This window comes from Theobroma cacao, chromosome 6, assembly GCF_053813885.1.
Source record: "Theobroma cacao isolate CCN51 chromosome 6, ASM5381388v1, whole genome shotgun sequence".
NCBI classification, from domain to species: Eukaryota; Viridiplantae; Streptophyta; class Magnoliopsida; order Malvales; family Malvaceae; genus Theobroma; species Theobroma cacao.
This window is the reverse complement of record NC_142644.1, coordinates 19,464,850-19,609,028: the sequence shown is the minus strand read 5'-3', so window position 1 is coordinate 19,609,028 and position 144,179 is coordinate 19,464,850. Positions and strand designations below refer to the sequence as shown.

Below are 144,179 nucleotides of genomic sequence, written 5' to 3'. Positions count from 1 at the left end.
CACCTCAATTGCACCCAAATTGACTTAATGTCCCTCAGTGTGGTGCAAATTATCAGTCCCGATAACAAATTACGAAAATACCCCTAGTGGGTAAAAATTTGTATTTTTGCTCCGAAAATATCCATTATTTTTCTAGGCTCATAATTCATCATTATTCATCATAATTCCTCAAATAACCATCAAGATCAGCAGCCAATATTCCCCTAGAAAATTCAGCATAATGGGTTTCAATGGGAGAAAATTATATTTCTAGCTTATTTTTGCTATATTTCAATATAACTTAACTAAAATCACTTAATTCAATTAAAATCAACCAAAAATCAAGCTCAAAACTCATCCATGGAGGTTTGGCCAGCATGGGTGTCCATACCCACTTTCTAATTTTGCATGGAAATGAGAAAAAAATGCATGGGTAGTGAAAATCACAAGGAAAATCAATGAAATTTACCTTTTTAATGCTTGATTTCTTGATTTCTCTTGATTTTCTCCAAATTTTTCAGGTAGGATTCTTGTTTTTTTTTTTCCCCTTTTCTCCCCTGGTTTGGACAGCTGAAGAAGATGAGAATTTCGGAATTTTTACCTTTTTAAAGGCTAAAATAATATAATATTATTTTATTCATTTTTTTAATGTTTTATTAATTCCTTAAATTCTAGCCATCCATTTGTTTCCAAATTTTCACCATACACTTGTCCCAAATATCCATAGCTTAGGTAAAATTCTCAGACTTATCCAAAGTCTTGGTGGAGTAATTTTTGAAATTTACACTTTTACCCCCGTAAAAGTCAAAAATTACATTTTTGCCCCAAAAATTGAAAAATTGCCCATAGACATATTTTTCATCCCTTATACTCATACCATTCTCCAATTTGTCAAATTTGATCTAAATTCTCTCAAAATCTCAAATTTTGTCCGCGAGTGGCAAAATTACGATTTTGCCCCTACACTCTAGAAATCACTGGAATTAAACTTTTTCACTGCCAAACCCTCAAATTATACTCCAATACTCAAATCATACTCCAATAAGTCAAATGGGGCTAAAAAAATTCTTTTCTAAAAATTCCCATTGTGTCCTTGGGTGGCAAATGACCATTTTGCCCCTGGACAGTAAAAATTCTAGTTTGACTTCAAATTGATCCTCGAACTCCAAATCACCATATTAAACCATTCTGGGACTTTAATATTCTTAATTTCATTTTAAATTCTCTATTTGATCTAGTTCGAGACTTAAATTAACTTAATTGTACCATTTGGTACATTGTCGTCTTTTAACGATTTTTCTTTCAGGGCTTTCCAAGTATGCAAGCATATTGTCAATCATATGAATGACATGGAAAGTATTTTATAAGATCGGGCTTGACACTTAAAATATATTTTTAGTTTGAGAAAATTACAGTCGTTCCTTGGCGTTGGCTGAGTTCCCCTTCACGTGGTGGTTTAGCGTGAAGTGAACCCTAAGCTTTACCCTAGGAGATACCCTACGCGCCTCTCCGTTCGAGGTAATAATATAATGGAGTTTACCGTGCCCCTCTAATAGGCTGATCCACAGAACCCCCTCTGCAGTAAATAATTAATATATACTTCACCAATTTAATAAAATTCATTCTAGCATGACATGACAATTTATCGCAATCTAGCCTCTCAAGGCTGAATACACAGTATAAATAATTTTAACACCAAAATCAGTTTAGTCATTCATGCTCATTTATTATCATAAGCCATTCAATTCAAAACCATAAATTTGAAACACAAACTAGCAGTCTCCAATTACTCTATTTTCAAAACCAATATTCGATTTTCCAGAAAATTTATAAAATCATTTTATAAAATTACAATTTCTCCTAAAACATAGCAATTTACCATTTAAACCCATTTTTCATAAAATCACACAATTGTATAAAACTACTCTAGATAATTAAGATGATAATAAGTTCACTCACAGTATTAGGAGTAGAAATACTCCTATCTTTCGCCCTCGGGTGCAGTCTCTTACCCGAAACAATTGACTCACCACCTATCCATAATCCATGATACAAAATTCAATAATTTATGTCAATTTATCATAAGTTATTTCAGGCTCTTATCCATGCGTATGCACTAGATAGGATTTGAAATGTCTAGACAATCGCTTAATTGCGGTGTCCGACCTAACTCGCCTATACACGGTGTAAATTCCTAAAATCCCCAATTCGACTCCAATTCCATCCATTTCAGTTTTAATTATCCAATTATATCCACAATACCTCAATGACTGTGAATTTGGTCCAATTTATCAGTCCGGACTATAAATTACGCTTTTACCCCTAGTGGGTAAAAATTTCAATTTATTGCACCAAAAATTCCCATTTAATTTCCAACCTCATAATTCATCATTTTTCCACCCAATTCTCTTAAAATAAAGTCAACCTCATCCTCACATACCATTGGCTAGATTCGGCCTAGAGAAATTCATGGAGAAGATAAATATTTTTCTTGTTGTTTTACTCATAAACATGCTAAACTAACACTAAACACTAACATAGCTCAAAATCAAATTTATCTAACAACTTTCTCTCTCTAAACCCATATGACCAGAATTGAAATCATCCTCAAATCACATGATTCAACCATGAAAAATGATGGGAAATGCATGGGAAAGGTAAAGCACAAGACAAATTTAAGAAATGTTACCTTTTTTCACTTGATTTTTGAATTTCCACCTATTTTCCCTTTAAATTTCTTGGCTAGGGTTTTATTTTCTCCTTTCTCTCTCTTGTTTCTTGCTTGGCCGAATGTTGAAGAAGAAGAATGGGTGGGCTGATTTTTTTATGCCTTTTTATTGTTTAATGAATAATATTATTTTATTCATATTTTAAATATTTTATTAATTCATTTTTTTTTCTAGCCATCCACTTGTCCTACTGTAAAACCTGACCCTATAAACACATGTCATGACATACATGCACTGAGTAGTATGTTATTATGCTAGGAAAAGCACCTAAGAATAGACGAAACTCGGTATTGTACCTAATGGTACACTTGAGTTGATTTAACCTCGAACTAGTTCAAATAGGAATTGTAGGATGAAATTTAATATTTTATAGTCAAGAAATGACTAAAAAATGATTGTTCGGTGTTCGAGGGTTCATTTGGGGTAAAATTAGAAATTTTGATATTCAAGGGCAAAATCATCATTTTGCCACCTAAGATAATAATTTGATCATGGAGTGAAATTTTTGACCAAGATTAACTATTTGGAGTATAATTTAATGATAAGAAGTGAAAAAGTTTAATTCTGGTGATTTTTGGAGTGTAGGGGCAAAATCGTAATTTTACCACCCACGGACAAAATTTGAGATTTTGAGAGAATTTAGATCAAATTTGACAAATTGGAGAATGGTATGAGTATAAGGGATGAAAAATATGTCTATGGGCAATTTTTCAGTTTTTTGGGCAAAAATGTAATTTTTCACTTTTACGGGGGCAAAAGTGTAAACTTCAAAAATTACTCCACCGAGACTTTGGATGAGTCTGAGAATTTTATCTAAGCTATGAATATATGAGACAAGTGTATGGTGAAAATTTGGAAACAAATGGATGAAATTTTAAAAATGGGCCAATGGGAAAGTAACATGTGGCATTTTTTAATGAAATAATATTATTTTAATGAAAAGTCAGCCCATTTAAACCCAAATTTTGAGTGCTGGCCGGCCATAAGGAAGAACAAGAGAGGAAATAGAGAGGAGAGGAAGAAAAAAAGAAAAACCAAAAAGAAACAAGAAAATTCAAAGGGAAATTCACCGTTTTCGACCGTTTACGCGTATAACGGTAAGATTTTTCGATTTTAGCTTGATTTCTACCTTTCCTATGCCTTTATTTCCATTTAGCATGCTTGAGGAGAGAGATCAAAAAGTGATATCAAGGGCTGGACGAAATTCTAGGGGAGAGAAATTGAAATTTTTAGGTTTTGATTTTTAGTTAAATTGATAGTTTTAATTAGTTAAATGTGTTTAGAAATTAAATTGGGCAAGAAATCATTGAATTTTCACAATACGCACTCTTGGCTGGATGCTCAATGCTGTACAATGATGATGAATTGATTTTATTCTAAGGGAAATGAAGAGAAAATGATGAAAAACGACTAAATGTGATAGAAAAACAAAGTAGAAAATTTACCGAGTTAATGTCTCATTTTTGGCCGAATTTTCCAAGGAAGGGAGTGAGCTGATTTTGGTGATTTTAGAAGGTTATTGGCTGATGTTTAATGGTTAGAAATTTTGGAGAGAGAATGGGACAATTTAGAGCTAAAATGGAGCGCGTTAGCAATTTATCGGGCAAAGTACCAAAAATAAGTTAATACCGCGTTTAAGCCGGTTTAGGCTATTGCATTTCATACCATGCATTAGTATAGGATTTAAGTTAATTATATAGTGATTTAGCATCAATGTGATGAATTGTGTAAATTTTTGTAATGTGTCTAGGAGGAGAGCCTTCCGGAAAAGGCAAAGAAGTCGTACCCGACGAGTAGTGATCGGGGCGCTTAGAAAGCTTTTAGTTTGTACAAACGGTGAGTAAACTTATTATTATTGTAAATTATCTAGAGTTTATTTTTAAATGCCCTTTATGTATTTTATGAAATGAAAACGGGATTTTTGATGTTTTAGGAATAAATGTGATAAATAAAAATATATTGTATTGATTATGAAATTGAGTAATTAGAGGCTGCAAACTGACTTGAAAAATATATATTTTCCTAGGAATGGCTTATGAGAAATGAGTATATGTGGCTATATTTTGTGAGTGCATTTGGGAAATTTATGTAAGTTGATTTTACTATGCAGGCTGGATAAATAAATAAAAGCCACGTTATACTGTCGAAATTTTATTAAAATTGGTGGGTTAGTCACTGCAGTGACGGGTTTCCGTGGACTGCCTATTAGAGGGGCACGGTAAACCCAGTTATATAGTTACTCCGGTTGTAGAGGCGAGGAGGGTAACTCCTGGGGTAGTATTAGAGCTCATTTCACGTCGAACCCCCACGTGAATGTGTAACTCGGCCAACGCCAAGGAACGGCTAGTTTTAAAAATAAAAATGTGTTTCACGTGTGAATATTTTAACACCCTTGGCGGACTCGGTTAGATGCCTCGGCCAAAGTATCCCCGAGGATTAGTTTTGGCTTGAGCCTTGTTTTAATAAAAGACATAAGCCTTAACAACTGTTTTGGTAAATTACAAATATTTTATGGTTTAAGAAACAAATTGAAAACATTATGAAATGGGTTGAAATTTGTTGTTTAAACTTGCCTCCATTTTACTCGCCTTTAGATATTTATGATAATGTCTGTTTACTCATTGGGATTTTATAATCTCACCACCCTCATTTCCACCCATTTCAGGTTCAGTATAGACTTTAGATAGTTGATCTCATCGAGGACTACCATTGGATCTGCATTTTCCAAACCGTAGGTTCACAGTCCTCTTTACTTTTGTTTATTCGGGGGCCCTCTTGTTATTGTAAATTAAATTAAATATTTTGGCTTACTGTATTTCAGTATGTATAAATTTATTTAGCTTTTACGCTATAAAAATTATTCACGTATAACTCTATAAATATTGTTTTATAAGAAAATACAATATTTCCCTTAATATTTCTTTTATTTTCTTATTATATTCAAATAACCGTAATTTCGTTTTAAATGAAGATTTTAGACTTTTAAACTCATTTTGAATATGAATTATGTATTTTGTACTTGTATATTACGTTTTAGCCAGTTTTGAAATTTTTGAGAAAAAAATGACCAAAATACCCTTGTGTGGCGAAAATTTTATTTTGATTGTTTTTGATCTAAAATAGTATATATTCTCTAAAAACTCGATATTTAACAATGATTGCTCACAAAAAAGGAAAGAAACGGATATGTAAGCCTTGCAGGGTTTCGGTTGGCATTCCGGATAATGAGTGTCAATCGGGATGTCGCGGCGATTGTCATGGGCCTGAGGGAGGTTCCGGGTCGTGACAATTCTATTGGTATCAGAGCTTTTGGTTTTAAAGATAAGAGCTTTTGGTTTTAAATATAAGAGTTTTTGGTTTTAAAGTGGTTTTAAAAAATTTACAATATCAGTGTGGCCTCGGATTAAGTTAAGTTAGGTTGAATAGAATGCATGCATTTACATATAGAGCCTAAAGTTCCCTAAGCTTGCTCGTTTTCTTTTATAGATTATTATGCCTCCTCGACGCGGACGCCCACCTCTCACTAGATCGGTTGGGAGGGGAAAAGGTCGTTCCCAACGTCGTCAGCTAGATGCAGTAGGGGAAGAATCGGCTGCGTCTACCATTCGGGCAGCACCTGCTACTGAGCAAGCCGATAGTCCTCCACATCCTCCACCTCCTCCACCACCTACTGGTATTTCCACCATGCCTACTGAGGCAGCACAAGCATTGGCAGCTTTCTTTACCGCAATGGCTGGTGGAGCTCCGACTGGTCAAGTTCCACCTATAGTACCACCAGTTGCTCCTTTAGTTCCACCACCGGTACAAGATGTATCCATTTCCAAGAAGCTAAAAGAGGCTAGACAGCTCGGTTGTGTGTCTTTCACGGGTGAGTTGGATGCCACTGTGGCAAAGGACTGGATTAATCAGGTTTCAGAGACACTCTTTGATATGAGATTAGACAACGACATGAAGCTGATGGTGGCTACGAGATTATTAGAGAAGAGGGCTCGTACTTGGTGGAATTCAGTGAAGTCCCGTTCCACTACTCCTCAGACGTGGCCCGATTTTCTCAGGGAATTTGATGGTCAGTATTTCACTTATTTTCATCAAAAAGAAAAGAAGAGAGAATTTTTGAGTTTGAAACAAGGGAATCTAACTGTAGATGAGTACGAGACTCGTTTTAACGAGTTAATGTTATATGTGCCGGATCTAGTGAAATCTGAGCAGGATCAGGCCAATTATTTCGAGGAAGGGCTCCGTAATGAGATTAGAGAGCGGATGACAGTGACTGGTAGGGAGCCACATAAGGAGGTGGTACAGATGGCTTTACGAGCTGAGAAGCTCGCGATTGAGAATAGGAGGATTCGGACTGAGTTTGCAAAAAGGAGGAATCCTGGTATGTCTTCTAGTCAGCCAATAAAAAGAGGCAAGGACTCAGCGATTTCAGGGAGTACTACTTCTGTTTCCGTGACATCTCCTCGACCTCCATTTCCACCATCACAACAGAGACCTTCGAGGTTTAGTAGATCTGCTATGACTGGTTCTGGGAAGAGTTTCGGAGGTTCTGACAAATGCAGAAATTATGGGAATTATCATAGTGGACTATGTAGAGAGCCAACAAGATGTTTCCAATGTGGACAGACGGGTCATATTAAGAGTAATTGCCCACGGTTAGGAAGAGCCACGGTAGTTACATCATCTTCACTAGCTCGCACTGATATGCAGAGGAGAGATTCTTCTAGGTTGCCACCGAGACAAGGAGTGGCCATACGATCCAGTGTGGAGAGTAATACCCCGGCACATCCACCTTCGAGACCACAGACTCATACCTCGACAAGAGTTTTCGCTGTGACGGAAGATGAGGCACGGGTCCGACTTGGAGCAATGACAGGTACTATGTCTTTATTTGATAAAGATGCTTATGTTTTGATAGATTCTGGCTTAGATAGGTCTTATGTGAGCACCACATTTGCATCAATTGCTGATAGAAACCTATCACCATTAGAGGAAGAAATTGTAATTCACACCCCTTTAGGAGAAAAGCTAGTTAGAAACAGTTGTTATAGAGACTGTGGGGTAAGGGTAGGCGAGGAAGAATTTAGGGTGACTTAATTCCTCTAGAGATCCTGGATTTTGATCTAATATTGGGTATGGACTGGTTAATTGCACATCGGGCGAACGTGGATTGTTTCCGAAAGGAAGTTGTTCTTCGAAATTCGGAGGGAGCAGAGATTGTGTTTGTAGGGAAACGCCGAGTATTACCGTCCTGTGTAATCTTGGCCATCAAAGCTTCGAAATTAGTGCAGAAAGGGTATCCGACTTATTTGGCATACGTGATTGATACTTCAAAGCGGGAACCTAAGTTAGAGGATGTCCCGATAGTAAGTGAGTTTCCTGATGTATTTCCTGATGATTTACCTGGACTGCCTCCTGATCGAGAGCTTGAGTTCCCTATTGATTTGCTTCCGAGTACCGCACCTATTTCTATCCCTCTATATAGAATGGCTCCGGCAGAGTTGAAGGAGTTGAAAGTACAATTGCAAGAGTTGGTGGACAAGGGTTTTATACGCCCTAGTATATCTCCGTGGGGAGCACCGATTTTATTTGTGAAAAAGAAAGACGGTACACTTCGATTATGTATCGATTACCGACAGCTTAATAAAAATGACCATTAAGAACAAGTATCCGTTACCGAGGATTGATGATCTTTTCGATCAATTACAGGGAGCTACAGTGTTTTCCAAGGTTGATCTAAGGTCTGGGTATCATCAGTTAAGGATTAAAGAACAGGATGTACCCAAGACAGCGTTCAAGACTCGGTACGGTCATTATGAGTTCTTGGTCATGCCTTTCGGGTTAACTAATACACCGACAGCTTTTATGGATCTCATGAATAGGGTGTTCCACCCTTACTTGGACAAGTTTGTTATTGTGTTCATTGATGACATACTGGTTTACTCGAGAGATAATGATGAGCATGCTGCCCACTTGCGTATAGTATTACAAACTTTGAAGGAAAGACAGTTGTATGCAAAGTTTTCGAAGTGTGAGTTTTGGTTACAGGAAGTGGTATTCTTGGGACACGTAGTATCGAGAACTGGAATATATGTTGATCCTAAGAAAGTAGAGGCAATTTTACAATGGGAGCAACCTAAGACAGTGACGGAGATTCGTAGTTTCCTCGGATTAGCCGGTTATTATCGGAGGTTTGTTCAGGAGTTTTCCTTAATAGCAGCTCCTTTGACCCGTCTAACTCATAAGGGAGTTAAGTTTGTGTGGGATGATGTTTGTGAGAATCGATTTCAGGAGCTAAAGAACCAGTTAACCTCCGCTCCCGTTTTAACACTTCCTATTAATGGTAAGGGATTTGTAGTATATAGTGATGCCTCAAAGTTGGGGTTGGGGTGCGTATTGATGCAGGATGAAAAAGTTGTGGCTTATGCTTCTAGACAGCTAAAGAGGCATGAAGAAAATTACCCTACCCATGATTTAGAGTTAGCAGCAGTGGTGTTTGCTTTAAAAATCTGGAGGCATTACTTGTATGGTGAGCATTGTCGGATATTTACGGATCACAAGAGTTTAAAATATTTGCTCACCCAAAAGGAGCTTAATTTGAGGCAAAGGTGATGGTTGGAGTTGATAAAAGATTATGACTTGGTGATAGACTATCATCCGGGAAAGGCGAACGTTGTAGCTGATGCCTTAAGTCATAAGTCTTCATCGTCTTTAGCAGCACTTCAGAGTTGTTATTCTCCAGCATTAATAGAGATGAAATCTCTTGGGGTCCAGTTGAGAAATGGTGAGGATGGATCCTTATTGGCAAACTTCATTGTGCGACCTTCGTTACTGAATCAGATCAAGGACATTTAGAGGTCTGATGATGAGTTAAGAAAAGAAATTCAAAAACTGACCGATGGGGGAGTCAGTGAGTTCAGATTTGGAGAGGATAACGTCTTGATGTTTAGAGATCGAGTTTGTGTTCCTGAAGGAAACCAGATGAGACAAGCGATCATGGAAGAAGCCCATTCATCTGCCTATGCATTACATCCCGGAAGCACCAAGATGTATAGGACTATCAGGGAGAATTATTGGTGGCCAGGTATGAAGCGAGACGTAGCAGAATTCGTAGCAAAGTGTCTCGTATGTCAGCAAGTTAAGGCGGAGCATCAGAGGCCAGCAGGTACACTTCAGTCTTTACCTGTTCCCGAGTGGAAATGGGAGCATGTAACTATAGATTTTGTTTTGGGATTGCTGCGGACACAGAGGGGAAAGGATGCGATTTGGGTGATCGTAGATCGGTTGACTAAGTCCGCTCACTTTTTAGCTGTCCATAGTACATACTCTATTGAGAAGCTAGCTCAGCTCTATATAGATGAGATTGTGAGGCTACATGGAGTTCCCGTTTCTATAGTGTCAGACCGAGATCCTCGATTCACTTCTCGATTCTGGCCAAAATTTCAAGAAGCTCTCGGAACCAAATTGAAATTTAGCACTGTTTTTCACCCACAGACGGATGGTCAGTCAGAGAGGACTATCCAGACCTTGGAGGATATGTTACGGGCTTGTGTCATTGACTTTATTGGGAGTTGGGACAGACATTTGCCATTGGTGGAATTTGCTTACAACAATAGCTTTCAGTCTAGCATTGGTATGGCACCATACGAAGCTTTATATGGAAGGAAATGTCGTACTCCACTTTGTTGGGATGAAGTGGGTGAAAGAAAGTTAGTGAGTGTGGAATTCATCGAGCTAACTAATGACAAGATCAAGGTTATACGAGAGAGGCTAAAGGTAGCCCAGGATAGGCAGAAGAGCTATGCAGATAAATGGAGAAAAGACTTGGAGTTTGAGATCGATGATAAAGTTTTTCTAAAGGTTTCTCCTTGGAAAGGTAATAATTTGAATACTTTGAAGTATTAAATCTTATTGATTATACTATCATGATAAATTATGGTGTTTTATTGGATAATGAAAGGTGTGATTCGATTTGCGAAGAGGGAAAAACTCAACCCGAGATATATTGGACCATTCCGAATCATTGAAAGGATTGGACCAGTGGCTTATCGGTTAGAATTACCTCCGGAGTTAGATCGGATCCACAACGTTTTCCATGTCTCCATGCTTAAGAAATATGTACCAGATCCCTCTCACGTCCTCGAAGCACCTCCGATCGAGTTGCATGACGATTTGAAGTTCGAGGTACAACCTGTGAGTATCTTGGATCGAAAGAATAGAGTACTGAGAAACAAGAGTATTTCAATGGTCAAAGTGTTGTGGAAAAGTGCTCGAATGGAGGAAATGACATGGGAAGTAGAGCATCAGATGAGGAACCAATACCCCCATCTATTCGTCGAATCTGATAAGTAAAATTTTGAGGTCAAAATTTTATTTTTAGGGGGGTAGAGTTGTAAAACCTGACCCTATAAACACATATCATGACATACATGCACTGAGTAGTATGTTATTATGCTAGGAAAAACACCTAAGAATAGACGAAACTCGGTATTGTACCTAATGGTACACTTGAGTTGATTTAACCTCGAACTAGTTCAAATAGGAATTGTAGGATGAAATTTAATATTTTATAGTCAAGAAATGACTAAAAAATGATTGTTCGGTGTTCGAGGGTTCATTTGGGGTAAAATTAGAAATTTTGATATTCAAGGGCAAAATCGTCATTTTGCCACCTAAGATAATAATTTGATCATGGAGTGAAATTTTTGACCAAGATTAACTATTTGGAGTATAATTTAATGATAAGAAGCGAAAAAGTTTAATTCTGGTGATTTTTGGAGTGTAGGGGCAAAATCGTAATTTTACCACCCACGGACAAAATTTGAGATTTTGAGAGAATTTAGATCAAATTTGACAAATTGGAGAATGGTATGAGTATAAGGGATGAAAAATATGTCTATGGGCAATTTTTCAGTTTTTTGGACAAAAATGTAATTTTTCATTTTTACGGGGGCAAAAGTGTAAATTTCAAAAATTACTCCACCGAGACTTTGGATGAGTCTGAGAATTTTATCTAAGCTATGAATATATGAGACAAGTGTATGGTGAAAATTTGGAAACAAATGGATGAAATTTTAAAAATGGGCCAATGGGAAAGTGACATGTGGCATTTTTTAATGAAATAATATTATTTTAATGAAAAGTCAGCCCATTTAAACCCAAATTTTGAGTGCTGGCCGGCCATAAGGAAGAACAAGAGAGGAAATAGAGAGGAAAGGAAGAAAAAAAGAAAAACCAAAAAGAAACAAGACAATTCAAAGGGAAATTCACCGTTTTCGACCGTTTACGCGTATAACGGTAAGATTTTTCGATTTTAGCTTGATTTCTACCTTTCCTATGCCTTTATTTCCATTTAGCATGCTTGAGGAGAGAGATCAAAAAGTGATATCAAGGGCTGGACGAAATTCTAGGGGAGAGAAATTGAAATTTTTAGGTTTTGATTTTTAGTTAAATTGATAGTTTTAGTTAGTTAAATGTGTTTAGAAATTAAATTGGGCAAGAAATCATTGAATTTTCACAATACGCACTCTTGGCTGGATGCTCAATGCTGTACAATGAAGATGAATTGATTTTATTCTAAGGGAAATGAAGAGAAAATGATGAAAAACGACTAAATGTGATAGAAAAACAAAGTAGAAAATTTACCGAGTTAATGTCTCATTTTTGGCCGAATTTTCCAAGGAAGGGAGTGAGCTGATTTTGGTGATTTTAGAAGGTTATTGGCTGATGTTTAATGGTTAGAAATGTTGGAGAGAGAATGGGACAATTTAGAGCTAAAATGGAGCGCGTTAGCAATTTATCGGGCAAAGTACCAAAAATAGGTTAATACCGCGTTTAAGCCGGTTTAGGCTATTGCATTTCATACCATGCATTAGTATAGGATTTAAGTTAATTATATAGTGATTTAGCATCAATGTGATGAATTGTGTAAATTTTTGTAATGTGTCTAGGAGGAGAGCCTTCCGGAAAAGGCAAAGAAGTCGTACCCGACGAGTAGTGATCGAGGGGCTTAGAAAGCTTTTAGTTTGTACAAACGGTGAGTAAACTTATTATTATTGTAAATTATCTAGAGTTTATTTTTAAATGCCCTTTATGTATTTTATGAAATGAAAACGGGATTTTTGATGTTTTAGGAATAAATGTGATAAATAAAAATATATTGTATTGATTATGAAATTGAGTAATTAGAGGCTGCAAACTAACTTGAAAAATATATATTTTCCTAGGAATGGCTTATGAGAAATGAGTATATGTGGCTATATTTTGTGAATGCATTTGGGAAATTTATGTAAGTTGATTTTACTATGCAGGCTGGATAAATAAATAAAAGCCACGTTATACTGTCGAAATTTTATTAAAATTGGTGGGTTAGTCACTGCAGTGACGGGTTTCCGTGGACTGCCTATTAGAGGGGCACGGTAAACCTAGTTATATAGTTACTCCGGTTGTAGAGGCGAGGAGGGTAACTCCTGGGGTAGTATTAGAGCTCACTTCACGTCGAACCCCCTCGTGAATGTGTAACTCGGCCAACGCCAAGGAACGGCTAGTTTTAAAAATAAAAATGTGTTTCACGTGTGAATATTTTAACACCCTTTGCGGACTCGGTTAGATGCCTCGGCCAAAGTATCCCCGAGGATTAGTTTTGGCTTGAGCCTTGTTTTAATAAAAGACATAAGCCTTAACAACTGTTTTGGTAAATTACAAATATTTTATGGTTTAAGAAACAAATTGAAAACATTATGAAATGGGTTGAAATTTGTTGTTTAAACTTGCCTCCATTTTACTCGCCTTTAGATATTTATGATAATGTCTGTTTCCTCATTGGGATTTTATAATCTCACCACCCTCCTTTCCACCCATTTCAGGTTCAGTATAGACTGTAGATAGTTGATCTCATCGAGGACTACCATTGGATCTGCATTTTCCAAACCGTAGGTTCACAATCCTCTTTACTTTTGTTTATTCGGGGGCCCTCTTGTTATTGTAAATTAAATTAAATATTTTGGCTTACTGTATTTCAGTATGTATAAATTTATTTAGCTTTTACGCTATAAAAATTATTCACGTATAACTCTATAAATATTGTTTTATAAGAAAATAGAATATTTCCCTTAATATTTCTTTTATTTTCTTATTATATTCAAATAACCGTAATTTCGTTTTAAATGAAGATTTTAGACTTTTAAACTCATTTTGAATATGAATTATGTATTTTGTACTTGTATATTACGTTTTAGCCAGTTTTGAAATTTTTGAGAAAAAAATGACCAAAATACCCTTGTGTGGCGAAAATTTTATTTTGATTGTTTTTTATCTAAAATAGTATATATTCTCTAAAAACTTGATATTTAACAATGATTGCTCACAGAAAAGGAAAGAAACTGATATGTAAGCCTTGTGGGGTTTCGGTTGGCATTTCGGATAATGAGTGTCAATCGGGACGTCGCGGCGATTGTCATGGGCCTGAGGGAGGTTCCGGGTCGTGACACCTACTTTTTCCACCATGCATTACCTTTGAATTATCCAAGTCTTAAGTGAAATTTCCAGATTTTTCCAAAGTTTTGGTGGAGCAAATTTTTCAAAATTACATTTTTGCCCCTGAACTTTTCAAAAATTACATTTTTGCCTCAAAAATTGAAAATTTGCCATAATGCATAATTCCACTCCTCATACTCATTTCACACTCCAAATAATTAAATTTGATCAAAATCCTTTCAAAAATTAAATTTTTGATTATGCGTGGTAAAATTACCATTTTACCCTTTTACTCCAAACTATACTGAAATTAAAATTTTTCACTTCTAAACCTCAAATCTTACTCCAATAAGTCAAATGGGGCCAAAAATATTTTCTAAAAATTCCCTTTTTGTCCCTAGGTGGCAAATGACCATTTTACCCCTAGATAGCGAAAATTTCGGTTTGACTTCAAATTGATCCTCGAACTCCGAATCACCATATTAACCCATTCTGGGACTTTAAAATTCTTAATTTCATCATAAATTCTCTATTTGATCTAGTTCGAGGTTTAAATCAATTTTGTTGTACGTCTAGGTACAATACCGACTTTTGTAAATTTTTCAAGACTCTCTTAGCATGTAAACATGCTATCCACCACATGTATGTCATGACAAATATTTCTGTAGAGTCAGGCTTGTCATCTTCTCCCCCACTTGGATCCACCATATGATCCTTCTTCTTGATTGATTTCGACATCCGGCTAAATATTAATATTTTCATATTATTTTATTAATAAAATATTATTTTATTCTAAAAATTTTATCTTGTCTCCTTGGTACCCAAAATACCTTATTATGCCTCACTTGACTTCCAAATCGCCTTTTATCTCACAAATTCTCCTCCGATAAAATTATTATTATTTTCTCACTTGCGAAATATTTTATCCTAAACTACTCCTTTCGTCTTTTATCACTTCTAAACATTTTAATTGACCTCAATTTGCATTCGATCAACTTTATTTATCACTATATCAAAGTATGGGGCATTTCATTAGCTCTGTCATGCTGTTAAAATTTTATTATATGGTGGGTTTAGCTTGCTATAGTGGGCAGATTCTGTGGACCAACCTATTAGAGGGGCACGAAATCCAGATATAACTATGTACCTCGATCAGAGAGGCACATAAGGTATCTCCTGAGGTATGGTTAGAGTCCACGTCACGTCGAACCACCTCGTGACGATGTTTTTCAAACTAAAAATATGTTTTCGTGTATACAAAATTTTTACAGCCTTGGCAAACTCGATAAGATGCCTCAGTCAAGGTATCCCCGAGAATGATTTTGGCAAGAGTCAAGTTTTTTTTAAAATACTCATAAGCCATGTTGACTATTTAAATGAAATGAATACTTATGTTATGAAAAACTTATTTGGATGAAATGTTTTAATAGTCTCATTTTACTCGAACTTTAGATCTTTTGAATGATGTTTGTTTACTCACTGGGAATTTATAATCTCACCACCCTCATTTCCCTCCATTTCAAGCTCAGATTAGACTGTAGATAGTTGATCTCATCGAGGACTACCGTTGGGTTTGCATTCTTCAAACTATAGGTTTATAGTCCTTTTTACTTTTATTTATTCGGGGGCCCACTTATTATTGTAAATTAAATTAAATACTTTGACTTACTATATTACAGTATGTATGAATTTATTTAACTTTTACGCTACAAAAATTATTTATGTATAACTCTAAAAATATTGTTTTATAAGAAAATAGAATATTTTACTTAACATTTCTTTTATTTTCTTATTATATTCAAATAATCAAAATTTCGTTTTAAATGAAGATTTTAGACTTTAAAACTCACTTTTGATTATGAATTATATGTTTTGTACTCGTATATTACAATTTAGCCGATTTCAAAATTTTTAGGAAAAAATGACTAAACTACCCTTGTGAGACGAAAATTATTATTTTATTTGTTTTGAGTTGGAAATAGCTTAAAATCTTCTATAACATGATTTTCTGCAACGGTTACTCACGGGGGATATGAGATACTGATATTAAGCCTTGCAGGGTCCTTGTTGGCATTTCGAGAAATGAGTGTCTATCGGGGTACCGCGGTGGTTGTCACGGGCTCGAAGTGAGTATCAGGTCATGACAATTTGATTGATATCAGAGCTTTTGGTTTTAAAGATAAGAGTTTTTGGTTTTAAAGTGATTTTAAAAATAAAATTTACAGTATCAGAGTGGCCCCGGATTAAGTTAGGTTAGGTTGAATAGAATATATGCATCTGCATATAGAGCCTAAGGTTCCCTAAATTTGCTCGTTTTCTCTTATAGATTATTATGCCTCCTCAACGCGGACGCCCACCTCTCACTTGATCGGTTGGGTGGGGAAGAGGTCGTTCCCAACGTCGTCAGCTAGATGCAGTAAGGGAAGAATTGGCTGCGTCTACCATTCGGCCAGCACCTGCTGGTGAGCAGGTCGAGACTCCTCCACATTCTTCGCCACCTACTGGTATTCTTGCCATGCCTACTGAAGCAGCACAAGCATTGGTAGTTTTCTTCACCGCAATGGCTGGTCAAGCTCAGCTGGTCAGGCTCCACCTATAGTGCATCCAATTATTCTTTCAGTTTCGCCAGTACAAGATGTATCTATTTCCAAGAAACTGAAGGAGGCTAGACAATTGGGTTGTGTTCCTTTCACCGGTGAGTTGGATGCCACCGTGGCAAAAGACTAGATTAATCAGGTTTTGAAGACACTCTCTGATATGAGGTTGGATGATGATATGAAGCTAATGATGGCTACGAGATTACTAAAGAAGAGAGCTCGTACCTGGTAGAATTCAGTGAAGTCCCGTTCCACTACTCCTCTACATGGTCTGACTTTCTCAGGGAATTCGACAGTCAGTGTTTCACTTATTTCCATCAGAAAGAAAAGAAGAGAGAAATTTTGAGCTTGAAACAAGGAAATCTAACGGTAGAGGAGTACGAGACTCGTTTTAACTAGCTAATGTTATATGTGCCGGATCTGGTGAAATCTGAGTAGGATTAGGCTAGTTATTTTGATGAAGGGCTCCGTAATGAAATTAGAGAGCTGATGACAGTTACAGGTAAGGAGCCACATAAGGAGGTGGTACAGATGGCTTTTGTAAAGCCCGACCTTATAAAATACTTGTCATGACATACATGTGATGATAGCATGATTGCATGCTAGGAGAGTCTCGAAAAATTTACAAAAATAGGTATTGTACCTAAAGGTACAACAAAGTTGATTTAAGCCTCGAACTAGATCAAATAGAAAATTTGAGATGAAATTAAGGATATTAAAGTACTAGAATGGTTTAATATGGTGATTTGGAGTTCGAGGATCAATTTGGAGTCAAATTGAAATTTTCACTATCTAGGGGCAAAATGGTCATTTGCCACCTAGGGACAAAATGAGAATTTTTAAAAAAGATTTTTTGACCCCATTTGACTTATTAGAGTATGATTTGAGTATTGGAGTATGATTTGAGGTTAAGAAGTGAAAAAAAATTGTAATTTCGATATTTTTCAGAGTATAGGGGTAAAATGGTAATTTTACCACCCCAGTGGTAAAATTGTAATTTTACACCACCATGACATATGTCAAGCTCCAGAATTCTACCTCTTATTATTTTATGCTATGGATAAATATTAGAGCATTTGTGGTAGTGAGAAAAGGCTTAAAAATTAAGTTAAAACAAGTGGACCAATAAAAAGGTGACATGTGTAAAAAATTTAATATTTTTATATTGCCATTTAGAAACCAGCCCACACTCTTCCACTCAGCATTTCAAGGCCGACCAGAACCTGCAGAAAAGAGAAGAAAAGAACAGAAAAACCCTAGGGAGGAAAAACTAAGGAAAAATTGTTGAATTTTCAAGAAATTGATGACTAAAGGTAAGATTTTTAATATTAAGCTTGAAATTCATCTTGCCCATGCATTCTTTTCCATTTTCCATGTATTAAATTCAAGTTTTCATGAGGGGCAATATGCTGGCCAGATTTGGAGAGAGAAAGTTAGTGATGAATTTAGTTGAATTTCAAGGTAACTTAGTGTTTTTAGGTGTTTAGTAACATTTAGTATAAAAATTAAGCAAGAAATCCACATGCCCATTATAGAACCTATCTTGGCTGAATTTTATGGGTGAGGATTGATGATGAATTTGGTTGTTTTTCATGCCATTTAGATGTATTTGGTGCTTAGGAATACCAAAAATCGAAAACGGGTACCAAAAAATTTTACTCCCGTTGTTTGGCAATTTGCACCATAATGAGGGATATTTTGGTAATTGCACTTAGAATAGACTTGTAGTGAAGTTTGTGGAATTTTGGGGAGTACTAGAAGTGCAATAAATTAATTGGAATCGAATTGGATGTTTAGATCGATTAAATAGTGCATAGTGCGCAATAGGCCAAACACCTCCCATTTCATTGCATGCATTCATATAGAACATAGAATAGTTTTGTAACGATTTAGCATAAGTATATTAAATTTCTCGTTGCACATTATGTATAGGTGGTGAGCCCTCGGATAAGGGAAAAGGTATTGCACCCGAGGATCAAGAATAGGAGTGTTGTAAATTCCCGTCAAAGTGAGTAACCACTGTTCATCTTATCTATCTAGAGTATTTTTACAATCGTTTTTATGATTTTAAGAATATTGAACCTAAATGAATTTTATGTTTTATGACTAATAATCGATTTAAGGAATAAGGTTTATGACTTATTTTACAATTCAATAATGTTTCTGAAAATGTGAGTATGTGGAGACCAACCTTTGATGTTGCTTATATATTTAAGTTTACGTACCTATGTTTGGAATTGATGATTTATGAACTAATACGTGATGACATATGTGGCTGGGATTTTGGGTTGTGAAATATATAAACTGTTTGTTTTCCTTTGACAGGCTGGGTAGTATTATGTTAGCCACGTTATGCTGTCAAAATTTTATTGATTGGTGGGTTATTTAATTAGCCACTGCAGTAGGCGGGTTTCCATGGACCAGCCTATTAGAGGGGCACGGTAAACCCCGTTATATTTACCTTAGTAGGAGAGGCGTGAAGGATATCTCCTAATGTACGATAGAGTTCACTTCACGCCGAACCACCACTTGAGGATGAACTCTGCCAACGCCAAGGGATGGCTAAACTATGTTTTTATGAGTAGTTGTTAACTTAATAACCTTGGCGAACTCGGTTGAATGCCTCGGCCAAGGTATCACCGAGTATGATTTTTGGCATGAGCCAAGTTTTTAAGAAAATCATAAGTCGTGATGTGTATTATAATGAAATGTGTTGTTTTATATGATTTGAAATAAGTACAAAATGTTGTGGATTATGGTATGATGAACAGTTAACTGTCTCCATTTACTCGGCTTTAGATGTTAATGACGGACTTTGTTTACTTACTGAGTTTATGAAAACTCACCTTTTCTTTTTTAACCATTTCAGGTTCAAGATAATCTGTAGGCAGTCGATTTCATCAAGGATTTCTTTTGGACTTACTTCCTTGGAAATCGTAGGTCTACATTCTTGCACACTTTTGGTTATCTCGGGGTCCATATGCCACTGTAGGATAATTTTGAATACCTAGTTTACTGTATTACTATGTGTATGAATTTATTTTGTTCTCACGCTACAAAAATTATTTATGCATAGTTCTATAAAAATTGTTTTATAAGAAAATGGAATATATTATCGAATATTTTTATTTAGTCTAATTAGTCAACTTTTCACTCCAAATGGATGATTTAGATTGCAAAAATTTATTTTTAATCGAAAATGGATATCTTTCTACCATACGTTGTATTTTTATCAGGTTTCAAAATTTTTAGGTAAAAATGACCAAAATACCCCTATGTGGTCAAAATTTTATTTTGATTGTTTTCGATCTAAAATAGTTTATATTCTCTTAAAACTCGACATTTAGTAACTATTGCTCATAGGGCAAGTGGAAAACTGATGCAAGAGCCTTGCGAGGTGTTGGTTGACATACCGGGTAATGAATGATTACCGAGACTTCGCGGCGGTTGTCACGAGCTCGAAGGGAGTGCCGAGTCGTGACAGCTTTACAAGCTGAGAAGCTCGTAATTGAGAATATGAGGATTTGGATCAAGTTTGCAGAAAAGAGGAATCTTGGTATATCTTCTAGTCAGCCAGTAAAAAGAGGCAAAGACTCATCTGTTTCAGGGAGTACTACCTCTATTTCGGTGACATCTCCTCGACCTCCATTTTCACAAACACAGCATAAGCCTCCAAGATTTAATAGATCTGAGATGACTACTTCTGGGAAGAGTTTTGGAGGTTCTGATAGATGCAAGAGGTGTGGGAAGAATCATGTTGGGCAGTGTAGGGCACTAGTACGATTTTATCATTGTGGTTAGTCAAGTCTCTTTAGGAGTGATTGCCCACAGTTGAGACGGGCTACTGCAACAGCTCCATCTCCACCAGCTCGTACGGATGTACAGAGGAGAGATCCTTCTGGGTTACCACTGAGGCAGGGAGTGGCTATACAATCTGGTGTAGAGAGTAACACCTCGGCATATCCACCTTCAAGACCACGACTCGTACCTCGACAAGAGTTTTCGCTGTGACGGAAGATGAGGCACGGGTCTGACTTGGAGCAGTGACAGGTACTATGTAAAACCGACCCTATAAACACATGTCATGACATACATGCACTGAGTAGCATGTTATTACGCTAGGAAAGTCTCTAAGAATAGACAAAACCCGGTATTGTACCTAAAGGTACACTTGAGTGGATTTAACCTCGAACTAGTTTAAATAGGAATCGTAGGATGAAATTTAATATTTTACAGTCGAAGAATGACTAAAAATGATTGTTCGGAGTTCGAGGGTTCATTTGGGGTAAAATTAGAAATTTTGATGTTTAGGGGCAAAAATCGTAATTTTTTCACCCGTGGATAAAATTTGAGATTTTGAGAGAATTTAGGTCACATTTGACAAATTGGAGAATGGTATGAGTATAAGGGATGAAAAATATGTCAACGGCAATTTTTCAGTTTTTGGCGCAAAAATGTAATTTTTGACTTTTACGATGGCAAAAGTGTAAATTTTAAAAATTACTCCACCAAGACTTTGGATATGTCTGAGAATTTTATCTAAGCTATGGATATGTGGGACAAGTGTATGGTGAAAATTTGGAAACAAATGGATGAAATTTTAAAAACGAACCAATGCGAAAGTGACACATGGCATTTTTTTTAATGGTTTAATATAATTTTAATGGAAAGTTAGCCCATTTAAAACTCATTTTAAGTGATGGCCGGCCATAAGGAAGAAAAAGAGAGGAAATAGAGAGGAAAGGAAGAAAACAAAGAAAACAAAGGGAAACTAGAAAAATTCAAAGGGGAATTCACATTTGTCGCCCGTTTACGCGTCTAACAGTAAGATTTTTCGACTTTAGCTTGATTTCTACCTTTCCTATGCCTTTGTTTCCATTAAGCATGATTGAGGAGAGAGATCTAAAAGTGACATCAAGGGCTGGCTGAATTTCAAGGGGGGAGAGATTGAAATTTTTAGGTTTTGATTTTTAGTTAAATTGATAGTTTTAGTTAGTTAAATGTGTTTAGAAATTAAATTGGGCAAGAAAGCATTAAATTTTCACAATACCCACCCTTGGCCGAATCTGCAATGAGGTACAATGATGATAATCTGATTTTTATTCTAAGAGAAATGAAGAGAAAATGATGAAAAATGGTTAAATGTGATAGAAAAACAAAGTGGAAAATTAACCGAGTTAATGTCCCATTTTTGGCCGAATTTTCTAAGGAAGAGAGTGAGCTGATTTTGGTGATTTTAGAGGAATGTTGGCTGATAATTAATGGTTAGAAATGTTGGAGAGAGAATGAGACAATTTAGAGCTAAAATGGAGCGCGTTAGCAATTTATTGGGTAAAGTACCAAAAATAGGTTAATACCGCGTTTAAGCCGTTTTAGGCTATTGCATTTCATACCATGCATTAGTATAGGATTTCAGTCAATTATATAGTGATTTAGCATCAATGTGGTGAATTGGGTAAATTTTGCAATGTGTCTAGGAGGAGAGCCTTCTGATAAAGGCAAGGAAATCGTACCCGACGAGTAGTTATCGGGGCACTTAGAAAGCTTTTAGTTTGTACAAACGGTGAGTAAACTTATTATTATTGTAAATTATCTAGAGTTTAATTTTAAATGCTCTTTATGTATTTTATGAAATGAAAACGAGATTAAAACGAGATTTTTTATGTTTTACAAATAAATGTGACAAATAAAGATATATTGGGTTGATTATGAAATTGAGTAATTGGAGGCTATTAACTGTCTTGAAAATTATATATTTACCTATGAATGGCTTATGAGATATGAGTATATGTGGCTATATTTTGTAAGTGTATTGGGAAATTTATGTAAGCTATTTTTACTATGCTGGCTGGATAAATAAATAAAAGCCACGTTATACTATCAAAATTTTATTAAAATTGGTGGGTTAGTCACTGCAGTGACTAGTTTTCGTGGATTGCCTATTAGAGGGGCACGGTAAACCCGGTTATATAGTTACTCCGCTTGTAGAGGCGAGGAGGGTAACTCCTGGGGTAGTATTAGAGCTCACTTCACGTCGAACCCCCACGTGAATGTGTAACTCGGCCAACGCCAAGGAACAGCTTGTTTTAAAAATAAAAATGTGTTTCACATGTAAATGTTATAACAACCTTGGCGGACTCGGTTAGATGCCTTGGCCAAGGTATCCCCGAGGATTAGTTTTGGCTTGAGCCTTGTTTTTAATAAAAGACATAAGCCTTAACAACTGTTTTGGTAAATTACAAATATTTTATGGTTTAAGAAATAAATTGAAAACATTATGAAATGGTTCGTAATTTGTTATTTAAACTTGCCTCCATTTTACTCGCCTTTAGATATTTATGATAATGTCTGTTTACTCATGGGATTGCAAAATCTCACCCACCTCCTTTCCAAACATTTCAGGTCTGTGGTAGCTTGTAGATACCCTATTTTGTCGAGGATTCCAGTTGACATCTCTACCACACAGACAGTAGGTTTCTAGCACCAACACTAGGTATATTTTGGGCCACTTGTCATTGTAACTATTATTGTACATTATAACTTAGTAAATTTTTGTATGTATGAATTTATTTTACTTACACATTACAAAAGATTTATTACACATGTTTCTATAAATATTGTTTTATATAAAAATGCTATATTTTAATCAATATTTTGAATAGTGATATTTGTCTATAAATCCTTTAAAGAAAAACTTTCTTTGGATTTATTTGAGCCAGAAACGACCGGTAATTGTTTTAAATGAAATGTTTAACAACGATTGCTCACAGGAAATGAAAGAAACTGATAAGTAAGCCTTGTGGGGTTCCGGTTGGCATTTCTGGTAATGAGTGTCAATCGGGACCTCGCGGCGGTTGTCATAGGCCCAAGGGAGGTTCCGGGTCGTGACATACTATGTCTTTATTTGATAAAGATGCTTATGTTTTAATAGGTTCTAGCTCAGATAAGTCATATGTGAGCACGCCATTTGCATCAATTTCTGATAGAAACCTATCACCATTAGAGGAAGAAATTGTAGTTCACACCCATTTAGGAGAAAAGCTAGTTAGAAACAGTTGTTATAGAGACTGTGGGGCAAGGGTAGGTGAGAAAGAATTTAGGGGAGACTTGATTCCTCTAGAAATCCAAGATTTTTATTTGATATTGGGTATGGACTGGTTAACTGCACATCGGGCGAATATGGATTGTTTTAGGAAAGAAGTTGTTCTTCAGAATTCAGAGGGAGCAAAGATTGTATTTGCAGGGGAACGTTGAGTATTACCGTCTTGTGTAATCTCGATCATCAAAGCTTTGAAACTAGTGCAGAAAGGGTATCCAGTTTTTTTGGCTCACATGATCGATAGTTCAAAAGGGGAACTTAAGTTAAAGGATGTCCCAATAGAAAGTGAGTTTCCTAATATATTTTTTGATGATTTACTGGGACTACCTCCTGATCAAGAGCTTGAGTTCCTTATTGATTTACTTTCGGGTACCGCACCTATTTCTATCCCTCCGTATTAAATGGCTTCGGCAGAGTTGAAGGAACTGAAAGTCCAGTTGCAAGATTTAGTGGATAAGAATTTTATTCACCCTAGCACTTCTCCTTGGGGAGCACCAGTCCTATTTGTAAAGAAGAAGGATGGCACTCTTCGATTGTGTATCAATTACCGTCAGTTGAACCGAGTGACCATCAAGAATAAATACCCTTGACCCTGGATTGATGATCTTTTTGATCAATTACGAGGTGCTATGGTGTTCTCTAAGATTGATTTGAGGTCTGAGTATTATTAGTTGAAGATTAACAAGCAGGATGTACCCAAGACTGCTTTTAGGACGCGTTATGGGCATTATGAGTTTCTAGTGATGCCGTTTGGTTTGACTAATGCCCCGGTAGCTTTTATGGATCTTATGAACAAGGTGTTCCATCCATACTTGTATAAGTTTGTGATAGTATTCATAGATGACATCCTGGTTTATTCGAAGAATGATGATGAACATGCTGCCCATTTGCTCATTGTGTTGCAAACTTTGCGCGAGAGACAACTCTATGCTAAGTTCTCTAAATGTGAGTTCTGGTTAAAGAAAGTGGTTTTCTTGGGACATGTTATGTCTGGAGCTAGAATTTATGTTGATCCTAAAAAGATTGAGGCCATCTTACAATAGGAGTAACCGAGAATGGTAACTGAGATTCATAGTTTCCTTGATTTAGTTGGTTATTATCGGAGATTTGTTCAGGGATTTTCTTTGATAGCAGCTCCTCTAACTCGTTTGACTCGTAAAGGAGTTAAGTTTGAGTGGGACGATGTTTGTGAGAATCGATTTCAGAAGCTAAAGAGCCGGTTAACCTCCGCTCCCGTTTTAACACTTCCTGTTAATGGAAAAGAATTTGTGGTGTACAGTGATGCATCTAAGTTGGGATTAGGGTGTGTGTTAATGCAAGACGAGAAAGTAATAGCTTATTCTTCCCAACAGTTGAAGAAAAACAAGATGAATTACCGTACTCATGACTTAGAGTTAGCAGCAGTAGTCTTCGCATTGAAGATTTAGAGACATTATTTATATGGTGAGTGTTGTCTGATTTTTACTAATCATAAGAGTTTGAAATATTTGCTCACCCAAAAAGAGCTTAACTTGAGACAAAGACAATGGTTGGAGTTGATTAAGGATTACGACTTGGTAATTGATTATCATCATGGAAAGGCAAATGTTGTAGCAGATGCTTTAAGTCATAAATCCTCATCTTCATTAACAGTACTTCAGAGTTCTTATTTTTTGATGTTAATTGAGTTGAAATCTTTAGGGATCAAGTTGAATAATGGTCAGGATGGAACCCTACTTGCTAGTTTCGTTGTGAGACCTTCATTGTTGAATCAGATCAGAGAATTGCAGAAATTTGATGATTGGTTGAAGTAGGAAGTTCAAAAGCTACAAGATGGAGAAACTAGTGAGTTTAGACTCAGTGATGATGGTACTTTGATGCTTAGAGACCGAATTTGTGTCCTTAAAGATGATCAGTTGAGACGAGCTATTTTGGAGAAAGCTCATTCTTCTGCCTATGCTTTACATCACAGAAGCACCAAGATGTATCGGACTATTAAAGAAAGTTATTGGTGGTCGGGTATGAAACAAGACATAGCAGAGTTTGTAGCGAAATGTCTCACATGCCAACAGATCAAGGCGGAGCATCAAAACCATCAGGTACTCTTCAGCCTTTACCAATTCCTGAATGGAAGTAGGAACACGTGACTATGGACTTTGTATTAGGTTTGCCACAGACACAGAGTGGGAAAGATACTATTTGGGTGATTGTTGATAGATTGACTAAGTCAGCCCATTTCTTGGCTATCCATAGCACGTATTCTATTGAGAAACTAGCAAAACTTTATATAGATGAGATTGTGAGGTTACACGGAGTTCCAGTTTCTATTGTATCATATCGAGACCCTCGATTTACTTCTCGATTTTGGTCGAAATTTTAGGAAACTCTCGAAACTAAATTGAGATTTAGTATTGCTTTTCATCCGCAGACAGATGGTCAATCTGAGAGAACTATTCAGACTCTAGAAGATATGCTACGAGCTTGTGTCGTTGACTTTATTTGGAGTTGGGACAGACATTTGTCATTGGTAGAGTTCGCGTATAATAACAGTTTTTAGTCTAGTATTGGGATGGCACCATACGAGGCTTTGTATGGAAGGAAGTGCCAAACTCCACTCAGTTGGGATGAAGTGGGAGAGAGGAAATTGTTTAATGTGGAATTGATTGATCCAACAAATGACAAGGTCAAGATTATTTGAGAGCGATTAAAGACAGCTCAAGATAGGCAAAAGAGTTATTCTGATAAACGAAGGAAAGATTTGGAGTTTGAAGTCGACGATAAAGTTTTTCTTAAGGTTTCTCCCTAGAAAGGTAATAATTTAAAATTTTCAAGTATTAAATCTTATTATATTACACTATTGTGATAATTTATGGTATTTATTGGATAATGAAATGTGTGATTCGATTTACGAAGCGGGAAAAGCTTAATCCGAGATATATTGGACCCTTCCGTATCATTAAAAGGATTGGGTTAGTGGCTTACAGACTTGAATTACCCCTGATGTAAAGCCCGACCTTATAAAATACTATTCATGACATACATGTGATGATAGCATGATTGCCTGCTAGGAGAGTCTCGAAAAATTTACAAAAGTCGGTATTGTACCTAGAGGTACAACAAAGTTTATTTAATCCTCAAACTAGATCAAATAGGAATTTTAAGGTGAGATTAAGAGTTTCACAGTTCATGGATGACTTGAAATGGTAATTTGGAGTTTGAGGATCAATTTGGAGTCAAATCGGAATTTTCACTAACTAGGGGTAAAATGGTCATTTGCCACCTGGGGACAAAATGGGAATTTTAGAAAAGATTTTTTTGACCCCATTTGACTTATTAGAGTATAATTTGACTTATTGAAGTATGATTTGAGGTTTAGAAGTGAAAAATTTTAATTTCGGTATAATTTGGAATATAGGGGTAAAATGGTAATTTTGCTACCTCAGGGGCAAAATTGTAATTTTCCACCACCAGGATATTTTTTCCAGCACATGGTCTTCCTTTGTCTTCATCTTTGACCCTTGACTAAACATGTGGTGGAGATAAAATGTTTAAATTTTTAAAATTTTAAAAACGGGCCAATGACATGATGCCATGTGTCATGCCTTTATTAATTTATTATTTTCCTTTTTAAAAGGAACAAAATCAGCCCATCTTCCACCCCATGGCCGGCCAAACCAGCAAGAAGAGAGAGAAAACAAAAACAAAACCCTAGAGAGAGAAAATCAAAGAAAAAGTGTGAATTTTCAAGGAAATTAAGTGAAAAAGGTGAGTTTTTTCTATTAAGCTTGAGTTTTCTTATTCCCAAGCATTTCTCTTTATTTTCCATGATTAAATTACATGTTTTCATGATGAATTCAATTCTGAAAAAATGGGTTAGGAGAGAGAAAGTTGTTGGATTTATTTGATTTTAATTTATGTTAGTGTTTTTTGTTAGTTTAGCATATTTAGAAACAAAACAACAAGAAAATAATTTATTTTCTCCCCCAACCATTAATGGCTGAATTTACCATGTAGTGAGTGAGGATGAGTTTGATTTTATTCTAGGAGAATTGGTTAAGGAATGATGAATTATGAGCCTAGAAAAATAATGGGAATTTTCGGAGCAAAAATACGAATTTTTACCCACTAGGGGTATTTTCGTAATTTGCTGTTGGGACTGATAATTTGCACCACACTGAGGGACATTAAGTTAATTTGGGTGCAATTGAGGTATAGAAACTGAAAAGAATTAAATTGGAGTTTAAACGGACCCGTTAGGAATTTAATCGGGTGATAAGACGAATTAGGCCAATACCGGGTTTAAATAGTTACCAGTGCATTTTTGCATTCCATATCATGCATTGGTAATCTAAATTAGTTTAATTTTGATTTAGTACCAACTTGGTGAAACTCTCGATTTTGTATTGTGTCAAGGTGGTGAGTCCTCCGATAAAGGCAAGGAAATTACATCCGAGGACCATTAGACAGAGTGCTTCGAAAGTTCGCATTCTAGACATTGTGAGTAAACTTACTGTCATTTTAATTATCTAGGGTGGTTTTTAAATGCTTTCATGAATTCTATGGAAAAAGGAATTTAAAAAGATAAATTTTCATGTTTTATGAATAAATGAGTTTCAATGAAATTAAATTATAAATTGTTTTGAAATTAATAGTGATTTTGAAAAATAGAGTACACGGAGACTGTTAATTGTGGCAATTTGATTGTTTAAATTAACTGGCTTATGATAAATCGAGCATGATTGGCTAGTTGGCAATTGTATTGAAATGCGAATTGTTTGGTTACCTTGAAAAACTACGAATTACAAAATTGCCATATCATGTTATTGAGTTTTATTATATGGTGTATTATATATTAATTAATCACTGCAGTAGGGGGTTTCTGTGGACCAGCCTTTTAGAGGGGCACGGTAAACCCCATTATATTCTTACCTCGAACGGAGAGGCGCGTAGGGTATCTCCTGGGGTAAAGTTTAGGGTTCACTTCACGCTAAACCACCACATGAGGGGGAACTCAGCCAACGCCAAGGAACGGCTATGTTTTCAAAACAAAAACATGATTTATGTGAAATGTGAATTTTAATAGCCTTGGCGGTCTCGGTAGGATGCCTCGACCAAGGTGTCCCCGAGAATGAATTTATGGCACAAGCCTAGATTTTTATGAGATTCATAAGCCTCTTTACGTGTTTTGAACAAAATGTGTTCTAATGCTATAACCCAGTTTATGATGATTTACTTTATTGTCTCCATGTACTCAACTCTAGATGTTTATGATGATGTTTGTTTACTCATTGGGATTTTATAATCTCACCACCCTCCTTTCCACCCATTTCAGGTTCAGTATAGACTGTAGATAGCTGATCTCATCGAGGACTACAGTGGGATCTGCATTTTCCAAACCGTAGGTTCACAGTCCTCTTTACTTTTGTTTATTCGGGGGCACTCTTGTTATTGTAAATTAAATTAAATATTTTGGCTTACTGTATTTAAGTATGTATAAATTTATTTAACTTTTACGTTATAAAAATTATTCACGTATAACTTTATAAATATTATTTTATAAGAAAATAGAATATTTTACTTAATATTTCTTTTATTTTCTTATTATATTCAAATAACCATAATTTCGTTTTAAATGAAGATTTTAGACTTTTAAACTCATTTTGATTATGAATTGTGTGTTTTGTACTTGTATATTACGTTTTACCCAGTTTTAAAATTTTTGAGAAAAATGACCAAAATACCCTTGTGAGATGAAAAATTAATATTTTATTTGTTTAAAGTTGGAAACAGCTTAAAATATTTTAGAACACGATATTTGACAATGGTTGCTCACAAGGGAATAGAGAAACTGATAGTAAAGCCTTGCGGGGTTTCGGGTTGACATTCCGAGCAATAAGTGTTTACCGGGACACCGCGGCGGTTGTCACAGGCTCGAGGGGAGTACCGGGTCGTGACACCCAGAGTTAGATCGGATTCATAATGTCTTCCACGTCTCGATGTTGAAAAAGTATGTTCTCTATCCTTCCCATATTCTAGAAACACCTCCAATTGAGTTGCATGAAGATTTGAAGTTCTAGGTGCAGCCGGTACGTATTCTAGATTGAAAGGATCGAGTGCTGAGGAACAAAAGCATTCCAATGGTGAAAGTATTGTGAAAGAATGCTCGAATGGAGGAGATGATGTGGGAAGTCAAGCATTAAATGAGAAGCCAATACCCACATCTTTTCGTCGAGTCCGGTAAGTGAAATTTTGATGTCAAAATTTTATTTTAAGGGGGGTAGTGCTGTAAAGCCTGACCTTATAAAATATTTGTCATGACATGCATGTGATGGATAGCATGTTTGCATGCTAGGAAAGGCCCGAAAATCATTAAAAGCCGGTAGTGTACTTAATAGTATAACTAAGTTGAACTAAGCTTCGAACTAGATCAAATAGAGAATTTAAGGTGAAATTGAGAATTTTAAAGTCCCAGAATGACTTAATATGGTGATTCGGAGTTCGAGGATCGAATTGGAGTCAAATTGGAAATTTCGTAATCTAGGGGCAAAATGGTAATCTTGCCATTCGAGGACAAAGTGGAAATTTTTTTGAAAGCTTTTGATCATATTTGACTTATTGGAGTATAATTTGAGGTTGAGAAGCGAAAAATTGTAATCTCGGTATTTTTCAGAGCAAAAGGATAAAATAGTAATTTTGCCACCTTAGGGGCAAAATCGTAATTTTCCACCACCAGGACACTTGTCCAACACATGGTCTTCCCTTATCCTCATTTTGACCTTTGACTAATCATGTGGTGGAGAATGGAAGCATAATTATTAAAGTATAAAAAAAAAGAAAAATGGACTAATAAGCATGTGACATGTGTCAAGTAAGGATATTTTATTATTTTTCATAAAAATCAACCCATGTTTATCCCATTTTCTCTTCATGTGGCTGGCCATAGTAAGAACAAAGAGAGGAAAGGAAAAACACAAAACCTAGGTGGGAAAATTGAAGAAAAAGTGTGGGATTTCAAGGAATCAAGTAATCAAAGGTAAAATTTCTTGATTTTGACTTGTGATCTACCTTTGCCATGCATTTCTCCTTATTTTCCATGATTAAATTTCATGTTTTCATGGTGAATTCATGACTGACCAAATGGGTATGGAGAGAGAATGAAGTTGGATTGATTTGATTCTAAGTTATGTTAGTGTTTTTAGTTAGTTTAGCATATTTAGAAACAAAACAACAAGAAAAAAATTCATTTTCTCCCATTGCCCATAAGAGGCCAAATTTTCTAGGGAGAATATTGAGGCTGAAATTGATGATATTTCATGATATTTTGGTGATATTTGATGTTTGGTGAGGCTAGAAATTAAATGGGAATTTTTGTGTGAAAATCTGAATTTTTACTCAATGTATAGACATGTGTGATTATTGACCCGGGATTGATAAATTGAATCTCATTCATAGTCACTGAGGTAATTTAGGTATAATTGGAGTGTAGAAAGTGAAAAGAATTGATTTGGAGTTAAATTGGAGATTTTAGTCGATTAGACAGAGTATAATGTGACTTAGGTCGAATATTACATTTAAGCGATTAATCGGACATTTTGCATTCCATATCATGCATTAGTAGTCTAAATTAGTTTAATTTCAATTTAGTACCAATGTGGTGAATTTCTTGATTTTGTACTGTGTCAAGGTGGTGAGTCCTCCGATAAAGGCAAGAGAATTGTACCTGAGGACCAGTAATCTGAGTATTTCGAAAATCCCCACTCTAGGTATTGTGAGTAACCTTACCATCATTTTAATTATCTAAAGTATGTTTTTATTCGGTTTTGGTGAATTTTATGAAAATGAGTTCAAATGGTAAATTTTTAGGTTTTGTAAATAAAATGTGTTTAAATGAAAAGACTTTATAAATTGTCTTGAAACGAAATAACGATTTTGAAAATAAAGTAATTGAAGACCACTGGTATGTTGTAAGTTTATGATTGGAAATTGATGGCTTATGTTATATTGTTATTGTGTTGGCATGACTGGTTGGGCTGTGTTTTATGAATTGTATGAATTGTTTTATTTTACCCTTGCAGGCTGGGTAGTATTATATTAGCCTTGTCATGTTGTTAAAATTTTATTATATGGTGGGTTTAGCTTACTGCAGTGGGTGGATTCTGTGGACCAACCTATTAGAGGGGCACGAAATTTGAATATAAATATGTACCTCGGTCAGAGAGGCGCGTAGGCTATCTCCTGAGGTATGGTTAGAGTCCACGTCACGCTGAACCACCTCGTGACGATGAACTCCGCTAACGCCAAGGAACGGCTGTGTTTTTCAAACTAAAAATATGTTTTCGTGTATACAAAATTTTTATAGCCTTGGGGACTCTGTAAGATGCCTCGGTCAAGGTATCCCCGAGAATGATTTTAGCAGGAGCCAAGTTTTTTTTAAAATACTCATAAGCCATGTTGACTATTTAAATGAAATGAATACTTATGTTATGAAAAACTTATTTGTATGAAATGTTTTAATAGTCTCCTTTTACGCGAACTTTAGATCTTTTAAATGATGTTTGTTTACTCACTGGGATTTGTAATCTCACCACCCTCCTTTCCCTCCATTTCAGGCTCAGATTAGACTGTAGATAGTTGATCTCGTCAAGGACTACAGTTGGGTTTGCATTCTTCAAACTATAAGTTTATAGTCCTCTTTACTTTTGTTTATCCGGGGGCCCACTTATCATTGTAAATTAAATTAAATACTTTGGCTTACTGTATTACAGTATGTATGAATTTATTTAACTTTTACGCTACAAAAATTATTTATGTATAACTCTAAAAATATTATTTTATAAGAAAATAGAATATTTTACTTAACATTTCTTTTATTTTCTTATTATATCCAAATAATCAAAATTTCGTTTTAAATGAAGATTTTAGACTTTAAAACTCACTTTTGATTATGAATTATATGTTTTGTACTCGTATATTACATTTTAGCCGATTTTGCAATTTTTAAGAAAAAATGACCAAAATACCCCTGTGAGACGAAAATTATTATTTTATTTATTTTGGGTTGGAAACAGCTTAAAATCTTCTAGAACATAATTTTCAGCAATGGTTACTCACGGGGGAAATGAGATACTGATATTAAACCTTGCGGTGTCCCAATTGCCATTTCAAAAAATAAGTGTCTATTGGGGTACTGCGACGGTTATCACGGGCTTGAGGGGAGTACCGGGTCGTGACAAAAGTCTTGCTCCAAAAAACTCAACCTTGGCAACAAACTAAGATTTTTAGATCATAAATAAAAGTAAAGCAATGGTTGAGCAATTGATATATAGATGTAAAACCCACAAACCCCAAACCCTTATTTTGTAAAGGGTTTTGGGTTTAGTTTGTCGAGCAATGTCAGCCAGACGTGGTAGCAAACTAAACACCAAACCCTAAACCTTTTACAAAATAAAGGTTTGGGCTATGTGGGTCTGGGATCTATATATTAATTGGTAAGTCATTTCTCTACTTTTATAGATATGATTTAAAATTTTTAATTTGTTGTCATGGTTGAGTTTGTTAGAGTAAAGGTCTCTTTTTCTATGATTTTGTCCATATTGTATATATCTACATGGCTTTCATTTGCACTATTAACGATTACTTTGGATAGTGTTAAGAGGAAGGATTCGATTGTTCAAAATCTGAAAATATAGTGATTAAACTTGTCACGACCCGGTACTCCCCTCGAGCCCGTGACAACCGCCGCGGTGTCTCGGTAGACACTTATTGCTCGGAATGTCAACCCGAAACCCCGCAAGGCTTTACTATCAGTTTCTCTATTCCCTTGTGAGCAACCATTGTCAAATATCGTGTTCTAAAATATTTTAAGCTGTTTCCAACTTTAAACAAATAAAATATTAATTTTTCGTCTCACAGGGGTATTTTGGTCATTTTTCTCAAAAATTTTGAAACTAGCTAAAACGTAATATACAAGTACAAAACACATAATTCATATTCAAAATGAGTTTAAAAGTCTAAAATCTTCATTTAAAACGAAATTATGGTTATTTGAATATAATAAGAAAATAAAAGAAATATTAAGTAAAATATTCTATTTTCTTATAAAACAATATTTATAGAGTTATACGTGAATAATTTTTATAGCGTAAAAGCTAAATAAATTTATACATACTTAAATACAGTAAGTCAAAATATTTAATTTAATTTACAATAACAAGAGTGCCCCCAAATAAACAAAAGTAAAGAGGACTGTGAACCTACGGTTTGAAAAATGCATATCCCACTGTAGTCCTCGATGAGATCAGCTATCTACAGTCTATACTGAACCTGAAATGGGTGGAAATGAAGGTGGTGAGATTATAAAATCCCAATGAGTAAACAGACATCATCATAAACATCTAGAGTTGAGTACATGGAGACAATAAAGTAAATCATCATAAACTGGGTTATACAATTAGAACACATCTTGTTCAAAATACGTAAAAAGGCTTATGAATCTCATAAAAATCTAGGCTTGTGCCATAAATCCATTCTCGGGGACACCTTGGCCGAGGCATCCTACCGAGACCGCCAAGGCTATTAAAATTCACATTTCACATAAATCATGTTTTTGTTTTGAAAACATAGCCGTTCCTTGACGTTGGCTGAGTTCCCCCTCACGTGGTGGTTTAGCGTGAAGTGAACCCTAAACTTTACCCCAGGAGATACCCTACGCGCCTCTCCGTTTGAGGTAAGAATATAATGGGGTTTACCGTGCCCCTCTAAAAGGCTGGTCTACAGAAACCCCCTACTGCAGTGATTAATTAATATATAATCCACCATATAATAAAACTCAATAACATGATATGGCAATTTTGTAATTCGTAGTTTTTCAAGGTAACCAAACAATTCGCATTTTAATACAATTGCCAACTAGCCAATCATGCTCGATTTATCATAAGCCAGTTAATTTAAACAATCAAATTGCCACAATTAACAGACTCCGTGTACTCTATTTTTCAAAATCACTATTAATTTCAAAACAATTTATAATTTAATTTCATTGAAACTCATTTATTCATAAAACATGAAAATTTATCTTTTTAAATTCCTCTTTCCATAGAATTCATGAAAGCATCTAAAAACCACCCTAGATAATTAAAATGACAGTAAGTTTACTCACAATGTCTAGAATGCAGACTTTCGAAGCACTCTGTCTACTGGTCCTCGGATGCAATTTCTTTGCCTTTATCGGAGGACTCACCACCTTGACACAGTACAAAATCGAGAGTTTCACCAAGTTGGTACTAAATCAAAATTAAACTAATTTAGATTACCAATGCATGATATGGAATGCAAAAATGCACTGGTAACTATCTAAACCCGATATTGGCCTAATTCGTCTTATCACCCGATTAAATTCCTAACGGGTCCGTTTAAACTCCAATTTAATTCTTTTCAGTTTCTATACCTCAATTGCACCCAAATTAACTTAATGTCCCTCAGTGTGGTGCAAATTATCAGTCCTAACAGCAAATTACGAAAATACCCCTAGTGGGTAAAAATTCATATTTTTGCTCCGAAAATTCCCATTATTTTTCTAGGCTCATAATTCATTATTCCTTAACCAATTCTGTCACGACCCGGAACTCCCATCGAGCCCGTGACAACCGCCGCGACGTCTCGATAGGCACTCATTACCCCCAATGTCAATCGAAACCGCGCAAGGCTTAGCATCAGCTTCTGCATCTCCCCAGTGAGTGACAGTTATTAAATTTCACATTTCAAAAAAAATCATAAGTCATTTCCAAATCAAAACAATAAAATATTACTTTCTGGCTCACAGGGGCATTTTCGTCATTTTTCTTCGAAAATACCAAAACTCGTCAAAAACATGGTGTAAAAGCTAAATATATTCATACATACTTTAAATCAAATAACTGAAGAATAAAATTACTTTTTCAGTGACACGTGGGCCCCTAACTGACTAAGAAGATGTAGGGCTACGAACCCTTACTTCCTATGATGCAACTCCGAGATTAATTCTCGTCTTAATCAACTATCAACAAACTGTCCTGAGCCTGAAAAATGGATAGGAAGAGGGGTGAGATTATGATTACATAATCCCAGTGAGTAAACAATTACCATCAAAAGCATCTAAAGCCGAGTAGATGGAGATAATATAAAAACGTTATATCTCAATAATATTCATAACACAAATTTCGTTTCAATCTATACCAAACAATTTATTTTCATCAAAATTTCTCGGCTTATGAATTTCTTAAACTTGGCCCCTGCCAAAATCATTCTCGCAGGTACCTTCGTCAAGGTATCCCACTAAGACCGCCAAGGCTGTTCAATGACCCATACCCATAAACATGTTTTCACATCTAACACACAGCCGTTCCTTGGCGTTGGCTGAGTCTCACTCTCACGTGGTGGCCCGAACGTGAGGTGCACTCAAATCATACCTCAGGAGATACTTCACCCAACATCTCCCCCCGGAGGTAAGTATATAATTGAGTTACCGTGCCCCTCTCATAGGCAGCCCACGGAAACCCCCACCACTGCAGTGACCGTTTAATATACAACCAGACCCATAAAAATTCCAGTAGCATACTATGGCGAATAAAATGTAATCCAGTCTACCAAGACCAATCCAAAACTGTTCATGTATTTCATGCCAACCTCAAAATTTTAGCCATCATGCTACCATAGTGTCATAAGCCATAATTTCAATAACATATAAAATCATAAATTTCAACACAGTCTCCATATACTCAATTTTCCCAAAACAATATTAGTTTTCAAAACCAGTATAAATCTCATTTTTTAAAAAAAAAACATTTTAATTGGAAAACATAATATTTTATAATTTAAACTCACCATTCAATAAAAGCATCAAACAAGTATAATTACTCTAGATATTTAAGACGATAAATTGTCCACTCACTGTTCTAGGAGTCGACGTAGTCCTAATCCCAGTCTTAAAGCACAATTTTTGTACTTTTACCAGTGTAATTTGCTCACCACCTATCCATAATGTACAAAACATAATTCACCACATCAATGCTTGACCATTATAAAATCAATTCAGGCTCGGTATATATGCATGATATGACATGCAACTTATCCGACTACCGCTTAAATGCGGTGCTAACCTAATTCGGCCTATTACCCGATTAAATTTCTAACGCGTCCAATTTAATCTCAAATTAATTTTTTTCAGTTTCTATACCTCAATTGCACCCAAATTGACTTAATGTCCCTCAATGTGGTGCAAATTATCAGTCCCGATAGCAAATTACGAAAATACCCCTAATGGGTAAAAATTCGTATTTTTGCTCCAAAAATTTCCATTATTTTTCTAGACTCATAATTCATCATTATTCATCATAATTCCTCAAATAAACATCAAGATCATCAGCCAATATTCCCCTAGAAAATTCAGCCAATAATGGTAATGGAGGAAAATAAATTCTTTTCTTGTTGTTTTGTTCCTAAATATGCTAAACTAACTTAAAACACTAACATAACTTAAAATCAAATTAATCTAACAAGTTTCTCTCTCCTAACCCATTTTTCCAGAATTGAATTCATCCTCAAATCACATGATTCAACCATGGAAAATGATGGGAAATGCATGGGAAAGGTAAAGCACAAGTCAAAATCAAGAAATTTTACCTTTGGTCACTTGTTTCCTTGAATTTTCACCAATTTTTCCTTGAATTTCTCCCCCTAGGTTTTTGTTTTTCTTTTCCCCTTTGTTTTCTTGCTATGGCCGGCCATAATGAAGAGAAAATGGTGGTGTGGGCTGATTTTTATAGTTAAATAATATAATAATCTAAACTTGCCACATGTCACTACATTATTGGTCCATTTTTTAAATTCTTATCTTTTAAGCTTTAAATCTCCACCACACATTATTCCTTAAAATATCCATAACTTAGATAAAATTCTCAAACTTATCTAAAGTCTTGGTGAAGTAATTTTTGATATTTACACTTTTGCCCCCGTAAAAATCAAAAATTACATTTTTACCCCAAAAACTGAAAAATTGCCCATAGACATATTTTTTATCCCTTATACTCATATCATTCCCCAATTTGTCAAATGTGATCTAAATTCTCTCAAAATCTCAAATTTTGTCCGCAGATGGAAAAATTACAATTTTACCCCTATATAGTGAAAATTTCAATTTGACTCCGAATTGATCCTCGAACTCCTAATTACCATTTTGAGTCATCCCTGAACTGTGAAACTCTTAATTTCACCTTAAAATTCCTATTTGAATTAGTTCGAGGCTTAATCGACTTAATGATACCATTAGGGGCAATATCGTCTTTTAACGATTTCTCGAACTTCCTAAATATAAAAACATTCTATCGAGCATGTGAATAATATTATAATTATTTTACAAAGCAGGGTTTGACAAATTCTCCTAGAATAAAATCAAACTCATCCTCACTCACCACATGGTAAATTCAACCATTAATGGTTGGGGGAGAAAATAAATTCTTTTCTTGTTGTTTTGTTTCTAAATATGCTAAACTAACTAAAAACACTAACATAAATTAAAATCAAATAAATCCAACAACTTTCTCTCTCCTAACCCATTTTTCCAGAATTGAATTCATCATGAAAACATGTTATTTAATCATGGAAAATAAAGAGAAATGCTTGGGAATAAGAAAACTCAAGCTTAATAGAAAAAATCTCACATTTTTCACTTAATTTCCTTGAAAATTCACACTTTTTCTTTGATTTTCTCTCTCTAGGGTTTTGTTTTTGTTTTCTCTCTCTTCTTGCTGGTTTGGCCGGCCATGGGGTGGAAGTTAGGCTGATTTTGTGCCTTTTAAAAAGGAAAAATAATAAATTAATAAAGGCATGACACATGGCATCATGTCATTGGCCCGTTTTTAAAATTTTAAAAATTTAAACATTTTATCTCCACCACATGTTTAGTCAAGGGTCAAAGATGAAGACAAAGGAAGACCATGTGCTGGAAAAATATCCTGGTGGTGGAAAATTACAATTTTGCCCCTGAGGTGGCAAAATTACCATTTTACCCCTATACTCCAAATTATACTGAAATTAAAAATTTTCACTTCTAAACCTCAAATCATACTTCAATAAGTCAAATTATACTCCAATAAGTCAAATGGGGCCAAAAAAATTCTTTTCTAAAATTCCCATTTTGTCCCCAAGTGGCAAATGACCATTTTGCCCCTAGTTAGTGAAAATTCCGATTTGACTCCAAATTGATCCTCAAACTCCAAATTACCATTTTAAGTCATCCATGAACTGTGAAACTCTTAATCTCACCTTAAAATTCCTATTTGATCTAGTTCGAGGATTAAATAAATTTTGTTGTACCTCTAGGTACAATACCGACTTTTGTAAATTTTTCGGGACTCTCCTAGCATGCAATCATGCTATCATCACATGTATGTCATGAATAGTATTTTATAAAGTCGGGCTTTACAAAACTAATCAATTTTGAGATAGAAGGATTAAGACCTATACCTACTTTGATCTTTTTTTAATTGTCAAACCCAACCCAACTAGGAACCCCAATTTCAAACAAAAAATAAAAAAAAACCCACCCTTACTTGGTCAGGGCAAGACAAAACCCGTTATGGGTTATTTTGCCATCGTTACTCTTTTCTAATTCTTTTTGTCGGTCCCTATTTTAATAGTACCAAATTTAAGAAAAGTTGGTTTCAATGAAGTTACATGTCATTATAACTTTTTGGTCGTGTGAAATTTATTGTGTAATATAGGATATATTGATAGGAATGTCAACTTAGAAGTCACTGGAGAGTAGAAACAACAGCATATATAAACATTTCAATTTCTTCCGCTTAGAATATTAAGTATACATAATTTTAAAAAAAAGGCTATAAAAGTGATTAATTATATTCAAATTATTAATACTAATATATAATGTAACTAATTAAATTAGTATTAAGAATTAAGAGACTCAACTTAATTAAAATTATGAAAAAAACAAATAAAATGGTAAAAACACAAATAAAAATAAATATATATTTTCTTTTTTTTTTGGTTTACTTACTCAATTCAATTTAAATTTCTTTAATATCTATTCTTTTCTCCTCTAAATAATTGTCTCTATAGTATACCTATTTTTTTATGTACTCAGGTAACAAAATAACTAGAATTGTTACGTTTTTTTATTGTTTAATCATACCGGAAAAAATTTAAAGTAGAATCCGAAGTCGGTAGATCTAAACATACGACCAACTAGACCCAAGGAAGAACACGCCTTAGCACAAAGTAATCCCATAAAAACATGCCAAAGAAAAGCATCATCTTACAACTTACGCACCAAACACACCCTATATATATTGCATAGATTTGTTACTTTCTTATATTCTCTTCTTATTAAATTTATTTTAATTACCCTCTTCATTTCAAAATTGAATATCCACTTTACTTTTATTGAGTCAAACTTAACCACTTTGAATTTTAATTTTAAAATTTTCAAAATTTAAAAAAATTGAAATTGCTTATTTTTTTGCAATAGCTTGTGGGATTAAAAATTTAAAAAGTTGAAATTTTTTTATTTTAGAATTTTTCAAAATTTTTTTAAAATTTTAATTACATATGAAAATATAATAAATAATAATCAAAGTCAATTTTATATGATAAAAAACAATTGAAAGTGGACATTCTATTTGAAATAGTAGTAAAATAGGTTGTTCCTTGACGTAGTGAAAATACATAGAACTAGTATCATGAAATAATTAGGATATATAAGTTTGCAATTTTTAAGTTTAGATAAAATAGTTTAAAACTTGCTTACCTATCTTCTAGAAGCATGTCTCCCAAATCCGTAACTTCTCTTAAAGCAGCCCGCCATCTTTGTACCATGTCCATCTCAGACTTAAAGCTTTCTTCATGTCTATCAAACGCTTTTGCAAAACTCCTTGTCTGCTTCTTGACTTGAAATGGATTCACATCATAGAAAATTGGCAAAATAATGTGTTTGGGGAATTTCCTATGTTGCATTATCTTTACAAGTTCATTAAGGCACCATGTTGATGAAGCATAATTCTTTGAGAAGATAATGATAGATATTTTTTACTCTTACAATATTGCTCTTTCAATCTCATCTCTTATGTTCACTACAAAAAATTTGGCTATTTCCAACGAAATTTTTCGTTGGAAATAGGCCTTTTTCCATTGGAAATGTTTATTTCCAACAGATTTCCAATGGAAAAGTCCGTTAAAAATTTCGTCGGTACAAGCCTTGTGGGTAATACTTTCCATTGGAAATCTGTTGAAATTTTGAAATTTTGCCCATTTTTTTTAGAAATCCGTTGGAAATTTCCAACGGATTTCCAACTAAATTTCCATTGGAAAAGGCAATTCCAACTGAAAAAACAATTAGAACAATTCCTGTTCGAAAGCCTATTTCCAAAGGAAAATCCGTTGAAAATTTCCAACAGAATTTCCGTTGGAAATTCTATTTCCAACGGAAAAGTCTGTTGGAATTTTTTCCGTTGGAAAAATTATTTCCAACGGAAAAACATTTGGCATTTCCAACGAAAATTTCCGTTGAAAAAATATTACCAACGAAATTTTCCATTGGAAATATTTTGACCTATTATTTTTATAATAAATTTTCAAAAAAAATTACCAGTTTTTATTTCGATACTAAATTTAATTCCGCATTCAAACTGTAAAATATATAAAAGAAAAACACATTACAAAATTGAGATTCAAGTCTTAAAATCTAATTAGAAATTATCCTTAACACACAATATATAAAATAGTTTGATACATATGAATATTAAACATAACTAAATTAAAAAGTATCCAAGTGTTTGCACTGAAAATTATACATCATGTGAGGGAATTTTTTTTTCTTACTTGTCGAGTCTTGAAGGTCCTGCATCGCCAAGGGTTGAACGTGCATTACTCATGAACATGGTTTCCATACGTGCCATAAATTCACTCATGCCTTCCGCCATCACATTTCTCATTTCTTCATGTATTTCCTCACGTATCTTATTCAAGTTTTGTGTTTGGGATGTCAATGGGTCGAGCACCCTATAATTTCAAGGTACCCGAACCCTAACCCTATAAAAAATCAACTACTCTAACCTTATTAACTACCCGTATAATTTTAAAATTACTACCTTAACTCTAACCCTATTACATTTTTACTACCCTATAATTACCCTAACCCGTTAAAAACCCGATTATATTAAAATATTATTAAAATCTTTTTCATAAAATTTTTCAATGTATACCCGAATCCGTATACATATACAATAATATTTCTCTACGTATTTCATAAAATTAACTACTAATTAAATTAATAAAAACAAAAATTGTCACGACCCGGAACTCCCCATCGAGCCCGTGACAACCGCCGCGAAGCCTCGACAAACATTCTTCACCCCGAATGTCGATCGAAACCTCGTAAGGCTCTCGTTTCAGCTTTTGCACTTCCCCGATGAGCAATAGTTATCAAATAATCAATATACGAAGGATTACAAATCATTTTCAAATCATAACATAACATATTGTTTTTTTTTTTTGCTCACAGGGGCATTTTCGTCATTTTTTTTCGAAAATCTCAAAACTTGCTAAAAATGTAGTAGGTAAGCAGAAAATATATATTTAATGATTTAAAAACAAATTAAGTATTTAAAACGTTCATTTGAAAGCAAATTGTTGACAACTAGTACTATTCAAAAATAATAAATAAAATATTCTATTTTCTCATAAAGTAAATTTTTATAGAAATATTCGTAAATAATTTTTCGCACATGAAAGTAAAGTAAAAATTGTATGAATAGAAATACAGATAACCAAAATATAAGTTTTGATCTGCAATGACACGTGGGCTCCAATTGATCAAGAGGATGTAAGATTGTGAACTCTTACTTTCTATAATGCAGTTCCAAGCTTAGTTCTCGTCCTACTCGACCATCTACAAACTATCTTGAGCCTGAAAAATATATAGGAAGAAGGGGTGAGATTTTATAATCCCAGTGAGTAAACAGATACCATCTAAAGTATCTAAAGCCGAGTAAATGGAGACAATTAAAATAAGTCATCATACTGTAATTTCATTACCTTTCAGTTCATTTCAACCAAATAAAATCAATCCATATAAATCGAGTAATCAACTTGGCTTATGAATTTCTTAAAACTTTGGCTCGTGCCAAAACTCATACTCGGTGATACCTTGCGCAGGGCATCCAATCGAGTCCGCCAAGGCTGTTAAAATTTTGTATACACTTAAAATATATTTTTACTTTGAGAAAAATACAGTCGTTCCTTGGCGTTGGCTGAGTTCCCTTCACGTGGTGGTTTGGCGTGAAGTGAACCCTAAGCTTTACCCCAGTAGATACCCTACGCGCCTCGCCGTTCGAGGTAATAATATAATGGAGTTTACCGTGCCCCTCTAATAGGCTGGTCCATGGAACCCCCTCTACAGTAAATAATTAATATATACTCCACCAATTCAAAAAAATTCATTCTAGCATGGCATGGCAATTTATCGCAATCTATCCTTTCAAGGTTGAATACACAATACAAATAATTCTGACACAAAAATTAGTTTAGCCATTCATGCTCATTTATCGTCATAAGCCATTCAATTTCAAACCATAAATTTACAACATACGCAGGCAGTCTCCAATTACTCTATTTTCAAAACCAGTATTCGATTTTTCAGAAAATTTATAAAATCATTTTATAAAATCACAATTTCTCTTAAAACATAACAATTTACCATTTAAACCCATTTCCATAAAATCACACAGTTGTATAAAACTACTCTAGATAATTAAGACGATAATAAGTTCACTCACAGTATTAGGAGTAGAAATACTCCTATCTTCCGCCCTCGGGTGCAGTCTCTTATCCGAAACAATTGACTCACCACTTATCCGTAATCCATGATACAAAATTCAATAAATTGTGTCAATTTATCATAAATTATTTCAGGCTCTTATCCATGTGTATGCACTAGATAGGATTTGAAATGTCTAGACAATCGCTTAATTGCGGTGTCCGACCTAACTCGCCTATACACGGTGTAAATTCCTAAAATCCCCAATTCGACTCCAATTCCATCCATTTCAATTTCAATTATCCAATTATATCCACAATACCTCAATGACTGTGAATTTGGTCTAATTTATCAGTTTGGACTATAAATTACGCTTTTACCCTTAGTGGGTAAAAATTTCAATTTATTGCACTAAAAATTCCCATTTAATTTCCAACCTCATAATTCATCATTTTTCCACCCAATTCTCTTAAAACAAAGTCAACCTCATCCTCACATACCATTGGCTAGATTCGGCCTAGGGAAATTCATGGAGAAGATAAATATTTTTCTTGTTGTTTTACTCATAAACATGCTACACTAACACTAAACACTAACATAGCTCAAAATCAAATTTATCTAACAACTTTCTCTCTCTAAACCCATATGACCAGAATTGAAATCATCCTCAAATCACATGATTCAACCATGAAAAATGATGGAAAATGCATGGGAAAGGTAAAGCACAAGACAAATTTAAGAAATGTTACCTTTTTTCACTTGATTTTTGAATTTCCACTTATTTTCCCTTTAAATTTCTTGGCTAGGGTTTTATTTTCTCCTTTCTCTCTCTTGTTTCTTGCTTGGCCGAATGTTGAAGAAGAAGAATGGGTGGGCTGATTTTTTTTTATGCCTTTTTATTGTTTAATGAAATAATATTATTTTATTCATATTTTGAATATTTTATTAATTCATTTTTTTCTAGCCATCCATTTGTCCTACTTTTCCCACCATGCATTCCCTTTGACTTATCCAAGTCTTAAGTGAAATTTCCAGATTTTTCCAAAGTTTTGGTGGAGCAAATTCTTCAAAATTACACTTTTGCCCCTGAACTTCTCAAAAATTACATTTTTGCCCCAAAATTGAAAATTTGCCATAATGCATAATTTTCACTCCTCATACTCATTTCACACTCCAAATAATTAAATTTGATCAAAATCCTTTCAAAAATTAAATTTTCGATTCTGGATGGCAAAATTACCATTTTACCCTTTTACTCCAAATTATACCGAAATTAAAATTTTTCACTTCTAAAATTCAAATCTTACTCCAATAAGTCAAATGGGGCCAAAAATCTTTTCTAAAACTTCCCATTTTGTCCCCAGGTGGCAAATGACCATTTTGCCCCTAACTGGTCAATTTTTCGGATTGACTCCAAATCTGACCTCAAACTCCGAATTACCATATTAAACCATTCTGGGACTTTAAAATTATTAATTTCATCATGAATTCTCTATTTGATCTAGTTCGAGGTTTAACTCAACTTTGTTGTACCTCTAGGTACAATACCGACTTTTGTAAATTTTTCGAGACTCTCTTAGCATGTAAACATGCTATCCATCACATATATGTCATGACAAATATTTTATAGAGTCGGGCTTGTCATCTTCTCCCCCACTTGGATCAACCATATGATCCTTCTTCTTGATTGACTTCGACATCCAGCTAAATATTAATATTTTAATATTATTTTATTTATAAAATATTATTTTATTCTAAAAATTTTATCTTGTCTCCATGGTACCCAAAATACCTTATTATGCCTCACTTGACTTCCAAATCGCCTTTTATCTCACAAATTCTTCTCCGATAAAATTATTATTATTTTATTATTATATTCTCACTTGTGAAATATTTTTATCCTAAACTACTCCTTTCGTCTTTTATCACTTTTAAACATTTTAATTGACCTTAATTTGCATTCGATCAACTTTATTTATCACTATATCAAAGTATGGGGTATTTCAATCTCCCCCACTTAAATAGAATTCGTCCTCGAATTCCCGTCAATGTTGCGTTATCAATCTCCTTCTATGATCCTACTCCTTGTTTCTTTTATAGGGACATTCAATTTATTCACCTCGGTCACCTTCAGTTCAATTAAATGCTTTATTTATGGCACTTATCATCCTTTGGAACTGGATCAGTAATACTTTTCATAACCATGATCTCTTATATCGAGACACTAAGCATGCCTTTATCACCATTATTAAATTTGAACCATAACTTCACCTCAATTAAACTGATTTCGATCACATATCATACTTACTTATGTATTCCTAATCATCATTTTATTAATTTTCTCCATACCAAATTTCTCAACCTTGATTCATCCATCTTATACTGGTCCATACCCCTCCTTTAATAGAGTTCCATTAAGAACTTAAACAATTCAAGGTTTACTTTCAAAGTCACTCATAACTTTAATCGTTCATTGCATGTCCGTTAACACTTTAGCTCACTGACCTCTCTGGACACTATTTCAAAATCTCCCAATTACTGAGAACCATTCTTCATTTTAGTTAGTAAAATTATCAATTTCATATATACATATATACATGCATTTTCAAATGTCTACATCTCTCTTTATAAATAGGAATCCATGTGTTCACATGCCTTGGACTACATTCCCTCTTTATTTGTAAAGCCCGACCTTATAAAATACTATTCATGACATACATGTGATGATAGCATGATTGCATGCTAGGAGAGTCCCGAAAAATTTACAAAAGTCGGTATTGTACCTAGAGGTACAACAAAGTTTATTTAATCCTCGAACTAGATCAAATAGGAATTTTAAGGTGAGATTAAGAGTTTCATAGCTCATGGATGACTTAAAATGGTAATTTGGAGTTTGAGGATCAATTTGGAGTCAAATCGGAATTTTCACTAACTAGGGGTAAAATGGTCATTTGCCACCTGGGGACAAAATGGGAATTTTAGAAAAGATTTTTTTGACCCCATTTGACTTATTAGAGTATAATTTGACTTATTGAAGTATGATTTGAGGTTTAGAAGTGAAAAATTTTAATTTCGGTATAATTTGGAGTATAGGGGTAAAATGGTAATTTTGCCACCTCAGGGGCAAAATTGTAATTTTCCACCACCAGGATATTTTTTCCATCACATGGTCTTCCTTGTCTTCATCTTTGACCCTTGACTAAACATGTGGTGGAGATAAAATGTTTAAATTTTTAAAATTTTAAAAACGGGCCAATGACATGATGCCATGTGTCATGCCTTTATTAATTTATTATTTTCCTTTTTAAAAGGCACAAAATCAGCCCATCTTCCACCCCATGGCCGGCCAAACCAGCAAGAAGAGAGAGAAAACAAAAACAAAACCCTAGAGAGAGAAAATCAAAGAAAAAGTGTGAATTTTCAAGGAAATTAAGTGAAAAAGGTGAGTTTTTTCTATTAAGCTTGAGTTTTCTTATTCCCAAGCATTTCTCTTTATTTTCCATGATTAAATTACATGTTTTCATGATGAATTAAATTCTGGAAAAATGGGTTAGGAGAGAGAAAGTTGTTGGATTTATTTGATTTTAATTTATGTTAGTGTTTTTAGTTAGTTTAGCATATTTAGAAACAAAACAACAAGAAAAGAATTTATTTTCTCCCCCAACCATTAATGGCTGAATTTACCATGTAGTGAGTGAGGATGAGTTTGATTTTATTCTAGGAGAATTGGTTAAGGAATGATGAATTATGAGCCTAGAAAAATAATGGGAATTTTCAGAGCAAAAATACGAATTTTTACCCACTAGGGGTATTTTCGTAATTTACTGTTGGGACTGATAATTTGCACCACACTGAGGGACATTAAGTTAATTTGGGTGCAATTGAGGTATAGAAACTGAAAAGAATTAAATTGGAGTTTAAACGGACCCGTTAAGAATTTAATCGGGTGATAAGACGAATTAGGCCAATACCGGGTTTAGATAGTTACCAGTGCATTTTTGCATTCCATATCATGCATTGGTAGTCTAAATTAGTTTAATTTTGATTTAGTACCAACTTGGTGAAACTCTCAATTTTGTACTGTGTCAAGGTGGTGAGTCCTCCGATAAAGGCAAGAAAATTGCATCCGAGGACCAGTAGACAGAGTGCTTCGAAAGTCTGCATTCTAGACATTGTGAGTAAACTTACTGTCATTTTAATTATCTAGGGTGGTTTTTAAATGCTTTCATGAATTCTATGGAAAAAAGAATTTAAAAAGATAAATTTTCATGTTTTATGAATAAATGAGTTTCAATGAAATTAAATTATAAATTGTTTTGAAATTAATAGTGATTTTGAAAAATAGAGTACACGGAGACTGTTAATTGTGGCAATTTGATTGTTTAAATTAACTGGCTTATGATAAATCGAGCATGATTGGCTAGTTGGCAATTGTATTGAAATGCGAATTGTTTGGTTACCTTGAAAAACTACGAATTACAAAATTACCATATCATGTTATTGAGTTTTATTATATGGTGGATTATATATTAATTAATCACTGCAGTAGGGGGTTTCTGTGGACCAGCCTTTTAGAGGGGCACGGTAAACCCCATTATATTCTTACCTCGAACGGAGAGGCGCGTAGGGTATCTCCTGGGGTAAAGTTTAGGGTTCACTTCACGCTAAACCACCACGTGAGGGGGAACTCAGCCAACGCCAAGGAACGGCTATGTTTTCAAAACAAAAACATGATTTATGTGAAATGTGAATTTTAATAGCCTTGGCGGTCTCGGTAGGATGCCTCGGCCAAGGTGTCCCCGAGAATGGATTTATGGCACAAGCCTAGATTTTTATGAGATTCATAAGCCTCTTTACGTGTTTCGAATAAAATGTGTTCTAATGCTATAACACAGTTTATGATGATTTACTTTATTGTCTCCATGTACTCAACTCTAGATGTTTAGGATGATGTTTGTTTACTCATTGAGATTTTATAATCTCACCACCCTCCTTTCCACCCATTTCAGGTTCAATATAGACTGTAGATAGCTGATCTCATCGAGGACTACAGTGGGATTTGCATTTTTCAAACCGTAGGTTCAAAGTCCTCTTTACTTTTGTTTATTCGGGGGCACTCTTGTTATTGTAAATTAAATTAAATATTTTGGCTTACTGTATTTAAGTATGTATAAATTTATTTAGCTTTTACGTTATAAAAATTATTCACGTATAACTCTATAAATATTGTTTTATAAGAAAATAGAATATTTTACTTAATATTTCTTTTATTTTCTTATTATATTCAAATAACCATAATTTCGTTTTAAATGAAGATTTTAGACTTTTAAACTCATTTTGAATATGAATTGTGTGTTTTGTACTTGTACATTACGTTTTAGCCAGTTTTAAGATTTTTGAGAAAAATGACCAAAATACCCTTGTGAGACGAAAAATTAATATTTTATTTGTTTAAAGTTGGAAACAGCTTAAAATATTTTAGAACACGATATTTGACAATGGTTGCTCACAAGGGAACAGAGAAACTGATAGTAAAGCCTTGCGGGGTTTCGGGTTGACATTCCGGGCAATAAGTGTCTACCGGGACACCGCGGCGGTTGTCACGGGCTCGAGGGGAGTACCGGGTCGTGACATTATTCATCTGTATCCCAATCCTAGTTTCAATATAATAATTCTTATAGTGCATGTCAACCTTCTTATTATACTTGTGTATAACTTCATATCATTTCCAACCATATGTTTGAGTTTCCTTATACTATATATCATTCATCACAATGTCATCTCCATTGAATTATAATCTATTATGCGTGTATGCTTTATAATCCTATTGATGCCTCAAAGATTTATCTTAACTTGATCATTGCATCTCATGCAATACCATAATTCCTAAGAGTCATCCTTTTGTCCTTAATCATCTTTCATGCCTCTATATTACCTTGCATCTTTCTTGCATTACGATATTGATTTGTCACTTAAGACTCGAACCCATTTGAATCATGTATGCCTTAAGCATTTTCGAATTCCAATTTCCATAATATATTAGGAAAGTTTCATTATCTGACTGTCAACTTCTATCATCCTTTGTTCCACTCCTTCATATGAGCATAACATCATTCTTCCTTAACCAATCTATAAATTGTACTTGAAATTGTAAAACTTAAAACTAGATTCTCCTCAAGTATTTTTCAATATTAATACTATTATCACTCTCAGCTTACAGCTTCTTTTTTTGTAATTACATAACTTAGTGCTTGCTTTAACGAGATCCAGAGCAAAACTTCTCTTAAGTATTTCCTTGGGAATATCTATCTTAAACTTATGTCTCACAGCATGTGATTCCTTAACTTGTGATTTAGCCGTTAGGCTTCTCAGCAAGTTTTAAAAATTTTACGTTTCATACTTGTTGTGTATGATTAGAATCTCTTCTCAAAGATGTTTATGTATTCCTAAAACACTTACTCTTAAAGATATATAAATACGTACTCATCCATTCAATCCCTAACTCATCTTCATAGGTTTCTAGGGTGTCACACAATTAGCTTAATGTTGTTACTAACTCTTGTCATTTTACTGTATCTAAACAGATATTACAAATTCTAGTAATGATATTCTATATAAACTGATTTTCTATACCAATCTCGTAATTCTTCCTTCACACTTTCATTATTTAGTATCTCATCTCAATATAGTCATTTCAAGAATCTTTCAATTTTTTTTTCTTTTAAATTATATGCCTATATACAAGGCAATAAAGAAGTTTTTCAATTCATTTGGGTAAACATTCTCCAGAATATTTAAGACTCCCAGATAACAAAACATAATGACCAACAACCAAAATTCAATTTGTAAGCTCATTATCGTGTCACTCCCATCTTACTCATGCATCATAGGCGTGAGGTATTCGGAGCATTACAGCGTTGAACAATCAATGCTAAAGTACTGTAGTTATTGGAAATTTTCTCATCAAAGCTATTTGTCCGCATTCAAAGTCACCACATCAATCATTCTCAACCAATGGTTTCCCTTCTAGATATATATCATGAGTTCCATAAGTATAGGTACATTCTATTTTCTTGTCATACACACTAAGCCAAATTAATACTTTCATCTCATGTCATCTTTTGACTTTTATCAACATTCATAAAATTCCACCACATAACTTCCTTTCCATACAGTGTAATAAGTTCATGATACATATACCACTCTACACATAAGTTGCTTACTATCTATAACTTTCCTCAAATTTATTGTTATCCCTATCCAATTATCTTTTTTGTCTTATACTCCAATAATCTTATTGACTTTCGGTATAATTAACTACGAAAATAGCCCGGCTTCCTCCTCACTTTATTCTCGCAATCCTTACTAAATCAAAATTTTATATTCCCCATATTCCATAATTTAACTTCATTAGGTTATATTTGTGCCCAACTATTACCTCATAGTGTCATAACATCACTGAATAATCCCCTTCATGCTTAAATTAAAATCGTTAACGTAATCACATTATCCATTCCGAATATCATTTATAACCTTATTGCTTCCTTCTATAACCTTCCTTAATAATTATATTACCAATTTATCTTTGTTATACTAAAAGATTCCCATACATATCTAATTATTTAAACAGCTATTTTACAATACATTCTAGTCATATACTTTTAAAAGCCAAACTATTTTTACTTCTTTGTACAGATCATTATTATCTTTTTTACACAACATCTACTTAGAGTTAAGGTAGTGTAAACTCCTACGAAAATATTACATGTCTTTGGGATCATCATTTTAATATGATCTTATCGAAAGATTCTACTCCGAGTCCTCCTAAAGATCCTCTTCCGGGTTTTCCTCCTCCTAAGATTTTTTTCTTTGTTTTTCAATCCAGGCTTGTTGTCTTCTCCTAATTTCCTTGGCACTTACCGGTGCAGCATTTCTTCCACATCTAGGAGGAAAATGGCGTACACCTGACACTTTTCTAAGGGGTCTACTTGCCACTGTTACTTTCTCCTTATCCTTTTCTGGTTGTCCCCTTACATTTCTCCCACAGCCTGGTGGAAAGTGTCAGACTACTGTCATGCTCTTCCTAGAATGAATATATCCCCTTGCAATTTCTTCTCTCGTCCATTCTCTAGGGTGCTCTCCAGGTTGTTCCGAAAGGAAATCTTGTTCAATTTTCGATGTATTGGAGCTACTCTCACTTTCAAATTTCTCGCTACTCTCGAAGTTTCCCTTATTATGAACTCATTCTGATAAGTTCTTAGGAATTCTATTATCAGGAATTCGGGATGGACCACCTTCCGAATCACCTGTATCAAGGTGCCATTTGCTTCTAGTCGTAGAATCTAGAGATCTCTCGCTATCACTATGAGAGGTATCGAGACTACCACCACTTCTAGACATGGTGTGTATGTCACCAGTGCACCTCAAAACTTATATGCAATCAAATAGTAATTGTTTAATTATTTATGCATCTCAAAAGTAGGTAGATTTCTATATGAAGATGCATACATTCTATTCAATCTAACCTAACTTATCTTAACTTAACTGGACTTGGGGCCACGCAGTGTCAGTGTTGATTCCTTAAAACAACTTTAAAACCAAAAACTTTTAAATCCAAAGCTTTAAAATCAAAATATCTTATCTTTAAACCATGCTCTGATACCAATAAAATTGTCACGACCCGGAACACCCCATCGAGCCCGTGACAACCGCCGCGAAGCCTCGACAAACATTCTTCACCCCGAATGTCGATCGAAACCTCGTAAGGCTCTCGTATCAGCTTTTGCACTTCCCCGATGAGCAATAGTTATCAAATAATCAAAATACGAAGGATTACAAATCATTTTCAAATCATAACATAACATATTGTTTTTATTTTTTTGGCTCACAGGGGCATTTTCGTCATTTTTTTTCAAAAATCTCAAAACTTTCTAAAAATGTAGTAGGTAAGCAGAAAATATATATTTAATGATTTAAAAACAAATTAAGTATTTAAAACGTTCATTTGAAAGCAAATTGTTGACAACTAGCACTATTCAAAAATAATAAATAAAATATTCTATTTTCCCATAAAGTAAATTTTTATAGAAATATTCGTAAATAATTTTTCGCACATGAAAGTAAAGTAAAAATTGTATGAATAGAAATACAGATAATCAAAATATAAGTTTTGATCTGCAATGACACGTGGGCTCCAATTGATCAAGAGGATGTAAGATTGTGAACTCTTACTTTCTATAATGCAGTTCCGAGCTTAGTTCTCGTCCTACTCGACTATCTACAAACTATCCTGAGCCTGAAAAATATATAGGAAGAAGGGGTGAGATTTTATAATCCCAGTGAGTAAACAGATACCATCTAAAGTATCTAAAGCCGAGTAAATGGAGACAATTAAAATAAGTCATCATACTGTAATTTCATTACCTTTCAGTTCATTTCAACCAAATAAAATCAATCCATATAAATCGAGTAATCAACTTGGCTTATGAATTTCTTAAAACTTTGGCTCGTGCCAAAACTCATACTCGGTGATACCTTGCGCAGGGCATCCAATCGAGTCTGCCAAGGCTGTTAAAATTTTGTATACACTTAAAATATATTTTTAGTTTGAGAAAAATACAGCCGTTCCTTGGCGTTGGCTGAGTTCCCTTCACGTGGTGGTTTGGCGTGAAGTGAACCCTAAGCTTTACCCCAGGAGATACCCTACGCGCCTCTCCGTTCGAGGTAATAATATAATGGAGTTTACCGTGCCCCTCTAATAGGCTGGTCCACGGAACCCCCTCTGCAGTAAATAATTAATATATACTCCACCAATTCAAAAAAATTCATTCTAGCATGGCATGGCAATTTATCGCAATCTATCCTTTCAAGGCTGAATACACAATACAAATAATTCTGACACCAAAATCAGTTTAGCCATTCATGCTCATTTATCGTCATAAGCCATTCAATTTCAAACCATAAGTTTACAACATAAGCAGGCAGTCTCCAATTACTCTATTTTCAAAACCAGTATTCGATTTTTCAGAAAATTTATAAAATCATTTTATAAAATCACAATTTCTCTTAAAACATAGCAATTTACCATTTAAACCCATTTTCCATAAAATCACACAGTTGTATAAAACTACTCTAGATAATTAAGACGATAATAAGTTCACTCACAGTATTAGGAGTAGAAATACTCCTATCTTCCGCCCTCGGGTGCAGTCTCTTACCCGAAATAATTGACTCACCACCTATCCATAATCCATGATACAAAATTCAATAAATTGTGTCAATTTATCATAAATTATTTCAGGCTCTTATCCATGCGTATGCACTAGATAGGATTTGAAATGTCTAGACAATCGCTTAATTGCGGTGTCCGACCTAACTCGCCTATACACGGTGTAAATTCCTAAAATCCCCAATTCGACTCCAATTCCATCCAATTCAATTTCAATTATCCAATTATATCCACAATACCTCAATGACTGTGAATTTGGTCTAATTTATCAGTTCGGACTATAAATTACGCTTTTACCCTTAGTGGGTAAAAATTTCAATTTATTGCACTGAAAATTCCCATTTAATTTCCAACCTCATAATTCATCATTTTTCCACCCAATTCTCTTAAAACAAAGTCAACCTCATCCTCACATACCATTGGCTAGATTCGGCCTAGGGAAATTCATGGAGAAGATAAATATTTTTCTTGTTGTTTTACTCATAAACATGTTACACTAACACTAAACACTAACATAGCTCAAAATCAAATTTATCTAACAACTTTCTCTCTCTAAACCCATATGACCAGAATTGAAATCATCCTCAAATCACATGATTCAACCATGAAAAATGATGGAAAATGCATGGGAAAGGTAAAGCACAAGACAAATTTAAGAAATGTTACCTTTTTTCACTTGATTTTTGAATTTCCACTTATTTTCCCTTTAAATTTCTTGGCTAGGGTTTTATTTTCTCCTTTCTCTCTCTTGTTTCTTGCTTGGCCGAATGTTGAAGAAGAAGAATGGGTGGGCTGATTTTTTTTTATGCCTTTTTATTGTTTAATGAAATAATATTATTTTATTCATATTTTGAATATTTTATTAATTCATTTTTTTCTAGCCATCCATTTGTCCTACTTTTCCCACCATGCATTCCCTTTGACTTATCCAAGTCTTAAGTGAAATTTTCAGATTTTTCCAAAGTTTTGGTGGAGCAAATTCTTCAAAATTACACTTTCGCCCCTGAACTTCTCAAAAATTACATTTTTGCCCCAAAATTGAAAATTTGCCATAATGCATAATTTTCACTCCTCATACTCATTTCACACTCCAAATAATTAAATTTGATCAAAATCCTTTCAAAAATTAAATTTTCGATTCTGGATGGCAAAATTACCATTTTACCCTTTTACTCCAAATTATACCGAAATTAAAATTTTTCACTTCTAGACTTCAAATCTTACTCCAATAAGTCAAATGGGGCCAAAAATCTTTTCTAAAACTTCCCATTTTGTCCCCAGGTGGCAAATGACCATTTTACCCCTAACCGGTCAATTTTTCGGATTGACTCCAAATCGGACCTCAAACTCCGAATTACCATATTAAACCATTCTAGGACTTTAAAATTATTAATTTCATCATGAATTCTCTATTTGATCTAGTTCGAGGTTTAACTCAACTTTGTTGTACCTCTAGGTACAATACCGACTTTTGTAAATTTTTCGAGACTCTCTTAGCATGTAAACATACTATCCATCACATATATGTCATGACAAATATTTTATAGAGTCGGGCTTGTCATCTTCTCCCCGACTTGGATCAACCATATGATCCTTCTTCTTGATTGACTTCGACATCCAGCTAAATATTAATATTTTAATATTATTTTATTTATAAAATATTATTTTATTCTAAAAATTTTATCTTGTCTCCTTGGTACCCAAAATACCTTATTATGCCTAACTTGACTTCCAAATCGCCTTTTATCTCACAAATTCTCCTCCGATAAAATTATTATTATTTTATTATTATATTCTCACTTGTGAAATATTTTTATCATAAACTACTCCTTTCGTCTTTTATCACTTTTAAACATTTTAATTGACCTTAATTTGCATTCGATCAACTTTATTTATCACTATATCAAAGTATGGGGTATTTCAAAAATAATAAAATTAAAATTTAAATAATCAAAAAAAAAATCTTAAACATAAACTTAAATAACTAAAAACAAATATCTGGGGAACCAGAAAACAACATTCTCACCAAAAGTCAAGTTTGAAAGTACTAATTGCAATATGGGGTAATGGAAAACTCTCGAGTAAACTAATGACAACATCGACATTGGCATGTTCCATTAATTCCTAAGGTATCATTTTTCAGTAATAGACAGTACTAATATCATTAAGATATTAACAGACAACAATAGCAACACATCAACTCCAACAAACTGTCTGAAGCAATTAATAAACTAGTATCATTTTTCAGTAATAGACAGCACTATTTGAAGTAGAAAATCTTGTTTGCATAACAATTATTAAGAATGAACCTAGTTTAACAAAATCCTATACCAAAATCTCAGTTGGGGAAAAACAAGGGCGTGGGGCTTGAGGCGACACCGAGGCAGCCGGTAAGGCGTGGCTGTGGCTGGACGGTTGGGGAGAAAAAAAAGATGAACCGATGAAGGAGCCAAGCGTGGCGTGGTAGGCAGGCAGCTAGGGAAGAACAAGGGCGTAGGGCTTGGGCCTACACCGAGGCAGTCTCAGGGCGTGGCTGTGGTTGGGCGATTGGGGAGAAAAGAAAGATGAACCGATGAAGGAGCCGAGCGTGGCGTGGTAGGTCGACAGCTAGGGAAGAACAAGGGCGTGGGGCTTGGGGCAATACCGAGGCAGCAAGCAAGGCGTGGCTGTGGCTGGGCGGTTGGAGAGAAAAGAAAGATGAACCGATGAAGGAGCCGAGCTTGGCATGGTAGGTCGGCAGCTAACGAGCGTGGCGTGGTAGGCCGGCAACTAACAAGCGTGGCGTGGTAGGCCGACAATTGGGGTCGGGGAAGAACAACAGAAGAAGGACTCGACTGAGGGAGGCAAAGAGCAGCTACCTATTAAAAGAGAAGAAAGAAAGAAAAAAAAGGGGTCTGGGGTGGGGTCACGACCCGGTACTCCCCTCAAGCCCGTGACAACTGCCGCGACGTCCTGATCGACACTCATTACCCAGAATGTCAACTAGAACCCCACAAGGCTTTAATATCAGTTTCTCATTTCCCTTGTGAGTAACCGTTGCTGAATATCGTGTTCTAAAAGATTTTAAGCTGTTTCCAACTTAAAACAAATAAAATAATAATTTTCGTCTTACAGGGGTATTTTGGTCATTTTTCCGAAAAATCTCAAAATTAGTTAAAAATGTAGTATATAAATGGAAAACACATATTTCATAATCAAAAATAATTTTGAATGTCTAAAACATTCATTTAAAATGAAATTATGACTTAGAATAAAATATTCAATTTTCTAATAAAATAATATTTTTAGAACACTGTGTAAATAATTTTTACAGCGTAAAAGCAAAATAAATTCATACATGTTGTAATACAGATAACCAAAGTATAAAATTTAATTTACAGTGACACGTGGGCCCACGAATGACTAAAAGTATCAAAAGAAATGAACCTACAGTTTTTGTATGTGGCAAGTCCAACTGTAGTCATCGCCAATATCAGTTATCTACAATCTATTTTGAGCCTGAAATGGGTGGAAAGGAGGGTGGTGAGATTTTAAAATCCCAGTGAGTAAACAAATATCATTTAAAATATTTAAAGGTGAGTAAAAGGAGACTATTAAAACATTTCATCAAACTGTAATTTATCACCTTTCAACTTATTTCAACCAAATGAAATCAATTTATTTAAATCAAGTAATTAGTATGGCTTATGAATTTCTTAAAAGCTTGGCTCATGCCAAAAATTATTATCATACTCAGTTATCTGGGATACCTTGGCCGAGGGCTATCCCAATTGAGTCCACCAAGGCTATTAGAAAATCATGTTTTATTTTGAAAACATAGTCATTCCTTGGCGTTGGCCGAGTTCCTCCTCACGTGGTGGTTTGGCGTGAAGTGAACTTTAAAAGTTATACCTCAGGAGTTACCTTACTCGCCTCTCCAACCAAGGTAAAATATAACGAGATTTACCGTGCCCCTCTAATAGGCTAGTCCACAAAAACCCACCTACTACAGTAAGCTAATAATTATCCCACCAATCAATAAAATTCAATAACATGATATCACAATTATTGTAATTCACAGCCTTTCAAGGCTAAATACACATTTCATATATTTCAACACAAATATCAATTCAGCCATTCATGCAAATATTGTTATAAGCCATTCGATTCAAATCATAAATTTTACAACATAACAAGTGGTCTCCAATTACTTTATTTTTCACAATCATTATTCAATTTCAAGATAATTTATAAAATCTTTTCATGTAAACACATTTTGTTTGTAAAACACAAAGATTTACCATTTAAACTCATTTTTATAAAATTTCACCAAAATCGATTAAAAACATACTTTAGATAATTAAAATGATAGTAAGGTTACTCACAGTACTAGGAGTTCGATTATACTCCTATTCCTGGTCTTTGGGTACAATCTTTTTACCCTTGTTAAAGGGTCACCACCTATACATCATACGTGACACGAATTTCAATAAATTGTCTCAATTTATCATAAATTATTTCAGGCTCTATAAATCTATATGAATGCACGAAATGTGATGCAAAATGCCCGAATAGCCGTTTAAATACGGTATTTGACCTAATTCACACTATTCTCAGTGTAATTGGCTAAAACCTCCAATTTAACTCCAAATCAATTTCTTTCACTTGCGACACTCCAATTATACCTAAATTACCTCAGTGACTACGAATGAGATTCAATTTATCAGTCCCGGATCAATAATCACACATGTCTATACATTAGGTAAAAATTTAGATTTTCACACCAAAATTTCCCATTTAATTTCTAGCCTCACCAAACATCAAATATCACCAAAATATCATGAAATATCATCAATTTCAGCCACAATATCCTCCCTAGGAAATTCGACCATTGATGGTTTATGGGGAAAATGAATTCTTTTCTTTTTGTTTTGTTTCTAAATATGCTAAACAAACTAAAAACACTAACATAACTTAAAATCAAATCAATCTAACATCTTTCTCTTTCCATACCCATTTTGACCAACCATGAATTCACCATGAAAACATGAAATCTAACCATAGAAAATAAGGAGAAATGCATGGGAAAGGTAGATCACAAGTCAAAATCAAGAAATTTTACCTTTGATTGCTTGATTCCTTGAAATCCATCAATTTTCTTTTGAATTTTCCCACTTAGGGTTCTTGTTTTTCTTTTCTCCCTTTGTTCTTCCTTTGCTCTTGGTTTGGCCGGCCATATGAAGAGAAAATGGGCTGATTTGTGTTAATTTATAAGCCAAACATTTAATGGTTATAAATATGCCATGTGTCACCATTTCATTGGTCTATTTTTATTTCTTAACTATTAAGCTTTCTCTCTCCACCATATAAATTCCTTCAATTATCTATGATAATATTGGGTAAAATCCATGTGTTGGACAAGTGTCCTGATGGTGGAAAATTACTGTTTTGCCCCTAGGGTGGCAAAACAGTAGGGTGGCAAAATTACCATTTTACCCGTATGCTCCGAAAAATACCAGGATTACAAATTGTCACTTCTCAACCTCAAATCATACTCCAATAAGTCAAATATGATCAAAATCTTTCAAAAAATTCCCATCTTGTCCTTGAGTGGCAAAATTACCATTTTGCCCTTAGATAGTGAAATTTTCGATTTGACTCCAAATTGATCCTCGAACCCCGAATCACCATTCTCAGCCATTCTGAAACTTTAAAATTTTCAATTTCACCCTAAAATCTCTATTTGATCTAATTCGAGGTTTAAATCAACTTTGTTGTACCTCTAGATACAATACCGACTTTTGTAAATTCTTCAGGACTCTCCTAGCATGCAAACATGCTATCCATCACATGTATGTCATGACAAGTATTTTATACGGTCAGGCTTTACAGGTGGCTAGGGTTTTTATTTTTTATTCATTTTCTCTTTTTCTTAACATCAATTACTATTACATAAACATTTCACATATGGATTAATGTGCAAAAAACACATTTTGTTATATAAATTTTATAAGTTTATAAATTATCATTTTTATAATATTAATAAAAAATAAAAAATAAATATATATTAAAATTATTATAATGTATATACAAAATAGTACTTATATTTTTTTAAATAAATCAAATTTATATAAAACATAGTTATTAAAAGACCTTATAATTTAATTAATAATAATAATTTTATTGATTATATGAATTTGTCCTTAGTTACATGAAATTTAAAAAAATAGCTAAGTTTCAAAACTATTCTAATCTCACAACTTCTTTTTAAATAATTAAGTTTATATATTATAAATTTATATAAACAAAAGTATATATATTATTTAGTAATTAATTTATACAATAGTAATTATATTTTTTATAAATAAACATAATATATAATATAAAGTGTATGTGTTAAAAGATAATACAAGTTTTATATTATAAAGTATATATATTAAAAGTATTATAGTGTATATACAAAATAGTAATTATATTCATTTTAAATTAACCCAATGTATATAAAGTATAGATATTAAAAGATATTACAATTTAATTAATAATTAAAATTTTATTAATTATATGAATTTGCCCTTAGTTACATGAAATTTAAAAAAAATAGTTAAGTTTCAAAACTATTCTAATCTCACAACTTATTTTTAGATAATAAAGTAATATATATTATTTAGTAATTAATTTATACAATAGTAATTATATTCTTTATAAATAAACATAATATATAATATAAAGTGTATTTGTTAAAAGACATTACAAGTTATATACTATAAAAGTGTATATATATATATATATATATATATTGCAATTAATAATTTTATAAGTTATAATATTTATAATATTAACACAAAATAAAATATAAATATATTTATATTTAAAGTATGTATATTAAAAGTATTATAGTGTATATACAACCTAGTAATTATATTCTTTATAATGAACCCAATGTATATGAAGACAGTATGGATATTAAAAGACATTATAATTTTGTCACGACCCGGTATTCCCCTCCAGCCCGTGACAACCGCCACGACGTCTTGTTAGACATTCGTTACCCGAAGTGTCAACTGGAACCCCGCAAGGCTTTAGTACCATTTTTCTCATCTCCCTTGTGAGTAATCATCGCCAAACCTCGTTTTTAAAGAATTTTAAGCTTTTTCCCTTTCAAAACCATGGAAAAATAATTTTCGCCTCACAGGGGCGTTTTCGTCTTTTTTCCTCAAAAATTTTCGAGTGAAAATTTATAGTAGATGAGTGAAAAACACATATTTCATGATTTAAAATAAATTTGAGTGTCTAAAACATTTATTAAAAATGATATTGCAACTATTTGAATAAAATAAAAATATTCTAATTTCTTGTAAAACAATATTTATAGTCATCGGTAATTATTTTTTTTTGTAATATAAAAGCTAAATAAATTCATACATACTACAATACAGATAACCGGGATATGAAATTTACTTTACAATGACTCGTGGGCCCACAAGGAATAAAAGTGCACAAAGATAGTAAACCTACAGTTTTTGGAGTAGTAAAGCCGACTATAGCCTTCAATGATATCAGCTATCTACACACTATCTTAAGCTTGAAATTGGTGGAAATGAGGGTGGTGAGATTATATAATCTCAGTGAGTAAACAAATACCATCTAAAATATCTAAAGCCGATTAAATGGAGACAATTAAAATAAATCATTATACTGTAATTTCATTACCTTTAAACTTATTTCAACCAAATAAACAACTAGGCTTATGATTTCTTGAAAAGCTTAGCTCGTGCCAAAAATCATTCTCATACTCAGTTATCAGGGATGCCTTGATCGAGGGCTATCCCAACCGAGTCCACCAAGGCTGTTAGAAAGTCATGTACGCATAAATTATGTTTTTATTTTGAAAACATAGTTGTTCCTTGGCGTTGGCTAAGTTCACCCTTACGTGGTAGTTTGGCGTGAAGTGAACTCTAAAAGTGTTAGCCTCATGAGTTATCCACCTACGCCTCTCATACTGAGGTAAGATATAACAGAGTTTACCATGCCCCTCTAATAGGCTAGTCTACGGAAACCCGCCCACTGCAGTAAGCTCATCATTATCCCACCAATCAATAAAATTCAATAACATGATATGGCAATTATTGTAATTCACAGCCTTTCAAGGCTATATACACAGTTCATATATTTCAACACAAATGCCAATTCAGCCATTCATGCAAATATTGTCATAAGCCAGTCAATTCAAACCATGAATTTACAACACATGAAAACAGTCTCCAATTACTCTATTTTCAAACCATCATTCAATTTTAAGACAATTTTATAAAATTATTTTCATTAAATCACATTTTGTTTATAAAATCAAAAAATTAATCATTTAATTCATTTTTATAAAATTCATAAAATCGAATAAAACATACTTTAGATAATTAAGACGATAGTAAGGTTACTCATTGTACTAGGAGTTCGATATACTCCAATTCCTGGTCTTCGGGCACAATCTCTTTACCCTTGTTAGATGGCTCACCACTTATACATCATACGTGACACGAATTTCAATAAATTGTGTCAATTTATCATAAACTATTTCAGGCTCTCTAAATCTAAATGAATGCATGCGATGGGATGCAAAATGTCCGATTAATCACTTAAATGTGATATTCGACCTAAGTCACACTATACTTGGTCTAATCAGCTAAAATCTCCAATTTAACTCCAAATCAATTCTTCTCACTTTCTACACTGCAATTATACCTAAATTAGCTCAGTGACTGTGAATGAGATTCAATTTATCAGTCCCGGGTCAATAATCACACATGTCTATACGTTAAGCAAAAATTCAAATTTTCACACCAAAATTTTCCATTTAATTTCTAGCCTCACCAAACATCAAATATCACCAAAATATCATGAAATATCATCAATTCAAGCCACAATATCCTCCCTATAAAATTCGGCCAATGATGAGTAATGGGAGAAAATGAATTTTTCTTATTGGTTTGTTTCTAGACATGATAAACTAATTAAAAACACTAACATAACTTAGAATCAAATCAATCCAACTTCATTCTCTCTCCATACCCATTCCAACTAGTCATGAATTCACTATGAAAACATGAAATCTAACCATGGAAAATGAAAAAGAAAGAATGGGTAGCGTAAATCACAAGTCAAAATCAAGAAATTTTACCTTTATTAGTTTAATCCCTTAAAATCTCACACTTTTTCTTCAATTTTCCCACCTAGGGTTCTTGTTTTTTTTCCTTTTCTCCTTTGTTCTTCTTTGGCTGGCCATATCAATGAGAAATGGGTTGATTTTGTATTAATTTTAAAGCTAAATATTTAATGGTTATAAATATACCATGTGTCATTATTTCATTGGTCCATTTTTATTTTTTAACTATTAAGCTTTCTCTGTCATGACTCGAAACTTCCCTCGAGCCCGTGACAACCGCCTCAGTGACCCGATGGGCACTCATCTACCAAAATGCCAATCGAGACTCCGCAAGGCTAAATATCAATTTCTCATTTCCCCTGGTGAGTAACCATTGCTAAATATTATGTTTTCAAAGGATTTTGAGCTATTTCTGACTTAAAACAGATAAAATAAAAGTTTTTTGTCTCACAAGGGCATTTTGGTCATTTTTCACTGAAAAATTTCGAAACCAGTTTAAAATGTAGTAAGCAAGTACCAATCGCATAATTCACAATCAAAATTAAGTTTAAGTATCTAAAACATTTATTTAAAATGAAATTATTATTATTTGTGTCAAGCCCGAACTTATAAAATACTTACCATGTCATTCATATGATTGACAATATGCTTGCATACTTGGAAAGCCCCGAAAGAAAAATCGTTAAAAGATGATAATGTACCAAATGGTACAATTAAGTTAATTTAAGCCTCGAACTAGATCAAATAGAGAATTTAAAATGAAATTAAGAATATTAAAGTCCTAGAATGGTTTAATATAGTGATTTGGAGTTCGAGGATCAATTTGGAGTCAAACCAAAATTTTCACTGTCTAAGGGTAAAATGGTCATTTGCCACCTAGGGACACAATGGGAATTTTTAGAAAATATTTTTTGGCCCCATTTGACTTATTGGAGTATAATTTGAGGGTTTGGCAATGAAAAACTTTAATTTCAGTGATTTCTAGAGTGTAGGGGTAAAATCGTAATTTTACCACCTGCAGACAAAATTTGAGATTTTGAGAGAATTTAGATCAACTTTGACAAATTGGAGAATGGTATGAGTATAAGGGATGAAAAATATGTCAATGGGCAATTTTTCAGTTTTTGGGGTAAAAATGTAATTTTTAACTTTTACAGGAGAATTTAAAATGAAATTAAGAATATTAAAGTCCCAGAATGGTTTAATATAGTGATTTGGAGTTCGAAGATCAATTTGGAGTCAAACTAAAATTTTCACCGTCAAAGGGTAAAATGGTCATTTGCCACCTAGGGACATAATAAGAATTTTTAGAAAATATTTTTTGGCCCCATTTGACTTATTGGAGTATAATTTGAGGGTTTGGCAATGAAAAAGTTTAATTCCTGTGATTTCTAGAGTGTAGGGGTAAAATCATAATTTTACCACCTGCAGACAAAATTTGAGATTTTGAGAGAATTTAGATCAACTTTGACAAATTGGAGAATGGTATGAGTATAAGGGATGAAATGAAATACCCCATACTTTGATATGGTGATAAATAAAGTTGAGCGAATGCAAATTGAGGTCAATTAAAATGTTTAAAAGTGATAAGAGACGAAAGGAGTAGTTTAGGATAAAACATTTCACAAGTGAGGAAATAACAATAAAATAATAAGAATTTTATCGGAGGAGAATTTGTGAGATAAAAGGCAATTTGGAAGTCAAGTGAGGCATAATAAGGTATTTCAGGTACCAAGGAGACAAGATAAAATTTTTAAAATATTAATATTTAGCCGGATGTCGAAATCAGTCATGAAAAAGGATCATATGGTTGATCCAAGTGGGGGAGAAGATGACAAGCTCGACTCTATAAAAATATTTGTCATGACATACATGTGATGGATAGCATGTTTGCATGCTAAGAGAGTCTCGAAAAAAAAAATTTATAAAAGTCGGTATTGTACCTAGAGGTACAACAAAGTTGAGTTAAACCTCGAACTAGATCAAATAGAGAATTTACAATGATATTAGGAATTTTAAAGTCCCAGAATGGTTTAATATGGTGATTCAGAGTTCAAGGATCAATTTGGAGTCAAATTGAAATTTTCGTTATCCAAGGGCAAAATGGTCATTTGCCACCTGGGGACAAAATGGAAATTTTTAGAAAAGATTTTTGGCCTCATTTGACTTATTGGAGTAAGATTTGAGGTTTAGAAGTGAAAAATCTTAATTTCGGTATAATTTGGAGAAAAAGGGTAAAATGGTAATTTTGCCACCCATAATCGAAAATTTAATTTTTGAAAGGATTTTGATCAAATTTAATTATTTGGAGTGTGAAGTGAGTATGAGGAGTGCAAATTATGCATTATGGCAAATTTTCAATTTTTGGGGCAAAAATGTAATTTTTGAAAAGTTCAGGGGCAAAAATGTAATTTTGAAAATTTTGCTCCACCAAAACTTTGGAAAAATCTGAAAATTTCACTTAAGACTTGGATAAGTAAAAGGGAATGCATGGTGGAAAAAGTAGGACAAATGGATGGCTAGAAAAAAAAATGAATTAATAAAATATTTAAAATATGAATAAAATAATATTATTTCATTAAACAATAAAAAGGCATAAAAAAATCAGCCCACCCATTCTTCTTCTTCAACATTCGGCCAAGCAAGAAATAAGAGAGAGAAAGGAGAAAATAAAACCCTAGCTAAGAAATTTAAAGGGAAAATAGGTGGAAATTCAAAAATCAAGTGAAAAAAAAGGTAACATTTCTTAAATTTGTCTTGTGTTTTACCTTTCCCATGCATTTTCCATCATTTTTCATGGTTGAATCATGTGATTTGAGGATGATTTCAATTCTGGTCATATGGGTTTAGAGAGAGAAAGTTGTTAGATAAATTTGATTTTGAGCTATGTTAGTGTTTAGTGTTAGTGTAGCATGTTTATGAGTAAAACAATAAGAAAAATATTTATCTTCTCCATGAATTTTCCTAGGCTGAATCTAGCCAATGGTATGTGAGGATGAGGTTGACTTTATTTTAAGAGAATTGGGTGGAAAAATGATGAATTATGAGGTTGGAAATTAAATGAGAATTTTCGGTGCAATAAATTGAAATTTTTAGACCAAATTCGGTAAAAGCGTAATTTATAGTCCGGACTGATAAATTAGACCAAATTCACAGTCATTGAGGTATTGTGGATATAATTGGATAATTGAAACTGAAATGGATGGAATTGGAGTCGAATTGGGGATTTTAGGAATTTACACCGTGTATAAGCGAGTTAGGTCGGACACCGCAATTAAGCGATTGTCTAGACATTTCAAATCCTATCTAGTGCATACGCATGGATAAGAGCCTGAAATAATTTATGATAAATTGACACAATTTATTGAATTTTGTATCATGGATTATGGATAGATGGTGAGTCAATTGTTTCGGGTAAGAGACTGCACCCGAGGGCGGAAGATAGGAGTATTTCTACTCCTAATACTGTGAGTAAACTTATTATCGTCTTAATTATCTATAGTAGTTTTATACAACTGTGTGATTTTATGGAAAATGGGTTTAAATGGTAAATTGCTATGTTTTAAGAGAAATTGTAATTTTATAAAATGATTTTATAAATTTTCTGGAAAATCGAATATTGGTTTTGAAAATAGAGTAATTGGAGACTGCTAGTTTGTGTTGCAAATTTATGGTTTTGAATTGAATGGCTTATGACAATAAATGAGCATGAATGGCTAAACTGATTTTGGTGTTATAATTATTTATACTATGTATTCAGCCTTGAGAGGCTAGGTTGCGATAAATTGTTATGTCATGCTAGAATGAATTTTATTGATTGGTGGATTATATATTAATTATTTACTGCAGAGGGGGTTCCGTGGACCAGCCTATTAGAGGGGCACGGTAAACTCCATTATATTATTACCTCGAACGGAGAGGCGCGTAGGGTATCTCCTGGGGTAAAGCTTAGGGTTCACTTCACGCCAAACCACCACGTGAAGGGGAACTCAGCCAACGCTAAGGAACGGCTGTATTTTTCTCAAACTAAAAATATATTTTAAGTGTATACAAAATTTTAACAGCCTTGGCGGACTCGGTTGGATGCCCTGCGCAAGGTATCACCGAGTATGAGTTTTGGCACGAGCCAAAGTTTTAAGAAATTCATAAGCCAAGTTGATTACTCGATTTATATGGATTGATTTTATTGGGTTGAAATGAACTGAAAGGTAATGAAATTACAGTATGATGACTTATTTTAATTATCTCCATTTACTCGGCTTTAGATACTTTAGATGGTATCTGTTTACTCACTGGGATTATAAAATCTCACCCCTTCTTCCTATACATTTTTCAAGCTCAGGACAGTTTGTAGATAGTCGAGTAAGACGAGAACTAAGCTCAGAACTGCATTATAGAAAGTAAGAGTTCACAGTCTTACATCCTCTTGGTCAATTGGAGCCCACGTGTCATTGCAGATCAAAACTTATATTTTGGTTATCTGTATTTCTATTCATACAATTTTTACTTTACTTTCATGTGCGAAAAATTATTTACGAATATTTCTATAAAAATTTATTTTATGAGAAAATAGAATATTTTATTTATTATTTTTGAATAGTACTAGTTGTCAACAATTTGCTTTCAAATGAACGTTTTAGATACTTAATTGTTTTTAAATCATTAAATATATATTTTCTGCTTACCTAATACATTTTTAGCAAGTTTTGAGATTTTTGACGAAAAATTACGAAAATACCCTTGTGAGCCAAAAAATAATATTTTATTGTTCTTATTTAAAAATGACTTATGATTTTTTTGAAATGCGAGATTTAATAACTGTTGCTCACCGGGGAGATGCGAAAGTTGATGCTAAGCCTTGCGAGGTTTCAATCGACATTCGGGGTGAAGAATGTCTATCGATGCCTCGCGACGATTGTCACGGGCCCGATGGGGAGTTCCGGGTCGTGACATGAAAAATATGTATATGGGCAATTTTTCAGTTTTTGGGGCAAAAATGTAACTTTTGACTTTTACAGGGGTAAAAGTGTAAATTTCAAAAAATTACTGCACCAAGACTGTGGATAAGTCTGAGAATTTTATCTAAGCTATGGATATGTGGGACAAGAGTATGGTGAAAATTTGGAAACAAATGGATGGCTAGAATTTAAGGAATTAATAAAACATTAAAAAATAAATAAAATGATATTATATTATTTTAGCCTTTAAAAAGGTCAAAATTCCAGAATTCTCATCTTCTTCAGCCGTCCAAACCAGTAGAGAAAAGAGGGAAAAGAAATAAGAACCCTACTTGAAAAATTTGGGGAAAATCAAGAGAAATCAAGAAATCAAGCATTAAAAAGGTAAATTTCATTGATTTTCCTTGTGATTTTCACTACCCATGCATTTTTTCTCATTTCCATGCAAAATTAGAAAGTGGGTATGGACACCCATGCTGGCCAAACCTCCATGGATGAGTTTTGAACTTGAGTTTTGGTTGATTTTAATTGAATTAAGTGATTTTAGTTAGGTTATATTGAAATATAGCAAAAATAAGCTAGAGATATAATTTTCTCCCATTGAAACCCATTATACCGAATTTTTTAGGGGAATATTGGATGCTGATCTTGATGTTTATTTGAGGAATTATGATGAACAATGATGAATTATGAGCCTAGAAAAATAATGGAAATTTTCGGAGTAAAAATATGAATTTTTACCCACTAGGGGTATTTTCATAATTTGTTACCGGGACTGATAATTTGCACCACACTGAGGGACATTAAGTCAATTTGGGTGCAATTGAGGTATAGAAACTGAAAAAGAAATTAATTTGGAGTTTAAACAGAAGCGTATATCGATTTATTGGGTAAAAGATCGAAATAGGCTAACACCGAGTTTAGGCAAAATTTAGACATTTTTGCATTCCATATCAAGCATTAGTAGTCTAAATTAGTTTAATTTCAATTTAGTACCAATGTGGTGAATTTCTCGATTTTGTACTATGTCAAGGTGGTGAGTCCTCCGATAAAGGCAAGGGAATTGCTGTCACGGCCCGTAACTCCCATCGAGCTCGTGACAACCGTCGCGACGTCTCGATCGACATTCATTATTTGGAATGTCAACCGAAACCCCGCAAGGCTTTAATATTAGCTTCTCATTTCCCATGTGGGTAACTGTTTCCAAATACCACATTCTAAAAGATTTTAAACTGTTTTCAACTTAAACAAATAAAATAATAATTTTCATCTCACAGGGGTATTTTGGTCATTTATCCCAAAAATCTCAAAATCATCTAAAAATATAGTATGTAAGTGGAAAACACATATTTCATAATCAAAAATAATTTTGGATGTCTAAAACATTCGTTTAAAATGGAATTATGACTGTTATAATAAAATAAAAATATTAAATAAAATATTCAATTTTCACATAAAATGATATTTTAAGAACACTGCATAAATAATTTTTATAGCGTAAAAGCAAAATAAATTCTTACATACCGTAATACAGATAACCAAAGTATAGAATTTAATTTACAATGACACGTGGGCCCACGAATGACCAAAAGTATCAAAAGAAATGAACCTACAGTCTTTGGATGTGGCAAGTTCAACTGTAATCCTCGCCGATATCAGTTATCTACAATCTATTCTGAGCTTGAAATGGGTGGAAAGGAGGGTGGTGAGATTATAAAATCCCAGTGAGTAAACAAACATCACTCAAAATATCTAAAGTCGAGTAAAATGAGACTATTTAAACATTTCATCAAACTGTAATTTATCATCTTTCAACTTATTTCAACCAAATGAAATCAATTTATTTAAAGCAAGTAATCAGTATGGCTTATGAATTTCTTAAAAAACTTGGCTCATGCCAAAGATTATTATCATACTCAGTTATCTGGGATACCTTGGCCGAGGGCTATCTCAACTGAGTCCGTCAAGGCTATTAGAAAGTCGTGTTTTTATTTTGAAAACATAGTCGTTCCTTGGCGTTGGCCGAGTTCCCCTTCACGTGGTGGTTTGGCGTGAAGTGAACTTTAAAGTTATACCTCGGGAGTTACCCTACTCGCCTCTCCAACCGAGGTAAAAATATAACAGGATTCTGTGCCCCTCTAATAGGCTAGTCCACAGAACCCAACCCACTACAGCAGGTCAAACCCACCATACAATAAAATTTTGACAGCATGACAGGGCTAATATATTACTACCCAGCTTGCAAGGGTAAAATAAAGCAATTCATAGAATTCATAAAAAACACAGCCCAACCAGTCATGCCAATACAATAACATAAGCCATTAATTCAATTTTAAATTTACAACATATCAGTGGTGTCCACTTACTCCATTTTCAAAATCGTTATTTCGTTTCAAGACAATTTATAAAATATTTTCATTTAAACTCATTTTGTTTACAAAACATAAAAATTTACCATTTGAACTCATTTTCATAAAATTCACCAAAACCGAATAAAAACATACTTTAGATAATTAAAATGATGGTAAGGTTACTCACCATGTCTAGAGTGGGGATTTTCGAAATACTCAGACTACTAGTCCTCGGGTGCAATTCCCTTGCCTTTATCGGAGGACTCACCACCTTGACACAGTATAAAATCGAGAAATTCACCACATTGGTACTAAATTGAAATTAAACTAATTTAGACTACTAATGCTTGATATGGAATGCAAAAATGTCTAAATTTTTGCCTAAATGCGGTGTTAGCCTATTTCGGTCTTTTACCCGATAAATCGATATACACGTCCGTTTAAACTCCAAATTAATTTTTTTCAGTTTCTATACCTCAATTGCACCCAAATTGACTTAATGTCCCTCAATGTGGTGCAAATTATCAGTCTCGATAACAAATTACGAAAATACCCCTAGTGGGTAAAAATTTATATTTTTGCTCCGAAAATTTCTATTATTTTTCTAGGCTCATAATTCATCATTATTCATCATAATTTCTCAAATAAACATCAAGATCAGAGGCCAATATTCTCCTAGAAAATTCGGCATAATAGGTTTCAATGGGAGAAAATTATATCACTAGCTTATTTTTGCTATATTTCAATATAACTTAACTAAAATCACTTAATTAAATTAAAATCAACCAAAAATCAAGCTCAAAACTCATCCATGGAGGTTTGGCCAGCATGGGTGTCCATACCCACTTTCTAATTTTGCATGGAAATGAGAAAAAATGCATGGGTAGTGAAAATCACAAGGAAAATCAATGAAATTTATCTTTTCAACGCTTGATTTCTTGATTTCTCTTGATTTTCTCTAAATTTTCAGGTAGGGTTCTTATTTGTTTTTTTCCCCCTTTTCTCCCCTGATTTGGACGGCTGAAGAAGATGAGAATTCTGGAATTTTTACCTTTTTAAAGGCTAAAATAATATAATTTTATTTTATTCATTTTTTTAATGTTTTATTAATTCCTTAAATTCTAGCCATCCATTTGTTTCCAAACTTTCACCATACACTTTTCCCACATATCCATAGCTTAGATAAAATTCTCAGACTTATCCAAAGTCTTGGTGGAGTAATTTTTGAAATTTACACTTTTACCCCCGTAAAAGTCAAAAATTATATTTTTGCCCCAAAAACTAAAAAATTGCCCATAGACATATTTTTCATCCCTTACACTCATACCATTCTCCAATTTGTCAAATTTGATCTAAATTCTTTCAAAATCTCAAATTTTGTCCACGAGTGGTAAAATTACGATTTTGCCCCTACACTCTAGAAATCACCAGAATTAAACTTTTTCACTACCAAACCCTCAAATTATACTCCAATAAGTCAAATGGGGCCAAAAAAATTTCTTTTCTAAAAATTCCCATTGTGTCCTTAGGTGGCAAATGACCATTTTGCCCCTGAACAGTAAAAATTTCGGTTTAACTCCAAATTGATCCTCGAACTCTAAATCACCATATTAAACCATTCTAGGACTTTAATATTCTTAATTTCATTTTAAATTCTCTATTTGATCTAGTTCGAGGCTTAAATTAACTTAATTGTACCATTTGGTACATTGTCGTCTTTTAATGATTTTTCTTTCGGGGCTTTCCAAGTATGCAAGCATATTGTCAATCATATGAATGACATGGAAAGTATTTTATAAGGTCAGGCTTGACAACACTACCCCCTTTAAAATTAAATTTTGACCCCAAAATTTCATGTACTAAACTCAGAGAAAATGTGGGGGTATTGTTTTCTCATTTAATGCTCGACTTCTTATGTCCTCCCCTTTATAGGGAATTTCGATTTGTTCACCTTATTTACCTCCAATTCAACTCGATTACTTCACTTATGTCTATTATTATCCTTTAAAATCATATCAACAATAACCTTCACAATTATGATCTCTTATATCGAGACACCAAACATGCTTCTATTACTATCATTAAACTTGAACCATAACTCCATCCCAATCATACCGATTTCGGTCACATTTTATACTTATTTAGGTATACCAATCACTTTCTTATTACTTCGTTCCATATCAAACTTCTTGACTTTCATTCATTCATCCTATCCTCATACACTATTGTGTAGTTTACAATATCATTAACACGCCATACTCATTCCTGTACATATCCTCAGCGTTCGGGAAAATTAATGGCTTTAATTATTTCTACATATTTCATGTTTACTTTGCATTTAGGAAATTTCAATCTTCTTAATCATATTAATCCATCTCATATGGCTTAATCGTACTATAGATTATATTCCCTTAACTATTTCTCCAAAATTCCTTAGGTCACCATAAATCGTCTTCTGATAAGATTCTTAATTGTTACATTATCTATACAACTCATCAAATATATTGAGTTCAAATCTCGAACCACTAAAACCATTATTCATTTTAGTTGGGTACATCACTACTCCACACATACATATACATGTACATTCAAATGTTTATATTCCTCATTATGTATACGAGTCTTTGTTTTCAAATGCCTTCAGACTAATTTCTCTTAATTCATTCCCATCCATAATCAAGATTCAATAGAATAATCTTCATAATTCATACAAATTCTCATCATGCCTGTGCATATTTCCTCATCATTTATATACTTATATTCTCTTCTTATCATTTCCAATTATATGCTTAAGTTTCCTTGTACTGTATATCATTGCATCACAATGTCATCTCCATTGAATTATAATCTATTATGCGTGTATGTTTTATAATCCCATTGGTATCTCAAAAATTTATCTTGACTTGATCATTGCATCTTATGCAATACTACAATTCCTAAAAGTCATCCTTATTCCTCGATTATCCTTCATGTCTCCTATATATTGTATCCTTATTGCATTTCGATATTGATTGGTCACTTAAAACTCAGATTCATTTGAATCATGTATGCCTCACGCATTTTTGAATTCCAATTCCCATAATATATTAAGAAAGTTTCATTATCTGACTTCAGTACCAGGGTTAACTTCTATCATCCTTTATTCCACTCTTTCATATGAATATAACATCATTCTTCCTTAACTAATTTACAAATTGTACTTGAAATTACAAGACTTGAAACTAAATTCTCCTCAAGTACTTTTTAATGTTAATACTTATACCACTCTCAACTTATAGCTTCCTTTTTATAACTACATAACTTAGTGCTTGCTTTCACAAGATCCATGGCAGAACTTCTCTTGAGTATTTCCTTAGGGATATTTATTTTAAATTTATGTCTTACAACATATGATCATTTAACCCGTAACTTAGCCATTTGGCTCCTTAGCAAGTTTCAAAGTCACGCATCTTATGCTCATCATGTATAACTTATAATTCTTTCTCAAGGGCGTTTAAACATTCTTGAAACACTTAATCACTTATTTACTCTTTTATACACCAAGTATATCATTTCCATAAAGGCATGCCCAACTACTCATGCTTCAATTTATCTCCATGGGTTTCTATCATGTCACCTAGTTTACTTGTGTTGTTACTAATCCTTTCCTTTCAACAAGGTCAAGACAAGATCAGTATATTCTCATAACAATATTCTATATAAACTCATTTGCTATATCATTATTGAAATCTTTATTTACATTTTCCTCACTTGGTATTGACATCTCTTATCAATATCTCATACATTCATCTAACCTTTCGCTCGCTTCCTTTTTAGTCTTTAACAAGACTAAATCTCTTATCTTCTTTATTTCTTAAGATTTGACTTCAGTCATCATATTATTCATCTTAACACTTCACATGTTAATTTATTTTTATGTAGCCATCTCAAAAATTCTCTAACTTTTCTTTCTCTTACATGCCAATATATATAAGGCAATAAAAAAAAACTTTGCAATTTCACTCATCATCTTTATCTTAATACCTCCCAATGCACTTAAGACTCCAAACAACAAAGCTTAGCATGAAAACCAATGACCATTCTTCAACTCGTGAGTTTCATCTTCATGCCACTCTCAATTTGCTCTTGCTTTCTAGCCATTAGGGGTTCTTAACGTGACAGCGTTTAATAGTCAGAACTGTGGCGTTGCAACGGTTTGAATTCACTTTATCTTAGCAACCCTTCCACCTTTAAAGCTACTACCTCAATTATTCACAATCGTGTGGCTTCCCTTCGAGTCTATACCACAATTAGCAAGACTAACTTTCTATCACAAGTGTGCGATCAAAACATTGATTTAACGTATTTATTTTGCCACTAACAGTCATATATCTTTACCATAACATTTAATATAAGTTTACTTAAGCAAAAATCTCCAAATTTATTCATAGCTACATGTATCTCAAATTGCTCATCACTTATCATCAGTCAATAAATCCCACTTTAGAATACTCTTTCCATATTGTATAGTAACTTCACCATATAGTATCACGACACTCTGTTCCTACATTCTACTATCATGCATACTCCACAAAATTTAATTAAAAGATTCACGTACCTTAACTAATACTAATTCTATTTAATCATATCTTAAATACTCCAAACTTGTAAATTACAACTCCAAGTGTATGTCCATATATTAATAATCCTTATATATTTCATGATCATGAAAACTACAACTTACAAACTAGCTTTCTATCATATGTACTTTATTAGAGCACTAATTTCAACATATTTAATCTACCCTTTGTGGTATGTCAAAATCATCCCTGTCTCGGTTGCAATCTAGAGGAATCTCTCCTCTGCATATCCGTATGAGCTGGTGGAGATGGAGCAGCTATCGTAGCCCATCCTAACTGTGGGCAATCTCTCCTAATGTGACTCGATCGATCACAACGAAAACATCGTGAAGGCCCTCTGCACGGCCCAACATGATAATTCCCACAATTTCTGCATCTACGTGAACTTCCTGAAACAGAGGAGTTTTTGCCCCTTTTTGGTGGCTGACTAAAAGATACACTTAGATTTTTCCTTTTTGCTAACTCAGCTCGTAGACTCCTATTTTCATTCGCAAGCTTCTCAGCTCTTAAAGCCATTCGCACCACCTCTTTAGCCACGGTTGCGTCCGACTCACCCATAAAAGAAACACAACTATGTTGCCTAGCCTCTTTAAGCTTCTTAGAATCAGAAACATCCAGCACTGGTGGTGGGACAAGAGGTGGGGATGGTGGTACTAAAGGAGCAGCTAGAGGAACTGTAGAAAGAGCTTGACCAGCCTGAGCCTGGCCAGCAATAGCAGTAAAGAAGGCTGCTAATGCCTGAACTGCCTCAAGAGGCATAGCAGGAATACTAGTAAGTGGCAGAGGAGGTGGAGAATGCGGAGGAGTCTCAGTCTGTTCAGCAGCAGGTGCTGCCCGAATGGTGGATGCAGTCGATTCCTCCTCTATTGTTGTCACGACCCGGTACTCCCCTTGAGCCCGTGACAACCGCTGCGGTGTCCCGGTAGACACTCATTGCTCGGAATGTCAACCCGAAATCCCGCAAGGCTTTACTATCAGTTTCTCTGTTCCCTTGTGAGCAACCATTGTCAAATATCGTGTTCTAAAATATTTTAAGCTGTTTCCAACTTTAAACAAATAAAATATTAATTTTTCGTCTCACAGGGGTATTTTGGTCATTTTTCTCAAAAATTTTGAAATTGGCTAAAACGTAATATGCAAGTACAAAACACATAATTCATATTCAAAATGAGTTTAAAAGTCTAAAATCATCATTTAAAACGAAATTATGGTTATTTGAATATAATAAAAAAATTAAAGAAATATTAAGTAAAATATTCTATTTTCTTATAAAACAATATTTATAGAGTTATACGTGAATAATTTTTATAGCGTAAAAGCTAAATAAATTTATACATACTTAAATACAGTAAGCCAAAATATTTAATTTAATTTACAATAACAAGAATGCCCCCGAATAAACAAAAGTAAAGAGGACTGTGAACCTACGGTTTGGAAAATGCAGATCCCACTGTAGTCCTCGATGAGATCAGCTATTTACAGTCTATACTGAACCTGAAGTGGGTGGAAAGGAGGCTGGTGAGATTATAAAATCCCAATGAGTAAACAGATATCATCATAAACATCTGGAGTTGAGTACATGGAGACAATAAAGTAAATCATCATAAACTGGGTTATATAATTAGAACACATCTCGTTCAAAATACGTGAAAAGGCTTATGAATCTCATAAAAATCTAGGCTTGTGCCATAAATTCATTCTCGGGGACACCTTGGCCGAGGCATCCTACCGAGACCGCCAAGGCTATTAAAATTCACATTTCACATAAATCATATTTTTATTTTGAAAACATAGTCGTTCCTTGGCGTTGGCTGAGTTCCCCTTCACGTGGTGGTTTGGCGTGAAGTGAACCCTAAGCTTTACCCCAAGAGATACCTTACGCGCCTCTCCGTTCAAGGTAAGAATATAATGGGGTTTACCGTGCCCCTCTAAAAGGCTGGTCCACAGAAACCCCCTACTGCAGTGATTAATTAATATATATAATCCACCATACAATAAAACTCATTAACATGATATGGCAATTTTGTAATTCGCAGTTTTTCAAGGCAACCAAACAATTCGCATTTCAATACAATTGCCAACTACCCAATCATGCTCGATTTATCATAAGCCAGTTAATTTAAACAATCAAATTGCCATAATTAACAGTCTCCGTGTACTCTATTTTTCAAAATCATTATTAATTCTACAACAATTTATAAATTAATTTCATTGAAACTCATTTATTCATAAAACATGAAAATTTACCTTTTTAAATTCCTTTTTCCATAGAATTCATGAAAGCATATAAAAACCACCCTAGATAATTTAAATGACAATAAGTTTACTCACAATGTCTAGAATGCAGACTTTCGAAGCACTCTTTCTACTGGTCCTCGGATGCAATTTTCTTGCCTTTATCGGAGGACTCACCACCTTAACACAGTACAAAATCAAGAATTTCACCAAGTTGGTACTAAATCAAAATTAAACTAATTTAGACTACCAATGCATGATATGGAATGCAAAAATGCACTGGTAACTATCTAAACCCGGTATTGGCCTAATTCGTCTTATCACCCGATTAAATTCCTAACGCGTCCGTTTAAACTCCAATTTAATTCTTTTCAGTTTCTATACCTCAATTGCACCCAAATTAACTTAATGTCCCTCAGTGTGGTGCAAATTATCAGTCCCAACAGCAAATTATGAAAATACCCCTAGTGGGTAAAAATTCATATTTTTGCTCTGAAAATTCCCATTATTTTTCTAGGCTCATAATTCATCATTCCTTAACCAATTCTCCTAGAATAAAAATCAAACTCATCCTCACTCACTACATGGTAAATTCAGCCATTAATGGTTGGGGGAGAAAATAAATTCTTTTCTTGTTGTTTTGTTTCTAAATATGCTAAACTAACTAAAAACACTAACATAAATTAAAATCAAATAAATCCAACAACTTTCTCTCTCCTAACCCATTTTGATCAGCCAACAATTCATCATAAAAATATGCAATTTAAGCATGGAAAATGAAGAGAAATGCTTAAGGAAAATAGATTTCAAGCTTAAGTTGAAAAATCCTACCTTTTTCACTTGTTTTCCTTAATTTTCCACACTTTTTCTCTTGAAATTCCTCACCTAGGGTTTGTTCTTCCTCTCTTTCTCTCTCTTCCTTACTTGGCCGAATATTTGGAGAGTAAATGGCTGATTTATGCTGATTTTTTTAGTTAAATAATAAAATATCCTAAGCTTGACACATGGCATTTTCTTATTGGTCCATTTTTAAAATTTTAAAAATTTAAACATTTTATCTCCACCACATGATTAGTCAAGGGTGAAAGATGAAGATAAAGGAAGACCATGTGCTGGAAAAAATATCCTGATGGTGGAAAATTACAATTTTGCCCCTGAGGTGGCAAAATTACCATTTTACCCTTTTACTTCAAATTATACCGAAATTAAAAATTTTCACTTCTAAACCTCAAATCATACTCCAATAAGTCAAATGGGGTCAAAATATCTTTTCTAAAATTCCCATTTTGTCCCCAGGTGGCAAATGACCATTTTACCCCTAGATAGTGAAAATTTCGATTTGACTTCAAATTGATCCTCAAACTCCGAATTACCATTTCAAGTCATCCATGGACTGTGAAACTCTTAATCTCACCTTAAAATTCCTATTTGATTTAGTTCGAGGATTAAATAAACTTTGTTGTACCTCTAGGTACAATACTGACTTTTGTAAATTTTTCGAGACTCTCCTAGGATGCAATCATGCTATCATCACATGTATGTCATGAATAGTATTTTATAAGGTCGGGCTTTACAGCACTACCCCCCTTAAAATAAAATTTTGACCTCAAAATTTCACTTACCGGATTCGAAGAAAAGATGTGGATATTGGTTTTTCATCTGACCCTCGACTTCCCACGTCATCTCCTCCATTCGAGCATTCTTCCACAATACTTTCACCATTGGAATGCTCTTGTTCCTTAGCACTCATTCCTTTCGATCTAGAATACGTACAGGCTGCACCTCGAACTTCAAATCCTCATGTAACTCAATGGGAGGTGTCTCTAAAATGTGAGAGGGATTGGGAACATACTTTTTCAACATCGAGACGTGGAAGACATTATGAATCCGATCTAACTCTGAGGGTAATTCAAGTCTGTAAGCCACTGGCCCAATCCTTTCAATGATACGAAAGGGTCCAATGTATCTTGGATTGAGCTTTCCCCTCTTCGTGAATCGAATCACACCTTTCATCATCCAATAAATACCACAAATTATCACAATAGTATAATCAAATAAGATTTAATACTTGGAAATTTCAAATTATTACCTTTCCAAGGAGAAACCTTAAGAAAAACTTTATCGTCAACTTCAAACTCCAAATCTTTCCTTCGCTTATCCGAATAATTCTTCTACCTATCTTGAGCTGTCTTTAGTCGCTCTCGGATAACTTTGACCTTATCGTTTGTCAAATCAATCAATTCCACATTCACCAATTTCCTCTCACCTACTTCATCCCAACAAAGCGGAGTTCGGCATTTCCTTCCATACAAAGCCTCGTATGGTGCCATCCAATTACTAGACTGAAAACTGTTATTATACGCGAACTCCACCAATGGCAAGTGTCTGTCCCAACTCCCAATAAAGTCAATGACACAAGCTTGTAACATATCCTCCAAGGTTTGAATAGTTCTCTCAGATTGACCATCTGTCTGCAGATGAAAGGCAGTACTAAATCTCAATTTAGTTCCAAAAGCTTCCTGAAATTTCGGCCAAAATCGAGAAGTAAATCGAGGGTTTCGATCTGACACAATAGAAACTGAAACTCCATGTAATCTCACAACCTCATCTATATAAAGTCTTGCCAGCCTCTCAATAGAATACGTGCTATGGATAGCCAAGAAATGGGCGGACTTAGTCAATCTATCCACAATCACCCAAATAGCATCCTTCCCACTTTGTGTCTGCGGTAAACCCAATACAAAGTCCATAGTCACGTGTTCCCACTTCCATTCAGGAATCAGTAAAGGCTGAAGAGTACCTGACAATTTTTGATGATCCGCCTTGATCTGTTGGCATGTGAGACATTTCACTACAGACTCTGCTATGTCTTGTTTCATACCCGGCCACCAATAACTTTCTTTAATAATCTGATACATCTTAGTGCTTCCGGGATGTAAAGCGTAGGCGGAAGAATGAGCTTCCTCCAAAATAGCTCGTCTCAACTGATCATCCTTAGGGACACAAATTCGGTCTCTAAGCATCAAAGTACCATCATCGCTGAGTCTAAACTCACTAGCTTCTTCATCTTGCAGCTTTTGAACTTCCTGTTTCAACCAATCATCAGATTTCTACAATTCTCTGATCTGATTCAACAATGAAGGTCTCACGACGAAACTAGTAAGTAGGGTTCCATCCTCACCATTATTCAACTGGATCCCTAGAGATTTCATCTCAAGTAACATCGAAAAATAAGAACTCTGAAGTGTTGCTAACGACGATGAGAATTTACCACTTAAGGCATCCGCTACAACATTTGCTTTTCTCGGATGATAATCAATCTCTAAGTCATAGTCCTTAATCAACTCCAACCATCGTCTCTGTCTCAGGTTAAGCTCTTTCTGAGTGAGCAAATACTTCAAACTTTTATGATCAGTAAAAATCCGACAACGCTCACCATATAAATAATGTCTCCAAATCTTCAATGCAAAGACTACTGCTGCTAACTCCAAGTCATGAGTAGGGTAATTCGTCTCGTGCTTCTTCAACTGTCGGGAAGCATAAGCTATTACTTTCTCGTCCTACATCAACACAAACCCTAATCCCAACTTAGATGCATCGTTGTATACCTCAAATTCTTTTCCATTAACAGAAAGTGTTAAAACGGGAGTGGAGGTTAATCGGTTCTTTAGCTTCTGAAATCGATTCTCACAAACATCATCCCACTCATACTTAACTCCTTTACGAGTCAAACGAGTCAGAGGAGCTGCTATCAAAGAAAATCCCTGAACAAATCTCCGGTAATAACCGGCTAAGCCAAGGAAACTACGAATCTCAGTTACCGTTCTCGGTTGCTCCCATTACAAGATTACCTCAATCTTCTTGGGATCGACATAAGTTCTAGCTCCGAACACCACATGTCCCAAGAAAACCACTTACTTCAACCAGAATTCACATTTAGAGAACTTGGCATAGAGTTGTCTCTCTCGCAAAGTTTGCAACACAATGTGCAAATGGGCAGCATGTTCATCATCATTCTTCGAATAAACCAGGATGTCATCGATGAATACTATCACAAACTTATCCAAGTATGGATGGAACACCTTGTTCATAAGATCCATAAAAACTGTCGGGGCATTAGTCAAACCAAACGGCATCACCAAAAACTCATAATGCCCATAATGCGTCCTGAAGGCAGTCTTGGGTACATCCTGCTCCTTAATCCTCAACTGATAGTATCCATATCTCAAATCAATCTTAGAGAATACCATAGCACCTCGTAATTGATCAAAAAGATCATCTATCCGGGGTAAAGGATATTTATTCTTGATGGTCACTCGGTTCAGTTGACGGTAATCAATACACAATCGAAGAGTGTCATCCTTCTTCTTGACAAATAGGACTGCTGCTCCCCAAGGAGAAATGCTAGGGCGAATGAAACTTTTATCCACTAAATCTTACAACTGAACTTTCAGTTCCTTCAACTCTGCCGGAGCCATTCTATATGGAGGGATAGAAATAGGTGTGGTACCCGGAAGTAAATCAATAGGGAACTCAAGCTCTCGATTAGGAGGTAGTCTCGGTAAATCATCAGAAAATACATCAGGAAACTCACTTACTATTGGGACATCCTCTAACTTAGGTTCCCTCTTTGAAGTATCGATCACGTATGCCAAATAAGTCGGATACCCTTTTTGCACTAATTTCGAAGCTTTGATGGCCGAGATTACACAAGATGGTAATACTCGACGTTCCCCTACAAACACAATCTCTACTCCCTCCGAATTCTGAAGAACAACTTCTTTTCGGAAACAATCCACGTTCGCCCGATGTGCAGTTAACCAGTCCATACCCAATATTAAATCAAAATCCAAGATCTCTAAAGGAATTAAGTCACCCCTAAATTCTTCTTCACCTACCCTTACCCCACAGTCTCTATAACAAGTATTTCTAATCAACTGTTCTCCTAGAAAGGTATGCACTACAACTTTTCCCTCTAATGGTGACAGGTTTCTATCAGCAATTGATGCAAATGTCGTACTCACATAAGATCTATCTGAGCCAGAATCTATCAAAACATAAGCATCTTTATCAAATAAAGACATAGTACCTGTCACTGCTCCAAGTCGAACCCGTGCCTCATCTTCCGTTACAGCGAAAACTCTTGTCGAAGTACGAGTTTGTGGTCTCGAAGGTGGATGCGTCGGGGTATTACTCTCTACACCGAACTGTATGGCTACTCCCTGTCTTTGTGGTAACCCAAAAGAATCTATCCTCTGCATATTAGTGCGAGTTGATGGAGATGATGCAGCAACAGTGGCTCGTCCTAACCGTGGGCAATTACTCCTAATATGACCCGTCTGTCCACATTGGAAACATCTTGTTGGCCCTCTACATAGCCCACTATGATAATTCCCATAATTTCTGCATCTGTCAAAACCTCCCAAACTCTTCCCAGAACCAGTCATAGCAGATCTGCTAAACCTCGAAGGTCTCTGCTGTGATGATGGAAATGGAGGTCGAGGAGATGTCACGGAAACAGAAGTAGTGCTCCCTAAAGTCGTTGAGTCCTTGCCTCTTTTTACTGGCTGACTAGAAGACATACCAGGATTCCTTCTTTTTGCAAACTCAGTCCGAATCCTCCTATTCTCAATCGCAAGTTTCTCAGCCCGTAAAGCCATCTGTACCACCTCCTTATGCGACTCTCCACCAGTCACTGTCATCCGCTCTCTAATCTCATTACGGAGCCCTTCCTCGAAATAACTGGCCTAATCCTGCTCAGATTTCACCAGATCCAGCACATATAACATCAACTCGTTAAAATGAGTCTCGTACTCCTCTATAGTTAGATTCCCCTATTTCAAACTCAGAAATGCTCTTTTCTTTTCTTTCTGATGAAAATAAGTGAAATACTGACCATCGAATTCCTTGAGAAAATCGAACCATGTCTGAGGAGTAGCGAAACGAGACTTCACCGAATTCCACCAAATACGAGCCCTCTTCTCTAATAATCTCGTAGCCACCATCAGCTTCATGTCATCATCTAATACCATATCAGAGAGAGTCTCTGAAACCTAATTAATCCAATCCTTTGCCACAGTGGCATCCAACTCACCCGCGAAAGACACACAACCAACCTGTCTAGCCTCCTTTAGCTTCTTAGAAATGGATACATCCTGTGCTGGTGGTGGAACTAAAGAAGTAACTGGAGGCACTATAGGTGGAACTTGACCAATCTGAGCTTGACCAGCCATTACGGTAAAGAAAGCTGCCAATGCTTGTGCTGCCTCAGTAGGCATGGCGGGAATACCAGTAGGTGGTTGAGGAGGTGGAGGATGTGGAGGACTCTCAGCCTGCTCAGCAGCAGGTGTTGCCCGAATGGTGGATACAACTGATTCCTCCTATACTGTATCTGGCTGATGACGTTGGGAACGACCTCTTCCCCTCCCAACCGATCTAGTGAGAGGTGGGTGTCCGCGTCGAGGAGGCATTGTAATCTATAAAAAAAATACGAGCAAATTTAGGTAACTTTAGGCTCTATATGCAGATGCATGCATTCTATTCAACCTAACCTAACTTAACTTAATCCGGGGCCACAGTGATATTGTAAATTTTTAAAACAACTTTAATACTAAAAACTTTGATCTTTAAAATCAAAACCTTGAGCCCGTGACAACCACCGCGGTGTCTCGATAGACACTCATTGCCCGGAATGTCAACCCGAAATCCCCCCAAGGCTTTACTATCAGTTTCTCTGTTCCCTTGTGAGCAACCATTGTTAAATATTGTGTTCTAAAAGATTTTAAGCTGTTTCCAACTTTAAACAAATAAAATATTAATTTTTCGTCTCACAGGGGTATTTTGGTCATTTTTCTCAAAAATTTCGAAATTGGCTAAAACGTAATATACAAGTACAAAACACATAATTCATATTCAAAATGAGTTTAAAAGTCTAAAATCTTCATTTAAAACGAAATTATGGTTATTTGAATATAATAAGAAAATAAAAGAAATATTAAGTAAAATATTCTATTTTCTTATAAAACAATATTTATAGAGTTATACGTGAATAATTTTTATAGCGTAAAAGCTAAATAAATTTATACATACTTAAATACAGTAAGCCAAAATATTTAATTTAATTTACAATAACAAGAATGCCCCCGAATAAACAAAAGTAAAGAGGACTGTGAACCTACAGTTTGGAAAATGCAGATCCCACTATAGTCCTCGATGAGATCAGCTATCTACAGTCTATACTGAACCTGAAATGGGTGAAAAGGAGGCTGGTGAGATTATAAAATCCCAATGAGTGAACAGACATCATCATAAACATCTAGAGTTGAGTACATGGAGACAATAAAGTAAATAATCATAAACTGGGTTATATAATTAGAACACATCTCGTTCAAAATACGTAAAAAGGCTTATGAATCTCATAAAAATCTATGCTTGTGCCATTAATACATTCTCGGGGACACCTTGGCTGAGGCATCCTACCGAGACCGCCGAGGCTATTAAAATTCATATTTCACACAAATCATATTTTTATTTTGAAAACATAGTCGTTCCTTGGCGTTGGCTGAGTTCCCCTTCACGTGGTGGTTTGGAGTGAAGTGAACCCTAAGCTTTACCCCAGGAGATACCCTACGCGCCTCTCTGTTCAAGGTAAGAATATAGTGGGGTTTACCGTGCCCCTCTAAAAGGCTGGTCCACAGAAACCCCCTACTGTAGTGATTAATTAATATATATAATCCACCATACAATAAAACTCATTAACATGATATGGCAATTTTGTAATTCGCAGTTTTTTAGGGTAACCAAACAATTCGCATTTCAATACAATTGCCAACTATCCAATCATGCTCGATTTATCATAAGCCAGTCAATTTAAACAATCAAATTGCCATAATTAACAGTCTCCGTGTACTCTATTTTTCAAAATCATTATTAATTCCAAAACAATTAATAAATTAATTTCATTGAAACTCATTTATTCATAAAACATGAAAATTTACCTTTTTAAATTCCTTTTTCCATAGAATTCATGAAAGCATCTAAAAACCACCATAGATAATTTAAATGACAGTAAGTTTACTCACAATGTCTAGAATGCAGACTTTCGAAGCACTCTGTCTACTGGTCCTCGGATGCAATTTCCTTGCCTTTATCGGAGGACTCACCACCTTAACACAGTACAAAATCGAGAATTTCACCAAGTTGGTACTAAATCAAAATTAAACTAATTTAGACTACCAATGCATGATATGGAATGCAAAAATGCACTGGTAACTATCTAAATCCGGTATTTGCCTAATTCATCTTATCACCCGATTAAATTCCTAACGCGTCTGTTTAAACTCCAATTTAATTCTTTTCAGTTCCTATACCTCAATTGCACCCAAATTAACTTAATGTCCCTCAGTGTGCTTCAAATTATCAGTCCCAACAGTAAATTATGAAAATACCCCTAGTGGGTAAAAATTCATATTTTTGCTCTGAAAATTCTCATTATTTTTCTAGGCTCATAATTCATCATTCCTTAACCAATTCTCCTATAATAAAAATCAAACTCATCCTCACTCACTACATGGTAAATTCAGCCATTAATGGTTGGGGGAGAATAAATTCTTTTCTTGTTGTTTTGTTTCTAAATATGCTAAACTAACTAAAAACACTAACATAAATTAAAATCAAATAAATTCAACAACTTTCTCTCTCTAAACCCATTTTGATCAGCCAACAATTCATCATAAAAACATGCAATTTAAGCATGGAAAATGAAGAGAAATGCTTAAGGAAAATAGATTTCAAGCTTAAGTTGAAAAATCCTACCTTTTTCACTTGTTTTCCTTGATTTTCCACACTTTTTCTCTTGAAATTCCTCACCTAGGGTTTGTTCTTCCTCTCTTTCTCTCTCTTCCTTACTTGGCCGAATATTTGGAGAGTAAATGGCTGATTTATGCTGATTTTTTTAGTTAAATAATAAAATATCCTAAGCTTGACACATGACATTTTCTTATTGGTCCATTTTTAAAATTTTAAAAATTTAAACATTTTATCTCCACCACATGATTAGTCAAGGGTCAAAGATGAAGATAAAGGAAGACCATGTACTGGAAAAAATATCCTGATGGTGGAAAATTACAATTTTGCCCTTGAGGTGGCAAAATTACCATTTTGCCCTTGAGGTGGCAAAATTACCATTTTACCCTTTTACTCCAAATTATACCGAAATTAAAAATTTTCACTTCTAAACCTCAAATCATACTCCAATAAGTCAAATTATACTCCAATAAGTCAAATGGGGGGTCAAAAAATCTTTTCTAAAATTTCCATTTTGTCCCTAGGTGGCAAATGACCACTTTACCCCTAGATAGTGAAACTTTCAATTTGACTCCAAATTGATCCTCAAACTTTGAATTACCATTTCAAGTCATCCATGGACTGTGAAACTCTTAATCTCACCTTAAAATTCCTATTTGATCTAGTTCGAGGATTAAACAAACTTTGTTGTACCTCTAGGTACAATATTAACTTTTGTAAATTTTTCGAGACTCTCCTAGCATGCAATCATGCTATCATCACATGTATGTCATGAATAGTATTTTATAAGGTCGGGCTTTACAATTGCACCTAACTGATGATGTTGAAAACGACCTCTTCCCCTCCTAGCTGATCTAGTGAAAGGTGGTTGTTCGGGTCGAAGAGACATAATAATCTATAAGAGGGAACAAAGTGAGTTTAGGCAACCTCAGGCTCTATATGCTTATGCATGTATTTTATTCAACCTAACTTAACTTAACTCGGGGCCACACTGACACTGTAAATTTTTAAAACAGCTTTAAAATAACTTTAAACCTAAAACTTTAATCTTTAAAACCAATAGCTCTGATACCAACTTAATTGTCACGACCCGAAACTCCCATTGAGCCCGTGACAACCGCCGCGACATTCATTACCCGGAATGTCAACCGGAAACCCGCAAAGCTTTAATATCAGCTTCTCATTTTCCCTGTGGGTATCTGTTTCCAAATACCACATTCTAAAAGATTTTAAACTGTTTCCAACTTAAACAAATAAAAAAATAATTTTCGTCTCACAGGGGTATTTTGGTCATTTATCCCAAAAATCTCAAAATCATCTAAAAATATAGTATGTAAGTGGAAAACACATATTTCATAATCGAAAATAATTTTGGATGTCTAAAACATTCATTTAAAATGGAATTATGACTGTTATAATAAAATAAAAATATTAAATAAAATATTCAATTTTCACATTAAACGATATTTTAAGAATATTGCATAAATAATTTTTATAGTGTAAAAGCAAAATAAATTCTTACATACCGTAATACAGATAACCAAAGTATAGAATTTAATTTACAGTGACACGTGGGCCCACGAATGACCAAAAGTATCAAAAGAAATGAACCTACAGTTTTTGGATGTGGCAAGTTTAACTGTAATCCTCGCCGATATCAGTTATCTACAATCTATTCTTGTCACGACCCGGAACTCTCATCGAGCCCGTGACAACCGCCGCGACGTCCCGATAAGCACTCATTACCCTGAATGCCGATCGAAATCCCGCAAGGCTTAGCATCAACTTCCGCATCTCCCCGGTGAGCGACAGTTATTAAATCTTGCATTTCAAGAAAACATAAGTTGTTTCCAACTCAAAATAATAAAATATTATTTTCTGGCTCACAAGGGCATTTTCATCATTTTTCTTCGAAAATATCGAAACTCGCCAAAAACATGGTGTAAAAGCTAAATATATTCCTACATACTTTAAATCAAATAACTGAAGAATAAAATTACTTTTTCAGTGACACATGGGCCCCCAACTGACTAAGAAGATGTAGGGCTACGAACCCTTACTTCCTATGATGCAACTCTGAGATTAATTCTCATCTTAATCAACTATCAACAAACTGTCCTGAGCCTGAAAATGGATAGGAAGAGGGGTGAGATTAAATAATCCCAGTGAGTAAACAATTACCATCAAAAGCATCTAAAGCCGAGTAGATGGAGATAATATAAAAACGTTATATCTCAATAATGTTCATAACACAAAACTCGTTTCAATCTATACCAAACAATTTCTTTTCATCAAAATTTCTCGGCTTATGAGTTTCTTAAACTTGGCCCCTACCAATATCATTCTCGCGGGTACCTTCGTCAAGGTATCCCACTGAGACCGCCAAGGCTGTTCAATGACCTATACCCATAAACATGTTTTCACATCTGACACACAGCCGTTCCTTGGCGTTGACTGAGTCTCACTCTCACGTGGTGGCCCGAACGTGAGGTGCACTCAAATCATACCTCAGGAGATACTTCACTCAACAACTCCCCCCGGAGGTAAGTATATAATTGAGTTACCGTGCCCCTCTCATAGGCAGTCCACGGAAACCCCCACCACTCCAGTGACCGTTTAATATACCACCAGATCCATAAAAATTCCAGTAGCATAATATAGCGAATAAAATGTAATCCAGTCTATCGAGACTAATCCAAAACTATTCATATATTTCATGCCAACCCCAAAAAATTTAGCCATCATGCTACCATAGTGTCATAAGCCACAATTTCAATAACATATAAAATCATAAATTTCAATACAGTCTCCATATACTCAATTTTCCCAAAACAATATTTGATTTAAAAATCAGTATAAATCTCATTTTTATTAAAAAACATTTTAATTGAAAAACTTAATATTTTATAATTTAAACTCACCATTCAATAAAAGCATCAAACAAGTATAATAACTCTAGATATTTAAGACGATAAATTATCCACTCACAGTTCTAGGAGTCGACGTACTCCTAATCCCAGTCTTCAAGCACAATTTCTGTATTTTTACCAGTGTAATTTGCTCACCACCTATCCACAATGTACAATACATAATTCACCACAGCAATGCTTGACCATTATAAAATCAATTCAGGCTCGGTATATATGCATGATATGACATGCAACTTATCCGACTACCGCTTAAATGCGGTGCTAACTTAATTTGGCCTATTACCCGATTAAATTACTAACGCGTCCAATTTAATCTCAAATTAATTTTTTTCAGTTTCTATACCTCAATTGCACCCAAATTGACTTAATGTCCCTCAGTGTGGTGCAAATTATCAGTCCCGATAGCAAATTACGAAAATACCCCTAATGGGTAAAAATTCATATTTTTGCTTTGAAAATTCCCATTACTTTTCTAGACTCATAATTCATCATTATTCATCATAATTCCTCAAATAAACATCAAGATCATCAGCCAATATTCCCCTAGAAAATTCGGCCAATAATGGTAATGGAGGAAAATAAATTCTTTTCTTGTTGTTTTGTTCCTAAATATGCTAAACTAACTTAAAACACTAACATAACTTAAAATCAAATTAATCTAACAAGTTCCTCTCTCCTAACCCATTTTTCCAGAATTGAATTCATCCTCAAATCACATGATTCAACCATGGAAAATGATGAGAAATGCATGGAAATGATAAATCTTAAGCTAAGCTTGAAAAATCATACCTTTAAACACTTGATTCCTTGAAAAATCACACTTTTTCTTTGAATTTTCTCACTCTAGGGTTTGTTCTTATTTCTCTCTCTCTCCTGCTGGTTCTGGCTGACCATCCCAATGAAGAATTCTGGAATTTTCAAGCCTTTTAATAGGCTTAATAAAAAAATTATTATTTTATTTACCTTTTGAATATTTTATTATTTTATTTTTTTCTAGCCATCTTTCTTTTACTTTCTTTTTCTACCACTCAATCCTCTTCACTTATCCATGTCCTCCATGAAATTTCTAGACTTTTCCAAAGTTTTGGTGGAGCAAATTTTTAAAAATTACACTTTTGCCCCCGTAAAGTGAAAAATTACATTTTTACCCCAAAAAATAAAAAATTACCCATAGACATATTTTTCATCCCTTATACTCATACCATTCTCCAATTTGTCAAATGTGATCTAAATTCTCTCAAAATCTCAAATTTTGTCCGTAAGTGGAAAAATTACAATTTTGCCCCTAGATAGTGAAAATTTCGATTTGACTCCGAATTGATCCTCGAACTCCTAATTAACATTTTGAGTCATCCATGAACTGTGAAACTCTTAATTTCACCTTAAAATTCCTATTTGAACTAGTTCGAGGCTTAATCGACTTAATGATACCATTAGGGGCAATATCGTCTTTTAACGATTTCTCGAACTTCCTAAATATACAAACATTCTATCGAGCATGTGAATGATATTATAATTATTTTACAAAGCAGGGTTTGACAATTCTGAACCTAAAATGGGTGAAAATGAGGGTGGTGAGAATATAAAATCCTAGTGAGTAAACAAACATCACTCAAAATATCTAAAGTCGAGTAAAAGGAGACTATTAAAACATTTCATCAAACTGTAATTTATCATCTTTCAACTTATTTCAACCAAATGAAATCAATTTATTTAAAGCAAGTAATCAGTATGGCTTATGAATTTCTTAAAAAGCTTGGCTCATGCCAAAGATTATTATCATACTCAGTTATCTGGGATACCTTGGCCGAGGGCTATCCCAACTGAGTCTGCCAAGGCTATTAGAAAGTCGTGTTTTTATTTTGAAAACATAGCTGTTCCTTGGCGTTGGCCGAGTTCCCCTTCACGTGGTGGTTTGACGTGAAGTGAACTTTAAAGTTATACCTCGGGAGTTACCCTACTCGCCTCTCCAACCGAGGTAAAAATATAATAGGATTCCGTGCCCCTCTAATAGGCTAGTCCACAGAACCCAACCCACTGTAGCAGGTCAAACCCACCATACAATAAAATTTTGACAGCATGACAGGGCTAATATATTACTACCCAGCCTGCAAGGGTAAAATAAAGCAATTCATAGAATTCATAAAAAACACAGCCTAGCTAGTCATGCTAATACAATAACATAAGCCATTAATTCAATTTTAAATTTACAACATATCAATGGTCTCCAATTACTCTATTTTCAAAATCGTTATTTCATTTCAAGACAATTTATAAAATATTTTCATTTAAACTCATTTTGTTTACAAAACATAAAAATTTACCATTTGAACTCATTTTCATAAAATTCACGAAAACCGAATAAAAACATACTTTAGATAATTAAAATGATGGTAAGGTTACTCACCGTGTCTAGAGTGGGGATTTTCGAAATACTCAGACTACTGATCATCGGGTGCAATTCCCTTGCCTTTATCGGAGGACTCACCACCTTGACACAGTACAAAATCGAGAAATTCACCACATTGGTACTAAATTGAAATTAAACTAATTTAGACTACTAATGCTTGATATGGAATGCAAAAATTTCTAAATTTTTGCCTAAATGCGGTGTTAGCCTATTTCGGTCTTTTACTCGATAAATCGATATATGCGTCCGTTTAAACTCCAAATTAATTTCTTTCAGTTTCTATACCTCAATTGCACCCAAATTGACTTAATGTCCCTTAATGTGGTGCAAATTATCAGTCTCGATAGCAAATTACGAAAGTACCCATAGTGGTAAAAATTTGTATTTTTGCTCCGAAAATTCCCATTATTTTTCTAGGCTCATAATTCATCATTATTCATCATAATTTCTCAAATAAACATCAAGATCAGCAGCCAATATTCCCCTAGAAAATTCGGCATAATGGGTTTCAATGGGAGAAAATTATATCTCTAGCTTATTTTTGCTATATTTCAATATAACTTAACTAAAATCACTTAATTCAATTAAAACCAACCAAAAATCAAGCTCAAAACTCATCCATGGAGGTTTGGCCAGCATGGGTGTCCATACCCACTTTCTAATTTTGCATGGAAATGAGAAAAAAATGCATGGGTAGTGAAAATCACAAGGAAAATCAATGAAATTTACCTTTTCAATGCTTGATTTCTTGATTTCTCTTGATTTTTCCCAAATTTTCAGGTAGGGTTCTTAGTTGTTTTTTTCCCCATTTTTTCCCCCTGGTTTGGACGGCTGAAGAAGATGAGAATTCTGGAATTTTGACCTTTTTAAAGGCTAAAATAATATAATATCATTTTATTTATTTTTTAATGTTTTATTAATTCCTTAAATTCTAGCCATCCATTTGTTTCCAAATTTTCACCATACACTTATCCCACATATCCATAGCTTAGATAAAATTCTCAGACTTATCCAAAGTCTTGGTGGAGTAATTTTTAAAATTTACACTTTTGCCCCCGTAAAAGTCAAAAATTACATTTTTGTCCCAAAAACTGAAAAATTGCCCATAGACATATTTTTCATCCCTTATGCTCATACCATTCTCCAATTTGTCAAATTTGATCTAAATTCTTTCAAAATCTCAAATTTTGTCCTCAAGTGGTAAAATTACGATTTTGCCCCTACACTCTAGAAATCACCAGAATTAAACTTTTTCACTGCCAAACCCTCAAATTATACTCCAATAAGTCAAATGGGGCCAAAAAAAATTCTTTTCTAAAAATTCCCATTGTGTCCCTAGGTGGCAAATGACCATTTTGCCCTTGGACAGTAAAAATTTCGGTTTGACTCTAAATTGATCCTCGAACTCCAAATCACCATATTAAACCATTCTGAGACTTTAATATTCTTAATTTTATTTTAAAATCTCTATTTGATCTAGTTCGAGGCTTAAATTAACTTAATTGTACCATTTAGTACATTGTCATCTTTTAACGATTTTTCTTTCGGGGCTTTCCAAGTGTGCAAGCATATTGTCAATCATATGAATGACATGGAAAGTATTTTATAAGGTCGGGCTAGACAATTGCACCCGAGGACCAGTAGTCTGAGTATTTCAAAAATCCCTACTCTAGACATTGCGAGTAACCTTACCATCATTTTAATTATCTAAAGTATGTTTTTATTCAGTTTTGATGAATTTTATGAAAATGAGTTAAAATGGTAAATTTTTATGTTTTGTAAACAAAATGAGTTTAATTGAAAATATTTTATAAATTGTCTTGAAACGAAATAACAATTTTGAAAATAGAGTAATTGGAGACCATTGATATGTTGTAAATTTAAAATTGAATTAATGGCTTATGTTATTGTATTGACATGACTGGTTGGGCTGTATTTTTTATGATTTGTATGAATTACTTTATTTTACCCTTGCAGGCTGGGTAGTAATATATTAGCCCTGTCATGCTGTGAAAATTTTATTGTATGGTGGGTTTGACTTGCTGCAGTGGGTTGGGTTCTGTGGACTAGCCTATTAGAGGAGCACAGAATCCTGTTATATTTTTACCTCGGTTGGAGAGGCGAGTAGAGTAACTCCCGAGGTATAACTTTTAGAGTTCACTTCACGACAAACCACCACGTGAAGGGGAACTTGGCCAACTCCAAGGAACGACTATGTTTTAAAAATAAAAACATGACTTTCTAATAGCCTTGGCGGACTCAGTTGGGATAGCCCTCGGCCAAGGTATCCCAGATAACTGAGTATGATAATCATTTTTGGCATGAGCCAAGCTTTTTAAGAAATTCATAAGCCATACTGATTATTTGCTTTAAATAAATTGATTTCATTTTGTTGAAATAAGTTGAAAGATGATAAATTACAGTTTGATGAAATGTTTTAATAGTCTCCTTTTACTCGACTTTAGATATTTTGAGTGATGTTTGTTTACTCACTGGGATTTTATATTCTCACCACCCTCATTTCCACCTATTTCAGGCTCAGAATAGATTGTAGATAACTGATATCGGCGAGGATTACAGTTGAACTTGCCACATCAAAAAACGGTAGGTTCATTTCTTTTGATACTTTTGGTCATTCGTGGGCCCACGTGTCACTATAAATTAATTCTATACTTTGGTTATCTGCATTACAGTATGTAGGAATTTATTTTTCTTTTCCACTATAAAAATTATTTATGCAGTGTTCTAAAATATTGTTTTATGTGAAAATTGAATATTTTATTTAATATTTTTATTTGATTCTAACAGTCATAATTTCATTTTAAACAAATATTTTAGACATCCAAAATTATTTTTGATTATGAAATATGTGTTTTCCACTTACATACTATATTTTTAACTGATTTTGAGATTTTTGGGATAAATGACAAAACAAATACCCCTGTGAGACGAAAATTATTATTTTATTTGTTTAAGTTGGAAAGAGTTTAAAATCTTTTAGAATGTGGTATTTGGCAACAGTTACCCACAAGGGAAATGAGAAGCTGATATTAAAGCCTTACGGAGTTTCGGTTGACATTTCGAGTAATGAATGTCGATCGAGACGTCGCGACGGTTGTCACGGGCTCGATGGGAGTTCTGGGTCGTGACAATTTGAATATAATAAGAAGATAAAACAAAATATTCAATAAAATATTTTATTCTCTTATAAACAGAAATTTTGGAGTTATGTGTAAATACTTTTTGTAACGTAAAAACAAAATAAATTCATTCATACTGTAACGCAATAAACTAGAGTATTTAAATTTGTCACGACCCGGAACTCCCATCGGGCCCGTGACAACCGCCGCGACGTCCCGATAAGCACTCATTACCCCGAATGCCGATCGAAACCCCGCAAGGCTTAGCATCAACTTCCGCATCTCCCCAGTGAGCGACAGTTATTAAATCTCGCATTTCAAGAAATCATAAGTTGTTTCCAACTCAAAACAATAAAAATATTATTTTCTAACTCACTGGGGCATTTTTCGTCATTTTTTTTTTGAAATTTCGAAATCCGAAAAAATGTAATATGTAAGTGGAAACACATATTTCATGATTTAAATTAAATTTTGAAGTCTAAAACATTCGTTTAAAGTAAAATTATAGCTATTTGAATATAATAAAAATATTAAATAAAATATTCTATTTTCTTAAAACACAATATTTTCAAAGTCTTCCTAAAATAACTTTTGTAGCATAAGAGTAAAATAAATTTATTCATATAGTAATAAAGATAATTAAAGTATGAAATTTCGTTTACAGTGACACGTGGGCCCTCAACTAACCAAGAAGGTGTAGAGCTACGAACCCTTACTTCCTATGATGCAACTCCGAGATTAATTCTCGTCTTAATCAACTATCAACAAACTGTCCTGAGCCTGAAAAATGGATAGGAAGAGGGGTGAGATTAAATAATCCCAGTGAGTAAACAATTACCATCAAAAGCATCTAAAGCCGAGTAGATGGAGACAATATAAAAACGTTATATCTCAATAATGTTCATAACACAAAATTCGTTTCAATCTATACCAAATAATTTCTTTTCATCAAAATTTCCCCGACTTATGAATTTTTTTAAACTTGGCCCCTGCCAATATCATTCTCGCGGGTACCTTTGTCAAGGTATCCCACTGAGACCGCCAAGGCTGTTCAATGACCCATACCCATAAACATGTTTTCACATCTGACACACAGCCGTTCCTTGGCGTTGGCTGAGTCTCACTCTCACGTGGTGGCCCGAACGTGAGGTGCACTCAAATCATACCTTAGGAGATACTTCACCCAACATCTCCCCCCGGAGGTAAGTATATAATTGAGTTACCGTGCCCCTCTCATAGGCAGTCCACGGAAACCCCCACCACTGCAGTGACCGTTTAATATACCACCAGACTCATAAAAATTCCAGTAGTATAATATGGCAAATAAAATGTAATCCAGTCTACCGAGACCAATCCAAAATTGTTCATATATTTCATGCCAACCCCAAAAATTTAGCCATCATGCTACCATAGTGTCATAAGCCCCAATTTCAATAACATATAAAATCATAAATTTCAACACAGTCTTCATATACTCAATTTTTCCAAAACAATATTTGATTTCAAAACCAGTATAAATCTCATTTTTATTAAAAAAACATTTTAATTGGAAAACATAATATTTTATAATTTAAATTCACCATTCAATAAAAGCATCAAACAAGTATAATTACTCTAGATATTTAAGACGATAAATTGTCCACTCACAGTTCTAGGAGTCGACGTACTCCTAATCCCAATCTTAAAGCACAATTTCTGTATTTTTACCAGTGTAATTTGCTCACCACCTATCCACAATGTACAATACATAATTCACCACAGCAATGCTTGACCATTATAAAATCAATTCAGGCTCGGTATATATGCATGATATGACATGCAACTTATCCGACTACCGCTTAAATGCGGTGCTAACTTAATTCGGCCTATTACCCGATTAAATTACTAACGCATCCAATTTAATCTCAAATTAATTTTTTTCAGTTTCTATACCTCAGTTGCACCCAAATTGACTTAATGTCCCTCGGTGTGGTGCAAATTATCAGTCTTGATAGCAAATTACGAAAATACCCCTAATGGGTAAAAATTCATATTTTTGCTCCAAAAATTTCCATTATTTTTCTAGAATCATAATTCATCATTATTCATCATAATTCCTCAAATAAACATCAAGATCATCAGCCAATATTCCCCTAGAAAATTCAGCCAATAATGGTAATGGAGGAAAATAAATTCATTTCTTGTTGTTTTGTTCCTAAATATGCTAAACTAACTTAAAACACTAACATAACTTAAAATCAAATTAATCTAACAAGTTTCTCTCTCCTAACCCATTTTTCCAGAATTGAATTCATCCTCAAATCACATGATTCAACCATGGAAAATGATGGGAAATGCATGGGAAAGGTAAAGCACAAGTCAAAATCAAGAAATTTTACCTTTGATCACTTGTTTCCTTGAATTTTCACCAATTTTTCCTTGAATTTCTCCCCCTAGGTTTTTGTTTTTCTTTTCCCCTTTGTTTTCTTGCTATGGCCGGCCATAATGAAGAGAAAATGGTGGTGTGGGCTGATTTTTATAGTTAAATAATATAATAATCTAAACTTGCCACATGTCACTACATTATTGGTCCATTTTTTAAATTCTTATCTTTCAAGCTTTAAATCTCCACCACACATTATTCCTTAAAATATCCATAACTTAGATAAAATTCTCAAACTTATCCAAAGTCTTGGTGAAGTAATTTTTGATATTTACACTTTTGCCCCCGTAAAAATCAAAAATTACATTTTTGCCCCAAAAACTGAAAAATTGCCCATAGACATATTTTTTATCCCTTATACTCATATCATTCCCCAATTTGTCAAATGTGACCTAAATTCTCTCAAAATCTCAAATTTTATCCGCAGATGGAAAAATTACAATTTTACCCCTATATAGTGAAAATTACAATTTTACTCTGAATTGATCCTCGAACTCCTAATTACCATTTTGAGTCATCCCTGAACTGTGAAACTCTTAATTTCACCTTAAAATTCCTATTTGAACTAGTTCGAGGCTTAATCGACTTAATGATACCATTAGGGGCAATATCGTCTTTTAACGATTTCTTGAACTTCCTAAATATACAAACATTTTATCGAGCATGTGAATGATATTATAATTATTTTACAAAGCAGGGTTTGACAAAATTAATTTAAATTTACAATATCAAGTGGGCCCACAATAACCAAAATTAAAGAAACTGTGAACCTACAGTTCGGAGGACGCAAGTCCAACGGAAGCCCTCGATGGAATCAGTTCACTACAACCTACTCTAAGCCTGAAATGGGTGGAAAAGAGGGTGGTGAGATTATAAAAACCCAGTGAGTAAACAAATACCATTTAAATAAGCTAAAGCCGAGTAAAAGAAGACAATTAAAATATCCCATCATTTTAAGTATTTCCCAATTTGAAAATTTATCCCAACCCATGCAAACGGTTGTATTTCATTTAATTTCTCATTAAGGCTTATGGCTTTCATAAACATTTGGCTCATGCCAACAAATAGTACTCGATGACACCTTGATCAGAGGCATACACTCGAGCCCATCAAGGTTGTTAAAATTTCGTATACACGTAAAACATATTTTTAGTTTGAGAAAAATACAGTCGTTCCTTGGCGTTAGCGGAGTTCATAGTCACAAGGTGGTTTGGCGTGACGTGGACTCTAACCATACCTCAGGAGATACCCTACACGCCTCTCCGACCGAGGTACATATTTATATCTAGATTTCGTGCCCCTCTAATAGGCTGGTCCACAGAATCCGCCTACTGCAGCAAGCTAAACCCACTATATAATAAAATTTTAACAGCATGATAGGGCTAATATAATACTACCCAGCCTGCAAGGGTAAAATAAAACAATTCATACAATTTATAAAACACAACCCAGCCAGTCATGCCAACACAATAACAATATAACATAAGCCATCAATTTCCAATCATAAATTTACAACACACCAGTGGTTTCCAATTACTCTATTTTCAAAATCGTTATTCAATTTCAAGACAATTTATAAATTTTTTTTATGTAAATATATTTTGTTTGTAAAACACAAAGGTTTACCATTTAAACTCCTTTTCATAAAATTTCACCAAAACCGAATAAAAACATACTTTAGATAATTAAAATGATAATAAGGTTACTCACTGTACTAGGAGTTCGATATACTCATATTCTCGATCTTCGGGCACAATCTCTTTACCTTTCTTAGAGGGCTCACCACCCATACATCATACGTGACACGAATTTCAATAAATCGTGTCAATTTATCATAAACTATTTCAGGCTCTCTAAATCTAAATGAATGCATGCGATGGGATGCAAAATGTCCGATTAATCATTTAAATGTAATATTCGACCTAAGTCACACTATACTCGGTCTAATCGGCTAAAATCTTTAATTTAACTTCAAATCAATTCTTCTCACTTTCTACACTCCAATTATAACTAAATTACCTCAGTGACTGTCAATGAGATTCAATTTATCAGTCTCAGATCAATAATCACACATTTCTATACATTAGGTAAAAATTTGGATTTTCATGCCAAAATTTCCCATTAAATTTCCAGCCTCACCAATTATTAGATATCACCTAAATATCATGAAATATCATCAATTTCAGCCTCAATATCCTCCCTAGAAAATTTGGCCTCTTGTAGGTTTGTGAAGAACAAAGTGATTTCTAGCTAGATTTTCATACTTTCCATTACTAAACAACCAAAAACACTTAATTAACTTGAAATCTAGAAAAATCAATGCTCAAAACCTCTCCTCTCAAATTTTTCCAGCATGGGTTCATCATGAAAACTTGAGTTCTAAGCATGGAAAATGAAAAAGAAAGCATGGGTAGTGTAAATCACAAGATAAAATCATAAAATTTTACCTTTATTAGCTTAATCCCTTGAAATCCCACACTTTTTCTTTAATTTTCCCACCTAGGTTTTGTTCTTTCTTTGTTCTTCTTCACTTCATGCTTTGGCCGGCCATAATGAAGAAAATAGGCTGATTTTTGCTGATTTTATAGCTAAAAAAGTAAATGGATATAAATATGCCATGTGTCACCATTTCGTTGGTCCATTTTTATTTCTTAACTATTAAGCTTTCTCTCTCCACCATATAAATTTCTTCAATTATCCATGATAAAATTGGGTAAAATCCATGTGCTGGACAAGTGTTCTGGTGGTGAAAAATTACAATTTTGCCCTTGAGATGGTAAAATTACCATTTTACCCCTATACTCTAAAAAATACCGGGATCACCATTTTTCACTTCTCAACCTCAAATCATACTCCAATAAGTCAAATATGATCAAAATCTTTAAAAAAAATTCCCATTTTGTCCTCGAGTGGCAAAATTACCATTTTACCCCTAGATAGAGAAATTTTCGATTTGACTCCAAATTGATCATCGAACTCTAAATCACCATATTAAACCATTATGGGACTTTAATATCCTTAATTTCATATTAAATTATCTATTTGATCTAGTTCGAGGCTTAAATCAACTTTATTATACCTCTAGGTACAATACCGACTTTTGTAAATTTTTCGAGACTCTCTTAGCATGCAAACATGCTATCCATCACATGTATGTCATGACAAATATTTTATAGAGTCAGGCTTGACATCTTCTCTCCTACTTGGATCAACCATATGATCTTTCTTCATGACCGATTTTGACATCCGACTAAATATTAATATTTTAATATTATTTTATTTTAAAAATTTTATCTTGTCTCTTTGGTTCCCAAAGTTCCTTATTATGCCTCAATTCGCATCCGACCAACTTTATTTATCACCATATCAAAGTATGGGGCATTTCATTCTCTCTCCACCATATAAATTCCTTCAATTATCCATGATAAAATTGGATAAAATCCATATGTTGGACAAGTGTTCTGGTGGTGAAAAATTACTATTTTGCCCTTGGGGTGGTAAAATTTTCATTTTACCCCTATACTCTGAAAAATACCGAAATTATAATTTTTCATGTCTCAACCTCAAATCACACTCCAATAAGTCAAATATGATCAAAATCTTTGAAAAAAATTCCCTATTTTGTCCTCAAATGGGAAAATTACCATTTTGCCCCTAGATAGTGAAATTTTCGATTTGACTCCAAATTGATTCTCGAACTCCAAAGCACCATATTAAACCATTCTGGGACTTTAAAATTCTTAATTTTCTCTTAAATACTCTATTTGATCTAGTTCGAGGCTTAAATCAACTTTGTTGTACCTCTAGGTACAGTACCGACTTTTATCGATTTTTTGGGGCTCTCCTAGTATGTAAACATTCAGTCAATCACATGCATGTCATGACAAGTATTTTACAGAGTCAAGCTTGACATCTTCTCCCCCACTTGGATCAACCATATGATCTTTCTTCATGACTGATCTCGACATCCGGTTAAATATTAATATTTTAATATTAGTTCATTAATAAAATATTATTTTATTCTAAAAATTTTAACTTGTCTCTTTGGTTCTCAAAGTTCCTTATTATGCCTTAATTCGCATCCGACCAACTTTATTTATCACCATATCAAAGTATAAGGCATTTCAAATTTAATTAATAATCATAATTTTATTAATTAATTTAATTAATTATAATTATTTGCCCTTAGTTACATGAAATTTAAAAAAAATAACTAAATTTCACAACTATTCTAATCTCACAACTTCTTTTTAGATAATTAACTTCATATATTGTAAATTTATATAAACAAAGGTATATATATTATTTAGTAATTCATTTATATAATAGTAATTATATTCTTTATAAATAAACATAATATATAATAGAAAGTGTATGTGTTAAAAGACATTACAAGTTATAGTAACTATAAAGTATGTGTGTATATATATATATATGTATGATTTGGATCCTATTACATTAATAATTATAATCATCTAAATAAAATTTATTATAATCTTACATAAATTATATATTAATATATATATGTAGACCCTTATTTAATATATCTCATATATATATATATATTCAGTTATAAAGTTATATCAATTAAAAAATATAACTTGTACTTTAATTTTAATACAATTATATATTGATTTTTTTCTTAAATCATACTTGTTTATCTATATATATATATATATATATATATATATATATATATATAAATTTATATATATTTTCTATAGCTCTCGGTTAGATTTGTATGAATACATAGATATAATAAAATGATATTTTTTAAGCACAAATATTAATAAGTTTAATATAAAACTTCAATCTTAATTTACATATATTAGCTAATTACAATTAAAACGTAAATCAAGTAATATATATTTTTTATATGATTTTTATATCTTATCATGCTTTTTTATAAAATATAAAATTTTACATAGTTATTTTTTTCAATTTTGGAATAATATAACATTATCCTAATTTGGTATTATTAATCAATATTGTATGATTCATTAAAGTTAAAAAAATTATACAAAATTACTAAAAGGAAAACATATTTAAACTTTAAAAAAATTTTACTTCAATAACTATGTATTTGCTTTCAGTAATATCTAATTTTTTAAAAATATTTAATAAAATTTATAAAAATTTTAAATTTTATAATTGGAAAAATTATGATTATTTCCAACGGAAAGTTTAAAAAGTCATAAACGTTTTGATGCATTAAAAAGTTACTTTTCAACAGAAAATTTCGTTGGAAAGTTACTTTTTTCAATGCATCATTGACTTTTTAACTTTTTCAACGAAAAATTTCGTTGGAAAAGTTAAAGATTACGTAGGAAATGTTTAGGGTTCCAACGGAAATTTTCAACAAATTTTTTTGTTGGAAATAATTAACAGTAAAACGTGTGTTCTGAAGATGACATTTCTAACAAAAAATTTCATTGGAAATTCAGTTGAAAACTGTTAAGATTACACCCTTTTTTTTAAAGTTTAAAGTTCCAACGGATTTTTAATAGAATTTTTCGTTGAAAATTTCCAATGGAAAATTAAATAGTAATATGTGTGTGTTGTACAAGTCAAATTTCCAATAGAAATCCGTTGAAAATCCGTCAGAACAAGTATTTAAACATTTTAACTAAATTCCGTTGGAAATCCGTTGCAAATCCGTTGCAAATTCGTTGGAAATATAATGATTTTTTGTAGTGGTTCTCCCCTCTCCCAATTTCATCAGCATTTCTAAATGTGTGAATCCTTACTTGCACTGAAGCCATGTAAAGGTGATCCATAAAGTTCTTACGCGTATCTACACATCTAAAACTCAAGAATACATCATAACTATATCGAGAAATCAGCGAGGAAGACTCTTGTTGGTGGACCATTGAAATAGCCATTGAAGAAGAACACAAGAGAATTTGGATTAGTTGACAAGGCACCTAAAATAATGTAAAACAATTGAATTATCTCATCAAAAGAAAGAATTTAATAAAAAAAATGAAGGCCTTCTACCAAGATCAAAGAATTAATAATAAGTAGTTATAGAAGTTAAAGCTAGAGCTAGGAATATTAAAGATCATAACTAAGCTGGTAATGAATTTAGACAAGACAGCACCTTGCTAACAGTCTTTCGTTGCACTTGTACTCTTATGAAGAGAGAGTGGATTGTAAAGCCAGAATATTGATAAAGAAATAGATAAATTTTGCTTTTTATATAGATATTAGACAGGATGGGTTGTTATGAACAAGGAACACTATAATAAAGTACCAGCACTGCAACCCTTTTTATACTTCAGTTCCCATTGCAAAGCCCTTCCCATTGTATCTTTACTATTATGTGTTGTCATTTCCAGCAGACTTTTCACACCATTGAACAAAGGAGTTGGACTTAAGGAAAATATCATAAATCATTATTTATTCACAACTAAGATTGCTAAATTGATATTTCTTGACATTTCGTTTGATGAAAAGTGTATATATCCCCTATTTGAAATTTTTTTTAATTTCTCTTTTTTTTAAAAAAAATAAAAAACTAGGCTATCAATGTAAAGCCCAACCTTATAAAATACTTTTCATGACATACATGTGATGATAGCATAATTGCATGCTAGGAGAGTCTCGAAAAATTTACAAAAATAGGTATTGTACCTAGAGATACAACAAAGTTGATTTAAGCCTCGAACTAGATCAAATAGAGAATTTGAGATGAAATTAAGGATATTAAAGTACCAGAATGGTTTAATATGGTGATTTGGAGTTCGAGGATCAATTTGGAGTCAAACCGAAATTTTTACCATCTAGGGGCAAAATGGTCATTTGTCACCTGAGGACAAAATGGTCATTTGTCACCTGGGGACAAAATGGGAATTTTTAGAAAAGATTTTTTGACCCCATTTGACTTATTAGAGTATGATTTGAGTATTGGAGTATGATTTGGGGTTAAGAAGTGAAAAAAAATTATAATTTCGGTATTTTTCAGAGCATAGGGGTAAATTGGTAATTTTACCACTTCAGTGGCGAAATTGTAATTGTACACCACCATGACATTTTTCAAGCTCCAGAATTCTACCTATTATTATTTTATGCTATGGATAAATATTAGAGCATTTGTGGTGGTGAGAAAAAGCTTAAAAATTAAGTTAAAGCAAGTGGACCAATAAAAAGGTGACATGTGTCAAAAATTTAATATTTTTATATAGCCATTTAAAAACCAGCCGACACTCTTCCACTCAGCATTTCAAGGCCGACCAGCACCTACAGAAAAGAGCAGAAAAGAAAAGAAAAACCCTAGGGAGGAAAAACTAAGGAAAATTTGTTGAATTTTCAAGAAATTGGTGACTAAAGGTAAGATTTTTAATATTAAGCTTGAAATTCATCTTGCCCATGCATTCTTTTCCATTTTCCATGAATTAAATTAAAGTTTTCATGAGGGGCAATATGCTGGCCAGATTTAGAGAGAGAAAGTTGGTGATGAATTTAGTTAAATTTCAAAGTAATTTAGTGTTTTTAGGTGTTTAGTAACATTTAGTATGAAAATTAAGCAAGAAATCCACATGCCCATTATAGAACCTATCTTGGCTGAATTTTATGGGTGAGGATTGATGATGAATTTGGTTGTTTATCATGCCATTTAGATGTATTTTGTGCTTAGGTGTCAAACCCTGCTTTGTAAAATAATTATAATATCATTCACATGCTCGATAGAATGTTTGTATATTTAGGAAGTTCGAGAAATCGTTAAAAGACGATATTGCCTCTAATGGTATCATTAAGTCGATTAAGCCTCGAACTAGTTCAAATAGGAATTTTAAGGTGAAATTAAGAGTTTCACAGTTCAGGGATGACTCAAAATGGTAATTAGGAGTTCAAGGATCAATTCGGAGTCAAATTGAAATTTTCACTATATAGGGGTAAAATTGTAATTTTTTCATCTACGGACAAAATTTGAGATTTTGAGAGAATTTAGATCACATTTGACAAATTGCGGAATGATATGAGTATAAGGGATAAAAAATATATCTATGGACAATTTTTCAGTTTTTGGGGCAAAAATGTAATTTTTGATTTTTACGGGGGCAAAAGTGTAAATATCAAAAATTACTTCACCAAAACTTTGGAAAAATCTGGAAATTTCACTTAAGACTTGGATAAGTCAAAGGGAATGCATGGTGGAAAAAGTAGGACAAATGGATGGCTAGAAAAAAAAAATGAATTAATAAAATATTTAAAATATGAATAAAATAATATTATTTCATTAAACAATAAAAAAAGGTATAAAAAAATCAGCCCACCCATTCTTCTTCTTCAACATTCGGCCAAGCAAGAAACAAGAGAGAGAAAGGAGAAAATAAAACCCTAGCTAAGAAATTTAAAGGGAAAATAGGTGGAAATTCAAAAATCAAGTGAAAAAAGGTAACATTTCTTAAATTTGTCTTGTGCTTTACCTTTCCCATGCATTTTCCATCATTTTTCATGGTTGAATCATGTGATTTGAGGATGATTTGAATTCTGTTCATATGGGTTTAGAGAGAGAAAGTTGTTAGATTAATTTGATTTTAAGTTATGTTAGTGTTTTAAGTTAGTTTAGCATATTTAGGAACAAAACAACAAGAAAAGAATTTATTTTCCTCCATTACCATTATTGGCTGAATTTTTTAGGGGAATATTGGCTGATGATCTTGATGTTTATTTGAGGAATTATGATGAATAATGATGAATTATGAGTCTAGAAAAATAATGGAAATTTTTGGAGCAAAAATATGAATTTTACCCATTAGGGGTATTTTCGTAATTTGCTATCAGGACTGATAATTTGCACCACAACGAGGGACATTAAGTCAATTTGGGTGCAATTGAGGTATAGAAACTGAAAAAAATTAATTTGAGATTAAATTGGACGCGTTAGTAATTTAATCGGGTAATAGGCCGAATTAGGTCAGCACCGCATTTAAGCGGTAGTCGGATAAGTTGCATGTCATATCATGCATATATACCGAGCCTGAATTGATTTTATAATGGTCAAGCATTGATGTGGTGAATTATGTATTGTACATTGTGGATAGGTGGTGAGCAAATTACACTGGTAAAAGTACCAAAATTGTGCTTGAAGACTGGGATTAGGAGTACATCGACTCCTAGAACTGTGAGTGGACAATTTATCGTCTTAAATATCTAGAGTAATTATACTTGTTTGATGCTTTTATTGAATGGTGAATTTAAATTATAAAATATTATGTTTTCCAATTAAAATGTTTTTTAATAAAAATGAGATTTATACTGGTTTTGAAATCAAATATTGTTTTGGAAAAATTGAGTATATGGAGACTGTGTTGAAGTTTTTGATTTTATATGTTATTGAAATTGGGGCTTATGACACTATGGTAGCATGATGGCTAAATTTTTGGGGTTGGTATGAAATATATGAACAATTTTGGATTTGTATCGGTAGACTGGATTACATTTTATTCGCCATATTATGCTACTGGAATTTTTATGGGTCTGGTGGTATATTAAACGGTCACTGCAGTGGTGGGGGTTTCCGTGGACTGCCTATGAGAGGGGCACGGTAACTCAATTATATACTTACCTCCAGGGGGAGATGTTGGGTGAAGTATCTCCTGAGGTATGATTTGAGTGCACCTCACGTTCGGGCCACCATGTGAGAGTGAGACTCAGCCAACGCCAAGGAACGGCTGTGTGTCAGATGTGAAAACATGTTTATGGGTATGGGTCATTGAACAGCCTTGGCGGTCTCAGTGGGATACCTTGACGAAGGTACCCGCGAGAATGATATTGGCAGGGGCCAAGTTTAAAAAAATTCATAAGTCGGGGAAATTTTGATGAAAAGAAATTATTTGGTATAGATTGAAACGAATTTTGTGTTATGAACATTATTGAGATATAACGTTTTTATATTGTCTCCATCTACTCGGCTTTAGATGCTTTTGATGGTAATTGTTTACTCACTGGGATTATTTAATCTCACCCCTCTTCCTATCCATTTTTCAGGCTCAGGACAGTTTGTTGATAGTTGATTAAAACGAGAATTAATCTCAGAGTTGCATCATAGGAAGTAAGGGTTCGTAGCTCTACACCTTCTTGGTTAGTTGGGGGCCCACGTGTCACTGTAAACGAAATTTTATACTTTAATTATCTTTATTACTATATGAATAAATTTATTTTACTCTTACGCTACAAAAGTTATTTTAGGAAGACTTTGAAAATATTGTGTTTTAAGAAAATAGAATATTTTATTTAATATTTTTATTATATTCAAATAGCTATAATTTTACTTTAAACGAATGTTTTAGACTTCAAAATTTAATTCAAATCATGAAATATGTGTTTCCACTTACATATTATATTTTTTCGAATTTCGAAATTTCAAAAAAAAAAAATGACGAAAATGCCCCAGTGAGCTAGAAAATAATATTTTTATTGTTTTGAGTTGGAAACAACTTATGATTTCTTGAAATGCGAGATTTAATAACTGTCGCTCACCGGGGAGATGCGGAAGTTGATACTAAGCCTTGCGGGGTTTCGATCGGCATTCGGGGTAATGAGTGCTTATCGGGACGTCGCGGCGGTTGTCACGGGCCCGATGGGAGTTCCGGGTCGTGACAATTAGATTGGTATCAGAGCATGGTTTAAAGATCAAATATTTTGATTTTAAAGCTTTGGATTTCAAAGTTTTTATTTTAAAGTTGTTTTAAGAAATCCACACTGACACTGCGTGGCCCAAGTTAAGTTAAGTTAAGTAAGTCAGGTTAAGTTAGGTTATATCGAGTTAGTTGCATATAGAATTTAAAGTCATCTAAGTCTATTCCACTTCTTATTGTAGAGTACCATGCCTCCTCGACGTGGGCGTCCACCTCTCTATAGGTCAGTAGGGAGGGGAAGAGGCCGTGCTAGACTTAGTCAGCCAGATCCCGTGGAAAGGGAGTCTGCTGCACCTACTTTTCGAGCAGCACCTGCTGTTGAGCCTACTGAGATTCCTCCACCTCCTCCACCACCTACTGCTACTCCTAGTGTTCATGCCATGTCTCTTGAGGCAGTCCAGGCATTAGCAGCTTTTCTTAATGTCATTATGGGCCAAGCTCAAGCTGGTCGAGTCCCTCATACTGTTCCCCCAGCAGTATCTCCAGTGCCACCACCACCACCTCTTGTTCCACCACCAGTGCCAGATGTCTCCATTTCCGAAAAGCTTAAGGAAGCTAGGCAGCTGGGTTGCACTTCTTTTGTTGGTGATTTGGATGCAACCGCAGCTAAAGATTGGATTACTCAGGTAACGGAGACATTTGTGGATATGAAATTGGATGATGATATGAAGTTAATGGTGGCCACAAGATTACTAGAGAAGAAGGCTCGTACATGGTGGAGCTCGGTAAAATCACGTTCCATTACTTCGTTGACTTGGATAGACTTCCTACAAGAATTCAACGGTCAATACTACACCTACTTTCATCAAAAAGAGAAGAAGAGAGAATTCCTAAGTTTACAACAAGGGAATTTAACCATAGAAGAGTACGAGGCTCGTTTTAACGAGCTGATGTCATATGTGCCAGACCTGGTGAAGTCTGAGCAAGATCAAGCTAGTTATTTTGAAGAAGGGCTCCGTAACGAGATTAGAGAGAGGATGACTGTGACAGGCCGGGAGCCTCATAAAGAAGTTGTACAGATGGCTTTAAGGGCCGAAAAACTCACGAATGAAAATCGGAGAAAGCGAGCTGAGTTTGCAAAGAGGAGAAACCCGAATGTATCCTCTAGTCAACTGCCCAAAAGAGGTAAGGACACATTTGCTTCTGAGAGTACTGTTTCTGTTCCGGTGATATCTCCTCGACCCCCACTTTCACAGTTACAGCAGAGACCTCCGAGATTTAACAGGTCTGGGATGAGTAGTACTTCCGAGAAGAGTTTTGGAGGTTTAAATAAATGCGAAAAATGTGGGAGATATCATGTTGGGGAGTGTTGGGGCATAAGATGCTTTCATTGTGACCAGCCGGGCCACATTAGGAGTGACTGCCCACAGTTAGGACGGGCTACAGTAGCTGCTCCATCCCCACTAACTCATACGGATATGCAGAGGAGAGATTCCTTTGGAGTACACCCGAGGCAGGGGGTAACTGTACGATCTGAAATGGGTAGCAACACCCCAGCACAACCACCTTTGAGGCCATTGACTCGTTCTTCAACAAGAGTTTTCGCTATAACGGAAGATGAAGCACGAGTCCGATCTGGAGAAAGTGAGTGAAAAGTTAGACGAAGGTGTAAAATAGTGATAGGGGATGTAAATACCAAGTGATGGACGTGTAAATAAAGGTTTCAAGAATAATATAGTAAATTAGTTCATATGGAATATGGTTGTAAGAATTTCTTACTATATTGTGGAAATTAGAACTCAAAAATACTTGAGGTATACAAAGTTCAAATGAACTTAAATCTTAAGCAATAAATTGATGTCGAAATACAAGAAGGATACAAAGCAATATAGAAGCACGAAAGATGATTAAGGACAAAGGGATGACTCTGAGGAATTATGATATTGCATCGTATGCGATGATTAAATCAAGATAGATCTTGGATGCATAAATGGGATTATAAAGCATATACACATATGTGGGGTTGATATTGTGATTAACTAAAATAAAGAATGATTTTTAGTGAATTAAGATTCCCTATAAAGGAGATAACAGGAGAAGTTCAGCATCGAATAAAAGATAATACCCCGCCTTTTCTTTGAGTTAATAAGTGAAATTTTGAGGACAAAATTTTATTTTAAGGGGGGTAGTGTTGTCAAACCCTGCTTTGTAAAATAATTATAATATCATTCACATGCTCGATAGAATGTTTGTATATTTAGGAAGTTCGAGAAATCGTTAAAAGACGATATTGCCTCTAATGGTATCATTAAGTCGATTAAGCCTCGAACTAGTTCAAATAGGAATTTTAAGGTGAAATTAAGAGTTTCACAGTTCAGGGATGACTCAAAATGGTAATTAGGAGTTCAAGGATCAATTCGGAGTCAAATTGAAATTTTCACTATATAGGGGTAAAATTGTAATTTTTCCATCTACGGACAAAATTTGAGATTTTGAGAGAATTTAGATCACATTTGACAAATTGCGGAATGATATGAGTATAAGGGATAAAAAATATATCTATGGACAATTTTTCAGTTTTTGGGGCAAAAATGTAATTTTTGATTTTTACGGGGGCAAAAGTGTAAATATCAAAAATTACTTCACCAAAACTTTGGAAAAATCTGGAAATTTCACTTAAGACTTGGATAAGTCAAAGGGAATGCATGGTGGAAAAAGTAGGACAAATGGATGGCTAGAAAAAAAAAATGAATTAATAAAATATTTAAAATATGAATAAAATAATATTATTTCATTAAACAATAAAAAAAGGTATAAAAAAATCAGCCCACCCATTCTTCTTCTTCAACATTCGGCCAAGCAAGAAACAAGAGAGAGAAAGGAGAAAATAAAACCCTAGCTAAGAAATTTAAAGGGAAAATAGGTGGAAATTCAAAAATCAAGTGAAAAAAGGTAACATTTCTTAAATTTGTCTTGTGCTTTACCTTTCCCATGCATTTTCCATCATTTTTCATGGTTGAATCATGTGATTTGAGGATGATTTGAATTCTGTTCATATGGGTTTAGAGAGAGAAAGTTGTTAGATTAATTTGATTTTAAGTTATGTTAGTGTTTTAAGTTAGTTTAGCATATTTAGGAACAAAATAACAAGAAAAGAATTTATTTTCCTCCATTACCATTATTGGCTGAATTTTTTAGGGGAATATTGGCTGATGATCTTGATGTTTATTTGAGGAATTATGATGAATAATGATGAATTATGAGTCTAGAAAAATAATGGAAATTTTTGGAGCAAAAATATGAATTTTACCCATTAGGGGTATTTTCGTAATTTGCTATCAGGACTGATAATTTGCACCACACCGAGGGACATTAAGTCAATTTGGGTGCAATTGAGGTATAGAAACTGAAAAAAATTAATTTGAGATTAAATTGGACGCGTTAGTAATTTAATCGGGTAATAGGCCGAATTAGGTCAGCACCGCATTTAAGCGGTAGTCGGATAAGTTGCATGTCATATCATGCATATATACCGAGCCTGAATTGATTTTATAATGGTCAAGCATTGATGTGGTGAATTATGTATTGTACATTGTGGATAGGTGGTGAGCAAATTACACTGGTAAAAGTACCAAAATTGTGCTTGAAGACTGGGATTAGGAGTACATCGACTCCTAGAACTGTGAGTGGACAATTTATCGTCTTAAATATCTAGAGTAATTATACTTGTTTGATGCTTTTATTGAATGGTGAATTTAAATTATAAAATATTATGTTTTCCAATTAAAATGTTTTTTAATAAAAATGAGATTTATACTGGTTTTGAAATCAAATATTGTTTTGGAAAAATTGAGTATATGGAGACTGTGTTGAAGTTTTTGATTTTATATGTTATTGAAATTGGGGCTTATGACACTATGGTAGCATGATGGCTAAATTTTTGGGGTTGGTATGAAATATATGAACAATTTTGGATTTGTATCGGTAGACTGGATTACATTTTATTCGCCATATTATGCTACTGGAATTTTTATGGGTCTGGTGGTATATTAAACGGTCACTGCAGTGGTGGGGGTTTCCGTGGACTGCCTATGAGAGGGGCACGGTAACTCAATTATATACTTACCTCCAGGGGGAGATGTTGGGTGAAGTATCTCCTGAGGTATGATTTGAGTGCACCTCACGTTCGGGCCACCATGTGAGAGTGAGACTCAGCCAACGCCAAGGAACGGCTGTGTGTCAGATGTGAAAACATGTTTATGGGTATGGGTCATTGAACAGCCTTGGCGGTCTCAGTGGGATACCTTGACGAAGGTACCCGCGAGAATGATATTGGCAGGGGCCAAGTTTAAAAAAATTCATAAGTCGGGGAAATTTTGATGAAAAGAAATTATTTGGTATAGATTGAAACGAATTTTGTGTTATGAACATTATTGAGATATAACGTTTTTATATTGTCTCCATCTACTCGGCTTTAGATGCTTTTGATGGTAATTGTTTACTCACTGGGATTATTTAATCTCACCCCTCTTCCTATCCATTTTTCAGGCTCAGGACAGTTTGTTGATAGTTGATTAAAACGAGAATTAATCTCAGAGTTGCATCATAGGAAGTAAGGGTTCGTAGCTCTACACCTTCTTGGTTAGTTGGGGGCCCACGTGTCACTGTAAACGAAATTTTATACTTTAATTATCTTTATTACTATATGAATAAATTTATTTTACTCTTACGCTACAAAAGTTATTTTAGGAAGACTTTGAAAATATTGTGTTTTAAGAAAATAGAATATTTTATTTAATATTTTTATTATATTCAAATAGCTATAATTTTACTTTAAACGAATGTTTTAGACTTCAAAATTTAATTTAAATCATGAAATATGTGTTTCCACTTACATATTATATTTTTTCGAATTTCGAAATTTCAAAAAAAAAAAATGACGAAAATGCCCCAGTGAGCTAGAAAATAATATTTTTATTGTTTTGAGTTGGAAACAACTTATGATTTCTTGAAATGCGAGATTTAATAACTGTCGCTCACCGGGGAGATGCGGAAGTTGATGCTAAGCCTTGCGGGGTTTCGATCGGCATTCGGGGTAATGAGTGCTTATCGGGACGTCGCGGCGGTTGTCACGGGCCCGATGGGAGTTCCGGGTCGTGACAATTAGATTGGTATCAGAGCATGGTTTAAAGATCAAAGATTTTGATTTTAAAGCTTTGGATTTCAAAGTTTTTATTTTAAAGTTGTTTTAAGAAATCCACACTGACACTGCGTGGCCCAAGTTAAGTTAAGTTAAGTAAGTCAAGTTAAGTTAGGTTATATCGAGTTAGTTGCATATAGAATTTAAAGTCATCTAAGTCTATTCCACTTCTTATTGTAGAGTACCATGCCTCCTCGACGTGGGCGTCCACCTCTCTATAGGTCAGTAGGGAGGGGAAGAGGCCGTGCTAGACTTAGTCAGCCAGATCCCGTGGAAAGGGAGTCTGCTGCACCTACTTTTCGAGCAGCACCTGCTGTTGAGCCTACTGAGATTCCTCCACCTCCTCCACCACCTACTGCTACTCCTAGTGTTCATGCCATGTCTCTTGAGGCAGTCCAGGCATTAGCAGCTTTTCTTAATGTCATTATGGGCCAAGCTCAAGCTGGTCGAGTCCCTCATACTGTTCCCCCAGCAGTATCTCCAGTGCCACCACCACCACCTCTTGTTCCACCACCAGTGCCAGATGTCTCCATTTCCGAAAAGCTTAAGGAAGCTAGGCAGCTGGGTTGCACTTCTTTTGTTGGTGATTTGGATGCAACCGCAGCTAAAGATTGGATTACTCAGGTAACGGAGACATTTGTGGATATGAAATTGGATGATGATATGAAGTTAATGGTGGCCACAAGATTACTAGAGAAGAGGGCTCGTACATGGTGGAGCTCGGTAAAATCACGTTCCATTACTTCGTTGACTTGGATAGACTTCCTACAAGAATTCAACGGTCAATACTACACCTACTTTCATCAAAAAGAGAAGAAGAGAGAATTCCTAAGTTTACAACAAGGGAATTTAACCATAGAAGAGTACGAGGCTCGTTTTAACGAGCTGATGTCATATGTGCCAGACCTGGTGAAGTCTGAGCAAGATCAAGCTAGTTATTTTGAAGAAGGGCTCCGTAACGAGATTAGAGAGAGGATGACTGTGACAGGCCGGGAGCCTCATAAAGAAGTTGTACAGATGGCTTTAAGGGCCGAAAAACTCACGAATGAAAATCGGAGAAAGCGAGCTGAGTTTGCAAAGAGGAGAAACCCGAATGTATCCTCTAGTCAACTGCCCAAAAGAGGTAAGGACACATTTGCTTCTGAGAGTACTGTTTCTGTTCCGGTGATATCTCCTCGACCCCCACTTTCACAGTTACAGCAGAGACCTCCGAGATTTAACAGGTCTGGGATGAGTAGTACTTCCGAGAAGAGTTTTGGAGGTTTAAATAAATGCGAAAAATGTGGGAGATATCATGTTGGGGAGTGTTGGGGCATAAGATGCTTTCATTGTGACCAGCCGGGCCACATTAGGAGTGACTGCCCACAGTTAGGACGGGCTACAGTAGCTGCTCCATCCCCACTAACTCATACGGATATGCAGAGGAGAGATTCCTTTGGAGTACACCCGAGGCAGGGGGTAACTGTACGATCTGAAATGGGTAGCAACACCCCAGCACAACCACCTTTGAGGCCATTGACTCGTTCTTCAACAAGAGTTTTCGCTGTAACGGAAGATGAAGCACGAGTCCGATCTGGAGAAAGTGAGTGAAAAGTTAGACGAAGGTGTAAAATAGTGATAGGGGATGTAAATACCAAGTGATGGACGTGTAAATAAAGGTTTCAAGAATAATATAGTAAATTAGTTCATATGGAATATGGTTGTAAGAATTTCTTACTATATTGTGGAAATTAGAACTCAAAAATACTTGAGGTATACAAAGTTCAAATGAACTTAAATCTTAAGCAATAAATTGATGTCGAAATACAAGAAGGATACAAAGCAATATAGAAGCACGAAAGATGATTAAGGACAAAGGGATGACTCTGAGGAATTATGATACTGCATCGTATGCGATGATTAAATCAAGATAGATCTTGGATGCATAAATGGGATTATAAAGCATATACACATATGTGGGGTTGATATTGTGATTAACTAAAATAAAGAATGATTTTTAGTGAATTAAGATTCCCTATAAAGGAGATAACAGGAGAAGTTCAGCATCGAATAAAAGATAATACCCCGCCTTTTCTTTGAGTTAATAAGTGAAATTTTGAGGACAAAATTTTATTTTAAGGGGGGTAGTGTTGTCAAACCCTGCTTTGTAAAATAATTATAATATCATTCACATGCTCGATAGAATGTTTGTATATTTAGGAAGTTCGAGAAATCGTTAAAAGACGATATTGCCTCTAATGGTATCATTAAGTCGATTAAGCCTCGAACTAGTTCAAATAGGAATTTTAAGGTGAAATTAAGAGTTTCACAGTTCAGGGATGACTCAAAATGGTAATTAGGAGTTCAAGGATCAATTCGGAGTCAAATTGAAATTTTCACTATATAGGGGTAAAATTGTAATTTTTCCATCTACGGACAAAATTTGAGATTTTGAGAGAATTTAGATCACATTTGAAAAATTGCGGAATGATATGAGTATAAGGGATAAAAAATATATCTATGGACAATTTTTCAGTTTTTGGGGCAAAAATGTAATTTTTGATTTTTACGGGGGCAAAAGTGTAAATATCAAAAATTACTTCACCAAAACTTTGGAAAAATCTGGAAATTTCACTTAAGACTTGGATAAGTCAAAGGGAATGCATGGTGGAAAAAGTAGGACAAATGGATGGCTAGAAAAAAAAAATGAATTAATAAAATATTTAAAATATGAATAAAATAATATTATTTCATTAAACAATAAAAAAAGGTATAAAAAAATCAGCCCACCCATTCTTCTTCTTCAACATTCGGCCAAGCAAGAAACAAGAGAGAGAAAGGAGAAAATAAAACCCTAGCTAAGAAATTTAAAGGGAAAATAGGTGGAAATTCAAAAATCAAGTGAAAAAAAGGTAACATTTCTTAAATTTGTCTTGTGCTTTACCTTTCCCATGCATTTTCCATCATTTTTCATGGTTGAATCATGTGATTTGAGGATGATTTGAATTCTGTTCATATGGGTTTAGAGAGAGAAAGTTGTTAGATTAATTTGATTTTAAGTTATGTTAGTGTTTTAAGTTAGTTTAGCATATTTAGGAACAAAACAACAAGAAAAGAATTTATTTTCCTCCATTACCATTATTGGCTGAATTTTTTAGGGGAATATTGGCTGATGATCTTGATGTTTATTTGAGGAATTATGATGAATAATGATGAATTATGAGTCTAGAAAAATAATGGAAATTTTTGGAGCAAAAATATGAATTTTACCCATTAGGGGTATTTTCGTAATTTGCTATCAGGACTGATAATTTGCACCACAACGAGGGACATTAAGTCAATTTGGGTGCAATTGAGGTATAGAAACTGAAAAAAATTAATTTGAGATTAAATTGGACGCGTTAGTAATTTAATCGGGTAATAGGCCGAATTAGGTCAGCACCGCATTTAAGCGGTAGTCGGATAAGTTGCATGTCATATCATGCATATATACCGAGCCTGAATTGATTTTATAATGGTCAAGCATTGATGTGGTGAATTATGTATTGTACATTGTGGATAGGTGGTGAGCAAATTACACTGGTAAAAGTACCAAAATTGTGCTTGAAGACTGGGATTAGGAGTACATCGACTCCTAGAACTGTGAGTGGACAATTTATCGTCTTAAATATCTAGAGTAATTATACTTGTTTGATGCTTTTATTGAATGGTGAATTTAAATTATAAAATATTATGTTTTCCAATTAAAATGTTTTTTAATAAAAATGAGATTTATACTGGTTTTGAAATCAAATATTGTTTTGGAAAAATTGAGTATATGGAGACTGTGTTGAAGTTTTTGATTTTATATGTTATTGAAATTGGGGCTTATGACACTATGGTAGCATGATGGCTAAATTTTTGGGGTTGGTATGAAATATATGAACAATTTTGGATTTGTATCGGTAGACTGGATTACATTTTATTCGCCATATTATGCTACTGGAATTTTTATGGGTCTGGTGGTATATTAAACGGTCACTGCAGTGGTGGGGGTTTCCGTGGACTGCCTATGAGAGGGGCACGGTAACTCAATTATATACTTACCTCCAGGGGGAGATGTTGGGTGAAGTATCTCCTGAGGTATGATTTGAGTGCACCTCACGTTCGGGCCACCATGTGAGAGTGAGACTCAGCCAACGCCAAGGAACGGCTGTGTGTCAGATGTGAAAACATGTTTATGGGTATGGGTCATTGAACAGCCTTGGCGGTCTCAGTGGGATACCTTGACGAAGGTACCCGCGAGAATGATATTGGCAGGGGCCAAGTTTAAAAAAATTCATAAGTCGGGGAAATTTTGATGAAAAGAAATTATTTGGTATAGATTGAAACGAATTTTGTGTTATGAACATTATTGAGATATAACGTTTTTATATTGTCTCCATCTACTCGGCTTTAGATGCTTTTGATGGTAATTGTTTACTCACTGGGATTATTTAATCTCACCCCTCTTCCTATCCATTTTTCAGGCTCAGGACAGTTTGTTGATAGTTGATTAAAACGAGAATTAATCTCAGAGTTGCATCATAGGAAGTAAGGGTTCGTAGCTCTACACCTTCTTGGTTAGTTGGGGGCCCACGTGTCACTGTAAACGAAATTTTATACTTTAATTATCTTTATTACTATATGAATAAATTTATTTTACTCTTACGCTACAAAAGTTATTTTAGGAAGACTTTGAAAATATTGTGTTTTAAGAAAATAGAATATTTTATTTAATATTTTTATTATATTCAAATAGCTATAATTTTACTTTAAACGAATGTTTTAGACTTCAAAATTTAATTTAAATCATGAAATATGTGTTTCCACTTACATATTATATTTTTTCGAATTTCGAAATTTCAAAAAAAAAAAATGACGAAAATGCCCCAGTGAGCTAGAAAATAATATTTTTATTGTTTTGAGTTGGAAACAACTTATGATTTCTTGAAATGCGAGATTTAATAACTGTCGCTCACCGGGGAGATGCGGAAGTTGATGCTAAGCCTTGCGGGGTGTCGATCGGCATTCGGGGTAATGAGTGCTTATCGGGACGTCGCGGCGGTTGTCACGGGCCCGATGGGAGTTCCGGGTCGTGACAATTAGATTGGTATCAGAGCATGGTTTAAAGATCAAAGATTTTGATTTTAAAGCTTTGGATTTCAAAGTTTTTATTTTAAAGTTGTTTTAAGAAATCCACACTGACACTGCGTGGCCTAAGTTAAGTTAAGTTAAGTAAGTCAAGTTAAGTTAGGTTATATCGAGTTAGTTGCATATAGAATTTAAAGTCATCTAAGTCTATTCCACTTCTTATTGTAGAGTACCATGCCTCCTCGACGTGGGCGTCCACCTCTCTATAGGTCAGTAGGGAGGGGAAGAGGCCGTGCTAGACTTAGTCAGCCAGATCCCGTGGAAAGGGAGTCTGCTGCACCTACTTTTCGAGCAGCACCTGCTGTTGAGCCTACTGAGATTCCTCCACCTCCTCCACCACCTACTGCTACTCCTAGTGTTCATGCCATGTCTCTTGAGGCAGTCCAGGCATTAGCAGCTTTTCTTAATGTCATTATGGGCCAAGCTCAAGCTGGTCGAGTCCCTCATACTGTTCCCCCAGCAGTATCTCCAGTGCCACCACCACCACCTCTTGTTCCACCACCAGTGCCAGATGTCTCCATTTCCGAAAAGCTTAAGGAAGCTAGGCAGCTGGGTTGCACTTCTTTTGTTGGTGATTTGGATGCAACCGCAGCTAAAGATTGGATTACTCAGGTAACGGAGACATTTGTGGATATGAAATTGGATGATGATATGAAGTTAATGGTGGCCACAAGATTACTAGAGAAGAGGGCTCGTACATGGTGGAGCTCGGTAAAATCACGTTCCATTACTTCGTTGACTTGGATAGACTTCCTACAAGAATTCAACGGTCAATACTACACCTACTTTCATCAAAAAGAGAAGAAGAGAGAATTCCTAAGTTTACAACAAGGGAATTTAACCATAGAAGAGTACGAGGCTCGTTTTAACGAGCTGATGTCATATGTGCCAGACCTGGTGAAGTCTGAGCAAGATCAAGCTAGTTATTTTGAAGAAGGGCTCCGTAACGAGATTAGAGAGAGGATGACTGTGACAGGCCGGGAGCCTCATAAAGAAGTTGTACAGATGGCTTTAAGGGCCGAAAAACTCACGAATGAAAATCGGAGAAAGCGAGCTGAGTTTGCAAAGAGGAGAAACCCGAATGTATCCTCTAGTCAACTGCCCAAAAGAGGTAAGGACACATTTGCTTCTGAGAGTACTGTTTCTGTTCCGGTGATATCTCCTCGACCCCCACTTTCACAGTTACAGCAGAGACCTCCGAGATTTAACAGGTCTGGGATGAGTAGTACTTCCGAGAAGAGTTTTGGAGGTTTAAATAAATGCGAAAAATGTGGGAGATATCATGTTGGGGAGTGTTGGGGCATAAGATGCTTTCATTGTGACCAGCCGGGCCACATTAGGAGTGACTGCCCACAGTTAGGACGGGCTACAGTAGCTGCTCCATCCCCACTAACTCATACGGATATGCAGAGGAGAGATTCCTTTGGAGTACACCCGAGGCAGGGGGTAACTGTACGATCTGAAATGGGTAGCAACACCCCAGCACAACCACCTTTGAGGCCATTGACTCGTTCTTCAACAAGAGTTTTCGCTGTAACGGAAGATGAAGCACGAGTCCGATCTGGAGAAAGTGAGTGAAAAGTTAGACGAAGGTGTAAAATAGTGATAGGGGATGTAAATACCAAGTGATGGACGTGTAAATAAAGGTTTCAAGAATAATATAGTAAATTAGTTCATATGGAATATGGTTGTAAGAATTTCTTACTATATTGTGGAAATTAGAACTCAAAAATACTTGAGGTATACAAAGTTCAAATGAACTTAAATCTTAAGCAATAAATTGATGTCGAAATACAAGAAGGATACAAAGCAATATAGAAGCACGAAAGATGATTAAGGACAAAGGGATGACTCTGAGGAATTATGATACTGCATCGTATGCGATGATTAAATCAAGATAGATCTTGGATGCATAAATGGGATTATAAAGCATATACACATATGTGGGGTTGATATTGTGATTAACTAAAATAAAGAATGATTTTTAGTGAATTAAGATTCCCTATAAAGGAGATAACAGGAGAAGTTCAGCATCGAATAAAAGATAATACCCCGCCTTTTCTTTGAGTTAATAAGTGAAATTTTGAGGACAAAATTTTATTTTAAGGGGGGTAGTGTTGTCAAACCCTGCTTTGTAAAATAATTATAATATCATTCACATGCTCGATAGAATGTTTGTATATTTAGGAAGTTCGAGAAATCGTTAAAAGACGATATTGCCTCTAATGGTATCATTAAGTCGATTAAGCCTCGAACTAGTTCAAATAGGAATTTTAAGGTGAAATTAAGAGTTTCACAGTTCAGGGATGACTCAAAATGGTAATTAGGAGTTCAAGGATCAATTCGGAGTCAAATTGAAATTTTCACTATATAGGGGTAAAATTGTAATTTTTCCATCTACGGACAAAATTTGAGATTTTGAGAGAATTTAGATCACATTTGACAAATTGCGGAATGATATGAGTATAAGGGATAAAAAATATATCTATGGACAATTTTTCAGTTTTTGGGGCAAAAATGTAATTTTTGATTTTTACGGGGGCAAAAGTGTAAATATCAAAAATTACTTCACCAAAACTTTGGAAAAATCTGGAAATTTCACTTAAGACTTGGATAAGTCAAAGGGAATGCATGGTGGAAAAAGTAGGACAAATGGATGGCTAGAAAAAAAAATGAATTAATAAAATATTTAAAATATGAATAAAATAATATTATTTCATTAAACAATAAAAAAAGGTATAAAAAAATCAGCCCACCCATTCTTCTTCTTCAACATTCGGCCAAGCAAGAAACAAGAGAGAGAAAGGAGAAAATAAAACCCTAGCTAAGAAATTTAAAGGGAAAATAGGTGGAAATTCAAAAATCAAGTGAAAAAAGGTAACATTTCTTAAATTTGTCTTGTGCTTTACCTTTCCCATGCATTTTCCATCATTTTTCATGGTTGAATCATGTGATTTGAGGATGATTTGAATTCTGTTCATATGGGTTTAGAGAGAGAAAGTTGTTAGATTAATTTGATTTTAAGTTATGTTAGTGTTTTAAGTTAGTTTAGCATATTTAGGAACAAAATAACAAGAAAAGAATTTATTTTCCTCCATTACCATTATTGGCTGAATTTTTTAGGGGAATATTGGCTGATGATCTTGATGTTTATTTGAGGAATTATGATGAATAATGATGAATTATGAGTCTAGAAAAATAATGGAAATTTTTGGAGCAAAAATATGAATTTTACCCATTAGGGGTATTTTCGTAATTTGCTATCAGGACTGATAATTTGCACCACACCGAGGGACATTAAGTCAATTTGGGTGCAATTGAGGTATAGAAACTGAAAAAAATTAATTTGAGATTAAATTGGACGCGTTAGTAATTTAATCGGGTAATAGGCCGAATTAGGTCAGCACCGCATTTAAGCGGTAGTCGGATAAGTTGCATGTCATATCATGCATATATACCGAGCCTGAATTGATTTTATAATGGTCAAGCATTGATGTGGTGAATTATGTATTGTACATTGTGGATAGGTGGTGAGCAAATTACACTGGTAAAAGTACCAAAATTGTGCTTGAAGACTGGGATTAGGAGTACATCGACTCCTAGAACTGTGAGTGGACAATTTATCGTCTTAAATATCTAGAGTAATTATACTTGTTTGATGCTTTTATTGAATGGTGAATTTAAATTATAAAATATTATGTTTTCCAATTAAAATGTTTTTTAATAAAAATGAGATTTATACTGGTTTTGAAATCAAATATTGTTTTGGAAAAATTGAGTATATGGAGACTGTGTTGAAGTTTTTGATTTTATATGTTATTGAAATTGGGGCTTATGACACTATGGTAGCATGATGGCTAAATTTTTGGGGTTGGTATGAAATATATGAACAATTTTGGATTTGTATCGGTAGACTGGATTACATTTTATTCGCCATATTATGCTACTGGAATTTTTATGGGTCTGGTGGTATATTAAACGGTCACTGCAGTGGTGGGGGTTTCCGTGGACTGCCTATGAGAGGGGCACGGTAACTCAATTATATACTTACCTCCAGGGGGAGATGTTGGGTGAAGTATCTCCTGAGGTATGATTTGAGTGCACCTCACGTTCGGGCCACCATGTGAGAGTGAGACTCAGCCAACGCCAAGGAACGGCTGTGTGTCAGATGTGAAAACATGTTTATGGGTATGGGTCATTGAACAGCCTTGGCGGTCTCAGTGGGATACCTTGACGAAGGTACCCGCGAGAATGATATTGGCAGGGGCCAAGTTTAAAAAAATTCATAAGTCGGGGAAATTTTGATGAAAAGAAATTATTTGGTATAGATTGAAACGAATTTTGTGTTATGAACATTATTGAGATATAACGTTTTTATATTGTCTCCATCTACTCGGCTTTAGATGCTTTTGATGGTAATTGTTTACTCACTGGGATTATTTAATCTCACCCCTCTTCCTATCCATTTTTCAGGCTCAGGACAGTTTGTTGATAGTTGATTAAAACGAGAATTAATCTCAGAGTTGCATCATAGGAAGTAAGGGTTCGTAGCTCTACACCTTCTTGGTTAGTTGGGGGCCCACGTGTCACTGTAAACGAAATTTTATACTTTAATTATCTTTATTACTATATGAATAAATTTATTTTACTCTTACGCTACAAAAGTTATTTTAGGAAGACTTTGAAAATATTGTGTTTTAAGAAAATAGAATATTTTATTTAATATTTTTATTATATTCAAATAGCTATAATTTTACTTTAAACGAATGTTTTAGACTTCAAAATTTAATTTAAATCATGAAATATGTGTTTCCACTTACATATTATATTTTTTCGAATTTCGAAATTTCAAAAAAAAAAATGACGAAAATGCCCCAGTGAGCTAGAAAATAATATTTTTATTGTTTTGAGTTGGAAACAACTTATGATTTCTTGAAATGCGAGATTTAATAACTGTCGCTCACCGGGGAGATGCGGAAGTTGATGCTAAGCCTTGCGGGGTTTCGATCGGCATTCGGGGTAATGAGTGCTTATCGGGACGTCGCGGCGGTTGTCACGGGCCCGATGGGAGTTCCGGGTCGTGACATTAGGAATACCAAAAATTGAAAACGGGTACCGAAAAATTTTACTCGCGTTAGTTAGCAATTTGCACCATAATGAGGGATATTTTGGTAATTACACTTAGAATAGATTTTTATTGAAGTGTGTGGAATTTTGGGGAGTACTAGAAGTGCAATAAATTAATTGGAATCGAATTGGATGTTTAGACCGATTAAATAGTGTATAGTGCGCGATAGGCCGAACACCTCCCATTTCATTGCATGCATTCATATAGAACATAGAATAGTTTTGTGACGATTTAGCATAAGTATATTAAATTTCTTGTTGCACATTATGTATAGGTGGTGAGCCCTCGGATAAGGGCAAAGGTATTGCACCCGAGGATCGAGACTAAGAGTGTTGTAAATTCCCGTCAAAGTGAGTAACCACTGTTCATCTTATCTATCTAAAGTATTTTTACAATCGATTTTATGATTTTAAGAATATTGAACCTAAATGAATTTTATGTTCTATGACTAGTAATCGATTTAAGGAATAAGGTTTATGAATTATTTTACAATTCAATAATGTTTTTGAAAATGAGAGTATGTGGAGACCAACCTTTGATGTTGCCTATATATTTAAGTTTACGTACCAATGTTTGGAATTGATGATTTATGAACTGATACGTGATGACATATGTGGCTGGGTTTTTGAGTTGTGAAATATATAAACTGTTGTTTTCCTTTGACAGGCTGGGTAGTATTATGTTAGCCACGTTATGCTATCAAAATTTTATTGATTGGTGGGTTATTTAATTAGCCACTGCAGTAGGCGGGTTTCCGTGGACCAGCCTATTAGAGGGGCACGGTAAACCCCATTATATTTACCTTAGTATGAGAGGTGTGGAGGATATCTCCTAAGGTACGATAGAGTTCACTTCACTTTGAACCACCACTTGAGGATGAACTCTGCCAACGCCAAGGGATGGCTAAATTATGTTTTTATGAGTAGTTGTTAACTTAATAACCTTGGCGGACCCTGTTGAATGCCTCGGCCAAGGTATCACCGAGTATGATTTTTGGCACGAGCCAAGTTTTTGAGAAAATTATAAGTCGAGATGTGTATTATAATGAAATGTGTTGTTTTATATATATATGATTTGAAACAAGTACAAAATGTTGTGGATTATGGTATGATGAAAAGTTAACTATCGCTATTTACTCGGCTTTAGAAGTTAATGACGAACTTTGTTTACTCACTGAGTTTATGAAAACTCACCCTTTCTTTTTAACCATTTCAGGTTCAGGATAGTCTGTAGGCAGTCGATTTCATCAAGGATTTCTTTTGGACTTACTTCCTTGAAAATCGTAGGTCTACCTTCTTGCACACTTTTGGTTATCTCGGGGCCCATATGCCACTGTAGGATAATTTTGAATACCTGGTTTACTGTATCACTATGTGTATGAATTTATTTTGTTCTCACGCTACAAAAATTATTTATGCATAGTTCTATAAAAATTGTTTTATAAGAAAATGGAATATATTATCGAATATTTTTATTTAGTCTAATTAGCCAACTTTTCACTCCAAATGGATGATTTAGATTGCAAAAATTTATTTTTAATTGGAAATGGATATCTTTCTACCATACATTGTATTTTTATCAGGTTTCGAAACTTTCAGGTAAAAATTACCAAAATACCCCTGTGTGGTCAAAATTTTGTTTTGATTGTTTTCGATCTAAAATAGTTTATATTCTCTTAAAACTCGATATTTAGTTACTATTGCTCACAGGGGAAGTGGAAAACTGATGCAAGAGCCTTGCGAGGTTTTAGTTGACATACTAGGTAATGAATATTTACCGAGACTTCGCGACGATTGTTATGGGCTTGAAAGGAGTGCCGAGTCGTGACAATTCATGTGGTATCAGAGCTTTTGGTTTTAAAGTTATTTTAAAAACTATAGTGTCAATGTGGCCCCAAGGTAGATTAGATTAAGTTAAATGCATATAGTTGCATATGTAACTTAAAGTCATCTAAGTTTGTTATGTCTTTTCTTATGGATCATCATGCCTCCTCGACATGGACGCCCACGTCTCTCTAGACCAGTCGGGAGGAGAAGAGATCGCCCTCCACATAATCAGCCATATCTTGTAGAAGGGAAATCGACTGTGTCTACTCTTCGGGCAGCACCTGCTGCTGAACCGACTGAGACTCCTCCACATCCTCCACCACCTACCAATATTTCTAGTGTCCCTGCCATGTCTCCTGAGGTAGTACAGGCATTGGCGACTTTTCTTACTACTATTACTGGCCAGGCCTAAGCTGGTCAAGTTCCTCCTGTTGTTCCTCTGACTGCTCCTTCAGTACCACCACCTCCACCTCCTGTCCCACCACAGGTACCTGATATCTCCATTTTTAAGAAACTTAAAAAGGCTAGGCAACTCGGTTGCATTTCTTTTACGGGTGATCTGGACGAAACCGCAGCTAAGGACTGGATCATTCAGGTATCGGAGACACTTAATGATATGAGACTAGATGATGATATGAAGTTGATGGTGGTCACTAGATTGCTTGAGAAAAGGGCCCGTACTTGGTGGAACTCAGTGAAGTCTCGTTTTACTACTCCTCCGACTTGGTCAAATTTTCTGTGAGAGTTTGACGGTCAATATTATACTCATTTTCATCAAAAGGAAAAGAAGAGGGAATTCTTAAGCCTGAAACAAGGGAGCTCGACAATAGAGGAGTATGAAGCTCGTTTTAACGAGCTAATGTCTTATGTGCCTGATCTGATGAGGACTGAGCAAGATCAGGTTACTTATTTTGAGGAAGGGCTCTGGAATGAAATTTGAGATCTGATGACAGTGACAGGTAAGGAGCTGTATAAAGAGGTTGTGCAGATGGCTCTGCGGGCTGAGAAACTTGCAACTGAGAACAGGCGAATCCAACCTGAGTTTGCCAAAATGAGGAATCCGAATATATCTTCCGATCAACCCTCGAAGAAGGGTAAGGATTTATCTACTTCGGGGAGTACCACCACGATTTCAGTAGCATCTACCCGACCCCTATCTCAATAGTTGCAACAGAAGCCTTCTAGATTCAGTAGGTCAGCCACGAGTGCTCTTAGGAAGAGCTTTGAGAGTTTTGACAGATGTTGAAATTGTAGAAAAGTTCATCCCGGATCGTGCAGAAGGCTTGTACGATGTTTTCAGTGCGAACAACAAGGTCACATAAGGAGTGCTTGTCCACAGTTAGTGCGAGCTACTACAGCTGTTTTATCTCCTCCAGTTCGTACCAATACACAGAGAAGAGATTTTTCTAGGTCACAGCCACGGCAGGGTGTTGTGATATAATCTAACGTGGGGAGTAATGCCCTGGCACGTCCATCCTTTAGACCACAAGCTCATACTCCGATGAGAGTTTTTGCAGTGACTGAGGAAGAAGCCCGAGTTCGACCCAGTGCTGTGACAAGTACTATGTTTGTATTTGATAGAGAAGCTCATGTTTTAATTGATTCTGGTTCAGATAGATCTTATGTGAGCATGGCATTTGCATATTTCTCTGATAGAAACCTGTCACCTTTAGAGGAAGAGATTGTAGTCTATACCTCTCTAGGAGAACAATTGATTAGAAACACCTGCTATAGAGATTATGGGATAAGGGTTGGTAAGGAAGAATTCAAAGTTGACTTAATTCCTTTAGAGATTCGAGATTTTGATTTAATATTAGGTATGGACTGGTTAGCTACACATCGGGCGAATGTGGATTATTTTAGGAAAGAAATTATTCTTCGAAATTCGGAAGGAGTAGAGACTGTGTTTGCAGAGGAACGTCGAGTATTACCGTCTTGTGTAATCTCGGCCATTAAAGCTTTGAAACTGGTGCAGAAGGGGTATCCAGCTTATTTGGCTCACGTGATTGATACTTCAAAGGGGGAACCTAAATTAGAGGATGTCCCAATAGTTAGTGAGTTTCCTGATGTATTTCCTGATGAGTTACCAAGACTACCTCCTGATCGAGAGCTTGAGTTCCCTATTGAGCTACTTCCAGGTACCGCACCTATTTCTATCCCTCCATACAGATGGCTCCGATAGAGTTGAAGGAACTGAAAGTTCAGTTACAAGATTTGGTAGATAAGGGTTTCATCCTCCCTAGCACTTTTCCTTGGGGAGCACCAGTCCTATTTGTAAAGAAGAAGGATGGCACTCTTCGATTATGTATCAATTACCATTAGCTGAACCGAGTGACCATCAAAAATAAATATCCTTTACCTCGGATTGATGATCTTTTTGATCAATTACGAGGTGCTATGGTGTTCTTTAAGATTGATTTGAGGTCTGGGTATTATCAATTGAAGATTAAGGAGCAGGATGTACCCAATACTGCTTTCAGGACGCATTATGGGCATTACGAGTTTCTGGTGATGCCGTTTAGTTTGACTAGTGCCCCGACAGCTTTTATGGATCTTATGAACAGGGTGTTTCATCCACACTTGGATAAGTTCCTGATAGTGTTCATAGATGATATCCTGGTGTACTCAAGGGACGATGATGAACATGCTAAGCAATTGCGCATTGTGTTGCAAACTTTACGCGAGAGACAACTCTATGCCAAGTTCTCTAAATGTGAGTTTTGGTTGAAGGAAGTGGTTTTCTTGGGACATGTTATGTCTGGAGTTGGAATTTATGTCGATCCCAAGAAGATTGAGGCAATCTTACAATGAGAGCAACCAAGAACGGTAACTGAAATTCGCAGTTTTCTTGGCTTAGCTGGTTATTATCGGAGATTTGTTCAGGGATTTTCATTGATAGCCACTCCTCTGACTCGTTTGACTCGTAAAGGAGTTAAGTTTGAATGGGATGATGTTTGTGAGAATCGATTTCAGGAGCTAAAGAATCGGTTAACCTCTGCTCCAATTTTAACACTTCCTGTTAATGGAAAAGAATTTGTGGTATATAGTGATGTATCTAAGTTTGGATTAAGGTGTGTATTGATGCAGGATGAGAAAGTAATAGCTTATGCTTCCAGATAGTTAAAGAAGCATGAGACGAATTACCCTACTCATGACTTGGAGTTAGCAGCAGTGGTCTTCGCATTGAAGATTTGGAGACATTATTTATATGGTGAGCGTTGTCGGATTTTTAATGATCATAAGAGTTTGAAGTATTTGCTCACCCAGAAAGAGCTTAACTTGAGACAGAGACGATGGTTGGAGTTGATTAAGGATTACGACTTGGTGATTGATTATCATCCGGGGAAGGCTAATGTTGTAGCGGATGCCTTAAGTCGCAAATCCTCATCGTCGTTAGCAACACTTCGAAGTTCTTATTTTTCGATGTTATTGGAAATGAAATCTCTAGGGATCCAGTTGAATAATGGCGAGGATGGAACCTTACTAGCTAGTTTCGTTGTGAGACCTTCATTTTTGGATCAAATCAGAGAATTGCAGAAATCTGATGATGAGTTGAAACAGGAAGTTCAAAAGCTACAAAATGGAGGAACTAGTGAGTTTAGACTCAGTGATGATGGTACTCTGATGTTTAGAGATCGAATTTCTGTCCTTAAGGATGATCAGTTGAGACGAGCTATTTTGGAGGAAGCTCATTCCTCCGCCTACGCTTTACATCCCGGAAGCACCAAGATGTATCGGACTATTAAGGAAAGTTATTGGTGGCCGGGTATGAAACGAGACATAGCAGAGTTTGTAGCGAAATGTCTCACATGCCAACAGATTAAGGCGGAGCATCAAAAACCATCAGGTACTTTTTGGCCTTTACCTATCCCTGAATGGAAATGGGAGCACGTGACAATGGATTTTGTATTGGGTTTGCCGCGGACGCAGAGTGGGAAGGATGCTATTTGGGTGATTGTAGATAGATTGACTAAGTCCGCCCATTTCTTGGCTATTCATAACACATATTCCATTAAGGAACTGGCTAGACTGTATATAGATGAGATAGTGAGACTACATGGAATTCTAGTTTCCATCGTGTCAAATCGAGACCCTCGATTCACCTCACAATTCTGGCCAAAATTCCAAGAAGCTCTCGGAACTAAATTGAGATTCAGTACTGCTTTTCACCCACAAACGGATGGTCAATTTGAAAGGACCATTCAGACTTTGGAGGATATGTTACGGGCTTGTGTCATTGACTTTATTGGGAGTTGGGATAGACACTTGTCGTTGGTGGAGTTTGCTTATAACAACAGCTTTCAGTCTAGTATAGCGATGGCACCATACGGGGCTTTATATGGAAAAAAGTGTCAAACTCCACTTTGTTGGGATGAAGTGGGTGAGAGGAAATTGGTTAATGTGGAATTGATTGATATGACAAATGACAAAATCAAGGTTATCAAAGAGTGGTTAAAGACAGCTCAAGATAGGCAGAAGAGTTATTCTGATAAACGAAGGAAAGATTTGGAGTTTGAAGTTGACGATAAAGTTCTTCTTAAGGTTTCTCCTTGGAAAGGTAATAATTTGAATACTTTGAAGTATTAAATCTTATTGATTATACTATTATGATAAATTGTTGTATTTTATTTGATAATAAAAAGGTGTGATTCGATTCGCGAAGCGGGGAAAGCTTAATCCGAGATATATTGGGCCCTTTCGTATCATTGAAAGGATTGGGCTAGTGGCTTACAAACTTGAATTACCCTCGGAGTTAGATCGGATTCATAATGTCTTCCACGTCTCGATGTTGAAAAAGTATGTTCCCAATCCCTCCCACATTCTAGAGACACCACCGATTGAACTGCATGAAGATTTGAAGTTCGAGGTGCAACCGGTACGTATTCTAGATCGAGAGGATCGAGTGTTGAGGAACAAGAGCATTCCAATGGTGAAAGTATTGTGGAAGAATGCTCGAATGGAAGAGATGACGTGGGAAGTTGAGCACTAGATGAGAAGCCAATACCCATATCTTTTCTTCGAATCTGGTAAGTGAAATTTTGAGGTCAAAATTTTATTTTAAGGGGGGTAGTACTGTAAAGCCTGACCTTATAAAATACTTGTCATGACATACATGTGATGATAGCATGATTGCATGCTAGGAGAGTCTCGAAAAATTTACAAAAATAGGTATTGTACTTAGAGGTACAACAAAGTTGATTTAAACCTCGAACTAGATCAAATATAGAATTTGAGATGAAATTAAGGATATTAAAGTACCAGAATGGTTTAATATGGTGATTTGGAGTTCGAGGATCAATTTGGAGTCAAACTGAAATTTTTACTATCCAAGGGCAAAATGGTCATTTGCCACCTAGGGACAAAATGAAAATTTTTAGAAAAGATTTTTTGACCGCATTTGACTTATTAGAGTATGATTTGAGTATTGGAGTATGATTTGAGGTTAAGAAGTGAAAAAAATTATAATTCTGGTATTTTTCAAAGCATAGGGGTAAAATGGTAATTTTACCACCTCAGTGGCAAAATTGTAATTTTACACCACCATGACATTTGTCAAGCTCTAGAATTCTACCTATTATTATTTTATGCTATGCATAAATATTAGAGCATTTGTGGTGGTGAGAAAAGGCTTTAAAATTAAGTTAAAACAAGTAGACCAACAAAAAGGTGACATGTGTCAAAAATTTAATATTTTTATATTGCCATTTAAAAACCAGCCCACACTCTTCCACTCAGCATTTCAAGGCCAACCAGCACCTACAGAAAAGAGAAGAAAAGAAAAGAAAAACCCCAGGGAGGAAAAACTAAGGAAAATTTGTTGAATTTTCAAGAAATTGGTGACTAAAGGTAAGATTTTTAATATTAAGCTTGAAATTCATCTTGCCCATGCATTCTTTTCCATTTTCCATGAATTAAATTAAAGTTTTCATGAGGGGCAATATGCTGGCCAGATTTAGAGAGAGAAAGTTGGTGATGAATTTAGTTGAATTTCAAAGTAATTTAGTGTTTTTAGGTGTTTAGTAACATTTAGTATGAAAATTAAGCAAGAAATCCACATGCCCATTATAGAACCTATGTTGGCTGAATTTTATGGGTGAGGATTGATGATGAATTTGGTTGTTTATCATGCCATTTAGATGTATTTGGTGCTTAGGAATACCGAAAATCGAAAAACGGGTACCGAAAAATTTTACTCACGTTAGTTAGCAATTTGCACCATAATGAGGGATATTTTGGTAATTGCACCTAGAATAGATTTTTATTGAAGTGTGTGGAATTTTGGGGAGTACTGAAAGTGCAATAAATTAATTGGAATCGAATTGGATGTTTAGACCGATTAAATAGTGTATAGTGCGCGATAGGCCGAACACCTCCCATTTCATTGCATGCATTCATATAGAACATAGAATAGTTTTGTGACAATTTAGCATAAGTATATTAAATTTCCTGTTGCACATTATGTATAGGTGGTGAGCCCTCGGATAAGGGCAAAGGTATTGCACCCGAGGATCGAGACTAGGAGTGTTGTAAATTCCCGTCAAAGTGAGTAACCACTGTTCATCTTATCTATCTAAAGTATTTTTACAATCGATTTTATGATTTTAAGAATATTGAACCTAAATGAATTTTATGTTCTATGACTAGTAATCGATTTAAGGAATAAGGTTTATGAATTATTTTACAATTCAATAATGTTTTTGAAAATGAGAGTATGTGGAGACCAACCTTTGATGTTGCCTATATGTTTAAGTTTACGTACCAATGTTTGGAATTGATGATTTATGAACTGATACGTGATGACATATGTGGCTGGGTTTTTGAGTTGTGAAATATATAAACTGTTGTTTTCCTTTGACAGGCTGGGTAGTATTATGTTAGCCACGTTATACTGTCAAAATTTTATTGATTAGTGAGTTATTTAATTAGCCACTGCCATAGGCGGGTTTCCGTGGACCAGCCTATTAGAGGGGCACGGTAAACCTCGTTATATTTACCTTAGTATGAGGGGTGCGGAGGATATCTCCTAAGGTACGATAGAGTTCACTTCACTTTGAACCACCACTTGAGGATGAACTCTGCCAACGCCAAGGGATGGCTAAATTATGTTTTTATGAGTAGTTGTTAACTTAATAACCTTGGCGGACCCGGTTGAATGCCTCGGCCAAGGTATCACCGAGTATGATTTTTGGCACGAGCCGAGATTTTGAGAAAATTATAAGTCGAGATGTGTATTATAATGAAATGTGTTGTTTTATATATATATGATTTGAAACAAGTACAAAATGTTGTGGATTATGGTATGATGAAAAGTTAACTATCTCCATTTACTCGGCTTTAGAAGTTAATGACGGACTTTGTTTACTCACTGAGTTTATCAAAACTCACCCTTTCTTTTTAACCATTTCAGGTTCAGGATAGTTTGTAGGCAGTCGATTTCATCAAGGATTTCTTTTGGACTTACTTCCTTGAAAATCGTAGGTCTACCTTCTTGCATACTTTTGGTTATCTCGGGGCCCATATGCCACTGTAGGATAATTTTGAATACCTGGTTTACTGTATCACTATGTGTATGAATTTATTTTGTTCTCACACTACAAAAATTATTTATGCATAGTTCTATAAAAATTGTTTTATAAGAAAATGGAATATATTATCGAATATTTTTATTTAGTCTAATTAGCCAACTTTTCACTCCAAATGGATGATTTAGATTACAAAAATTTATTTTTAATTGGAAATGGATATCTTTCTACCATACGTTGTATTTTTATCAAGTTTCGAAATTTTTAGGTAAAAATTACCAAAATTCCCCTGTGTGGTCAAAATTTTGTTTTGATTGTTTTCGATCTAAAATAGTTTATATTCTCTTAAAACTCGGCATTTAGTAACTATTGCTCACAGGGGAAGTGGAAAACTGATGGAAGAGCCTTGCTAGGTTTCGGTTGACATATCGGGTAATGAATATTTACTGAGACTTCGCGGCGGTTGTCATGGGCTCGAAGGGAGTGCCGGGTCTTGACAGTCAATGATTTTCTTATATGTTAACCATAATTAAGATTTTTTTTTGTAAAAGAATAACCATAAGAAAAGTTGAGTAGGATATTATTTTCTTTATGAAGTGATCATTATAATTAGTGACCGAAATATATATTTTGGATATATAATTTGGAATACATGTGAAGGAGTTAAGAAGAGAAAAGTTAACAAGAACAAAAAAAACAGATTGGCGACAATTTTCATTTAGGTTAATCATAATTTAGAAACTTTTTTAAACAATTTTCTTTTTAATTTTTTTGTCTTTTCTTCTTTTTATTATTATTTAACTTATATTGATAATATTTTATTTTATGTTTCAATTTTGATCCCATGCTAAAATTATTTTTGCCCCTCCGTTCTCTTTCTTTCTTTCATCTTCCTTGTATATATTAGTTAAATTCATGCGTATCATCATTATAATTTTTATTATAGTAATTTATTTATTTTCTATAATTCTTTTTTCTTTCCTTTTTTTATTGTTTATTAAATTTATAATTTTTCTATGTAAATTAATTCAATAATTGTCACGGCCCGGAACTCCCATCGAGCCCGTGACAACCGCCGCGACGTCTCGATCGACATTCATTACTCGGAATGTCAATCGGAACCTCGCAAGGCTTTAATATCAGCTTCTCATTTCCCTTATAGGTAATTGTTTCCAAATACCACATTCTAAAAGATTTTAAACTGTTTCCAACTTAAACAAATAAAATAATAATTTTCGTCTCACAGGGATATTTTGATCATTTATCTCAAAAATCTCAAAATCATCTAAAAATATAGTATGTAAGTGGAAAACACATATTTCATAATCAAAAATAATTTTGGATGTCTAAAACATTCGTTTAAAATAGAATTAGTACTGTTATAATAAAATAAAAATATTAAATAAAATATTCAATTTTCACATAAAAAAATATTTTAAGAACACTGCATAAATAATTTTTATAGCATAAAAGCAAAATAAATTCTTACATACTGTAATACAGATAACCAAAGTACAGAATTTAATTTACAGTGACACGTGGGCCCACGAATAACCAAAAGTATCAAAAGAAATGAACCTACAGTCTTTGCATGTGGCAAGTTCAACTGTAATCCTCGCCGATATCAGTTATCTACAATCTATTCTGAGCCTGAAATGGGTGGAAATGAGGGTGGTGAGATTATAAAATCCCAGTGAGTAAACAAACATCACTCAAAATATCTAAAGTCGAGTAAAAGGAGACTATTAAAACATTTCATCAAATTGTAATTTATCATCTTTCAACTTATTTCAACCAAATGAAATCAATTTATTTAAAGCAAGTAATCAGTATGGCTTATGAATTTCTTAAAAAGCTTGGCTCATGCTAAAAATTATTATCATACTCAGTTATCTGGGATACCTTGGCCGAGGGCTATCCCAACTGAGTCCGCCAAGGCTATTAGAAAGTCATGTTTTTATTTTGAAAACATAGTCGTTCCTTGGCGTTGGCCGAGTTCCCCTTCACGTGGTGGTTTGGCATGAAGTGAACTTTAAAGTTATATCTCGGGAGTTACCCTACTCGCCTCTCCAACTGAGGTAAAAATATAACAGGATTCCGTGCCCCTCTAATAAGCTAGTCCACAGAACCCAGCCCACTGCAGCAGGTCAAACCCACCATACAATAAAATTTTGACAGCATGACAGGGCTAATATATTACTACCCAGCTTGCAATGGTAAAATAAAGCAATTCATACAATTCATAAAAAACACAGCCCAGCCAGTCATGCCAATACAATAACATAAGCCATTAATTCAATTTTAAATTTACAACATATCAGTGGTCTCCAATTACTCTATTTTCAAAATCATTATTTCGTTTCAAGACAATTTATAAAATATTTTCATTTAAACTCATTTTGTTTACAAAACATAAAAATTTACCATTTGAACTCATTTTCATAAAATTCACCAAAACCGAATAAAAACATACTTTAGATAATTAAAATGATGGTAAGGTTACTCACAGTGTCTAGAGTGGAGATTTTCGAAATACTCAGACTACTAGTCCTTGGGTGTAATTCCCTTGCCTTTATCGGAGGACTCACCACCTTGACACAGTATAAAATCGAGAAATTCACCACATTGGTACTAAATTGAAATTAAACTAATTTAGACTACTAATGCTTGATATGGAATGCAAAAATGTCTAAATTTTTGCCTAAATACGGTGTTAACCTATTTCGATCTTTTACCCGATAAATCGATATAAGCTTCCGTTTAAACTCCAAATTAATTTTTTTCAGTTTCTATACCTCAATTGCACCGAAATTGACTTAATGTCCCTCAGTGTGGTGCAAATTATCAGTCCCGATAGCAAATTACGAAAATACCCCTAGTGGGTAAAAATTTATATTTTTGCTCCGAAAATTCCCATTATTTTTTTAGGCTCATAATTCATCATTATTCATCATAATTCCTCAAATAAACATCAAGATCAGCAGCCAATATTCCCCTAGAAAATTCAGCATAACGGGTTTCTGTAAAACCCGACCCTATAAATACATGTCATGACATACATGCACTGAGTAGCATGTTATTATGCTAGGAAAGCACATAAGAAAAGACGAAACCCGATATCGTATCTAATGGTATACTTGAGTTGATTTAACCTCAAACTAGTTCAAATAGGAATTGTAGGATGAAATTTAATATTTTATTGTCTAGGAATGACAAAAATGATTGTTCGGAGTCGAGGGTTCATTTGGGGTAAAATTGAAAATTTTGATGTTCAAGGGCAAAATCGTCATTTTGCCACATAAGATAATAATTTGATCATGGAGTGAAATTTTTTGACCAAGATTAACTATTTGGAGTATAATTTAATGATAGGAAGTGAAAAAGTTTAATTCTGGTGATTTTTGGAGTGTAGGGGCAAAATCGTAATTTTACCACCCGCGGACAAAATTTGGGATTTTGAGAGAATTTAGATCAAATTTGACAAATTGGAGAATGGTATGAGAATAAGGGATGACAAATATGTCTATGGGCAATTTTTCAGCTTTTGGGGGAAAAATGTAATTTTTGACTTTTACGGGGGCAAAAGTGTAAATTTCAAAAAATTACTCCACCGAGACTTTGGATAAGTCTGAGAATTTTATCTAAGCTATGGATATGTGGGACAAGTGTATGGTGAAAATTTGGAAACAAATGAATGAAATTTTAAAAATGGGCCAATGGGAAAGTGACACGTGGCACTTTTAAAATGAAATAATATTATTTTAATGAAAAGTCAGCCATTTAAACCCAAATTTTGAGTGCTGGCCGGCCATAAGGAAGAAAAAGAGAGGAAATAGAGAGGAAAGGAAGAAAAAAAGAAAAACCAAAGAGAAACAAGAAAATTCAAAGAGAAATTCGCGGTTTTCGACCGTTTACGCGTCTAACGGTAAGATTTTTCGATTTTAGCTTGATTTCTACCTTTCCTATGCCTTTATTTCCATTTAGCATGCTTGAGGAGAGAGATCAAAAAGTGATATCAAGGGCTGGACGAAATTCTAGGGGAGAGAAATTGAAATTTTTAGGTTTTGATTTTTAGTTAAATTGATAGTTTTAGTTAGTTAAATGTGTTTAGAAATTAAATTGGGCAAGAAATCATTAAATTTTCACAATACCCACTCTTGGCTGGATGCTCAATGCTGTACAATGATGATGAATTGATTTTATTCTAAGGGAAATGAAGAGAAAATGATGAAAAACGATTAAACGTGATAGAAAAACAAAGTAGAAAATTAACCGAGTTAATGTCCCATTTTTGGCCGAATTTTCCAAGGAAGGGAGTGAGCTGATTTTGTTGTTTTTAGAAGGTTATTGGCTGATATTTAATGGTTAGAAATGTTGGAGAGAGAATGGGATGATTTAGAGCTAAAATGGAGCGCGTTAGCAATTTATCGGGCAAAGTGCCAAAAATAGGTTAATACCACATTTAAGCCGTTTTAGGCTATTGCATTTCATACCATGCATTAGTATAGGATTTAAGTTAATTATATAGTGATTTAGCATCAATGTGATGAATTGTGTAAATTTTTGTAATGTGTCTAGGAGGAGAGCCTTCCGAAAAAGGCAAAGAAGTCGTACTCGACGACTAGTGATCGGGGCACTTAGAAAGCTTTTAGTTTGTACAAACGGTGAGTAAACTTATTATTATTGTAAATTATCTAGAGTTTATTTTTAAATGCCCTTTATATATTTTATGAAATGAAAACGAGATTAAAACGGGATTTTTGATGTTTTAGGAATAAATGTGATAAATAAAAATATATTGTATTGATTATGAAATTGAGTAATTTGAGGCTACAAATTAACTTGAAAAATATATATTTTCCTAGGAATGGCTTATGAGAAATGAGTATATGTGGCTATATTTTGTGAGTGCATTTGGGAAATTTATGTAAGTTGATTTTACTATGCAGGCTGGATAAATAAATAAAAGCCACGTTATACTGTCGAAATTTTATTAAAATTGGTGGGTTAGTCACTGCAGTGACGGGTTTCCGTGGACTGCCTATTAGAGGGGCACTGTAAACCCAGTTATATAGTTACTCCGGTTGTAGAGGCGAGGAGGGTAACTCCCGGGGTAGTATTAGAGCTCACTTCACGTCGAACCCCCACGTGAATGTGTAACTCGGCCAACGCCAAGGAACGGCTAGTTTTAAAAATAAAAATGTGTTTCACGTGTGAATATTTTAACACCCTTGGCGGACTTGGTTAGATGCCTCGGCCAAGGTATCCTCGAGGATTAGTTTTGGCTTGAGCCTTGTTTTAATAAAAGACATAAGCCTTAACAACTGTTTTGATAAATTACAAATATTTTATGGTTTAAGAAACAAATTGAAAACATTATGAAATGGGTTGAAATTTGTTGTTTAAACTTGCCTCCATTTTACTCGCCTTTAGATATTTATGATAATGTATGTTTACTCATTGGGATTTTATAATCTCACCACTCTCATTTCCACCCATTTCAGGTTCAGTATAGACTGTAGATAGCTGATCTCATCGAGGACTACCATTGGATCTGCATTTTCCAAACCGTAGGTTCACAGTCCTCTTTACTTTTGTTTATTCGGGGGCCCTCTTGTTATTGTAAATTAAATTAAATATTTTGGCTTACTGTATTTCAGTATGTATAAATTTATTTAGCTTTTACGCTATAAAAATTATTCACGTATAACTTTATAAATATTGTTTTATAAGAAAATAGAATATTTCCCTTAATATTTCTTTTATTTTTTTATTATATTCAAATAATCGTAATTTCATTTTAAATGAAGATTTTAGACTTTTAAACTCATTTTGAATATGAATTATGTGTTTTGTACTTGTATATTACGTTTTAGCCAGTTTCGAAATTTTTGAAAAAAAAATGACCAAAATACCCCTGTGTGGCGAAAATTTTATTTTGATTGTTTTTTTATCTAAAATAGTATATATTCTCTAAAAACTCGATATTTAACAATGATTGCTAACAGGAAAGGAAAGAAACTGATATGTAAGCCTTGCGGGGTTCCGGTTGGCATTCCGAATAATGAGTGTCAATCGGGACGTCGCGGCGATTGTCATGGGCCTGAGGGAGGTTCTGGGTCGTGACAGTTTCAATGGGAGAAAATTATATCTTTAGCTTATTTTTGCTATATTTCAATATAACTTAACTAAAATTACTTAATTCAATAATAATCAACCAAAAATCAAGCTCAAAACTCATCCATGGAGGTTTGGCCAGCATGGGTGTCCATACCCACTTTCTAATTTTGCATGGAAATGAGAAAAAAATGCATGGGTAGTGAAAATCACAAGGAAAATCAATGAAATTTACCTTTTCAATGCTTGATTTCTTGATTTCTCTTAATTTTCCCTAAATTTTCAGGTAGGGTTCTTATTTATTTTTTTCCCCCTTTACTCCCCTGGTTTGGACAGCTGAAGAAGATGAGAATTCTGGAATTTTTACCTTTTTGAAGGCTAAAATAAAATAATATTATTTTATTCTTTTTTTAATGTTTTATTAATTCCTTAAATTCTAGCCATCCATTTGTTTCCAAATTTTCACCATACACTTGTCCCACATATCCATAGCTTAGATAAAATTCTCAGACTTATCCAAAGTCTTTGGTGGAGTAATTTTTGAAATTACACTTTTACCCCCGTAAAAGTCAAAAATTACATTTTTGCCCTAAAAATTGAAAAATTGCCCATAGACATATTTTTCATCCCTTATACTCATACCATTCTCCAATTTGTCAAATTTGATCTAAATTCTCTCAAAATCTCAAATTTTGTCCGTGAGTGGCAAAATTATGATTTCACCCCTACACTCTAAAAATCACCGAAATTAAACTTTTTCACTACCAAACCCTCAAATTATACTCCAATACTCAAATCATACTCCAATAAGTCAAATGGGCCCAAAAAAATTCTTGTCTAAAAATTCCCATTGTGTCCCTAGGTGGCAAATGACCATTTTACCCCTAGACAGTAAAAATTTCGATTTGACTCCAAATTGATTTTCGAACTCCAAATCACCATATTAAACCATTCTGGGACTTTAATATTCTTAATTTCATTTTAAATTCTCTATTTGATCTAGTTCGAGGCTTACATTAACTTAATTGTATCATTTGGTATATTGTCGTCTTTTAACGATTTTTCTTTCGGGGCTTTCCAAGTATGCAAGCATATTGTCAATCATATGAATGACATGGAAAGTATTTTATAAGGTCGGGCTTGACAATAATAAAATATATTTTTACCTTAACAATTATATGTTTCTTTCCTTTTTATTATTGTCTTATATAAATTTATAATTATTAATTTAAATTAATTTAATAATAAAAATATTTTTACTTCAATAATAACGAACAAAATAACTAATGGCACATGTAAAATATAACCAAAATCAATCCAACTAAAATAACTTAACACTTTTGAATTTGTTTTAACCTAACCAAAAAACCCCAAACACATTAAATCCAAATTTAATAAAAGTCAAAAAACCACCCAAACAAAACCCTATATACTGAATTTAAAAACTCTTGTCCAAGAAACCAAAACAAACCCAATTTCCTTCCACCACCCTACGAACAAATTGTTGCATGTCAACTCCAAATCCTTCAAATGGCGGTCCCTAAATCCCCTTGCTCTACTTCAACAAATTTTCCTACCACTAAGCATGAAACTTATGGAGCTGCTCTACTAGCTATCAATTACTCTTTACAATCTAAATGATTTTTTTACTTAAGTTCAACCTATTTAGAATCAACTGACTCAGACTAAAATTAATGAGAATATCTTTCTCTTATTAAAGTTTTGCTAGCTTTTTGTTTAAAATGTAAAGCTATCATAGTTTTAATGCTATATTGTAGTCCTTTCGATCTAGATATTACTAATCTGGGAATCATTTTTTAAGACGCATCTTGGCCTAGACAAATCTCCCCATACTAATGCTGCTCTTGTTGCTACTTTCCAGACCATCAAATCAGAAATCATGAGCTAAGCTTTGTAAGAATTATCGCAAAATAGCCACAACTTTTATGATTGTCTTATGATGTCATAAGGTTGGGAATATTATTGAGAATTATCATGTGTGTTCACCTAAATCAAAAAGGTTGTACCTTTAAACTTAAGGAAGATTTTTCAACCTCTGAATCTTCATCCATTGTTACATCTGCATTTGAGGACGTTACTACTCTCAATATATATGATATTGAGACTTTACTAAAATAGATTATTTTTTCAAGTTTTTCTTTCCACACTACTCTCTCTCTTACTCTAGGTGATTCATTTCACTCCTTGATTATGCTTATTGTAAGTATATGACTCTTAGTCCTTTTATTTTATCCATTAAAAAGTCTTTTGTCTTTTCTTCCAATCCATACTGTCAATGATACAAAATGAATATCACTCACATTAGACATGATTCTATGTCACGACCCGGTACTCCCCTCGAGCCCGTGACAACAGCCGCGGTGTTCCGGTAGACACTTATTGCTTGGAATGTCAACCCGAAACCTCGCAAGGCTTTACTATCAGTTTCTCTGTTCCCTTGTGAGCAACCATTGTCAAATATCGTGTTCTAAAAGATTTTAAGTTGTTTCCAACTTTAAACAAATAAAATATTAATTTTTCGTCTCATAGGGGTAATTTGGTCATTTTTCTCAAAAATTTCGAAACTGGCTAAAACGTAATATACAAGTACAAAACACACAATTCATATTCAAAATGAGTTTAAAAGTCTAAAATCTTCATTTAAAACGAAATTATGGTTATTTGAATATAATAAGAAAATAAAAGAAATATTAAGTAAAATATTCTATTTTCTTATAAAACAATATTTATAGAGTTATACGTGAATAATTTTTATAGCGTAAAAGCTAAATAAATTTATACATACTTAAATACAATAAGCCAAAATATTTAATTTAATTTACAATAACAAGAGTGCCCCCGAATAAACAAAAGTAAAGAGGACTGTGAACCTACGGTTTGGAAAATGCAGATCCCACTGTAGTCCTCGATGAGATCAACTATCTACAGTCTATACTGAACCTGAAATGGGTGAAAAGGAGGGTGGTGAGATTATAAAATCCCAATGAGTAAACAAACATCATCATAAACATCTAGAGTTGAGTACATGGAGACAATAAAGTAAATCATCATAAACTGGGTTATACAATTAGAACACATCTCGTTCAAAATACGTAAAAAGGCTTATGAATCTCATAAAAATCTAGGCTTGTGCCATAAATCCATTCTCGGGGACACCTTGACCGAGGCATCCTACCGAGACCGCCAAGGCTATTAAAATTCACATTTCACATAAATCATGTTTTTATTTTGAAAACATAGCCGTTCCTTGGCGTTGGCTGAGTTCCCCCTCACGTGGTGGTTTAGCGTGAAGTGAACCCTAAACTTTACCCCAGGAGATACCCTACGCGCCTCTCCGTTCGAGGTAAGAATATAATGGGGTTTACCGTGCCCCTCTAAAAGGCTGGTCCACAGAAACCCCCTACTGCAGTGATTAATTAATATATAATCCACCATATAATAAAACTCAATAACATGATATGACAATTTTGTAATTCGTAGTTTTTCAAGGTGACCAAACAATTCGCATTTCAATACAATTGCCAACTAGCCAATCATGCTTGATTTATCATAAGCCAATTAATTTAAACAATCAAATTGTCACAATTAACAGTCTCCGTGTACTCTATTTTTCAAAATCACTATTAATTTCAAAACAATTTATAATTTAATTTCATTGAAACTCATTTATTCATAAAACATGAAAATTTATCTTTTTAAATTCCTTTTTCCATAGAATTCATGAAAGCATCTAAAAACCACCCTAGATAATTAAAATGACAGTAAGTTTACTCACAATGTCTAGAATGCAGACTTTCGAAGCACTCTGTCTACTGGTCCTCGGATGCAATTTCCTTGCCTTTATCGGAGGACTCACCACCTTGACACAATACAAAATCGAGAATTTTACCAAGTTGGTACTAAATCAAAATTAAACTAATTTAGACTACCAATGCATGATATGGAATGCAAAAATACACTGGTAACTATCTAAACTCGGTATTGGCCTAATTCATCTTATCACCCGATTAAATTCCTAACGGGTCCGTTTAAACTCCAATTTAATTCTTTTCAGTTTCTATACCTCAATTGCACCCAAATTAACTTAATGTCCCTCAGTGTGGTGCAAATTATCAGTCTCAATAGTAAATTACGAAAATACCCCTAGTGGGTAAAAATTTGTATTTTTGCTCCGAAAATTCCCATTATTTTTCTAGGCTCATAATTCATTATTCCTTAACCAATTCTCCTAGAATAAAATCAAACTCATCCTCACTCACTACATGGTAAATTCAGCCACTAATGGTTGGGGGAGAAAATAAATTCTTTTCTTGTTGTTTTGTTTCTAAATATGCTAAACTAACTAAAAACACTAACATAAATTAAAATCAAATAAATCCAACAACTTTCTCTCTCCTAACCCATTTTTTCAGAATTGAATTCATCCTGAAAACATGTAATTTAATCATGAAAAATAAAGAGAAATGCTTGGGAATAAGAAAACTCAAGCTTAATAGAAAAAATCTTACCTTTTTCACTTAATTTCCTTGAAAATTCACACTTTTTCTTTGATTTTCTCTCTTTAGGGTTTTGTTTTTGTTTTCTCTCTCTTCTTGCTAGTTTGGCCGGCCATGGGGTGGAAGATGGGCTGATTTTGTGCCTTTTAAAAAGGAAAATAATAAATTAATAAAGGCATGACACATGGCATCATGCATTAGCCCGTTTTTAAAATTTTAAAAATTTAAACATTTTATCTCCACCACATGTTTAGTCAAGGGTCAAAGATGAAGACAAAGGAAGACCATGTGCTGGAAAAATATCCTGGTGGTGGAAAATTACAATTTTGCCCTTGAGGTGGTAAAATTACCATTTTACCCTTATACTCCAAATTATACCGAAATTAAAATTTTTCACTTCTAAACCTCAAATCATACTCCAATAAGTCAAATTATACTCCAATAAGTCAAATGGGGCCAAAAAATTCTTTTCTAAAATTCTCATTTTGTCCCCAAGTGGCAAATGACCATTTTGCCCCTAGTTAATGAAAATTCCGATTTGACTCCAAATTGATCCTCAAACTCCAAATTACCATTTTAAGTCATCCATGAACTGTGAAACTCTTAATCTCACCTTAAAATTCCTATTTGATCTAGTTCGAGGATTAAATAAACTTTGTTGTACCTCTAGGTACAATACCGACTTTTGTAAATTTTTCGGGACTCTCCTAGCATGCAATCATGCTATCATCACATGTATGTCATGAATAGTATTTTATAAGGTCGGGCTTTACATTCTAAATCTTAATCTTCTAAAAACCTATTGTGTATTTTAACATTGAATCTTATTTCTATAAGTCAATTATATGATTGAGGCTTCACTATTCTCTTATCTTCTTTTGGTTCTTAGGTACAAGACGAACAGATGGGGAAAATTCTTGGGGCACTCGCAAGGTGGAAAGATTGTTTGAGCTTGTCTTCTTCCACCTCCTTATGGAAAATGTGTCAATTGCCACTATATTTAGTTCTTCTTTGTATCAATGGCATATTTTTCTGGGTCATGCTTTATCAAGTAATTACTACATCCTTCATTTTCTAGTGGGTTGTTAGGATGACTAGTTTTTTAATTTAATAGTACAGTAAAATCTCTATAAATTAATATCTTTATGATTATGAAAATTTATTAATTAATTGAGAAATTATTTAATCGATAAATTAATAATTTATTAATTTATACATTAATTAATAAAAAATTA

General features: G+C 34.3%; 4 long non-coding RNA genes and 1 pseudogene across 4 annotated transcripts; 3 read left to right on the top strand and 2 right to left on the bottom strand.

Annotated features, from left to right (window-relative positions):
* Positions 1–17,995: 17,995 nt before the first annotated feature.
* Positions 17,996–19,846, top strand: LOC148762133 (uncharacterized). The gene is made up of 3 exons (XR_016026959.1): positions 17,996–18,090; positions 18,710–18,785; positions 19,647–19,846. It is a non-coding gene; the product is annotated as an uncharacterized LOC148762133 (long non-coding RNA).
* A 9,944-nt stretch (positions 19,847–29,790) lies between these two features.
* On the top strand, positions 29,791–32,567 carry LOC148762132 (uncharacterized). The gene is made up of 4 exons (XR_016026962.1): positions 29,791–29,862; positions 29,939–30,092; positions 31,540–31,618; positions 32,465–32,567. It is a non-coding gene; the product is annotated as an uncharacterized LOC148762132 (long non-coding RNA).
* A 3,057-nt stretch (positions 32,568–35,624) lies between these two features.
* Positions 35,625–37,766, bottom strand: LOC148762131 (uncharacterized). The gene is made up of 3 exons (XR_016026960.1): positions 37,515–37,766; positions 36,784–36,863; positions 35,625–35,911 (listed from the first exon to the last, which is right to left on the bottom strand). It is a non-coding gene; the product is annotated as an uncharacterized LOC148762131 (long non-coding RNA).
* Positions 37,767–40,652: 2,886 nt separating this feature from the next.
* Positions 40,653–102,769, bottom strand: LOC148762129 (TMV resistance protein N pseudogene; annotated as a pseudogene).
* On the top strand, positions 47,007–48,866 carry LOC148762130 (uncharacterized). Its single transcript, XR_016026961.1, has 3 exons — positions 47,007–47,104; positions 47,753–47,836; positions 48,672–48,866. It is a non-coding gene; the product is annotated as an uncharacterized LOC148762130 (long non-coding RNA).
* Positions 102,770–144,179: the final 41,410 nt, after the last annotated feature.